Here is a 129805-nt window from a genome sequence, read left to right as displayed (position 1 = left end):
TACAAACATCAGCACATTGTGCCGATTTTTGGATAAATAGTAGTATATTAGAAGTAGTTAAGAGATAAAAGGCCCAAATCGGAAGGTCCAGTCCGGGGGCTAGGGCAGAAATTGAGCCGATCCTTATAAAATTTATTGTCGTGAATTATGTTTATATAAAACTTATTTCTGCGAAATTTCATCGTGATACTATGGACATGTGCACATTAAAGTCATTTTCTAAAGGGGTCTTTGTATAGCGGTTAGGGTTAAATGAGGCCCGATCATTACGAAAATTGACAGTGTTATTTATAATTATGTATATCAAACTTAGTTATGGTGATTTTTGTATAGTTAGTAGTATATTCGACGTAGTTAAAAGATAAAAGGCCCAAATCGGAAGGTCCGTTTGTATGGGGGCAAGGTCAGACATTGAGGCGATCCTTATAAAATTTATTGTCGTGAATTATGTTTATAAAAAATTATTGTGCCAAATTTTATTGTGATACTAGTGTTTATAAGTGCGTTGTGGGCATTCAATTCGTTTTCAGAACGGGGACTTTGTATGGGGGCTAGGGTCAAATGAGGACCGATCATTACGAAAATCGACAGTGTTATTTATAATTATATGAAACTTAATTATACTGAGTTTTGGAAAGATAGTAGTATATTTGACGTACATACTTATGAGATAAAAGGCCCAAATCTGTAGGTCCGGTTGTATGGGGGCTAGGACAAAAATTGGTCCGATCCTTATAAAATTGAATATCGGGATTTCTATTTATGTATATAAAATTTAGTTATTTGCGACAAAAATTTAATCATGATACTAATGTTTATAAGTGAATTGTGGACGTTCAAATAATTTTCTGAAGGGGACTTTGTTTGGGTGCTAGGGTCAATTGAGGCCCGATCTTAGTAATGATCGGTAATGAATAATGAACTGACAGTGTTATTTAGGATTATATCAAACTTAGTTGTGACTATTTTTTGGAAGATAGTAGTGCATTTGACGTAGTTATGCTAAAAGGCCCAAATCGGAAGGAACGTTTATATGCTAATGCTAGGGTAAAACTTGGCCCGATCCTTAGAAAATATATTGTCGGGATTTATGTTTATATATAATTCATTATAAAAAACTATACACATGCCAAATTTCTTTGTGATACTAGTGTTTTTAAGTGAATTGTGAACATTCAAGTCATTTTTTGATGGGGCTAGGTGAAATAATGGACCGATATCAACCATTTTTAATAGCGTTCCTCCTTGAACTAAAAGAAGCGCACGTTCCAAATTTCATTAAATTATCTCTTGCAAACCGTAGAGTGCGCACTAGGTTTACATGGACGGACGGACATACGAACATAGCTTAATCGACTCAGGAAGTGATTCTGAGCCGATTGGTATACTTATTTTAGGGAGTTACAATATCAGCAAAATCGCATAATACCCACTCCACTATAGTGGTGTAGGGTATTATAAATTAAAACATAATATTTTTGAAATACCCTAAATCAATTAGTAACATATTAAACAGAGTTCTTAAAATAGATTATTTTTAAGAACAAAGACCCATGGAGACATATAAATATATATATTAATCCAGTTTAGACAAAAAGAAAACACAAAGAGAAAAATGAAATAATTAAAATAAAACAAAAAACTGGTTTTATATTAAAATAAATAATTAAATATTACAACATAATCTAAATAAAACCAGTAAGAATGTTATATTCGGCTGTGCCGAATCTTATATACCCTTTGAATTTTTTTACATTTATTATATACACTTCTTTTTACAAACGGAATGACAAACTTATATATACCCTTTTCACGAAGGTGAAGGGTATAAAAAATGCTCTCTTTTTATTTTGTCACATAGGGGTTTTAGGTCAAATGTAAGTTTTAGACAATATAAAATAACTTTAGTAGGAGTTATAACATTAAACCATAAAGATCACTGTTAGAACAATAGAACATTGCCAGGGGGAAAAAATGAAGTGGCTTTTAGTTCAAGTATTATTATTAATAATTTCAAATGAAATTTTAATTAAAGCCGAATATTATTCATCGGTACATAAAATGTCCTCTTTAATGAATGCCGAATTACAAATATTAAATAATATGGAAACATTTATAAGAAAAAATGAAATTAAATTACAGTTTTTAAAAGAGTAAGTATTCCGATGAAGTCTGTATATGGAAATTGTCTCTAAAAATTGAGCGAATTTTAGGAAACTTAAGGATTATGAAAGAGAACATGAAGAGGCTGTAGCCACAGGTCCAGTATATTTTGAGAATCCGGTAAATAAATATTTGTTAACTAAAAGACTGACCAACGATTGGGAAAGAATCGAAAATGTAATGCAATACCAAGAGGGAGAGAGTAAGTTGTTAAATGAGAAATATTTGTAATTTCTGTTGAAAATCTTTTCATTACAGACTCTCTAAAGATAATTGAAAAGCATAGTGTTGATGAGAATGAATTAGAAGGAGCCATAGATGGTCTGCTACGCTTACAGGATACCTATCGACTAAATACTACTGATATAGCTCAGGGTATATTAAAAGGCATTTCCTATAAGTAAGTTTTAGTTTTATTACTTTAGAAAAGATTTAAAAAACCATGTGTTATCATTTTAGTGTCCATTTTGACTCGCGCCATTGTTATGATATTGGTCAAAGAGCTTTAGCTACAAATCTAACTAGATTAGCTCATTCTTGGCTAAAAGAAGCTTTAAACAAATTTTCAACTGGATCAGAGATCAAACTTGAGAAACTAGATATCGAATTGGCTTTGGTTAATGCTAAATATAAAATGGGTGATGTTAGAGGTGCTAATCAATCGTATGTGGATTTGATTAATTTATATCCGGACAGTGAAAGAATAGCTAAACTTTATGCAGAATTTTCAGAGGAATCTCTTAATAAAACTTCCATTGAAGTTGATTACTCAATAGATCATGAAGTATAATTAATATCAAATGTTATAGATACATATATTACCAACCTTTTTATTTTTCAGTCTCCCCTAAAAAACTTAGATAAAGCTAGTAAATCTATATTACATAAATATGCATGTGCTGATCTTATAAGGAAAACCCCCAGTGAAGAACGTCACTTACGCTGCCGTTATATAAGCGAAACTAATCCATTTCTTCGTTTGGCTCCCATCAAAGTAGAGGAAATGAATCATGATCCCTTGTTGCTAGTATTTCATAATGTTATATCCGATAATGAAATAGAAATTGTGAAAAATTTAACTAAACACATACGTAGGGCAAGAGTTTTTAGTGAAAATAAATCAACTGTATCCGATATACGCACCAGTCAAATAACTTTTATTAAGGCACATAAACATCCTGTATTAGGCATAATCGATAGACGTGTTGAAGATATGACTAATCTTAATATGAAATATAGTGAAGATCATCAGTTTGCCAACTATGGTATTGGTGGTCATTATGGGCCTCATAGGGATTACTTTTCGCTATTACATGTGAGTATAAATTCATTTCGAAAAAAGTTACCTTTCGTATAATATCTTATTCTTTATCGTTAGATGCGTCCTGAAAAAGTTACTAAATATCATTTGGGCAATCGTATAGCCACGGTATTATTTTATGTAAAGTATTGTTTCTTTGTATTTTAGTAAGAAAACCAAATTTAAATAGTTTTTTTTTTAACTTTTAGCTAACTGATGTCGAACAAGGTGGTGGTACCGCTTTTCCTTATATGAAACAACATTTATTACCTAAAAAAGGTTCTGCTGCTTTTTGGTATAATTTACATGCCTCTGGAGTTCGTAATGAACGTACTATGCATGGCGCCTGTCCCATTATAGTGGGTTCAAAGTGGGGTAGGTTTGTTTTAAATTGCTTGAAACTTAAACTAATTATGTTATTATTTTATTTCCAGTTTTAAATCGTTGGATCCGTGAACATGATCAAAGCGATCGCAGACCATGTCTATTGTTTAATGATTCATTGTAGTTCCTATTTTAGTAATTTGTTGTTTTAAAAAAGTTTTCATTAAACAAAAAATAAATGTTTTTATTTGTGATCAAAGGGAATCCTGTAATTCCCTAAAATTTTAACAAAACTCCCAAAATTGGAATTTTAATAAATTTTTAATATATGGTCCATGTTTCATTTGGGGCTAGAAAAATACTTTAAGATAAATAAGAAACACATGAAGGTTTCCAAAACCAAAATTAATTATTTACTTTCAATACCAAACAAACTGCATTAGCTGAAAATATTTGGCCAAAATTTCAGCTCTCTAGATCATTCCATTTGGACAATATCGTGTTTTCTACAGACATATGGACGGAAATTGCTAGATCGTTTTAGAATCTTATAAGGACCTAGAATATATATACTTGTATGGGTCTTATGGGAATTACAAACTCTCCCTTTGATGACGGGTATAAAAACAGGACATATTTATCACTCTGAAATATTCTGTGTAAAAATACATTTTAAGCAAATATCCCAGAAAAAATTAGTAACCAAGAAAGACACTAAAATGCTAAAATTAACTTAAATTTTTCTAAATTTTCAAACCAAAAATCTTTAATTGATGTTTCCATGTTAAAGGTGTCCTATTTTGAGTTCCCATAGCGCCCCTGATGCATTAGATGTCTGTCAGATCAGAGGCTGGGTGTAGTTAGAAATTGGACCAATTTATCATCAAGTCTTAAGTTCTTGCGATTTGCTAAAGCTTCAATATGAATAACCCACGCACATTAAATTCGAATAAGAATTTAGTACTTTTTGGATATTCGAACGTTTAAGGGGGAAAATTGTACCTATTTTTAGAACTTTTTTATTTCCCACTATGATATTGCAACATTTCCCACTATGATATTGCAACTTTCTGGAATGATAATTAAGCACACCGGCACAAAAGACCAATATTGAATATGGGGAATTTCGTGTCAAATGAACAAACTTTAAAAATCGATGTCTTCCGATTTGGATGAAATTTGAAACTCTAAGGTTAGTACTATGGGATAGCAGGCCAGACACAAATTTTCAGCTCTATCGGTCAAGAATTGCCGGAGTCAGAGGGGGAAAAAGTTGGACATTTTGGTCATACAGGGTTTTATTTAAATGAGTGTAACTTTTCACCTATTGGTCCTAGCAAAATTTTCAAAATGGACCCCTTTTTTGCTTAAAAGAAAGCTAGAAAATTTCCTGGGAGTTTTTATCTCCCATGTAGGTAGATAAAAACTCCTATAACTTCCACACCCATTGAGATCCCATTCTAAAATTTTTACATAGCAATAACAATAATTTTTTCTATTTGTCATAAACAAATTAAGAAAATTAAAATGTCCTTTTTTAAGATATTCAAAGATAAAGGACATTTCCCACTTTATGGTCCTTGTGCCAGGACTTCATGTAAATATCAAATATCAACATCGAGTAATCGAATTCCTGTCGAACGCAACATCATTTGTTAAAGTTGGAAAGGTGGTTCCAAAGTTATTCAGTCAACCACATTTGTAATTTCGAACAAAAATACCCGACATGACCGATTTTAAAGACCAATAAAATATGAACCTTATAAGTTAAGGATCCAATTTATACGCCATAAAAACTGCAATTAAGAGTAGAATATACGTTTTGAGTTGTAACTAAATCAAAAGGGTTGAAAATTTGAAGTGGTCGAAATATCTGTGGAATACCCTATATACATTTACAATAACTGGTTACAGCCAATCTTCTATATATGTATATAAAAGAGTGGCGTTACTGACTGGCCGATTCATCATCGCACAGCCCAAACGGCTGAACCTAGAATCATGAAAGTTTAACAGTAGATGTGTTTTTGGTTATGTAGATCCACTAAGGAGGGATTTTTGGAAATTTGTACATTTAGGGGTAAAAAAGGGGAAAAACGGGTAAAACAGGTTTTCTTAATTATCTTACCTAATATTAGTGATACAAGAAAAATTTTAAATGCACCTGTGTCTACTCTTAAAATAAGCTGATGGGTGTCTGGTACTTTTTTGAAAATCGTACTTTTAAGGGGTGAAAATGTGTAACAAAAGTGATTTTGGTACCTTTTTTGGCAATTTATAACTTTTTAACTAATTAACATAATAAAATGTTTATAAATATTTTGGATACATCTCTCAAAAATTATTAGACACATGTTTCGTACCTTTTTAAAATTCAGTCCTTTTTGGGTGTAAAAGGGAGAAAACTGTATTTATGGTACTTTTTTTAACACATTAATAAACCTTTTTCGGTTTATTGAAGTATACCTATTAAATTACGGACTAACTCTGTAATATTTATTGAAACAACATTTTTGCTATTTCACTGGGTAAAAAAGTACCAATAAGGGGAAAACGGGAAATTTAATTTTATTCAAACTCTTGAGCCAATTTTTATAAAATTTTAAAAAGTAGTTTATTTACTAACACAAAATAAGCTATTGTTATATTATTTTGGAATTCGAGTAATAAGGTCTATATAGGACCAAATTCGAGTAAATTCTTTGGTACTTTTTGAAAGCACTATTTTTCTGGAACAAATGAATGCAGATTTGAATCGTTTGAGTTTTATCTGTGATATATAGATTTAAATAACGAACATTTTGTAAACTTAATTCTCGAAAAAGTATATTTCTAAACGAAAAGGGGAAAAATTTTACTCTTTTTATTAGTATTTTCCATTAAGGTAGAATTTATTCCACTTTTGGTACTTTTTCTTTCTTCAAATGATACTCTGTATGTTTTATAATATGAATTCAAATCACATGATTATTAAACATACACGGTCCTCATTGAATAAGATTCTTTAGGAGAGAACTTTTTAGTACTTTTTATCTCATAAATGAATTTTTGAATTTTCTAAAATATTCAACCGGGAACATAAATTTTAACATACATGGTCTTGACTGAATAATATTCTGTAAGTGGGTACTCTTTGATACTTTTCCATTATTCAAATGGTCAACCGGAACACATTATTGAGAGAGATTTTTGTACTTTTTCGTTTTTCCGACGGTACTTTTTGATATTTTTACGACACTGAACATATATATTGAAAATAAAATTTAAAATGTTGGGACCTTAGTGAATGAGAATCTACTGATAGGGACTTTTGGTACTTTTTCATTCATCAAATTATATTTTTTGAATTGTATATAATATTGAACACAGAAACATAAAACTTTTGATTAAATGTGGTATTTTATAGTACTTTTTTCAAATAGTACTTTCGAAATTTTCAATAATGCTAACGAATGTAACTAAAAATACAAGCTTCTTACTGAAATCGAATTTATTCATGTGATATTGAACGTAAAAAACAGAAACATTAAAAAAATTTTTAATAAATTTTAATATTCCATAAAAGTAAACAAAATTTTTTATGTATTTAATTTAAGTTAGGGTAGCGAAGCACCCAGGGTATGTTAGTATAACATAAAGTTAAACATAAAATTAAACAAAAAGTGTCTAGAAAATGGTATTATGCCTTTATGCTGAACTAATTTTGAATCGATTTTCGCCTGATTTGTATTGTAAAGTTTAAATGCTTCTATAAGTAAAATTATTTACACTTTTCCGTTTATACCACTGTATTGCAAAAATACCCAAGTAACAAATATTGAAATATATTTTAAACTCTAAGAACATTGGCCCCTGAAAGCTTAAATTGTAGATTTAAACAAACGAAAAAGCAAAATAATTAAATTCTAAAAACTTGTTTTCATTTGTTGTAATCTATTAGCCTACAGCATACAAACAGCACAAGCGAATAGAGCTTTGAACTTGAAACACTAACAAAATTTTGGGCTTTCTTTTGGCAAACACTTTTAAGGTCAAAAGATAGTTTTAGCCAACCATTAAATTAGTATGAAATAGAACATTAAAGTTTAAAGACTGATTGAGTAAAACAGTAAAACACTAAAGAAAAAGTATTAAAAAAGTATAGAAAAATGAAGTGGTTTTTAATAAAAGTATTTCTAATAATATGTAATCAAGTTCTAATAAATGGAGAATATTACTCCTCTGCTTACAAAATGTCCACTCTAATGGATGCTGAATTAAAAATTTTAGATAATATGGAAATATTTATAAGAAAAAATGAAAATAAATTGAAATTTTTAAAAGAGTAAGTTTTGATTTCGGTGGAAAAGTTTTACTGCATATTAAAAAATTTATTCTTTTAAAAGGAAACTTTCAGAATATGAAAAAGAGCGTGAAGAGGCTTTAGCCACGGGTCCGGTATACTTTCAAAATCCCGTAAATAAATTTTTGTTAACTAAAAGACTGACCAATGATTGGGACAGAATTGAAAACATTATGAAATACAAAGAGGGAGAGAGTAAGTTAAAAGCTTAATTATAAAGCTGTTAAATATTGAAAAATTTCAAAATTTTTGCAGAGATTTTGAAAAGAATTGAAAAGCATAGTATAGAAAATTCCGAATATGATGGAGGCATTGATGGTTTATTAAGATTACAGGATGCTTATAGATTAAATACTTCCGATATAGCTCAAGGTATACTGCAAGGTGTGCAGTATGAGTAAGTTTATTATATGTTTTCAATATAAATTTTTAAATTAAAATCTTTATATCGTTTCTAGTGTCCATTTCGAATCACGCCATTGCTACGACATCGGTCAAAGAGCTTTAGCTACCGATTTCCTTAGATTAGCTTATTCTTGGTTAAATGAAGCTTTAAAAAGATTTTCAGCCGACTCTGAAGCTGAAAGTAAAAATGAGTTGTCTTTTACAAAATTGGAAAAATTAGATATTGAATTGGCTTTGGTTAATGCTAAATATAAATTGGGTGATGTTAGAGGTGCTAATCAATCGTATGTGGATTTGATTAATTTATATCCTGCTAGTGAAAGAGTAGCTAAACTTTATGCCGAATTTTCTGAGGAATCTGCCGATAAAGCTTCATTTGAAGTGGATTATACCATTGATCATGATGTGAGTAAAATTAAACTACTTTTTCAAATACGTTTTCCTAACCCTTCTGGTTTCTCTAGCCACCTGTTGAAGATCTCGAAACAGCCAGTCGATCGCTGTTATACAAATATACTTGCGCCAATCTCTTACAACAAACTCCCACTGAAGAACGTGAATTACGTTGTGGTTATATGACTGAAACTCATCCTTTCTTACTTTTGGCTCCCCTTAAAGTTGAGGAAATGAATCATGATCCCCTGTTAGTTATATTCCATGACGTCATATCCGATAAGGAAATTGCGGTAGTAAAAAATTTAACTACAGCTATTCAAAGAGCCACAGTAATGGGGGCAAATAGTTCTGAAGTGTCCACCGTTCGTACAAGTCAATTTACTTTTCTACCCGTTACAGCCCATCCAGTATTAGGCATTATCGATCGGCGAGTCGAAGATATGACCAATTTAAATATGAAATATAGTGAAGATCATCAGTTTGCCAATTATGGTATTGGTGGACATTATGCTGAACATCATGATTACTTCTTTCCAACTCATGTAAGTTATGGCTACTCAAAATGTAATTTCTATTTGAAATAATTTGCCTTATTTTCAGATGACAAAAGAAAGATTGAGTAATTTTGAAATGGGCAATCGCATAGCTACAGTATTATTTTATGTAAAGTATTTTATTTCATTACAGATTTGACTACAAATTATTAATCTTAAAATAAAATATTTCTTTAATAAATTTTCAGCTTAGTGATGTAGAACAGGGTGGTGGCACCGCCTTTCCTTTAATGAAACGTCATTTATTACCCCAAAAAGGTGCTGCTGCTTTTTGGTTTAATTTGCATGAATCTGGAGCCGGGGATGAACGTACTTTACATGGTGCCTGTCCCATTATAGTGGGTTCTAAATGGGGTGAGTTTGTTTGTTCGTTTATTTGTAAAACAATTGAATTTATGTGAAATTTATTCTTTTATTTTCAGTTCAAAATCGTTGGATACGTGTACATGATCAAAGTGATCGTCGACCTTGCTCATTATATGATGATTCTCTGTAATTTGATTGTATTTGTCTTTAAATCTGTATTTCTTAATATATGACATATTATATTTATTTATTACAATAAAATGTTTTTTATTTTAAACTAGCTATACCCAGTGTGCTCCGCTACCCTTAAAACGATATAATTGAAAAACCTTTAAAATTTTATATTCACTTTAGTTTGCTGTTGTAAGTTCAGCCATTTGTGCCAAATGTTTTTCAATTTATTTTTCACATGGATGTCAATGTTGTTCATGCAAAATTTTGGGGATTCTAATAGGTTTCCAGATATAAGAATTTTTGTATTTAATTCATATAGGGGTGCCACGCCCCTCATTGATAGTCCGTTCATTTTATTTCCAAAAATTCAAATTTATTTTAAAGTTGTTGGTGCAAAATTTTAGGCATATAAATATAATGGTTTCTTAGATATACTTTATCCGTCAATTTATTTTTCACATGGATGTCAATGTTGTTCATGCATAATTTTGGGGATTCTAATAGGTTTCCAGATATAAGAAATTTTTTATATATAGTATATGGGTGCCACGCACCTCATTGATTGTCCGTCCATTTTATTTCCAAAAGTTCGAATGGATTTCAGAGTTGTTGGTGCAAAATTTTAGCAATATAAATATAATAGTTTCTTAGATATACCATTTTTATACCCTCCACAACCATCAGTGGGGATAGAGGGTATATATAAGTTTGTCGTTCCGTGTGTCTGAGTCGATTTAGCCATGCCGTCTGTCCGTCTGTCTGTGTAAAACACGCTCACGTTAAAACTAAGCAGAGGAAATCAACCAAATTCACCCAAAATATTTATTATTATCCTAAGTAGTTTGGTATTGAAAATCAGCAAAATCGGTTGACAACGTAAAAAGTTATGAGTAAAAATTTCAGACTACCTCGAAAAAAATTACGTTTTTTTCATAATTCTCTTGAAGTTTTCTCAGAAACTAGCAAAGATATTTTGATGAATTTTGTCACACATTATTTTTTCAGGGCAGTGATCAATTATATTCAAAATCTTTGCAATCGATCCAATATTTCCCATAGCCCCCATACAAAGGTATATATTCCCGGAAATTAGTATATCGTTAATAACTCCCTCAAATATATCGGTATCAACACAAAATTTTGTACATGTAAATATAATATGAACAGAAATCATACTATCAACGTAGATCTCAGTCGGTCCACAATTGATCATAGCTCCCATATAAGGTCCACTTCCGAAAATCACCTAAACGCACATATTTCATTGATGAATAAAGCTATTGTGATAAAATTCGAGTTGGATATGTTTTGTGTACATACAAATCATTCTACCAAATTTTTTACGGATCGGTCCATTATTAGTCATAGCTCCCATATAAAGCCCACTTCCGAAAATCACTTAAAAGCACATATTTCAATGTCAAGTAAAGCTATCTTGACAAAATTCGACACAAATATGTTTTGCCTAAACATGAATAACACTACGAAATTTCTTCCGGATAGGCCTATAATTGGTCATAGATCCCATATAAGGTCCACTTCCGAAAATCACTTAAACGCATATATTTCATTGAATTCTAAAGCTATAGGGGTAAAATACGACTTGAATAAGTTTTGTGTACATATGAATCATTCTACCACTTTTTTCTCGGATCGGTCCATTATTGGTCAAAGCTTCTATATAAGGTCCACTTCTGAGAGTCACTTAAACACACATATTTCATTGTCAAATAAAGTTAATTTGAGAAAATTCGACACAAATATGTTTTGTCTTTGCATAAATCACTCTACGAAATTTTTTGCGGATAGGCATATAAAACATTGTACCAAATTTTTTCTGGATCGGTCCATATTTGGTAATAGGTCCACTTCAAAAAATCCCTTAAACGCACATATTTAATTATCAAATAAAGATATCTTGATAAAATATGATTTGTGCACATATGAATCACTCTGCGAAATTTTTCCGGATAGACCCTTAATTGCTCATAGCTCCTATATAAAGTCCACTTCCTAAAGTCACCTAAACGCACATATTTCATTGATTAATAAAGCTATTGGAGTAAAATTAGACTTGATCTTTTTCTGCATAAAAATCATTATACGAAATTGTTTCCTGATCAGTCCATAATTGGTCACAACTCCCTTATTCTGTGTATAGATACATCATTCTATTAAAATTTTTTCGAACTGGCGTATTAATATACATTTTTCTAAACCTAATCAAAATTAGTTCGACAAAAATTTTGGCAAGTTATCTAAAAATTAGATATATAGATGGATTTCAATAAAAAGTAGTTTGCTTGTGGAGGGTATTTAAGATTCGGCAAAGCCGAATATAGCTGCGACAAAACATGAGAACTCTGACAGATATTTCAATTTAACATTTTCTTTATATTAGAGGTGTCCCGCCCACTATTGCCTGTTGGCCCATTTTCTTCTCAAATCTTCATGTAGATGTCAAAGTTACCCATACAAAATTTGAAGACTCTAGCTGTTGCATTTTCTGAGATAATGCATTGCTCCAAGCCAACTTAAAACTTCGAAATAAAAGATATCTTATAGATACTTCCAGACATACAGAAAGACATTGTTAAAATATCAAGAAAATCGGTTCAGCCGCTTAGTCTTCCTTAGACATCTAATGGAGCGTCATCTCTGGATTTCAAGATTTTTCATTCAAAACAGTTGCATGCGACTATAACATGCTCCGAGGGGATGTCCGACTACACAAATGGTTTTGATTTTCTATTCATACTTATCGATAAACTTATATAAGTACCACATGACCCTCACTTCGCGTCATTTATGAAAAACATGTTTGATGAATAGTGACTGTTAATGAGATTGTCAGAACGTGTTTTTAATACTCGGCCATTGCATTCCCACTTATCCGCAATATTTAATTTTCAAATCCTTTCAGCCGTTTTTGTTTTATCCCTCGATAACACAGGCCGACAAATTTTTAACCCAGACAATGACAAATGATAAAAACTGTATATTTCGACCTTTATTTTACAAAAAGATATATTATATATTCCAATTTTTAACATTTTTTCCTATAAAAATACTTTTTGAATTGTTTAAAAATCTCCTGTAATCAAAGCTCTAAAAGAATTCATTCCCTAATTCTTTTTTTGAAATTGGGTTATATTTTAAAGAATTAACAATTCTTCAAACTCATTCCCTTTGATTTAATTCCTAGAACTAATTCTTATAGCTTTCAATGTAGTTGAATTAATTCTCTAATGAATTAATTCCTATAGAATGTTAAATTTCTTTCTGAATGAATTAATTTTGTTTGCATTCAATCTATTACAAATTAAATTAAAATAAATTTCAATAATTCCTATTGATTTTTAAATTCCCTCTGAATGATATAAATTTTGTTTGAATTCAATCTATTACAAATTGAATTTAAAAATTTTTCAACAATTCAATTTGAAATAGATTGAATGAAAGTATTGTTTTATAATTCAAAAGCATTCTGTATATTAAAAATGGAATAAATTAATTTTTTTTCTTTCATTCAATTTGTAATAGAAGGAATTAAACAAATATGAATGATCATTCAATTGAATTCATTCCTATAAAGAATGAATTCCTTTAGGAATTTATTCAATGGAATATAAAGCCAAGGAATTCAGCTTTAGAATTTAAATTCAAAGAGTGATTTTAAAGAATGGTACATTCAAAAATTTAAAGCCGAATTAAAAATATAAGGGAATTAATTCCAAATCGAATTCATTCTTTCCAAGCTTTGCCTGTAATTGCTGATATATCATCTGTTGAAGTTGACAGTCGGACAGCCATCCTTTAATCGAATCAGAAAGTGATTTGGTGTCGATTGTAACATTCTCAGGTACATGTGGATCCAATATTATAAACAATATTTACAACGCATAACACTCTCCACGCTATAATAGTGTAGGGTGTAAATACCATTAATAAACCATGAATATATCTAAAACCATGAGTTTTTAAGTTATATGTAAAGACATCTCGAATAAGAAAGATATCCCAGATGTAAAGTCTCTATTTTAAAGTTGACAGAATGGACTTTCAGATGACATATAACATTTTTTAAAAAAAAATTTTATATTTTCAAACTTCAGGACACGGTATCTCAAATTCCAGATGTGATAGAGAAAATCTGAGATCTACGTAATCAAACTAGATTTCTGTTATTACAAAAAAACTTATGCTACGTTTCCTGGCATTTCAGTATTAATTGTAGGAATATGATTAAAATGATTAAGCGATTTAACTCTTTTATGTAATAAAATCTTATAAAATTATATTTATAAATGTTTTTCTGATTTGTCCATTCATAACACTGTATTGTAAAAATTTCAAATAAATATATTCCAGAACACACACTCACAGTTAAGATCAGTGTTCTAAATGTTATTTCATTAGGAACATTGGCCTCTAAATATGCTTAAAAAATCAAAAATTAATTAAATTCAAAAGACTTGTTTTTTTTGTTTGGCTTTGATGGAATTATATTTTGCTTACAGCAAAATACCAGCTGATAAAGCTTTAAACTTGAGCTACCAACTATTTAAAATGAACTTTCTTTTGCAAAAAATTAACAAGTCAAAACACAGTTTTTGCCATAAACAAAAATTAGTCAATGATAGAACATTCAACTTTAAACACTGATTTAGGAAATACAAAAAAAAAAACGAACATAATAAAAATTATAAAAAAATGAAAAGCTTGGTTTTAATATTTTTCAATCTTATATTAATAAATGGAGAATATTATTCCTCGGTGCATAAAATGTCCACTCTAATGGATAGTGAATTAAAAATTTTGAATAACATGGAAATATTTATAAGAAAAAATGAAAATAAATTACAGTTTTTAAAGGAGTAAGTACATTAAAAACTTTAAAGAAAGTTAATAAATAACGAACTTTATATTGTAGAAAACTTGTGGAATATGAAAGAGAACATGAAGAGGCTTTAGCCTCAGGTCCAGTATATTTTGAGAATCCGGTTAATAAATATTTGTTAACCAAAAGATTAACAAACGATTGGGAGACAATCGAAAATGTAATGCAACATCAGGAGGGAGTGAGTAAGTTTTAAAAAGCTCTTAAAAGTTTGAAGTAAAAAGTTATAAATTTAAACAAATTTTTATTTTTACAGAAACTTTGAAAAGAATTGCAAAACATAGTATTGATATAACCGAATATGAGGGAGGTATTGATGGTTTATTAAGATTACAGGATGCTTATAGATTGAATACTTCCGATATAGCTCAGGGTATATTGCAAGGTGTACAATATGAGTAAGTTTTTTATTATAAGTTTTCAATAGAATTTGTTTAATCCAAATTTTACTTTTAGTCTTCATTTCGAATCACGTCATTGTTATGATATTGGTCAAAGAGCTTTAGCTACCGATTTCTTTAGATTAGCTTATTCTTGGTTAAAGGAAGCTTTAAAAAGATTTTCGACAGACTCTGATGCTGATAATAAAAGTGATTTATCTTTTACAAAATTGGAAAAATTAGATATAGAATTGGCTTTGGTTAATGCTAAATATAAATTGGGAGATGTGAGCGGTGCTAATCAATCGTATGTGGATTTGATTAATTTATATCCAGCTAGTGAAAGAGTAGCTAAACTTTATGCCAAATTTTCAGAGGAATCTGCCAATAAAGCTTCCATAGAAGTGGATTATTCCATTGATCATGAAGTATATAGAAATAAACAGGGTTATTATAAATAAAATTTAAAATTCTTCTTTCTTTAGCCTCCCATAGAAGATCTTGCCGCTGCCGGTCAAACTCGTTTGTATAAATATACTTGTGCTGATCTGATAAAACAAACTCCCACAGAAGAGCGGGATTTACGTTGTGGTTATATGACCGAAACTCATCCTTTCTTAATATTAGCTCCCCTCAAAGTGGAAGAAATGAATCATGATCCTTTGTTAGTAGTATTTCATGATGTCATTTCCGATAAAGAAATAGAAACAGTAAAAAATTTAACCTCTGCCATTCGAAGAGCAACCGTTATGGGTACAAATAGTTCCATAGTATCTAATGTGCGTACCAGCCAATTTACTTTTGTACCCGTTAGCAAACATCCAGTATTAAAAGTGATCGATCGACGGGTCGAAGACATGACAAATTTAGATATGAAATACAGTGAACATCATCAATTTGCTAACTATGGTATTGGTGGTCATTATGGTGAACATCATGATTATTTCGTTGAAGATCATGTAAGTAGAGTTAATATAAATGCAATAATTTATTTCGAAAATAAAATATTTACAACTCCAGATGAAACCTGATAGAGTGAGCAATTTTGAAATGGGCAATCGTATAGCCACGGTATTATTTTATGTAAAGTATTGTTTTTATTTTTTTTTAAATTTTGTTGCTATTTATATAATTTTATAACAATTTATAGCTTAGTGATGTAGAACAGGGTGGTGGTACCGCCTTTCCTTATTTAAAGCGTCATTTATTACCCAAGAAGGGGGCTGCTGCTTTTTGGTTTAATTTACATGCTTCTGGCGTGGGCGATCAACGTACTTTACATGCTGCCTGTCCTATTATAGTGGGTTCTAAATGGGGTAAGTTTGTGTTTAGAGATTTGTGTTTTTAATTTGATTTGATTTTCTTTTGTTTTATTATATTTTCTAGTTCAAAATCGTTGGATACGTATACATGATCAAAGTGATCGCCGTCCTTGTTTGTTATATGATGATTCTGTGTTCTAAGATTTTATGTTTTTTTTTATTGAAATTTTTAATTTGACTGTAATTATGAATCTTTAAAATTTAAAGTTTAAATATAAATAAAACAATTTAATTTATTTAAAAAAATATTTTTTATGGTTTCCCTATCAACGTATCTTTTCAAATCAATTTGTACAAATAAATGTATATACATATGGGGAATTTCATGTCAAGTGACCCAACTCAAAAACCAATAGGTGAAAAGTTGCACTCATTTGAATAAAACCCTGTATGACCAAAATATCCAAATTTGACCCCCTATGACTCCGGAATTTCTTGACCGATCCTAATCGGAAGTCATCGATTTTTAAAGTTGGGTCACTTGACACGAAATTCCCCATATGTATGAGTGTGAATTTTGGTATCATAACCTGGCTTTTTCTATGTTAACTATTTAATTCATAAGGGAGATTCCAATACCCCTTAATGAAAGTCCGCTCATTTTCCCCCAAATGTTGACATGAATGTTAAAGTTCTTCGTGCTAAATTTTCATGCTTCTAACATCAATAGTTTTCCAGATAAAGGAATTTTTGTATTTAATCTATATGGGAGGTGCCATGCCCTCTATTTCTACTACGCCCAGTTTTTTTCACATTAGGGTGATATTTGGAATAGGGCTTAAGTCTGTAATTGGCGTTTCTGAAGCGGACTTTATATGGGGGTGGGTTCAATTATGGACCGATCATCATAAAATTTGGTAGATAAATATTGGGTCTTTATGTCGAATTTTTAATACAGTTATGACTATTAAAGCTGTTTTTCGGGGGGCCACTTGTATGGGGGATATGCGAAAACGTCGAGAGATATTGCCGATTTTCAATATCAAACAAACCTTTCCTATAGGAAATTTTAGGGTAAAATTAGAACCCTCTAGCTCTTTCCGTTCGGACTCTATCGTGTTTTCAACAGACAGACGGACGGGCATGGCTAGATCGTCTTTAAATTTAATAAGGACCCAGAATATATACATTTCGATGTGTTACAAACTGAATGATAAAAACAATATCTTTTTTGATGGTGGGTATAAAAAGTACCAATATTACAATAAAAAAATACCAAAGAGTCCCTTTTTATACCCACCATCAAAAAAGATGGGGGGTATATTGTTTTTGTCATTCCGTTTGTAACACATTGAAATATTCAATAATACCCATAAAAGTATATATATTCTGGGTTCTTATTAGATTCTAAGGCGATCTAGCCATGTCCGTCCGTCTGTCTGTCTGTTGAAAACACGATAGAGATGCAGTTCGTTTGGTATTGAAAATGGGCAATATCGGTCCACGATTTCGCCTAGCCCCCATATGGTCCCTTCAGAAAATGACTTTAACGCTCATAACTGTGGCCTCCGGTAGGTTAGTGTTCTAGTCTGGTAGACCGGAGGTGGTGGGTTCGATTCCCACCTGAGGCACTGGTTAAGGAGCGCACAACAGGCCCGATAGAGGCCTAGGTGTATTTCTTCGGATTTGATGTATATACATCTTCCTTTCAAACTAACTAACTAACTAACGCTCATAACTGACTAAAAGAAGCACCTAAAGCGATGAAATTCAACATAAACATATTTTATAGGAACCTTAATATCATTGTAAAATTTTATAAGGATCGGTCCATAATTGACCCTATCCCCCATATAAGCTCCCCTTCAGAAAATTACTTTAACGCTTATAACTGACTAAAAGAAGCATTTATAGCGATGAAATTAGACATGAACCTATTTTATAAAAACGTTAATTGCTTTGTAAAATTTTATAAGGATCGGTCGGATCGGATTTGACCCTACCCCCCATATAAGATCCCCTTCAGAAAATGACTTCAACGCTCATAACTGTCCAAAAGAAGCATCTATATCGATGAAATTCGACATGAACATATTTTATAGGAACCTTAATAGCATTGTAAAATTTTATAAGGATCGGTCCATAACTGACCCTATCCCCCATAAAAGGTTCCCTTCAGAAAATTACTTTAACGCTCATAACTGTCCAAAAGAAGCATCTATAGCTATGAAATTCGACATAAATATATTTTCTAGGAACCTAAATCGCTTTGTAAAATTTTATAAGGATAGGTCCATAATTGACCCTACCCCCATATAAGGTCCCCTTCAGAAAATTACTTTAACGCTCATAACTGTCCAAAAGAAGCATCTATATCGATGAAATTCGACATGAACATATTTTATAGGAACCTTAATATCATTGTAAAATTTTATAAGGATCGGTCCATAACTGACCCTATCCCCCATAAAAGGTTCCCTTCAGAAAATTACTTTAACGCTCATAACTGTCCAAAAGAAGCATCTATAGCTATGAAATTCGACATAAATATATTTTCTAGGAACCTTAATATCATTGTAAAATTTTATAAGGATCGGACCATAACTGACCCTATCCCCCATATAAGGTTCCCTTCAGAAAATTACTTTAACGCTCATAACTGTCCAAAAGAAGCATCTATAGCGATGAAATTCGGCCTAAATATATTTTCTAGGAACCTTAATATCATTGTAAAATTTTATAAGGATCGGACCATAACTGACCCTATCCCCCATATAAGGTTCCCTTCAGAAAATTACTTTAACGCTCATAACTGTCCAAAAGAAGCATCTATAGCGATGAAATTCGACATAAATATATTTTCTAGGAACCTAAATCGCTTTGTAAAATTTTATAAGGATAGGTCCATAATTGACCCTACCCCCAAATAAGGTCCCCTTCAGAAAATTACTTTAACGCTCATAACTGTCCAAAAGAAGCATCTATAGCGATGAAATTCAACATGAACAAATTTCTCTACCAAATTTTAGGAGGATCAGTCCATAATTGATCCTATCGATATACATAATATGTATGATGGTAAAGTTATACATAGATGTAATGAATGAGAATATTGTTTTGATAATAACAAAAGCATCGATTCTTAAATATCAAAGTTTATTTATAAGGAAGCATTCCTTTTCGGCAATGTTTTGATGGTGGGCATACAAGATTCGGCACAGCCGAATATAACACTCTTACTTGTTAGATTTTAATTCATATTTAATAGTATGTTGCTAAATTCAATGTTATAGAAATTCAGCCACTGGAATTTGTATCACAAAGTCGCCTTCTGATTCTTCCCATTTAAGTATTCGGATTAGAAGTTATGTAATTATTTCCCTCACTTTATTTATTCTATATCACTGTGCGATGCTCTATATATAAATTCTTACAGAAAATTTTTCCAAATGCAGATCAAAATAAACAACAACAAAAAATAATAAAAATTATATAAAATTTAATTTAATTCAAAAAACTTGTTTCTATCAGTTGTAATATATTGCCCACCAAAACAAATTCAAAAAAAGCTTTCAATTCTAACTATTTGAAGCTTTCTTTACACAAAATATTCTCTTACAGATCAACAAAAAATTAGTTCACGCTAGATCATTAAACCTTAAAGTTAGTTTGCTTAAGAAAACAAATCAAAAAAAAAGTTAAACAATATGAAGTGGTTGTTAATAAAAGTGATTTTAATCACATGTAATCAAATTCTAATAAATGCTGAATATTACTCTTCTGTGCACAAAATGTCCACTCTAATGGATACTGAATTAAAATTTTTGGATAATATGGAAATCTTTATAAAGAAAAATGAAAATAAATTGGAATTTTTAAAAGAGTAAGTAAAAGTTTTTTAACAACAATTTAAAAACTGTTAAGGAAGATGTTACTTTATATTTCAGAAAACTTGCGGAATATGAAAGAGAACATGAGGAATTTGTAGCCAAAGGTCCAGAATATTTGGAAAATCCTTTAAGTAAATATTTATTAATTAAAAGAATAACCAGCCAATGGGAGGGCATCGATAATGTAATGCAATATAAAGAGGGCGAGAGTAAGTTTACTACTAGCTCAGTTTAAGCTAAAAAAGCTTTAATATATTAAAGTTTTTTTGCAGAAACTTTAAAGAAAATTAAAAAGCGTAATATTCAGATTTCCGAATATGAGGGTGGCATTGATGGTTTGTTGAGGTTACAAGATATTTATAGATTAAATACCTCCGATATAGCTCGGGGCATATTGCAAGGTGTACAATATGAGTAAGTTGGCTATTAACTACAATTTTGTTAAATAATATTAAATAATTTGCCTTATTAAGTTTTCAATTGGAAACACGTATTTGTTACGATATCGGTCAAAGAGCTTTAGCTACCGATTTCTTTAGATTAGCCTATTCTTGGTTAAAAGAAGCTTTAAAAAGGTTCCCGAAGGCGTCTGAAACTGAGTATAAAAATGAGTTTTCTTTTACCAAATTGGAAAGACTAGATATTGAATTGGCTTTAGCTAATGCTAAATATAAATTGGGTGATGTTAGAGGTGCTAATCAATCATATGTGGATTTGATTAATTTATATCCTGCTAATGAAAGAATAGCTAAACTTTATGCAGAATTTTCAAAAGAATCTGCCGATAAAGCTTCAATTGAAGTGGATTATACTATAGATCATGAGGTAAATAAAAAAAGCTTTAAATATCTTCAACGATTTATTAACCGCTTCCATTTTAATTTACATTTAGCCTCTGGTAAAAAATCTCGCTTCTGCTAGTCAATCGCTACTATACAAATACACCTGTGCCAATATTTTGAAAAAAACACCCACCGAAGAACGTGATTTACGTTGTAGCTATATTACTGAAACTCATCCGTTTCTAATTTTGGCTCCCATTAAAGTGGAAGAAATGAATCATTATCCGCTTTTATTAGTATTTCACGATATTATATCCGATAGGGAAATAGCGATAGTAAAAAATCTCACATCCGCCATTCAAAGAGCAACTGTAATGGGTACAAATAGTTCCGTAGTATCTAATGTACGCACTAGCCAATTTACTTTTGTTTCGGTTAAAAGACATCCAGTACTAAGGGTAATTGATCAACGTGTTGAAGATATGACCAATCTTAATATGAAATATAGTGAAGATCATCAATTTGCTAACTACGGTATTGGCGGACATTATGGTGAACATCATGATTTCTTTTATGAAGCCTTTGTAAGTTTGGGAAATAACAAATTTATAAAATATTCGTTTTAATACAAGTGTTCCTATCTTCTTTACAGTTGACTCCCGAAAGAGTGAGTCTGTTTGAAATGGGCAATCGCATAGCCACGGTATTAATTTATGTAAAGTATTGTTTCTTTAACTTTATTAAATTAAAAATTTTATATTTCAAATATTTCTTCAATACATTGTTTTAGCTTAGTGATGTAGAACAGGGTGGTGGTACCGCCTTTCCCTATATGAAAAGTCACTTATTGCCCAAGAAGGGAGCTGCTGCCTTTTGGTATAATTTACATGCTTCTGGTGTTGGTGATAAACGTACTTTACATGGTGCTTGTCCCATTATAGTGGGTTCTAAGTGGGGTAGGTTTTTTTTATTGTTAATGGTCTGACATTATAATTTGATTTGTATGTATTATGTATTTTCTAGTTCAAAATCGTTGGATACGTGAAAATGATCAAAGTGATCGACATCCTTGTTTGTTATATGATGATTCTTTGTAATACTATTTAATGTTTTATATTTTAGTTAAGATTTAAATTGTAAACTGGAGGCGTGATTATGGCCATTGATATTGATTGTAAAGTTTGATATTGATATCGTTACCATAATTTTCCTTCTAGATCCTTAAATACATATATAAATTAAAGTTTTTACTGTCTTTGTTTTGTGGGGTTATATGGATGTTTTTAACAAGTCAAAACGATTAAGTCCCTTTAATAAAAACTAGGGAAAATTTGATATAAAGGATATGTTGTTCTAATCTTAAAAACCATTTAAAAAAGAGGACTTAAAAGGACTGGCTTTTGATAAAAAAATCAAGAATCAAATTATGACTTAACAAATTTCATATATTAGTAGCAAATTACTAATAATTACACCAGAAAAATATCTTAACACTATTTAGTAATTAGTCATTACAAGGAGCTTTCGCCAATACGTCATATGGTGCTATAGAGCATGCATTACGAAGAAAAGGCGTTCCAGCTGTCTTAAGAAACTGGATACTCGAATTGCTGACATCCAGTGTCATTGAATTTGATCTATGTGGAAGATCGAGGACCATATGGGATACCAGAGGCTGTCCTCAGGGAGGAGCACTATCGCCACTACTATGGACACTGGTTATCGATAGTCGACTTGAAAAACTCAATGACTTATGGTTACGTACATATGGTTACGCAGACGATCTTGTCATATCCGTGACGTAACGATATCGGAGCGGATACAAGAAGTAATCAATCTAACATCCAAGTGGTGTCAAGAGAGAGGGCTTACTACTTATCAATCCCTCAAAAACCATCCCGGTACTATTTACAAGGCGCAGTCTCTAAAACTCTTTCAGCCAACACTAAACAGTTCAACGATTAAGTTTTCCGAAGAAGTTAAATACCTAGGGATCATTCTTGACAAGGCCCTTAATTAGAATTCGCATATATCCAGTACTATAAATAAAACCACCAGAGCATTATATGCCTGTCAAAGGCTGTTTGGTAGTACATGGTGTCTCAAGCTGAAAATGATTTTCTGGATATTTGATACTTTAGTTTGGTGGCGTTAGGAGAAGAACTAAGGGATTACGAATTTTTATAATGTTGGATAGCCAAGCATCGCTCAAAGCCTTATTGTCGGGTCGGGTGTTGTAATGGATTGCTTGACTTCACTCACTGAGTTAGGTAAATACAACAAACTGACCTTGTGTTGGGTACCTGGCCATGAGGGTCACTCTGGCAATAAAAGGGCAGACTGCCTAGCAAAAAGGAGCGCTCGTCACCAACTAAACGGCCCTGAGCCCTTCTTTGGCATTCCCCGATTATTTTATTTTTATTTATTTATTTATTCAATAGTTTTTTAAGCCCTTAAGGGCCAATAAACCGGTACAACATATATGGCATACAATTTAAGATCTTAAAGATAAATATTTTATATATGTATTTAATTTAAAACTTCAAAACAAATATGAAAGAAAAGAAGAAAATAAAAATTAAATTAAAACCCCCCTATTGCACAAATGTTAAAGGTCAAACACAAATACAGTATTCAAATATTTGGGCATCAAAAGATAGCAGTCAAAAATAATAGTTGTAATAAATTTATAAATTTGTCATTGCAACATTCTTAAACTTTTTTATGGAATATGAAAATTTTCTGTCAGCATACGGTATTGTAGAGTTCCATAGGCCAATAGATCTGACAACAAATGACCTCTTCATAATCAACGTATTATAACGCGGAGGAACTAATGCATGTGTTCGTGAAGACGTACCAATTTGAAACAAATTTCTCAAGTAAGGCGGACAGCCCGTTTTCATGATTTTATATAGTTGAAGTAACAATCTTATATTAACAAAACCTTGAAAATTACAGCCAAAGAGTGATATAACGTAAGATGTAATTCTCGTTCGATATCTAAGAACATATATATACCTAACTATTCTGTTAAAGCAATGTTCTAATTTATCCATGTTGTGTTGGGATGTACCACTATAAACTTCTATTGCGTAGAGAAAAGTAGGTAAACATACAGAAAAAACTAACTGCTTTTTCACATTTAAAGGTAAGTAGCAACCTAATGAATAAAATTTTCTCAATGTAAAAGATATGGACGCTATAATGTGATTAATATGGACCCCAAAATCTAATTTATTATCCAAGTATATACCAAGAGTTTTGAAAGAAGATACGAATTGTATAGGGTTATCTCCCAAATAAAGTTTAATATTTAATTGAATATTATTTGAAAATAATATAACGCGACTTTTTGTCGGATTGAGGCTTAAATAATTTAAATCTGACCATTCCATGATGCGCTTTAAATCCCTGTTAACATTTACCGTCAAATAATCAACACCACGTCCATTGTCACATGCAACCAACTGTATGTCATCAGCATAGGCATAACATGTACAGAAATGTATTTGCGAAAAGATATCATTAACGTACATCATGAAAAGCAATGGTCCTAATACAGAGCCTTGAGGTATACCTCTAAAAATTTCCAAAATTGTAGACACTCTTCCTTCAACCTCCGTAAATTGTCTACGATCAGTAAGAAAAGATCTAATTAATTTACAAGCAGTATTATCAAATTTAAATGAATTTAATAACTTTGTTATTAACATAGAATGACTTATGGAGTCAAACGCTCTGGAATAATCCAAAAATATTGCTAAAGATTCAAATTTCATATCCATATTATGTCGTAAAGCTTCTACAACTCCTAAAGTAAGTCCTGTGGTATTATAGTTTTCCCTATATCCCGATTGGAAAGTGCTTAACAATCCCTTTTCTCCTAGGTACTCCTGAATTTGATTCCTCAATAAAATCTCCAAGATTTTTGAACAGCAGGAAAGTATACTTATCGGCCGAAAGTCAGTTGCCAATCTTGGGGATTTAATCTTGGGAACCGGCACTATTCTTCCAATTTTCCAAATGCTTGGAAATTCAGATGTGGTTATTATTTTGTTAAAAATAAAAATTAAAGGCTTTGCTATAACAGGAAAAATCAATTTCAAATATTTAATAGGGATGCCATCATATCCTACAGCATTAGTTTTAATACTATTCATGGCATTATATACTTCCAATTCATCCACTGTTCTAAAGGAAAACCCCATATTAGATGAAAAAATAACATCCCAACATCCTTCATCAACAATGGGAGGTAGTATTGAATTACAATTAAATTCCTCAACATTCACTTGATTCATACTTGATTCAGATTTACTTGCAATAGCCCCTTCAGATCTTAATCTATTCCAGAACTGTGTTTGATTGCAATTAGAAAAGAAGTTGATACTTGCATTTCTCCGATATCTCCTTATTAAACTTTTAAGTCTGTTCCGATTAATTCGGTATATGTTTCGATTATATTCACAATTATCTTCCCTGAGGGCACGGAAAGCCAGATTACGCTTTGAGCGAGCAATTTTAATTTCATTGGTATCCATCCATTTATCATAACGCGGCCTTCTTGCTCTCCTCAAGGGAACATTCTGTTCAAAATTTTCAAGTATAACTGAATTAAGAAAAGCTATTTGATCATCTACCAAATACCTGTTATATAAGTAAGAAAAATTTACTGATCGCAATTGTTGCAAACACCGTTCTAAGTTTAAAGATCTATAGTCCCGAAAAAAATAATTCGGGAAATTTCTTTCAATTCTGACATTATAAGAGATAGAAATTAATGAATGTCCTGAGTTTAAAACTGGCATTTGATACTGCATTTTCGTATGTACCAAATCAGGCTCCGACACCATAAAATAGTCAATTAATGTAGAACAAGAAAGGTTATCAGTGAAATGTGTTGGTAAACAATTATGTATATTATGTATAATCCTGCTCTTATACAGAAATCTCTAACTATTTGACTTTTTGTTGTATCAAACAAATTTGTATTGAAATCGCCCATTAAAATTAGATTTGGAAAACGCGAAGCTACATCACCCAGATAATCTTCAGCATGCCTAAAGTTACCCTGTGGCAAATAAACTATACCAACCACTATTTTATCAGTACCTCCAAGACTCACCTCAACAAATAGACTCTCAATTTGTCCGAATTTGAATTTGTCCGAGATGTAAAGACACACGCCACCTCCCCTAGACCAAAGTCTATCGTTTCTGAAAATTTGATATCCACTTAATGATATTGTATCATCAGATATATAATCTTTGTACCATGTTTCACTTACACCGATAACATCATATAAACTATTCTCTAATAAATTCTTCATTTCTTCGTATTTTATAGAATTTGATCTTGGTACCAAGCTCTGAGCATTAAGATGACACACATTAAAAAAATCACTGGTTAAATTATTTTCTAAATGACTACTATCAATCAACGGACCCAAATTATCTGAAATCATAATTATATTTGACTACCCTTAACATTTGTGCATTTGATGTATTTATTCCCAATATCATTTTATAAAAAAATTTTAAATTCATTACCAAAAGTAACTAACTTACAGCTATATGCGAACTACTTTAATAATGTTCAAATTAACAAAGATCAAAATAAAAAGAACAAACAAAAATTTAAATTTTAATAATACAATGTAAAAGAAAAATATAAAAAGAGTGTTAAAAAAATGCAATATGTAATCCAAAAACAAATATTTGATAATTCGATGAATATGAGTTTGTGTGTTGATAACATATTAAGAGAAAAATAAATTATTAAACTATAAATTATAGAGACTCAAAAAAAACTCCAAAAGATAGATTAAAATGAGTTAATTTAAAGTCACTGTAATATTGAAATATCAAAAAAAAGCAAAATATTAAACAGATATAAAGGAAAAAATACTTATTTGCAGTCTGTTTTGTACATATGTATGTATTTGTCCAATTCACAATTGCTGCCACACTGTTACCATTGTTTTGTTTTTGTTACGAAAACAAAATATCAATAAAAACAATACGCCATACAACTATACAACGATATGACTCCAATTACGAATTGAACAATTACGTATATTGCATCTTTTCCTCGTTTTTATGTCTTTCGTTTTACACTCATTTCTTCTATATCTCATTTTACTTATGTTAGACGAATTTAATAAGGTGATAGCATTTCATTTATAATTTAAGTTTCATATTATCATTAATAACAACAATTTAGGAAAAAAGGAACAACAAAAAAAAAATAAAAATAAAAAAAATCATGCATTTAAATATTCGCCTTGTTTTATTCGTTAAATTCTTTGTTGAAAGAAGTAGAAGTAAATGAAATAAAAAATAGTTCAAAAGCAAAAATATATAAAAATTACTAATATGAAAAAGAAAAATATTTAAATTAAAACCAAGATTTATAAATAATAAGAATTAATTTAAATTTGTTTTGTAATATAATTTTTTAATAATCAAGGAAAATAATGATTTTTTTTAATACCTAAAACTTGAGCTATTTCTTTTGTTCACCAATGGTCCCTTCACCAGCTTTATTTTGTGGAGTATCATCGCCTTCAAAAAATTCTCTTTAGACATTCCCGTATACAATTTAATAACATATTCCGAATCACCTTCATCCTCCCTTCCATCATGAAAGTAAAATTTAGCTCTAGGAATATCCCAATTAAGCATTTCATATCGGTCAACTTTTTTTCTCTAACTAATTTGCGACAGTAATATCGGAACTTTGAAACTAGCGGCGTATGATGAGCATTAATATATACTCTAGATTGTACGTTTTCAGTCGACATTATCTGATTTAGTTTTAAATCATAATTCGCCCGATAGTTTTTCATCAAAGAGTCCCTGGTTAATACGCTATTAAATTTCACCAGAACTGAAGATTTTTTCCCAATCCAAGAACATAAATATAAATCAGATGTTGTGATTTCTAGCCCAAGGGCTTTAGCCAAGTCGATAACAGTTGAATATAGTTTTTCATTAGGAATAGTTTGTGGTAAACCAGTAATTATGATGTCCGCACGATTCATTTGTCTCCTGAGTCCATTATTTTCCTCTTCAAGCTTCTTTATTTTTGTGTTAATAATCTTTTCAAAATTTTCATTACGATTCACACTATGAGACAGATCTTTTTTAATCTCCATAAGTTGGTTGGTTATTTCACGCATATATTTCTCCAAATTATCGAGCTTGCTATTTAACTGGTCAGATTTAACATTATTGTCTTTAAGACAGGTGTTGCACTTGTAAGAAAGACTACCACTCATTTTTTTAATTACATCAAGGGCAGTTTTTGTAAGAGAGGGATTAAGTTGTGTTGCACATTCCTGATGAAAGTAGACATCACAAAAATCACACTTGACGCGGACCTCAGTTTTATTAAAGCATTTATTGCAATGATCACACTTTTGTGTCATATTTAATGTGCACAAATTTATGTGAGGTTATGTTTTATGTACTTGTATTTATAATTTAAATTAATTTTGACGCAAATGGTATTGCAGTAAAATTTAAGTTTTTTTTAAACAAATAAAGTTGTCAACAATATTTCTTCACAATTTGGTAAAATGTTCTTTATTATTTATTTAGATTTTAATAAAAATTCAGAAACAGTTCGCACAGCTTGTAAAAAATCTACTCCGTTGCCATTAGAGTTGCCAACGTTTTTTCATTATAGGCTAAATGTGACTCTTGGGTAAAATCTGAATTATTCGGCATTAGGAAGCGAAACCAGGGCTCAGACAGACAAAATGTTTCATTACACTGCCAAAGGGAAAATCACAAAAGCTACTAGAGCTCAATAAAAGCGATCTCAGAGTACTAACGGAAGTACTTACTGGACATTGTAGTCTCAGATACCATCAATTTATTCTAGGCAACTCATCAACGAATCTATGCAGATTATGTGGCCTACAAGATGAAACTTCAGAACATATCTTATGTAACTGCCCTACATTAGGGTCTCGCAGAGCTAAGATCTTGGGTGCTGCCCTGTTAACCCCAAAAGACATCTTCAACCTCTCACCAACTAAACCAGTTACCTTCGTGAACTTATATGGTGAATCAATGGGCTGCACCAAAGATCCACAAATAGGTCGCAGTGCTTTGTGCCCCTTCAATCTAATTTAATTAGTCATTATAAAGCTAAAAAATAAAACAAAAATAGAAAAGAGGACTTAATCGCTTTGGCTTGTGAACCATTCATACACATATGTATATGTATGCATATAACTTTCTTTATATAAAATGTTTTGTAATTTTAAAGTGCATCTCAATATCGCGAGAAAAAGGTATCATATTCCTGCCTTCAATAATTTTTCTTTGTAAAAGTTTTTATACATTCTCCTTTACTATTTATTTATGTATTCTATGTGAACCATCATATCAGAGTTTTAAAATGGTAATTTCTTTTTACATTTTTTGCATAGCAAAATTGGACGAAATTGATTCTGAGGAAAGTCTCCATCAAAAGCTTATAACATCAGGTCTTGGTAATATCTCCGCCTTAAGTTGGAAAAATCACAGTTTATCGCCATATTCTATGCATTATCTATATGGGCATTTTCGGGATTTTAGGGATGCCAAACGGGAATTCCCGGAAATTTCGAGATTTGAAAGTACCGAAAACCGGGATTTTCGGGATTTTAAAATCCCGAATTTTTAAGTGTTTCCGGCTATTTTATACATTTTTGGACTTAAGATGACACTACTAACTTACAAGCTGAAATATCAAAAATAAAAAGGGCAATAAACAGGCATTGATATAACAAAAGTAAGAAATTATAGGCGGGCGAGGCCGACCATATAACCAACTACACCAGTTATGAGAGTAAAATGTGATTTAGTTTTCATAATAAATCATTTAAGTTCATTTATACCTCGCCTCCGATATATTTTAGCAATTTATTGCTAAAAAACTATTTATCTGAAACATGCTTGGGGGAAGCCTTCATATGAGTCGATCCCCTTAAAATTTGGAGGACGAATTTACGTTTACATAAAATGTATTTATGCTGAATTTCATTGCGGCACTTCTCTTTTTAAGCGAATTGTGGACACTAAATTCTTTTTTAAAGCTTTGCTTTGTATGGGGGCTAGTATCAAAAGAAGCCCGATCACTTCAAAATTCATCAGGGTTTTTAAGTACAGTATAAAACAAAAGCACTACTCCGGAAAAACCCAACATACCATCCTCACTAAGGTGGGTATAAAGGGGTATAAAAAGGGCAATAAATTGGCATTGATACCATCGGATATCTAATGGTTGTATTAGAATCTATAATGGAAGTCAACCTGTCAATAAGATAGCGAGATGATAATTCCCTTATTTGGGTTAGAGAACACATGATATAACTAAAAATAATATTGCTAGTATCTTTTCAAAAGCTGGAAATAATTGATAGAAACCAGTTCTGTGACCAGTGACCACTAAAAAACATATATCCGATATTCAGCTTAAGGCGGATGGTCTCATGTGTACATAGGTGCAGTACAGGTGCTCTATGTAGCCTCGTATGGATCCTTATTACACATACTATCTAAATATTAGGTTTCATCAAATTGTAAATGTGTATATCATGGGTATAATTTTATACTTATAAGATATAAGAAGCTTTTGTTCAGAAGTAGGTTTTTATTCTACTATTCAGTACCTGGGATGGAAAGATTTGTATTCTTTGAAATAAGTGGATACTAAGTGTATCCATATTGCAATATGAAATAGAAAATGTTATTAAGATTTTTTGAATTTTTTTATATTTTTCGGGATTTAGAAATCCCGAAAATCCTGGGATCCCGATATCGGGATTCCGGAATCCCGGTATTTCTAAAAATCAGTCTGGATTGGCATCACTACAAGTGACCCAACTTATAAAATCGATTTGGATAAAATTTGCACCAAGATTTGTACTATTGGACCAAAATGTCCAACTTTGACCCCCTCTAACTCAGAAAGACCTATAGAGCTGAAAATTTTTGTCTGGCCTACTATCCCATTGTACTAACCTTGATGCAAACTTCACCCAAATCGATTTTTTAAAATGGGTCACTTGACACGAAATTGTCCATAACTGATTCATCATCTGATTCATCACTGAAACAAACTGCTAGAGTCCTCAAATTTCATATGGACAATTTAACATGCAAACATTTGAGGACAAGATTTACGGACTGGCTGTAAGGGGCGTGACAACTCCCATATTCAGAAAATATTAATTCAGTATATCTGAGAATATATAACAGTTACATATAATTCTAACGGAGCTTTAGTATCGTTATGATTGTTTAAGACAAAATGGGTGGAATAAAAATAGGGGGCGTGGCAATCTTATGAACTAAATAAAAAAATCGTATATCTGGGAGACCATCAGAGCTAGAATTCTCATATTTTGCACGGTCAACATTAAAATTCATATAAACAATTTAGGGGATAATGACCGGACTAGCAAGAGGGGGCGTGGCACCTCCTATATTAATTAAACACACAAATTCTTATATCTGGGAACCTATTGGAGCTGGAATCTCCAAATTTCGCAAGAAGAACATTCATGACATTCATGTTAAAATTTGGGTGCTAAATTGGCGGGCTAGCAATAGGGGGCGTGGTACCTTCCATATGAATTAAATACAAAAAATTTGCGTGTCTGTGAAACTATTAGAGTTAAAATCCTCGAAGAACTTTTTTGCACGAAGAACTTTGACATTCATGTGAACACTTGAGTATTAAAATTGCGGACTAGAATTAGTGGGCGGGGTACCACAGTTATGAATTAAATACAAAATTTGTATAAATGGAAAACTATTAGAGATGTAGGTCTCCATCTTTTTTCACAAAGAACTTTGACATTTATGTGAACATATGGGGATATATAGCAGACTTTCAATAGGGGCTTGGTACCTCTCATGTGAATTAAATAAAAAAAATCATATATTTGGGAAACTTTAAGATTATTCAAAATTTTCTTAGGTTACATTAACATCCAAATTGAGGGTCTAGTTTAAAGAATGGACCTCATCATTTCCGTGGGTCGAAAAACATGTATCATACCAGCCAGTTAAACAGTTGGATGGACATGTCCTAATCTACTCAGAATCTTAATAAAATTATGATTTAACTCCTTGATTGTTCTGTGCTTGTAGTTTTAAAAGTTTTTTTTGTTGTTTGCTTTCAAAGTGACAAGGGACTTTCAGGGATTAAAAAAATACTTACTTTTTTGTGTTGCAAATATCTCGCTCCTTTTTTCTATCCACCTTTTTTTCAACCTGTGTTTTTTATAAATAAAATATTATTCCAGTTTTTGTTTTTTATTCTTTTTTTTATTGATTAAAGTCCTTCTTTTTTTTCTTTAGAAATTTTATCATGACTTCAATATTTTTTATGCTTTTGCAAGACAAACAAACAAAAAATAAATAAATTTCTGATATTATTTTGATTTTGTTATAATTTTAACATTATTTGCATAAACTTAAAATTTTAGGATTTTACTAAAACGACTTTAAAATCTGTACTTTTTTGTTTGTAATTATGAAAGATTTCATTGATTTTATTAATTATTTTGTTTGTTTTAATGTTAGCATTTGTTTGCATTTGAAATAATATTAAAAAAGAAATCATTATGATTTCTTTTAGTGTGTGTGTAAATTTTTAAAATATTTAATTAATTTATTTAAATGTTTGACATCAATAAAAACATTTAGATTTTCATTTGCAAAATTTTTCTTTATTGTGTAGTGCTTTTTAAATTCAGTTTTTGTATGCATTTTTCTATACTTTTTTTTTGCATAAAAATTCTTTAGTTTTTGGGTTTTTTTTTTTTATTAAATTGAATTTTAGTTTTTTCTTTAAATATATTTTGCTCCTCTTTCTTGTCATTTGTTGTAGTTTAAATAGGACACCTAGTATTATATAATATTTAGTTTTAAGATTTTAAATTCCATCAATATATGCCTTCTAGACTTCTTAACAACATTTATTAAAATAATTTAATACTGTCGTATATTTTTATATATTTTTTATAAATATATTTTTATTATAAATTTTCAAGTGCGTTTCTTTGCTTTTCATTTAAAAAGGTGGTTTAAGTTTTTAGTACTTTTTTTCCTTTGAATTAGACTCGTATGGTACTTTTCAGTTTATTTAATCAAGGGGGATTGTCTTAAGGGATTTTTTTTTAAATATTTCAAACGACTTTTTGTCTGTTAGTGTTTTAATTAAATTTATTTATTAAACATTTATTTTAATCTTAATCCTAAAAAAACAGCAAAGAGTTTGTTTTCTTTTTGTTTAAATTAAAATGTTTTTCAAAAATATTTATTTTTTCTTAATGTTTATGTGAAATTACAGTTTCTTAATTTGTTATTTTTTTATATATATTTTTTCTTTTAACTATTATTGATTTAATATGACATATGTATGTATTTATTTATTTATTTAATATAATATATATTTTAAAAATTTAATATTAAGTAAAACATCTATAAACATTTATTTATTATTTTGTGAAAATTTTAACATTTAGTTACAGTTTTCTTTGAATCTTGATATAATTTCTTTTCTGACTAATTAAAATTCTTTTTAATGATTTTTCGGGAAAAAGTTTTACTAAAATTTGAAATGCCTCAATTCTTTAAAATTATAGGAAAGTTAACTAAAAAAACAAGTTTTCTTAAAATTGGTTCATTATTTGGTATAAATCATCCTGGAAAGTTTGCCTCTTTAAATTTCATAATTACGAAATTTGTTGGCCACATCGGAATTATCAGTGCCCCATTCCTGTTTACGACCGCCATAGTAGAGAGCAGCACCTCCCTCAGAAGCTCGACGATGGGCGGGATTTGGTGAGGCAGCCGAAAGACCACCACTGCCACCAGCTCCAGCAGCTGCAGCTGTTTCGGGCAACATACGATCCTTAGTCTTAGGTGTGGCCCAATGCATGGACTTTGGAATTTAAAGAAATATCAAGAGAAAATTAAATTTATTTGATACAAAAATTATAAATTAAAATTGTTTAAATTTTGCATGCTTTTTTTTGGTTGTTGTTAGCTACAAACATTTATTTTGGTTACTTATGGATCAAGAGGTAATGGCTGGGATTTTTCACATCAAAGTCATTGTTGAGTATTAATAGTTAAGGTAAACTTGTATTGGTAAACTTGTTTTGAATGTAGAAAGATAATAAATATAGAAATAATAACATGCTAAAGTAAGGGGATTGGCCATCGAGTACTGTGTAGGCTTTAGTCCTCAAAATAGATCATATATCTGCCTTCGTTCATCATTGTTAGAATCAAAATTGAAAAATGTTTAATGTGTTAATTTCCCATTGGATGATACTTACTGCTTCCGAAGTGTATTTCTTTGAATTTGAATATTCCGATTTTGAATATACCTTAACTCCTTAATATCGAGGTCTTGTGCATTTTAGCTTGGGAATTTATTCAGTTTCATTGATTTGTTCCATTTTCAAAACCGAATATTTCTGCCTGACTGAAAGACAATGTTATAATTTCACAAATATCCATACTATATATTTTATGGGGAATATGACCAATATTTCCTGATATTACCGAAATTCGGTAAGATCTTTGTAATAAACAACGCAAACAGAAAGAGCTACACCAATGTCCTCCACATAATGTATAGTCCCTCCCATTCAAATATTCACCTATGGATCATAAACACACACAGACGTGATCATGACGTATACTCAGTACTTTTCAACATAAAACGGTGCGTAGGGCTACATGGAAATTGATTAAAATTGGCTTCGAACCTACATACTTACTAATAGTTAAGGATTGAAATCCCTTGAGAATGTTTACACCATATCAAAAGACATCATCAAATGTCGGCTGTTTCTTTAGAATAAGACGACACATTCTATCGGTTACTCTTACATTGGTTCTAACTCAGTACTTTTGAACATAAAACGGTGCGTAGGGCTACATGAAAATTCGCTGAAATTGACGTCGAGCATATAGAGTGTTATGAGATATCTAACAGGAAAATCCACATACTTACTAATATTCAAGGATTCATATTTCTTGAGAATGTTAACAATATGTCAAAAGTCATCTTACAATGTCGGGTGTTTCTTTAGAATATGACGGCATATTCGATCGGTTACTCTTACTTGGGTTCTAAAACACGGTGCATAGAGGTCAATAACTGTGCTGATGCACCAGCGAAAGACGGATTTTCCAGCAAGCACTTGTTTTATTACTTTGTATAACTGTCCTGTTATCCACTCTCTGTTTCAATCTCGAGGTTATATTTTAATACCCTGATGGAGACTATTAAAACTGTTTAACTTCACTGGCTTCCTATATGAAGTTATAGATCGACCAACGTGTGATACTCTGACTTTTTGCTTATGACCTTAGCCATTTAATTAGATTAGATTGATAGGAGGATGTATACTATATCATATTCAAATAAATACACCTAGGACACTATAGGGCCTATTGTGCAGTCCTTTTTATGGAAAATGTTTGTTGGTAAAAACAAAAACCTTATACAGTATTCACTGAATGCATTATCGTCCGATGTTCAGAAACTTAGTTTTCTGGACTTAATTCATGAGAATTTTTAAATCAGTGTTTGTAATAATATCACTCCCAAGATATTTGAATCTAATTTCGGCGAAAGCCAGACAATGACAAAGAAAGTGCTCCAGAGTTTCATTATCCTCTCTATATGGTCTACATTCTGAATCCTCACGTCCAGTTTTGTATAGCTATCAACGTAATCCCATGTGTTCACTCGTTAGGGTCACCCCGTAGGATCTTTGTGTTTGTATCCATCGTTTCAATGTTCCAAGAGCTCTGTCCTCGTTGCATCGAATGGTTCGACGTTCATCAGGTTAACTACCTCAAGCTCATTTCACTTTAAAGCTCTTTGCTCTTTCGTTTCGCTGACTACTCTCAAGTGGCCTGGTATCCAAATGATGTAAACCTTACCTCTGAGAGAGTATTTGGTTAGAGCTTTCTTACAAAACAATACGGTCTTAGATTTAACTTTATCACCTGATATCATTCTGATTATAATCTGGCTGTCGGTAAATAGGTTAAGTAATGTGGGCGCAATATTTGTTTTAATTCAATTTACTCATTCTTTTATTGCTCGAACTTCTACCTGGAAGCTAGAGTTGTGAATAGGTAAACGGTAGTATATTTCTGATTTCTGGGTCTTTAATATAAATATAATCCTAGGCCAGTTTTCTCCCCCAGTTAAGAGCCATCCGTGTAGCAACGGATTTCTGCTGGTATTTGCTCTGAAGTTTCGCTTGACCATGACATTTTATCTGGGGTCAGTATTTCAAAGTTCCCGACATATTCTGTGTCTGCTATGCGATCGGACACTTCCGATGATTGTGTGTTTTGGTCAGTTCGCCTAAAGTTGTTAGCTATCTGAAGTTAGGAAAATTAATTACCCGTTTAGAAACCAAAAAGATCTGACCTAGATTGAATATCGTAAGAATATTGGACGAAAATTTCTATAAACCAGTCTGGATTGCACCTCAGAAACCTCATTGGTAAAGGTTACAACCTTGCAAAAATTTTTAATTTTGATGGCAGAGTCCACCAATATATTTAAGATTTAAATACCTTGTAATTTCAAACCCAAATTTAAAACTCAATTACAAATTTCATATTAACTTCATTATGATTTCTTATGTCTATATACACAAATATTCATATCATTATTATCTTCATTAAAATTTACTGATTTAATTATAAATTCAATTGTACATATATCTTAAATACATCAATATTTTTACCAAGAAAATGTTAAACATAACCAAAGTGTCCATCAAGAAAATGTCTTGATGCATTAAAATTTTAATCCAAACCGCACAAACAGAATCATCATCATCAACAACAACAACAGCAGCAGTATTATCATTATCTGACGTGTAACCAGAAAATAATATCAAATGCTGAAACGCAATATACGCCCCCACGCTCCCACTTGAGGTTTCTTTCTGCAAGGTTAATTCTGTTTGCGTTCGAAGACAATCTCTGAAGTTAACCTACCTACGTAAAAACATATATATACATACATATATAAAATGTGGTTATGTTTGTAAATGTTTAAGTATTTTAAATGTTAAAAATATCCATACATAGTATATGAATATCCTTGTATTATATACTATAGGTAGAATTCCTTAATTTGTACCAAAATTCGACATGTATGTAGGTGTCGTTAACATTAAACAACAAACCACAGATTTGTGTAATTTTTTATTACTTTCTTTTCGCTGAAAAATGTTAATTTGAGTTATTTGATTGAAATGAAGAGGTTTTTGACAGGTTTGATATTTGCTTCAATAATAATAATACTCAATGGGTTATATTAAATTTTATTACTTTCCCTTTTGGAGCTGAATTTAAAGTATATATTTGACTCTATTATCCTGTAAAAATTGAAGAGTATATAATATAAAATTGCTTACGACAAAATCGATATCGCCCTTAATATTTATGCTAGAACTTCTACAAGGAACAATGTACCCATTGTTTAATCAGTTGTTGTAAAAGCAAATTCGAAGTGACTTGTGGATTCGAAGTGAAATTCGGACACACGGTGTCTAGGAGAAACCATTTTGTAATGATCGAAACAAATAGTATTTGTACTGACAAAATTATGTTAGATTGATATGACGATGTATAATACATCAAATTCTAACAAAAATCATGGAAAATGTTTGTGATCAATGAAGGCATTATCGTCCAACACAAAGGGAAAAGGAAATATACACGCCTGGTACCAAATTGACACCAAAGAGTTTATAATTGTTCAATAACAACCGTTGTCAAAGTATATACATACAAACAAACGTGGTAAGCTCACTATTGGCAACGGATTGTTTGTCAATAGTGAGCTTACCACGTTTGTTAACATTTAGAAAACGGATGTGTATAGAATTTAGATTTCGACAACGAATTGTTGCAATGTTGTCAACATTACATAGGGTTGTCGTACGTATGTATATACTTTGACAACAGATGGTATTGAAAAATTATAAAAAGTTTGGTGTCAATTTGGTACCTCTGTGAATGTTCAGAAACTCAGTTTTTCTAGACATAATTCCTAAGAATTTTCCAATCGATGTACGTTAAGGATGTTATAACCGGAATAATATCACTTCCAAGATATTTTGATCTAATTTTGACGAAAGCCCGACAATGACAAAGAGAGTGCTCCAGAGTTTCACTTCCTCTCCTCATGCTCTACATTCGTCTGCGGCCGTAAGTTCAATTTTGTATAGTTGCGTCCGTAATCGCATGTGTCCATTCAAAATATATACCATCATGCTAATCTCAGACTTGCTCATTTTGGAGAGGCTTCCTGTCCTGTTCTCGTTAAGGTCTCCCCATAGGATCTTTGGAGTTTTATCCACCGTTTTATTATTACAAGAGACTTTATTTTTATAGCATTCTCTCGCCCTTATTTTTAATTCAGCCTTCGTTGTGTCAAAACCTTTACTTTGAAGCAAGTATATTCGCTCTTTTGTTGCCGACTACTCTCTCCTTGGTACGCATATGATGTAAAGCTTTTCTCTGGGAAAGTATTCGGTTAAAGCTTTCTTACAATTCAATACGGTCTTAGATTTTAATTTATCACTTTATATTGCCCTAATTGCCTTCTGGGTGTCGGAAAATATATTAGCCCCTGTAGGCGCCATATTTATTCTAATACAATTTACTCATTCCGTTATTGCTCGGACTTCTGCCTGGAAGCTAGTGTTCTTATTAGGTAGACTGAAATATTTCTACTTCTGGGTCTTCAATATAGAACACCTGGACCGTTTTGTCTCCCAGCATTGAGCTATCCAGTCTACAGTGGAACAAGTATTAAAGTATTAGAGATATGCTGAAAATCTATAGCTGAGAGATTTTAAAAATAACAGATGTGATCTTCAAGAAAGTTGTTTCAAATAAGTATTCCTTGGCGCTGCTGAAGAAATCAAAAAGTAATTGTTTCTATCGAAAATCGAAGGAAATCCGTTATATCTTTCTCTCTTTTGGAGATATTCCGAAGATTACTCTTTGGAACGACTGGGGAAAACTTAATTAAACCTACACCACTGATCTGTACATTCTAAAGATCCGTATTCTGCTACACTCTTAACATTTCACTTGAATTTGGATAGTCGTCATTATTGGAGCACATGATCCGTTTAGTAGTCCTATAGTCAATGTTAAATTGTTTTGAACAAAAAGTGGTCCACGCGTGGTTTACCTTTTAAATGGAGCATGTTTTTTCATATACATATTTAAATTAGTTTTGGATCAGTCCTAGTCCATTGCGGAGTAGTCAAATGTACGGATTTCTTGTCGTTCTTAATTTATGCAGAGAACTCTAGGAGGACTCTAACTAATATTTAATATTCTAAATCTGTTTTCGTTACCATCTCCTCAATGCGATTCTGTGAGGTGAAGTGTACTTAAAGATCCATGGATCCATCAGGATGGAATGTGAGGAATGTTAAAAGCTCTTATATCCAGCCTAGGAGTTCTTTCGGAATCTTCAGTCTATTTAATTTCGATGATAAAGTAAAAAAGTCAACTTCCAATAAAGGGGACCAACCAGCAGTGCTAGCTAATCATCGGAAACATTGTAGATAAATCGGATGTAGCATCAATGAATTTAGATATATTCTCTTGAAATGGTTTCAAAATGAGATTTTTTATATATTTTTGTAAAAATCTGCGCAGTTTCTAAATTACAACTGTTGTATAACATTTTAATGGAAACATGATTAAAATTTACTTTATTAAAAATTTTGGTTTAATTTTTAACATTAACTAATTTCATTAAATACAACTGATAAAGGTAACCAGAATTCCAAGTACTAAACTTAATTTAAAAGAGTGTGTGTTTTTTTTCCAATATTAATGAAAACAAATTGAAAAGAAAGAACGAAAAAAGGAACGATTTCGTTAATATTTTCTAATAATTTTAATGTACTTCAATTTCCTTTGAATTAAAATGTTTTCTCCTCTTTTAAAACTACCTTGCAAGCAGCGAAGAATATTTAGTTTAATTTTTTTTTTCCTTACCATTCATGCAAGACGTAGAACCAACCATAAAAAAGTACTATAGAAACAATTTCAATTTTAAAGTACTTACGAGGCGAATGGAAAAAAATGTCAGAGGTATGCTAAATATGTTACAAAACGAGAGTACACAAGTATCAAGTACATGGAATGTGTTTTTAATGGTTTTGATATATAAAATATCATAAAACAAAATTGTTAAACTTATAAATACGTAGAAGAGTTCGTGGCGGGATTTAACGAACAAGGAATGAAAAATATACTAAGTCGGTCAAACCTGACTACATAATACCCCATACCATTGCAAACTTAAGGGATTAGCGAAAATGTTGCTTAAATGGAATGGATTACAATAGATAATGATGGGTTTCTGGGAGTTAATTGTCTGGAGTTATATGAACACGAAAACTGATTTCAGGACCTTCTAAACGTTTCATTCTTGGCACGATCATGGCCCAATCTTAACGGTTTGACAATATTATTTAAATTTATGTCAACTTTGTCGATTTTTATAGAGATACGAGAACATTTAACATAATTATAAGCTCCAAAGCCCTATTTGAGGGGCATTGTTGAATAATGGATCGAGGGCTTTGTCCTTGGGTCAAGTAGGGAGTATGTGCCAAATTTAATAAAATTGAGCATAAGATTTATTTGGGCATACAGATGTTCGAAAAGACAGACGGACATAAATCCACTCAGAAAGTATTTCTGAGCCGATTATACTAGGTGTGTATAGGACATACATGGGCATACAGATGTTTGGAAAGACAGACGGGTGGACAGACGGACATAAATTCATTCAGAAAGTGTTTCTGAGCCGATTATACTGGTGTAGAGTATAATGATTTCTACTGATACTTTAAGGTTTTACATAAAAATAGTATATACTCCGACTAAAAAGGTGTAGGGTATAAAAAACAGAAAAGAAACACATTTGTCAAGGTTGCCAGAGGAGATAAGTAAGAGAACATGAAGGAGACACACACACATACACTTAAAAACATTTAATAGAGTATTAACAAGGAGACACGTAGAAAAATATGGATAAAACAAAAGTATGAAAAAACAGCGATAAATATTACACCATTTCCAAAGTTTCTATATAAAAAGCTAAAGCTCAATTAAAACATTTCCAAAATACAGTTTTTCTTTAATAATTTTCATATTTTAAAAATTATATGTAAATGTTTTTTTTCTTGTTGGAAATGGTGTAAAACATGCCAAATATATTGTATGCGTTTGTGTTTTTTTTATATCAAAAAGTTCAAAAGTATTTTGTTTTTGTACAGAGAAAAACACGACACATATTTCCACTTCTAAAGAGGAAAATAAAAGAAAGAAAAAAGATGGATTACAAATATAAAAAAGGGATAATTTTGTAAACATTATTTTGGTTTTGGAGTATAAATAGTCTTGTTTAAGTTTGTTTCTTTCACATTCTTTTTTTTTCATCTATTTATCAAATGCCCATACCTCTTTATCCACTTTCTCCGCTATAGTGTATCTTCTCACCTGACCAACATGCTCTTTCATACCCAACCAATTCTTGTAACTCATGGCAATACCACTATTACGCCATTTATCATAATTGGCCCTCTTCTCCGGATCGCATAAAGTCTCCTTAGCTTCCTAGAAATGGCCAGAAAGATATAAAGTAAAAATAAAAATAATTATTAAAAAAAATTAATAATTTAAATGTAATTAAATCTGGTTTGTTTTATTCATTTTTAATTAAATTTATTTACAATTTTACATTTTAATGGTTTTGTATTAAAAAATAAAACTGAAATTTTAATTTCAAAGTTTTAATATATTTTATGTAGATTTTTATTCACATTTTTTTTTTTTGTCATTTACATCAAAATGTATGCTTTGAAAATAAATTGAATATTCAATAAAATTTTAAAGCATATTTTTGGGGTATATAAAAATAAATTTAAATTTGTTTTTCTTTTTTAAAAGCCCCATGGGGAAATTAAACGCTTGGTTAGACAATTTATTTAACGAAATAAAAATATTATTATTAAAATGCTACACGTGCTGAAAAAAAACTATAAAAAAGCCTTTCTTTAGTCATACATTTTTGCGTAAACGTCACTTTATTGTCCCTAGGTAAACTAAAGAGTAGTCATTTTAATATATTTTCTTCATCCTAACATGCTTAATTTAACTAACTTATAAAAATCATCTCTTAACGATTTAAAAAAAAAATCCTAACAAAAAATACAAAATTTTTCCTTGTTTTCCTATAATCCCCCACCATTAATAAATGTTAATCCTAAAATAAAAATCAACATGCCGGACAGGTCATTACTGTCATTCCTTTTCAAATATTTAAGAATCTATTCGGTTGACTAAACTTAAGAATATAATCAAAGTATAGATTATAATGTTGTTTGACCAGCACTTGATCTTTTAGTATTAAACAAATGGAACATTTAAGCAAATACATATACATATGTATGTATGTACTTTGTTTATTATTATTTTTTTGGTTCTCTTGTATAGTCCAATTGGATAAATAAACAAAGCAAACATTTGAAGAATTATATTAATTTTAGTGTTTTAGTAAATATTGTAAAAATTAAGAAAATTCTTTATATAGAGAGTTTTCTATACATAGACAAGACAATACACTGGTATAGATCGTTATATGGTCAAGACAGTAGACTGGTGAATACTCAAGAGCTTGGGCTGGTCCACTGTTAAGACTCAAGAGTCAAGAGTTAAGACTATATAAAGATCTATAGTCAAAACTATATATAGATCTATGTATAACAGATCTATAGTCTATAGCCAAGACTATTAAAAGATCGATAGTTAAGACTATAGACAGATCTATAGTCCAGACTACAGATAGATCTATAGTCCATACTACAGACAACAGACAGATCTATAATCAAGAATATAGACAGATCTATAAACAGACCTATAATCAATACTATGGACAGATCTATAGTCAAAACTATAGACAGATCTATATTCAAGACTATAGACAGACCTATAGTCAAGACTATAGACAGATCTATAGTCAAGATTAAAAACAGATATATAGTCAAGAATATTGACACATTTATAGTCAAGGCAATAGACCGACATATAGAAAACACTATAGGCAGAGTTATAGTCAAGACTATAGACTGATATATAGTCAATACTACAGACAGATCTATAGTCAAAACTATAGACAGATCTATATTCAAGACTATAGACAGACCTATAGTCAAGACTATAGACAGATATATAGTCAAGACTATAGACACATTTATAGTCAAGGCAATAGACCCACATATAGTAAACACTATAGGCAGAGTTATAGTCAAGACTATAGACTGATATATAGTCAATACTACAGACAGATCTATAGTCAAAACTATAGACAGATCTATATTCAAGACTATAGACAGACCTATAGTCAAGACTATAGACAGATATATAGTCAAGACTATAGACAGATATATAGTCAAGAATATTGACACATTTATAGTCAAGGCAATAGACCGACATATAGTAAACACTATAGGCAGAGTTATAGTCAAGACTATAGACTGATATATAGTCAATACTACAGACAGATCTATAGTCAAAACTATAGATAGATCTATAGTCAAGACTATAGGCAGATCTATAGTCAAAACTATAGTCAGATCTATAGTCAAGATTATAGACATATCTATAGTCAAGACTATAGACAGATCTATAGTCAAGACAGGTATATAGTTAAGACTATAGACAAATATATAGTCAAGAATATTGACAAATCTATAGTCAAGACAATAGACAGACATATAGTTAACACTATAGACAGATTTATAGTCTAGACTATAGACTGATAAATAGTCAATACTACAGACAGATCTATAGTCCAAACTATAGATAGATCGAAAGTCAAGACCATAGACAGATCTATAGTCAAGACTATAGACAGATCTATAGTCAAGACTATAGACTGATCTATAGTCAAGACTATAGACAGATCTATAGTCAAGACTATAGACAGATCTATAGTCAAGACTATAGACAGATCTATAGTCAAGATATATATAGTCAAGACTATAGACAGATATATGATCAAGAATATTGACACATCTATAGTCAAGACAATAGACAGACATATAGTAAACACTATAGGCAGATTAATAGTCAAGACTATGGACTGATATATAGTCAATACTACAGACAGATCTATAGTAAAAACTATAGATAGATCTATAGTCAAGACTATAGACAGATCTATAGTCAAGACTACAGATTCATATATAGTCCAAACATTAGACTGGTATATAGTCATGACTACAGACAGATCTTTTGTCAAGACTATAGACAGAACTATAGTCAAGACTGTTGATAGATCTAGTCAATACTATAGACACATCTATAGTCAATACTATAGAGACATCTATTGTAAAGACTATAGATACATCTATAGTCAAGACTATAGATACATCTATAGTCAAGACTATAGACAGATCTATAGTCAAGATTATAGACAGATCTATAGCCAAGACTATAGACAGATCTATAGTCAAGACTATTGACAGATCTGTAGTCAAGACTATAGACAGATCTATAGTCAAGATTATAGACAGATCTATAGCCAAGACTATAGACAGATCTATAGTCAAGACTATTGACAGATCTATAGTCAAGACTATAGACAGATCTATAGTCAAGATTATAGACAGATCTATAGCCAAGACTATAGACACGTCTATAGTCAAGACTATAGACACATCTATAGTCAAGACTATAGACACATCTGTAATCAAGACTATAGACAGATATATAGTAAATTCTATAGACAGATCTATAGTCAAGACTATAGACTTATATATAGTCAATACTATAGACAGATCTATAGTCAAGACTATAGATAAATCTATTACAGATCTGTAGTCAAGACTATATACAGATCTGTATTCAAGACTATAGACAGATCTATAGTCAAGACAATAGACACATCTATAGTGAAGGCTATATACAGATCTATAGTCATGACTATAGATCTGTAGTCAAGACCTGTCTATTGTCTTGATATATAGTCAACACTATAGACAGATATATAGTCAACACTATAGAGAGATATATAGTCAAGACTATAGACGGATATACATATAGTAAAGACTATAGATAGATCTATAACAGATCTATCTATAAATATGTCCACAAATTTTTTATTCATATATTAATATTAATATAATTCTCACCAAGTCATTTGCCAATTTGATATTAAATTAAACTTATTTTATTGCAAAAAATTATAAATATTTCAACTTGAACAAATATTTTCATATCGAATCAGTCCATAGAAAGTCTTGTTTAATAAAGTCACGTTTTATTAATAATAATTCCTTGTAAACATGTTTTATTTGTTACACAATCTTTAGCAAACTTTAACTATTTACTAAATTGAACACATACAAAAAATAAATTATTAATATTGTTACATATTTTTTTTCATTACAGGTTAGTTCTATCTTGCTGGATAAGTAAGTAAAGAATATTTTCTATAAATTAATCACGTTTTATATACTAAACTAATTCTGAATGTTTCATAATTTTGTTATTTACCACAAGCTATATTTATTTTTTAACACTCCCCCTTTATGTCAAATAAAAATTTCCGATTAGGTACTCTGCTGAAGTATTAAATAAAACATAAGACAAATCAATTTTGTTTTTTTTTTTTTTTCTTTCAATATTAATTTTCAATGAATATTTGGGTCATTACAGATGAATAAAGGAAAAATTGTAGGCGAAAATGTATTTCAAACAAAAGAAATCATACATACATATCTTACCCAAAATCACAGGCTTTGTAAGAATCTGTAAAATAATGGAAATACATTTTCATTCCAATGTTGTTGTTGTTTCCTTTTCGTTATAGAGTTTTACACACAAAAAAAAATAGACTTAAAAAACTGGCTCACAAAGACGTCACATATTGTCTGTCTGATAAATACAAACTTATGGATGTTTTATACTTTATTTAAGGTGTGCACAGAAATTGTAAGGAATTAAGTCTTGAGAGTTTATTATAATTAGATTTAAGGAGAAGGTTCAGTTTGGAATATAGTAATGCCTCATCTACTCTGAAGTTTGAAATTGAGAATGTGGGAGAAATATTTTGAATTTTAAAAGGTTTGCGAAAATATTATATTTGTCATCCCATTTTATTCTTCCCAAAATGAATGCATTCTTTTATAGTCTATCATTAACACAAGTAACACAAGCCTACAATTTCTCATACATATACACAAACATAAATAGTACGTATGTATGATGGTTTCAACACATGTGTAGGTTTATTGATCCTGGAGTGGTTTAAATGTGGTAGTACAGGATTCGACCTACATAAAATGATATGTTTGTACAAACATATGTAAATATAGGAACACACACACATGAATTTGTATCTACAGTTTATATATAATAAGCAGAACAAAAAACAACAGTTTGTAGCATATTTATACCCTACACCACTTTAGTGGGTAGGGTATATTGGGTTTGTGCTGATGTTTGTAACGCACAATAATATTGGTCCTATACCCACCTTAAAGTATACCAATCGGCTCAGAATCAATTTCTGAGTCGATTTAGCTATGTCCGTCCGTCTGTCCGTCCGTCTGTCCGTCCATGTAAACCTTGTAATCAAACTACAGGTCGCAATTTTGAAGATAATTCAATGAAATTTGGTACATGATATTCTATTGCTCCAGGGACGAAGCCTATTGAAAATGGTTAAGATCGGTCCATTATTTCACCTAGCCCCCATACAACTGAACCCCCCAATAGGGCTTTTAATCCTTGTAATCAAACTACAGGTCGCAATTTTAAAGATAATTCAATGAAATTTGGTACATGATCTTCTATTGTCCCAGGGACGAAGCCTATTGAAAATGGTTTACATCGGTCCATTATTTCACCTAGCCCCCATACAACTGAACCCCTCGAATAGGGCTTTTAAAACTTGTAATCAAACTACAGGTCGCAATTTTGGAGATAATTCAATGAAATTTAGCACATGATCTTTTATGGTACCGTAGATTAAGCCTGTTGAAAATGGTTTACATCGGTCCATTATTTCACCTAGCCCCCATACAACTGAACCCGCCGAATAGGGCTTTTAAGTTCATAATTATGTTTAATATATTCATATCTCGACAAAAAGCTGCAATAACCAAGTTGTATACAAGACTTGATGACCCCCACGAATTCCATAATAATAGGTTCTCATATGACCCTAGCCCCTATGAAAAGCCCTTATCAAAATTTCACTTAAATGTCCACAATTTTATTCAACAATAAACGGCTTAAGTATGTATATCTAAGGCAAGGTACAATTCAACTTAAATGCTTTATTATGGCAACTAAATCACATTATATTTTTGTCAAAGGTGTAGGGTATTATATGGTCGGCCTCGCCCGACTATAATTTCTTACTTGTTTTAAATATACATACGTTCGCTACAAATGACGCTGAAATTGTTTAAGAAAATATTTTCCATAAAAATTTAATTATAAACATTTTTATTTATTTCCCTCCCTCTTCCTTCGCCTTCAATTTGCGCTGATTGTTTTTATTTCTGAAAAACAAAATCACTGGATTTTCTTAACACAACGGGATATTAAAACACGTATGTATGAATGTATGTAAGTATGTATGAATAATGTCCGTATGTGTACTTACTATAAGTTGTAAGTTAAGTATTATTGTCATCTCATTACTATTATTGGGTATGGGATATAAAAGTTATTTTATTATACATATTTTCTTTATTCCTTTTTGACTTTTTAATGAATTTATAATGACTCGTTACTTATTTCGTTTTTATTTTCTTTTGGCATGTTAATCATACGTTATGTTGAACGTGAGTTTACATTCTACAAAGGGATAGTTTCTTTTTTACATATTTGATATAAAAATAAAAAAGCCATTAAGTTGACCCGTTTGTACCTTAATCCAGTCGGTGTTTCCTTTTATATTTTTGATTTATTTTTAATATCCGAGTTATATAGAGGGGTTGCTTTGTTTGAATAATTTTATGTATCTGCATAAAATTGGTGGTATTTAGTAAGAATTGTGTGTCATTTGCAATTAATGAAATTTAACACCTAGAACCACCAAGAACAATTAGACAATTGGTTTAGTTGAAGGGGGTGTTAAGAGTACAGACAGACTATTTTAGTAAGGGAGTATTAAGAATTTATAGTAAACTAGCTATAGCCAGTGTATATTTCAATATACACTTTAATTTCATCTACATTTTTAGTAAATCTGTATCTTCATATTAAAGTCGCCCGATAAGATTTGATGACTCCGCACCTGTTATATTTTCTCCGATATACTTAGTATATCCGTTTATAGGCTTAAGAAATTTGCGATATAGTTCACAGTGTAGATTATATTTCAGACTGCACGCTTTTCTATAGTCCAGACTATAGACTGTTCTATAGTTCAGACTATAAACTGTTCTATAGTTCAGACTATAGACTGTTCTATATTTCAGTCTCTAGACTGTTCAATAGTCCAGTCTCTAGACTGTTCTATAGTTCAGTCTCTAGACTGTTCTATAGTCCAGTCTCTTGACTATTCTATAGTACAGCCTATAGTCTGGACTATAGAACAGCCTATAGTCTGAACTATGGAACAGCCTATTGTCTGGACTATAGAACAGTCTATAGTCTGGACTATAGAACAGTCTATAGTTTGGACTATAGAACAGTCTATAGTTTGGACTATAGAACAGTCTATAGTTTGGAGTAGAGAACAGTCTATAGTCTGGGCCATAGAACAGTCTAGAGACTGGTCTAGAGAACAGTCTATAGTCTGGACTATAGAACAGTCTATAGTCTGGACTATAGAACAGTCTGAAGTCTGGACTATAGAATAGTCTATAGTCTGGACTATAGAATAGTCTATAGTCTGGACCATAGAATAGTCTATAGTCTTGACAATAGGCTGTTCCATAGTTCAGACTATAGGCTGTTCTATAGTCCAGACTATAGGCTGTTCTATAGTCCAGACTATAGGCTGTTCTATAGTCCATACTATAGACTTTTCTATGGTCCAGGCTATAGACTGTTCTATAGTCCAGACTATAGACTGTTCTATAGTCCATACTATAGACTGTTCTATAGTCTAGACTATAGACTGTTCTGTAGTCCAGACCATAGACTGTTCTATAGTCCAGACTATTCTATAGTGCAGACTATAGACTGTTCTATAGTCCAGACTATAGGCTGTTCTATAGTCCAGCCTATAGACTGTTCTGTAGTTGAGACTATAGAATTTTCTAAAGTCGAGATTATAGACATTTCTAAATTTCTGACTATAGACCCAGCAAAAAAAGACGTGCAAAAAAAGTAGTAAATGCATGGTTTGAAGTGATAATGAACTGGTTCATATTTAGGGGAAACATGCATGATTTTAACATTAGCGAGTCATTGGCATGCATGGGTTCGTATTTGCAAAAATAGTTCGTCATTTAAATGAGTTCTTATAACCAATAAATATTCGATGATTCTCAAGCGAATTTTCATTGGTGCACTATATTTATTTAAAAATGCATTAATGGTATTTCGATTTAATTATCAATATTTAAATAATTTTTTTGCGTGATATTGATAAAAATAGAATAAGATAAAACATAACTAACTGATTTTGATTGGATTTAAATTCATGCAGAGGAAAAATACCCCTTGTGTTTTAAAATCCGTTAAGCAGTCTTGGTTTTTTCCTTCTCTTATTAATGGACTTAATATTACTAATTTTAATGGACTTAATATTACTAATTTTAACAAAAATCTAATAAAAAATTAATGTAATTTTTAATCTTTATTGTATGAAATGCATGTTTTCGTTAAATCTCCTAAGAGAATACCAAATTACAGTAAAATATTACAATTCCTATAGTGGAGTTACATGAGTGAATTTGGGTTCATTTTTCATGCCTTCACTGATGACAAATTTATTAGAATTTAGGCATGTATTTAAAACGCATTAAATAGAATACTTACTAAAGAAATCATGAAAATATCCCTTCTTCTTTAACAACTTCAAAATTTTTTTGCTGGGGACTGTTTCATAGCCCAGACTATAGACTGTTCTATAGCTCAGACTATAGACTGTTTATAGCCCAGAATATAGACCGTTCTATTTATAGTCCAGATTACAACTGTTTTATAGTCCAAACTATAACTGTTCTATATTCCAGACTAATACAGATCTGTCTATTAATGTTCTGTAGTTCCAAATCAAAATTGTACTTCATTTTGAAAATTTCATAATTTGCTTAACATATTCCAAAAACTGCTGTGTATGAAAATTACAAATTTTCGGAACAAGTTGCATATAAATGCAATTTGTAATTTATATGTACATACAAATATATGTATGAATGTCAATTTAGAGAGTAGCAAATAGTTTTTGTGTTGTTATTTTTAATCCGACAACAAAATGTCAATGTTATTAACATCTGTTCAAATGAAAGTCCATTTAATTTTAAAATGTGTTTTTATTTTTGTTTATACTCTAATCAAAATAGTTTTGAAACACAAGAAAACTAAACATGACATTAAATAAACTTTTTATTATGCATTTTGAATTGAAAATAAAACTATGCAGTTGTGATAGTAAATATGAATTGGTTGAAATAAACAAGAATTTTTGTGTTAAAGAAATACACTTAAAAAACTTTAACTCACAACATTTCATTTGAAATTCCAACCATAACAAAACTATTCTAAAGAAAAAATGTAAATCTGTCCATTATTATTTTTGTACATGTAATTGTCAGCATTTTATGATTCATAGAAAAATGTTTACTTGTTGAATTATGGTTGTAAAACATTTTTACTGTGCATTTCATGAATTCTTAAACAACTGATGATGTTTTAATATTTATGATGCTCTAACTGTAAATAAACAATTTAACAGATACACACACATGTACAAACCTATAACAAAAAGGATAAACATACATATTTAATAGATGCTACGGTAGAATGGAAAGACAATTTTTACAGTTCAACAGGTAAATGGAATAAGAGAAATCTACAAATAAATTGATTATTAATATAAACGTTAGTGATGAAAGTTTAATACCAAGTAACTAACATGACTTTTTTTTGTCTGGAGATAAAAATATCAATCGATTTTCTATAATGCTGAGGGTTGTTTACATCACAAGCTTAGGTTAAAAATATGTCAGTTATATGGTGTCAAACATTTACCATTGTTAAATAAAATCGATATTTTTTCTGAAAAAACAACTGTTTTTCCCCTTCACTGCCTTAAAAGCCCCATTACCCTTCTACTCTTTTACCAATTACTTATTTTCAGTTTGAATTCATTTCATTTTTATTATAAATTGTTATTACAAAGCTTGTAATGCTCTTTGGTCTCTATGAATTTTAAAGCGATTGTAACAACACAATTGCTACGTTTATATAACAATTTCTACAACAATGACATTTTACATTTACTTAAACATAAACTATAGCAATAGTAATAGTAGTTAGTTGTAGTAGTCGTCTACATTATAATATTAGCAACTCAAAACGGAAACACTTATGGTTTTTTCAAAATGAACGTACGAACGACTGCTTACGGTAGAGTATATTAAATGGGGAAACTAGGTTGCCACAATATGTTTCCGTTCTAATGCAAACGTTAAACATAATTTTTTAAATGAAAAAAAGTTGTATTGTGGAAACATAATACTAAAAGAAATATTTATAATTTAAATGAAAGGCGAAAAAAATGCTTAACATTTTCTTAAAGAACAAAGTGTTAGTAAGTCCGTATATGTTTAGAAATTATAAAAATTGTGGGTGTTTTTATATGTCACACATAACGTTTATTTTCTTCCATAACATTTATTTTTATAAAATTATAAATAATCATGTAAATTGTAGTCTAAAGAACTACTGCTTTTCAGGTTTTGAGACTCAATTATTTATAGTATACTACGCCATACAAAATGCTGCATAAACATATTTATTAGAAAAATTGTATTGAAAGTGGGTAATATCGGTCCACGTTTTCGGATAGCCCCCATACAAGTGGACCCCCGAAAAACAGCTTTAATCGGCATATCTGTTTCAAAAGTACGAATATAGCGATGAAATTCGACATAAATAAGTGTCATTTATACTTATATAAAACTTATTTGTGCCAATTTTTAGAGAGATAATAGTATATTTGACGTAATTATGGCATAAAAATCCCAAATCGGGAGTTACGGTTGTATGGGTGCTAGGTGAAATAATGGACCGATTAAAACCATTTTCAATAGGCTTCGTCCCTGTGCTAAAAAACATGCTTGGTCCAAATTTCATCAAATTATCTTGAAAATTGCGGCCTGTACCTTGCGCACAAGGTTTACATGGACAGCCAGCCAGCCAGCCAGCAGGACAGACGGACGGACATGTCTTAATCGACTCAAAAAATGATTCTGAATGACTTATATACGTATAATACCCTTCCCACTATAGTGGTGTAGGGTATAAATACTAACGACGAAATATGAGAAGGTTATATATAAGTTTCTCATTCCGTTTGTAATTTCTATAATATAATTTTCCTACTCCATAAAATATATATATATATATATATATATTCTGGATCCTTATAGATAAAGAAGATTAAGCTATGTCTGTTCGTCTGACTGCCTGTCTGTCTGTCCGTCTATATGTTTGTTGAAATCAGGTTTTAGAAGACCTCCAGATATCTTTGGGATCCAAATATTCAACAATTCTGTCAGACATGCTTTCGAAAAGTTTCCTACTTGAAATCAGCAAAATCGATAAATAAATAAGAGACGAAAATTTCCAAAACAACACATGAAAATATTACAGTTTTTTCTCATTCTTGATTAACTTTTTCAAAAACTATGGCAGCTTATACAACAAATATTATCACATAACTTTTTTCCCATTCAAAGATTAACTTAATTGAAAATGATTAGAATCGGTTAAAATTTTTGTGTAGCCCCCATACAAATGTATGTGCGTACTCCCGGAAAATGGATTTATTTTTAATAACTCACTCTAGAATATCGGTATAACAAAATTTTGCCCTTATGTATAAATCTAATATCGATAAAAATTGTACTACCAACTGGAACCTATAAAACTTGATTATGTCAAATTTCATCATCATTTCTGTTATGAGGGAACCTTACATGGGTGTTAGGGTCATTAGATTAGATTTAGATTCATGAATACAAAATTTGTTTGTGTCAAATTTCATGGCAATACAGGTATTTTTTGATCAAGTTATAAGAAGTAAAGTAATTTTCTGAAGGGCACCTTCTATGGGGAGTAGGGTCAATTATGGACCTATCCTTATACAATTAAGTAAGAGGATTTTTATTTCTATAAAACTAGTTCTTGTTTTAATCATTAACTTTCTTCAGAAGTTAATGATTGAAAGAATCTATTTGTCACCACATCGTACAAGCATAAGCTTAGCGCCTTGGATTTTTAGATTTGGCGGGTTATCCGGGAAGCAGTTATACTTTCAATTCTTGATCTTCAAACTTTTTTGGCTGTGCTGGGCTATTTTTATATTCTTTATCAAAATCCACACTTCTGAACTGCACAGATCATTTATAGAAAGTCGAAACCGATAGATCACATTGACCGTAAGGTGTTTACCCAATATTGTTCAAGTATCGAGTACTTTAAATGAACACCTATCAAATGGCCTATTTCAAGGTGATGCTATTTCAACCATAAGGCGAGCTAGAGATTAAACATCAACACCCCCTTGTGACTTGCAAAAGAACACGGAGGTGGCAAAGGCTTTGCTGGACCAAGCAAGCTTTGCTCGAGTACCAAAGCTATGATCATTGCTGCCTCGTTGAAGATCCGTTTACATCCGCGAAGATAAACTTTCTCGGTGATCTATCAAATAAGCCAAAGACAATTTCGTATTCACTGAGAACACACTATGTCAAATCAAGTATGAAGATAGCCAGCCCTGAACATACCATGACATTGAATGGAGTTTTAATAATGACATTTAATTATGATACCGTACATCCATCATCATTCCATCCAATAAATCAATTCCAAGACCTTGCCACACCCTTCGGATAATGAGAAGTGTCATTATCTGATGGTTGTGGCAAAGTCTATATACTCTTGATTTATTCTGCATCTTATTAGTTAACTCATAGACAATTTATCTCTATAACAAATTGTCCGAGAATAAATTCAAATTATGAACAATGCTCCATATTGGTACCTCACACTGAATTTAATCATCTGGTGTAAATTTTATGTGGTCCGAATAGCCGGCAAATAAATATGTTTTGAATAACAACATAATAAAACAAGTAAGAAATTATAGTCGGGCGAGGCCGACCATATAATACCCTACACCTGTTACAAAAAAATGTGATTTAGTTTTCATAATAAAGCAGTGAAGTTAAATTGTACCTTTCCTCAGATATACTTAAGCCATTTATTGTTGAATAAAATTGTGGACATTTAAGTCAAATTTTGAAGAGGGCTTTGAATAGGGTCTATGGTCAAATGAGATCCTATAATTATAAAATTCATGAGGGTCATCAAGGCTAGTATAGAACTTGGTTTTGCAGCTTTTTGTCGAGATACGAGTATATTAAATATAATTATGAACTTAAAAGCCCTATTCGCCCGGTTCAGTTGTATGGAGGCTAGGTGAAATAATGGACCGATATTAACCATTTTCGTCTCGGGTACCATAGAAGATCATGAGCCAAATTTCATTGAATTATCTTCAAAATTACGACCTGTAGTTTGATTACAAGGTTTACTAGCCCTATTCGGGGGTTCAGTTGTATGGGGGCTAGGTGAGATAATGGACCGATGTTAACCATTTGCAATAGGCTTCGTCTCCGGTTCCATAGAAGATCGTGTGCCAAATTTCATTGAATTATATTCAAAATTGCGACCTGTAGTTTGATTACAAGGTCTAAAAGTTCATTCAGTTTATTCAGTGGTTCAGTTGTATGGACCGGTCTTAACCATTTTTAATAGGCTTCGTTCCTGGGACAATAGAAGGTCATGTACCAAATTTCATTGAATTATCTTCAAAATTGCGACCTGTAGTTTGATTACGGACATAGCTAAATCGACTTAGAAAATTATTCTAAGCCGATTGGTATACTTTAAGGTGGGTATAGGACCAATATTATTGTGCGTTACAAACATCAGCACAAACCCAATATACCCTCCCCACTAAAGTTGTGTAGGGTATAAATAGTAAAAATCGTTATTTATCTTTAAAATAAACTATTTAAGCTAACAACTTTATTACTATAAAAAATATTATTACATTTCAACTTTGTTGACTGCTAAACTATTCCAAAAGTAACTAAGTGCTCTACTAAACACAATTTAAATAACTAAGTTTATATATATTAAATGTTTATAAGAAAAAAAAATGAAAAATCAAAATTACTACACTTACCTTTAATTTTTGAAATTTAGCTTCGGCATCCTTGTCACCACTATTTTTATCCGGATGATATTGCAAGGCTAAAACCTTGTACTCAGCTTGAATTTGCTCAATCTACAATGACAAGAAAAATGCAAAAAATTATTTAAAAAAGTGTATAATACTTTAACTCAAACAGCACGTAATTTTATTGTAACAAAATAAAACAAGTAAGAAAGTATAGTCGGGCGAGGCCGACCATATGATACCCTACACCAGTTATGAATATTAAATGTGATTTATTTTTCATAGTAAAGCATTTATTTTCAATATTCCCTTGTTCCGATACATTTAAGCAATTTATGGATAAAAAACTAATTTTCTGAAAGAGGCTTTATATGGGGGCTAGGGGCAAATATGGACCAAGCCCGATAAAATTTTGTGAATATATTTATATTTACATAATATTTTATTGTGCTGAATTTCATCGCGATATTTGTGTTTATAACTTAATTTGGGACATTCAAGTAATTTTCTGAAGGGGACTTTGTATGGGAGCTAGGGTCAAATGGGGCCCGATCTTTATGAAATTTGGCAGGGTCATCAAGACTTCTATAAAACTTAGTTGTGCCGTATTTTATCGATATATCTGTATATTTAACATAATTATGAGCTCAGAAGCCCTTTTCGGGGGGTTCTGTTCTATGGGGGCTAGGTGAAATAATGGACCGATTTTAACCATTTTCAATAGGCTTCGTCCTTGGGTCAAATAAAACGTACATGCCAAATTTCATCCAATTATCTTGAAAATTGCGACCTGTACCTTGCGCACAAGCTTTACATGGACAGCCAGCCAGCCAGCCAGACGGACGGACGGACATAGCTTAATCGACTCAGAAAACGATTCTAAGCCGATTGGTATACTTTAAGGTGGGTCTAGGACGAATATTTTTGTATGTTACAAACATCAGCACAAATCCAATATACCCTCCCCACTAAAGTGGTGTAGGGTATAAAAAATCTAACAAGAAAAACGGAAAAGCAAACAAAGTTTCACTTTTATTTTTTTTTATTCATTCATACGTTCGTTCTCGTTCAGTCATTCATTTATTCATTCATTCTTGTCTTCTAACAAAATTAAACATTCAAGTCCTTCGAGATACTGCTAAAAGTCATATTTGATATTTTAACTCCTCCGTTCGTCCTTCTTCCTTCAGAGACTAACAAGATTCAGTAGACGTGCAGTTATATACATACATATGTATGAATGTATACATGTAAATATACATATATCACATGAAAGGGAATGAGTTTTTGTCGGGGAATTCTTTATATGATTTCACAAAATACATAAATATACTTAAAGCTATAAATAATGTACATATAAACAGCTGAACATTTGAATAGTTGAATATTTTAACATAATTTTTGTATTTCTTTTTGTGAATTCTATGTCTTCAAGGGAAAAGTATTAAGAAATGTTGATATTACTAGTTACAAAGGAAACTTTCTTTTTTTATATTTATTTTCCATTTGTATATTTATTACTCAAGGCCAACGAGCTTGTTTTTTAAATTTTCATAAAAAATTTAAATATTAACACTTGAAGAATTTTCTATTTAATATTTGGTGGAGGATTTCAGAATTTATTACATCTGCTATTTACAAGTAAGAGTGTTTTATTCGGCTATGATGAACTCCCTATACCCACCGTCAAAAGGTATGATGTATTTAAAAAACAATTTCAGAATAAGGTTCAATATTAAAGAATGTTAATTTCTTTAGTTTAGGACTCTCTGTAATGTCCTTTTGTGCCTTCGACAGACACTAATGTTGAGAGTTTAACGTGAACACCTGCCACGACGGCCTAATTTCACGGTAGTCTTTTTCATCCACTGGGTAGACTAGAGACGGTCTACCACGCGCCCCTGAATCCTTCTATGAAGAACTCAGGTGGCAATTTTTTTGTACATGGCTGAGCCGGTCCATGTACAAGCACTTTGCTGAAGAACTCGAGCTATCCAATCTCTTGTCATAGTAGCCCCGTTGCGGAATGACAGGCAGCATGGGATCAATCCCAATGCAAACCCCGACAAGGAAAAAACAATCACTGGTCTAAAGTCAATAGAAGGGGCGATAAACACCAACATTAGGTGAAATTAATCTTACGGTATACCGGAAGGTGACCACCCTTATGATGTCATGCAAGATTGCATTATTTCAAATGAATCCTGTTAAGATGGCAACAGCACCGAGAACTTCCCTGAAGTAAAAGGTCTACTAAATCAGTACTAGTCTCCTGTAGGGCAGAGGAGTCTTTCCCGAGCGTTCACCAATTACATCAGATCCATTCTCAGACCATAAAGAACGATCTACGGAATGACAAGCAACTACCAAATGGCAACCTGAAAATTCCCCTACATATACTGGCGCCCTACTACGCGAAGAGTAAGAGATACTCAACGGGTTCAGGAATCTGGCATAAGTTGCTCTGTCACATCACCCAGTGACATCTGTTGAGATGGCAACAGCGACGGAGAGAGAATTCAGACATATTTGACATTTGGATATATCAGTCCTTAAACCAACATTCTCTCCCCGCGAATTTGGGTGGATTCCGAAGGAACGTCAACCAATTGACTGGTCAGGACTAAGTCCTGTGGGCAACCGGCCACCCGTAGTGACAGATTATATGGTACTACGGGTTAGACCCTATGTCAAAGCATTCCAAGGAAAGGCCGAGGATACATTTGATCATTACCAGTTTATGTTCCCGGCAGACTAGAGGTATTGGTAGCACCTCTATACCCCGGGATTGTAATACATCAAAATGGAGTTTTTCATCAAGGAAACATGCCCCGGGGGGAGGGGCCTTCAACAGATAGACGGGCAAAGACCGATCATGTTAAATTCAAAATATTTAGGATCAATACAATTTTTTTAAAAATTATAAATTAAATATAAATATGGCGGATTACATTCGACCCTTAAGAAAATTACTTTAACATCCATAACTGACTGAACAATTCAACATAAACAAGTTTAATAAGAACCAAAACCTCTTTAGTAAAATCTTTTATGAAAAATCAGTTTATTTTTTTAAAAAGTTTACCATTAATCTTATGTTCATCTTGATATCCTTGTGTAGATATAAATTAAGAATGCGGGATTCACAACTAAGCTGCCTGAGGATTTGCTTCACTTCTTTAATTTGAACAAGTAAGAAATTGTAGTCGGACATGGCCGACTATATAATACCCTTCACCGGTGATGAGAATAAAATGTGATTTATTTTTCAAAAATGAAGTATATAAGTTAAATTGTGCCTTGTCTCCGACATATTTAAGCAGCTTATAGATGAAAATCTTATTTTCTGAAGCAATTCTCAGAAAATTTTGTGGATGGTATATATTTTGAATTTCACTTCGTCATTAACCTTTTTGAGTGAATTGTGGACATTTAACACATTTTCAGAAAGGGTTATGGTCAAGAGAGGAATGATCTTTACAAAATTCGGCTCTTGGCCTAGATTTGAGTATATTAAACATAATTATGGGGTTCAGTTGTATGGGAGCTAGGTAATATAATGGACCGCTTTGAACTATTTTCAATAGGCTTTGTCCTTGGGACAATAGATGGATTATGTTCTACATTTCTTCAAAATTGCGACCAGTAGTTTGATTATAAAATTTACGGCGGACGGACAAACATCAGTCCAAACCCAAAATATCCTCCCCACTAAAGTGGTGTAGGGTATAAAAATTTGCTCGACGAAGCTTATGATGAATGTATTACGTTGGTTTTAACTTGGGAGATATAATTAATGCGGTTCCGAAGTGGTGATTTTAACACGGAAACCCAAAAATTTGAAGACCAAGCAACTCAAACTCAACAAGTGCTACTAACGCAACAATTTTAAGACTTCTGCACGTAGCAGGATTCATCCATTCGCATTGAACCCGAGAGACAATTTACCCGAAGCGTAAGAGATGCGTGGAGCCCGACTAACCAGCCGAATTGGGTTCTATTTATTATGAGCTGCTGAAATCTGGCCAAACCATTCGTATGCTATAGATTCGTTCGAAGCGAGTATTGAAAGAAATGATATGTTGCCTATTAGAAAGAAATGGTTGGCAAGTTTTGCCTTCCCCACCTTATAATTCAGACCATGCTCCGTCCGACTAACTATTTCTTTCGAGCAATGCCGAACGCTCTCTCTCTAGCATACGTTCCACTTTAGAACAGTGTATTCGAAATTTGTTTGATCCGTTTTTGGTATCATAACATGAGCAATTGTTTTGGAGCCAGAAAGATCTCTGGCTTAGGCATCACTTCAGGGTATAATATCCGAAATTGGCTTGAATAGTTTCTGTCCACACAATGATCAACATTTTTAATAAATATATAATGTTCAAATGATTCAGAATTAAAACTAAAAAAATCTGCATTTTAGCTATCGATGTCTATCTGTATGTTGAAATCAAATTTTTAAAGTTCTCAAGTACAAATCTTCAATAATTCTATCAGTCATGTCTTCAAGAAGATGTAATATGATACTGAAAATCATCAAAATCGGTTCATAAATAACAGAGCTATGAGCAAAATAAAACATGATTTTTCCGGAATTTGAATATATGTATGACTTGTTTGATATATTTATGGATACATGTTGCCAATGTATATCAAAAGAAAGTTATGCGAAATACCTTTCATTTGATATACATACATCTGTCCAGGAAAAGAATTATATGTTTGAAATATATCCGAAAAATGGGTTTTAGAGATTTTACTCATATGTGAAGCATTGATGAACAGAATCTAGATTTTTTGGTAAAAATAAATACCCTTCTCAATAGTAACTATATTTAAAATATTGTGAATAGTATATAAGATTCAACATAGTGGCACAATGCCGGGACACCCTTTAGCACTTATAGTAAAGGAAAACTTATAAAAAAGTGGTTTTCATAAAATTTAAATAATCATTTCACACATTTCTCTAGCAGATATGACACTTTCATTTTTGATGATGTATGATGGTATTATTTGTTAAAAAAGTATTTATTTTTCTCGTACATTTTCCTTCTTTCCTTTACTTTGAAATAATATAAAAAAAAACAATTACCATCAGGTGTTCACTCATTGTCTTTGGGGATCTAGAATTTTAATAAATTGATGTATAAAGGAACGTGAGTATTTTGATGGACAGTTTATCTATAAGGTTGTGTCACATCTATATAGCATGTATGCAAACAATTGTCTGTGGAGGTTGTGGTTATTATTTATTAATAAATTATTGATTTTACTGATGTATAATATTAACATTGTGATATTTTTCTATAAGGTACTACTTAGTTGTGTTAACTTTATTAGAGCAGAGAAAAAATGTAATCAATTTATATATTAATTATAATAGGGACATTTCAAAATTTTTCTCCGATTTTGATGAAACTTGTTAAACACATTTTTTTATACGTACGAAGTTTAAAGTTCCCCTAAATTTCCAAATTCTTTACGGTTTAGATTTTACTGTGGTTCAAAATTCCTATTTTTTAAGAATTTTTCAACAGGCTTTCAGTTTTAATAATTTTAGTATCAAACTCTATAGTCTAGTTCAGCATATCAAAAAAGGTATCTTCGATTACAGAGTGATAATGAGGGGATCTCAAGAAAATCGACTTTTTAGTAAAATACTCCACATCATTTCCATACAAATGGAACTGAACGTAAATATCACACTACGGCTCTATTCACGGTTTTTTCATTATTTTTCTCATTTCTTTCAATCTTTGTCTTCTATCTGTCTTTCCCCATTTTTTACAAAGGAATCAATATGGACCCAAGTAAAGCTGTATCAGTTTTTTGATGTGCAGCTACTGTTAAAACCTAACCTATATTTTTATAGCTTAAAAATCCTTAGTGGGGAGGGTATATTGAATTTGTGCTGATATTTGTAATGCATAGAATTAATGGTCCTATACCCAAAGCATACCAATCGGCTGGGAATCATTTTCTAAATAGATTATGCCACGTCCGTCCGTCCGTCTGTCTGTCTATGTAAACCTTGTAATCAAACTAAAGGTCATAATTTTTAAGGTAGTTTGATGAAATTTGGTACACGTACTACTTTTGATGACTAACCCTATTGATTTTGTTTGATATCAGTCCATTATTTCACTTAGCCCACATACAACTGGACCTCCAAAATTGGGCATTACAGCCAATGATTATGCCAAATACACTAATATCTCTATATAACTAGGCACAACTACGTTTTATACAAGCATAAATAATACTGCAAGATTTCATAATGATAGGCCTTTATTTGAGCCTAGCTCCCTATAAAGCCACCCTCTGAAAATGCCTTAAACGTTGTTAATTCCCTTTTAAACACAAGTATTTCGTTGAAATTCGGCATAAGTAAATTTTATGTCTATGATAATCCCTTTAGCAAATTTTGTTAGGATGGGTTCATATTTGACCCTAGCCCGCATATATAGACTTTTTCATAACATCTAAATTTAATCAAAAATATATAGAAATTAAGACAAAATTCAACACTATCTTCTATCTATATATATAAAAATGAATGTGTGTTTGTTTGTATGTTTGTATGTTTGAACGTTATAGACTACTAAACGGCTGAACCAATTTTATTAAAATTTTCACAGCATATTCCTGTATGTCTGGAATAGGTAATAGGCTACTTTTTATTTTGAAATTCCAAGTGGGCGAGGAGCCACGCCCATAATATAACAGTTAGAGTCCTCAAATTTTGTCGGAGCAACTTTAGTGTCAATATAATTATTTAGGACAAAAAGTAGGTAGGGGGCGTGGCACCTTACATATAAATGAAATACAAAAATACGTTTATCTTGGAAACTATTCCAGTTAGAATCTTCGAATTTTGCACGAATAACTTTAACATTTTGGGTAACAAATTGGCGGACTACCCTTGAGGGGAGCGGCACCTCCCATATTAATTAAAGACACAAATTCGTTTATCTGGAACACTAATGGAACTAAATTCTTCAAATTTTGCACGAAGAACTTAAATATTCATCTGAACATTTTGGAAGAAGAAAAGCGGACTTTCATCTGGGGGGTCTGGAAGCCCCCATGTGAATCAAATAGAAAAATTAGTATATCTAAGAAACTATTGGAGCTAGAATCTTCAAATTTTACATGAAGAACTTTGAAATTCAAGTGAACATTTAGAGCATAACGGGCGGACTTTCAATGGGAAAATGGGCACCTCCCATATGCATTAAATATAAAATTTCGTTTATCTGGGAAACTAATAGAACTTGATTTATAAAATTTTGCACAAATTAGTTTAGTATTCATCTGAACCTTTTTGGACTTTCACATGAATCAAATGGAAAAATTCGTATATCTGAGAAACTATTAAAGCTAGAATCTTCAAATTTTACATGAAGAACTTTAAAATTCATGTGAACATTTAGAGCATAACGGGTGGACTTTCAATGGGTGGCTTGAAACAACATATATGAATTAAATACAAAATTTTGTGCATCTTGGAAACCTTTATATTATTCAATTTTTTTTTATAAATAATTAGAAATTGGCGATATATAGAAACTGGCGAACTTGCAATAATTTGTTTGACATCCCTATAAATCTGGAAAACTATTGTAGTAAGGATCTTCAAAATCGTTAAGTGAGATTTTTATTTAAACATATTCCTTTTAGGGTAGCAAAGCACACTGGGTGTAGCTAGTTATAAATAATACACATTTATAACTGGTATAGGGTATTATTATGTTTAAAAAGTTGCGCTGCAAGATATTTTAGCAAAACCTCATTTTAACGGTTTATTAACCTAAACAGGTTTTGAAAAAAAATTCCCTTCACTGACTTCAATTGATTGTTTGTTTTGCTGCTGTGTTACTTTTTACAGTTTAAAAAAGTTTAAAATGTGTTAAAACCCAAAAGTTTAAGCCCAAAAAGTCAAAAGGCTGTGCTAATCGTTACACTGCAAATCAATCTTAATTATTTATAAATTCAATACATATACAAATATTTATATGTACATATCTTTACTCAGTAACCCATTGTGCGTCACGTCATGTATGTATTAACTTTTAACTTTTACTTTATTCCCTTATCAACTTACATACTCCGTTAGTTACTTACTATAGTAGTTAAGCTTACTAACATTAATAAGTTTTTAAATAAATTCCCAGAATTCAATTACAACTTACAAATAAGTTTCTCAGTTTTGTTAATTAAATAAATCTTTATTTTTATTTGCTCTCATTAGAACGAACGAACGCCCGTTCAAATTAGTTGGAAATATGTACGAGTAACAATGGTAATGGCTATTTGTTAATAAGTTTTCAGTTGCCCATTGTCATTTAGTTGGATTTAGCAGTACGTAGGACTTCCATTACAAATGATTAACTTCTTTAATAATATTAGTAAAAAAATGTGGGGTGTAAAAAGGAATACATTTGCTAATGGCTTAAAAGGAAATTATCCCAAAAAAAAAGGATTAGAAATGTTATAAAGTATGTATTTCGAAATAAGCATATTTTATTAAAGGAAATTAATCAGATGTACAATCAGTATAAGAAATACAGAGGGAATACTATATTGTAGGGATTTAACAAGAAAATTGTGACCAGTCAACATTTGAATATACATATGTATCATTGTAACGAAAAAGAAATATTCGAGTAAGTTTGAGTTTCTTACTGAAAATGAGAATCATCGGTCCCAGATTTCAACTAGTCTCTATACAAATGTAGCTCCGGATTACCCCAGTCTGCGCAGTATGACGGTATTGAAGAAAGAGCGAGTAGTGTTTGTTATTATTCGATTTAATTTTTCATAAATACGAACCGTACGGCTAAAGAGTTTTTTTCGATCTGTGAATATTGAGAATTTCAGAGGAACGTATTACTTTTCATTGTAATATCGATAAAAAAGTGAAACAGAGAGTACACAGAGGTAAAAAGAAATATACACGCCAACACTATCTAATGTTGACAACATTTACAACAATTCGTTGTCGAAATCTAAATTTTATACACATCCGTTGTTTAAATGTTAACAAACGTGGTAAGCTCACTATTGACAAACAATCCGTTGCCAATAGTGGGCTTACCACGTTTGTTAACATGTAGACAACGGATGTGTATAAAATTTAGATTTCTACAACGAATTGTTGTTACATAGTGTTGTCGTACTTATGTATATACATTGGCAACGGATGTTATTGAAAAATTATAAACACTTTGGTGTCAATTTGGTACCAGGCGTGTATATTTCTTTTTCCCTCTATGTAGAGAATAGATTTAGTTACCCTCCAGTCACTGATAAGTGCCTTCGTACTCTTCTGTATGCGGTTAAGTAACCTTAAAATAGACTTTGAAGCACCGGTCCATACATAAAAGTTGATTCCAGTTTTGGTCTGATATAGTGTGCAAATAATATCAATATCAGATGGAGTGAGGTATTAAAAAACCGAGATAATTGAACATCGCGCTGTATGCTTATGTCCAGTACATCAAGATCTTTTGATTTATTTTTAACTCTATTCTTACGACCCCATTCCGATATTGTTATTAGGTCTCGGTTAAACGAATCATTAATGTTTAACCTCATTATACCAATCTCAAGAGAGTTTGTCGTTTAATTAAATGAGTAAGAATGACAAATGTTGCTGTCATCTGCCAAAGAGTAAATGGGATTGGAAGTTTGGCAAAGAAGGTCATTTCGGAAAATATTTAATATAATAGGAGAAAGAAATGAGTCTTAGATCAAGAATTAATCTTGAAATCGTTTGATGAGATCCCGTCTATAACAAATCGTATAAAGCATCTTTAAGAAAGCTTGTATAAAACCAAAATTTTTAAGTATCAATCGATCGACATACAGATTGATGCATAATTGACCCAAGAATTTAGATATGTTCGTCTTCTGAATATCACTCTGATTCTGATATTATTATTGATGTAATAAATTGCAAAAGTTAAAGAATGATCGGGATACCTTCTGCAATTCAATTTAAAATTACATGTTTATTAATGGGTGGGAGATTGGCTTATGTACTTATTACATACTATTTTCCGATATTCTCCTTAACCAAATTTTATTCAATTTTCAAATTATTTACAGCATTTTTATTGACATCATACAAGTTGTCTGTGTAACTAAATTTAAATTGGCTTGACTTTTAAATCATAATCAATTTAGCAAACAGAGAAGCGGAAAGGGAATTTTTTTCATTGAGCTTAAATAAAATCAATCAACTGCCGTTTGAAAAAAAATAAAGAAAATATATAGTTACTACAAATATAAATTTATCTATGTAAATATACAATTTTAGTGGTATGTGTAAATTTCAAATACTACAATAGAAAATTTATACTATACATACACATAGTTATTGTGACCTTCAATATATAATTCAATTTTAATATAATCCACAGTTCAATGGATTTCTCCATATATAGTATTTGCAGTATGCATAAGCGAAAATATTATAGTTATTTTGTTCAAATTTCTTGCAATAGTTTTCCCACTAACCAAAAATCTATTGCAAAAACCTTAAAATTATTTTAGCTTAAAGGTGTTATTTGCTGTTATTACATCCACTACTACTATATATTTGTAGTTAAAGCAGCTATAGTAGTTCTATTAAATATTTACTACTACCCCTATACTACCCAAATAAGTAGTTGTTGGGTATATACATACATACGTACACTATATAATGGCCATTATGTCCATATTTGATGTTCGATATAAAATTACAAAACAAAATAAAAACCTCACGTACCTCCAGTAACCACAATAAAGTGCATCTATACATCTATTGTTAAAATTTTATATTGTATGTAGTTGTATATAAACCAATATCGCTTTATTGTACCCTACACAACTTTAGTGGTCCTATACATAACTATAGGTTTCAAAACAATGTTAATTATCCCACCAATCTTTGAGACGATCAGTTTTATATATCCCTCTAATAGGACTTCCGAAGTTCTCCAGAGCTGAATATTACGCTACGTCTGGATGGTACAGGATTTTAACTCTTAAATCAGTTATGAAATTTCAACAGAATATAATATTCGGGAGTAGGGTAAAACGTGGACTTATTTTCAAACATTATTGAGTGCAACTTTTTATCTTCGATTGTTTAAATTGTATTCACTGGGTCAAATTTTATGGAGGGTAGTGAAATCATGAACCATTGTATGTAGCTCATTTTCAATACCAAATAAACTTTAATCAGTAGATAAATTTAGTCCGATCTTCCTTATTCTATAGACCAGACTATATTGTATTCTATAGACCAGACTATAGTCTATTCTGTAGACCAGACTATAGTCTACTCTATAAACCAGACTATATAGACCAGACTATAGTCTATTTTATAGACCAGACTATAGTCTATTCTATAGACCAGACTATAGTCTATTTTATAGACCAGACTATAGTCTATTCTATAGACCAGACTATAGTCTATTCTATAGACCAGACTATAGTCTATTCTATAGACCAGACTATAGTCTATTCTATAGACCAGACTATAGTTTATTCTATAGACCAGACTATAGTCTATTCTATAGACCAGACTATAGTCTATTCTATAGACCAGACTATAGTCTATTCTATAGACCAGACTATAGTCTATTCTATAGACCAGACTATAGTCTATTCTATAGACCAGACTATAGTCTATTCTATAGACCAGACTATAGTCTATTCTATAGACCAGACTATAGACCAGACTATAGTCTATTCTATAGACCAGACTATAGTCTATTCTATAGACCAGACTATAGTCTATTCTATAGACCAGACTATAGTCTATTCTACAGACCAGACTATAGTCTATTCTATAGACCAGACTATAATCTATTCTATAGACCAGACTATAGTCTATTCTATAGACCAGACTATAGTCTATTCTATAGACCAGACTATAGTCTATTCTATAGACCAGACTATAGTCTATTCTATAGACCAGACTATAGTCTATTCTATAGACCAGACTATAGTCTATTCTATAGACCAGACTATAGTCTATTCTACAGACCAGACTATAGTTTATTCTATAGACCAGACTATAGTTTGTTCTATATGCCAGCAGCGATGCAGGTAACTTCTGTATCCACCATGTCCCGTAAAGAATTAAGTTGAGTGTAATTCACTTCACCATGTGGCCGATGCATCGGCCTATTATATCCATACCAGGGGCGGGGTTATCGAAACCCGTTACAAAATGATTAAGAACATCAATCGGAACTCAAATGAATAAATAGGATCGTTTCAAAAATTTAACGTAGCCGAGGTATCCTAATTTGAGGACCCCCCACCGGGCCCCTGGTTGGCCTATAAGATCCAAATTCAAAACCTAAACTCGACAACACCTCCTCTTTGCGCATACCAAATAGAATAAACTATAGTCTTGTCTATAGACCAGACTATAGTCTATTCTATAGACCAGACTATAGTCTATTCTATATACCAGACTATAGTTTGTTCTATATGCCAGCAGCGATGCAGGTAACTTCTGTATCCACCATGTCCCGTAAAGAATTAAGTTGAGTGTAATTCACTTCACCATGTGGCCGATGCATCGGCCTATTATATCCATACCAGGGGCGGGGTTATCGAAACCCGTTACAAAATGATTAAGAACATATTGGGTCATATAAAACAGGTCACTATAATTTGATATCGATTATGCGATTTGAGAATTTTTGCTCAAAATTGAATTTTCCATAAAAAATAGGGTTTTTTTGGATGGACCTGGTCCCCTCGGTATCAAAAATTTTTAGGTTTTGTTTCATTTATCGTATTTTATGTAAAGTCAGCTTTCCAAAAAGTATAAATTCTATATACATCTTCTTAGAAACTTTTTAGATAACTTAAAAAGAAAAAGATACTTTTTTTCCCAAAAAAATGACAAAAAATTGCCTTTTTTTAATTTTTTAAATTAAAATGCCTATAACTTTGGACTCAGTCATGATTTTTGCATAATTCTTTCACTGCTTGATATATAAACTTGTTGTTAAGCGAATAAAAAAAAATGGCGAAAATCGGGAATATTTGGACCCGCTATTATCAAAAAACTAAAGTAAGGACGGTAAAAATTTTAAAATTTTAATTTTCAAATGCGAATATCTCCTAAACAATAAGAGAAAATTTACTGCTACGACGAAATTTTTTTAGTGCTCGATGAGGAGATTATATATACGAAATTTTTTTTAAATCGGAACTCAAATGAATAAATAGGATCGTTTCAAAAATTTAACATAGCCGAGGTGTCCTAATTTGAGGACCCCCCACCGGGCCCCTGGTTGGCCTATAAGATCCAAATTCAAAACCTAAACTCGACAGCACCTCCTCTTTGTGCATACCAAATTTCATCAAAATCGGATTAACCGTTCAGAAGTTACCGAATTATTTCCCTCTTTTTTTTTTCCTATACCACTGTGCGATGTATCCACGTATTAGGATATAGGGGATTAGTCTAAAGGTGCAACGGCATTTAGGAGAGTTTTCCCATCTTCTTTGCCAACTTGCTATGTTTTGTTTATATACTTACAATGAACATATTATAGTTGTGGTAACCATGTTGAACAGGGTTTTTTCTCTGCGTGCTGACAAGCGGAAGTACATTATTAAATAATCTTGAATTTAATCTAATATAGATCCAGAACATATATACGGGTTCAGGTTCGTTTCATTTTAGCTATTCATTAATGGCCACCTCGAAAAAATCCCCATTATAAGGCAACATAAGATCGGTCCTTACCTATCCATAATTTTTTAAATATTCTTTATTGTTACAGTTTTTTTTTTCATACATTTAATTTGTTTTTCTATACCAAAAATTGATTCTTGCTATTGCTGCTGTTACTTCGGGCCAAATAACTGAAATATTCAATTTATTATGGCTGGTCATGATAGTTATTGGGATATGTGTATTGTTACTGCAAATAATATTATATTATATTCCTTAACAATACAAGCATAATTTATTGATGTGGAAATTTTTATGAGTTTTAAACAAAATAGAAAAGAATCACTTTTACTACTAAATAATAGATTTTTATCAACACTTGATGGAAAAATTATTGAGAATATTTTATTCAGCATTTTTACTTAATTGTGAGGAAATTAATTTAGAAGAAAAATTTATAGTTTCACTGAAATTTATGCGAAATCATGAGTAATCGTATCGTTCAAACAGACATTTTTAAATCAAAATTATAGTTTTAAACATAAACTTTATACATACCCAGCAAAAATTCGGTAATGACTTGTACTTATATAACCACTTACTTTTCAATAACTACTACATACCGTCTGTATTACGTTTAATTACTGATATAATGACTTACATATAATCAGATACGTAAATACTTTATGCGCCCTAGGAATAGTTTTTTTACACACACAGATAGTTTTCTGTGTGAAAACCATTATTGAACGCACATTAAGATAACTATGCAGTGGTGTTGTGAGTAAGACAGCGAACTGACGAACAAGAAGCCCAGGTAAACAAAACAACTTTTTACCTCCTTATTTGTAAGTACTTATTTAAGTAGTGATTTTTAAGTGTGTTAAAAGAATTAGATAAACTGCTAATGAATAAGTAGTAAAAAGCTGCTTTTTTAGCCCTTTAATTCATTTCTTTTCAATGTAGGTTTTTGCTGGAAAGTAATGTCCTTAAAGCTTTTCACAAAAATCTTTCTGGGTAAAAATTTCTTTCTCTAAAAAATCATTGTACTTACATACAACAAATTCGCCGAAATCAAATAATAGCACTTTAACATGTTTAATTTAAATAATTCCCATTTGAGTTGCTTTTTATCTGTCAACCTTAAGTGCCCCACCAAATGTCAATTTCTAACAACTCCGCCAGTCATTAGCCTTGCAACATGTTTAGAACACTCCCACACACGTAATTTTACCTTCATGTATGATGATTTACTTTTCCATTGAAAAAAAAGATTTATTTTTCCCGTGAAAATGCTCAGTGACTTTCTGGGCAGACAAGTGAAATAAGTACAAGCCAGAGATGGTAAAAGCATTACCATGTAAGAGGTTGAAATGCAAAAATTTGCTTACACAATAGCATTTTAAGTCATTATTTTAACATGGTGATGTCATTAGAGGCAAGCACTTACTACAAACGTTTACAAGTAATTAGAAAAATTAGTCGTTGTAAATCGTGTAAAAAAAGTTTACAGCTTCTAGGGCTTCACAGGCAAGAGGACTAATGAATTAGAAAGTATTTAAATAACTCATTATTGGTAAGACCTTATTAGACTACTTCTATATAATCCAGACGATATGTAGTATTCTTTGAAAAGTATGTTGTTAGGTAAGTAAATACAATTAAAAGTCAATACCTAATGTTTGCTGGGTTGTTTTTCAAATATTGTTCGAACAAAAATCATTCAATAAGAACTAGTTCCTTACACATTCCATAGAATGAATCATTTACGAATGTGAAATTTAAAAAAAAATAATTTGTCTTAACCCCGCCCTATAACGTGTACGATTATAGTCATGCGTTCTGGAACTGTGTTACTAATACAATTTTTCTTGGGACTACAGAAGTTTTCCTCATTAAATTGTACCTAAAACGATTATGACTGCACTTTAGTATACTTTTCTAAAGGATCTAACCGCGCTGAATGTGAATCTGAATAAAGAATAAGAAAGATATTTCAGACGTTAAGCCATTATTTTAAAACTAACAGAATGGACTTTCAGATGGTATACAACATTTTATAAATAAAGTTGTCTTGGCGCTGGTATAACGTCTCGAAAAGGTTTTTTGAAATTTCCACACACGATCTTTTAAATCCCAGATGTGATGGAGTAAATCAGATTCGGATTTACCACGGATTCGACTTTTTTCAAAATTTGTCGGCTTGTGTTATTTTACCAACAATAAGTACAAATATACTAACTTTACCATCTCTTTCTTTATATGAGTAATATTTCGAATTACAAAGAATTATATTCAGCCATAAAGTCTGACAGAAATATGTTGCAAGTAAATGGTTGTTGTTGTAGTTATTATGTGTGTGTTTATAAGTAATGAGATTGTCATGTTCTAACATTAATGTCCACAGGATAAATACAATTTCTAGTGCTCGTTTGTTTGTCTGTCCTACTGACTTACTGCCTATTTTATGACATGAATATGTGACATGGTAATATTTAGTGCTGATGTCAGTAAAACACAAAATAATTCTCTTTCGTTCACTTTAAAAGGTGTTTATTAAGTCATATCCGTCCAGGTAAATATTGTCATCAAAGCGCAATTCTTAAAATAATTTACAATTTTAAGAATTGCAATTACAATTTTTATATAAATAATCCAGCAAAAAGTTATATAACCATGTAAGGAGTTGATGACTAATAAATTAGAAAGAATTTATATAACACATTATTAATAAGACGTTATTAGACTCCTTATATGTAATCAGAACGATATGTAGTTGTCATTGAAAAGTATGTTAATAGGTAAGTCATTACCGACTTTTTGCTGGGAAGTTCATTGCATGCCCATATTCTCTTAAGCGAGTTTTATGAGTTGATCCTTATTTGAATAAAGGTCGCTAGGTATTATATTAAAAATCAATATATAACCAGCTAAAACTCAGTAAATTCAAATGACTACTATATGACGTCTTCATTACTTATAAGTTTGTACACTTATAATGACTTACATATAATCTGATACGTAAGTATCAGCTCACTACTATAGTAGGGAGGGTATTGGTCCTACACCCACCTTCAAGTATACCAATCGGCTTGGAATCACTTTCTTAGTCGACTTGATGATCAAAATTCACTTATAAACACTAATATCACGATGATATTCTGCATAAATAACTAATGTAGACGTAAATTCCTCTACCAAAATTTAAAAGGATAGGACCATATTAACCCCCTGCCCCCATTTAACCCCTATTTTAGAAAATCCCTTTTTTGTCAACAAATTGTTAAAATATTTCTGAATTAAGATTAAAATTAAATTTTATTAAAAAAAAAAATCAACATTTTTAACATAATAACTGGTGTAGCGTATCATATGGTCGGCCATGTCTGACTTTAAATTCTTACTTGTTTTTAATATATTTATAATTGCTATAGGATGTCATATAGATGATCATGCCAGACTATACTTTTTTATACCCACCATCAAAAAAGATGAGGGGTATATTGATTTTGCCATTCCATAAAAGTATATATATATTCTGGGTCCTTATTAAATTCTAAGACGATCTAGTCATGTCTGTCCGTCTGTCTGTCTGTTGAAAGCACGATAGAGTCCGAACGGAGCGAGATAGAGGATTGAAATTTTCCACAAATATCTATAGGTAAGGTTTGTTTGGTATTGAAAATGGGCAATATCGGTACACGTTTTCGGATAGCCCCCATACAAGTGGACCCCCAAAAAACAGCTTTAATGGGCATATCTGCTTCAAAAGTACGAATATAGCGATGAAATTCGACATAAATAAGTTTCAATTGATCCAAAAACTTCTCTACCAAATTTAATGTCGATCGGTCCATAATTGACCCTACCCCCCATATAAGGTCCCCTTCAGAAAATTACTTTAAAGCTTATTACTGGCATAAAAATACGAGTATAGTGATATAATTTAACACACATATGATCCAAAATCTCCCTAACAAATTTTATGAGGATCGGTCCATAATTGACCCTACCCCCCATATAAGGCCACTTTCAGAAAATGACTTTAACACTCATTACTGGCTTAAAAATACTAGTATAACAATGGAATTTGACATAAGTAAGTCTCTTATGATCAAAAACTTCTCTACCTAATTTTATGTTGATCGGTCCATAATTGACCCTACCCCCCATATAAGGTCTCCTTCAGAATATGACTTTAACGCTCACTACTGGCTTAAAAATACGATTATAGTGATGAAATTCTACACACATAAGTTTCAATGATGCAAAAAATCTCTCTATCAAACTTTATGTGGATCGGTCCATAATTGACCCCATATAAGGTGCCCTTCAAAAAATTAATTAAACGATAATTACTGGCTTAAAAATACAGAATACAGAAAAGCGATGAAATTCGACACACATACATATTTTTTATACGAGCTAAAACCTCTTTACCAAATGTATTGAGGATCGGACCAAAAGAAAATTACTTTAACGATCTTTGCTGCCTTAAAAATATGTGAACAGTTATGAAATTTTATATAAAAACATTTATAGGAACATAAATCTTCCTACCCAATTTCATGCGGAAAGTGTCGGGAAGTGATATTCGATGTAAAGATGTTTTGTATGAACCAAAATTGGTCTAAAATTTTTTTATGAAAAACCCTATCTCTCATATAAGGTCCTCATCAGTTAATTTGATGAGTAATATCCTTTTAAGGCATAAATTTTGATGGTGGGTATATGAGATTCGGCACACTCTCACTTGTTATATATGTATTATTCATGTTAATCTTATACCAAAAGAATCAAAAACTGTAAGTAAGTAAGAAATTGTCGTCTGGCATGGCCGACCTTACACCATTAATGAATATAAAATGTGATTTATTTTTCACAATAAAGCTTTTCTGTTGAATTCTATCTTGATTGTGTTATATTAAAAACATTTATTGATAAAAAACTAATTTTCTGAAACTGCCGTTATATGGGGGTTAGAAGCAAATATGGACCGATCCGTAAAAAAAATTTTTGAATGAATTTATGTTTACATAAAACTTATGCTGAATTTCATGACGATATAAGTGTTTTTTAAGAAAATTGTGGGCATTTATGTAAATAATTTTGTAAAGGATGTATGTATAGGGGCTAGGATCAAATAAAGCCCGATCATTACAAAATTCGGTATGTTTATAAAAACTTATATTACTTAAACTAAGTTTTTTTAGATTTTTATCGAGATATTAGTATATATAACATAATTATGAAACATAATCACAAACGCCTTATTCGGGCGGTTCGGTTATGTGGGGACTTTATGAAATAATGAACCGATTTCCACAATTTCCAATAGGCTCAGTCCTTAATTAAAATAAACAACAACGCAGAAAATAATTCCAAGCCGATAGATATACTTTTAGGTGGGTATGGAAGCAATAAATAAGTGCGTTAAATATCAGCACAAACCAAATATACGCTTTCCACTGTAGTGGTGTAGGGTATAAAATGAAATAGATACATATGTACATATACATATGTATATTGTAGCTTAAATTTTACTTAAAATTTATAAATAATATAAGTTAATAAGGCAAATATATTACCTTAAAAATTCTGGGTGTAACTTATCTTGTCTTTACACTCCCATTTCTAACAACCCCCAGTTTTATGAAAAAGTCATGCTATACTTATTACTTAGTTACTTACTCCTGCAGCATGAATGAGGGAGTGACAGGCAGTGGTAATAGCAGTAATATTTGTTTGTAATACAGAGTAATTGAAAAATTTTATACAATTTATGCAAATTGAGTTAAAAATGAAATTATTTCAAATTTATTAAATGGATTTACGAAAAATAAAAGGAAAGTAAGTCCCACATTGTATGAAAAGACAGGTGACGCTTAAAAGGAATTTATTTTTCTCTTACTACTTTTTGCAGGGAAAAATACAATTTTCATAAATATAAGCGTAATATAATTATTAAGGCTCGAATTTTAAAAATTATCTATTAGAATTTAATTCAAAGGAAATTAATGTTATTAGTCTAAAATTTAAAAAAACTAATGTTTCAGAAAAAATTAAATAAAAAGTGGCAAAATCTTTTTCAATATTTTGGATCTGTATCAACATTATCATCCTTCTGAGTCCACTATTAATAATTTATGTCGCTGGGCTCACTACATAGTGTGTCAAGAACGACGCATGCTCGATTCAAGTACCAACGCGCTTAAAAATTAATTTTTATACTCAGTTTAAGAATTTCTGCGCTCGATTTTATAATCAATACTTGTACTTGTAGAAAAACTTATAAAATATTTAAACAACCTTTACAACTTTCATAAAAATTGCTTACACATTATATGAAAATATCTTGACATTACAGCATTTATACTTTAATATTTATGAAAACTTCAAAATAAGATACATATATTACAAAAGTTTTATACACTTTTTTAAAAACTTTATTTTCTATTAGAGAGATAATATTAAAGTCTTTTTCAACTTTTCATTCGTTTAATAGCAACATTAAAAAGGAAAATCAAATGAATCCTTTTTCCTAGCATTTGGGTGCGTATATCAATTAAATAATTTATAATATTAAAAAAATATGTATATAAAACACAAAACAAAAGTAAAATACATCATTTATTCATTTGTAGAGTTGTAGAACAAAAAAAAATAAAATAACTTTTTACTTAATGGAATTTATTAATACCAGTGATTTTAAAATGTTGATAAAATGAGGTATCATAAGAAGGAAAGAGGAAAAATATATGGGTTTATATACATATATTCCAAAAGAAAAATAAATATTTTATTTCTTTGCCACAAATATATACAACTAAAGGATGGTAGTGGTACATATAAAATAAATAAATATCAAATCATCACACAAATAAACCATAAAATCTAAAAGGAATGTCTGGCAAATATTTACAATGATCCACATAGCCAACAATAAAATTCTTTTAACTATCAGGACATGAGAAATTATGTACATATACATATGTATGTATGTACATTAGTGTGACCCCAAAATTTAAGATGTTGATGTTCCCGCCGCAAATTTAAATAAAGTTCATTCTAAGAAACTTTTTCTCAAATGTTTATATCCACCATCAAAAAAGATGGGGGGTATATTGATTTTGTCATTCCGTTTGTAACACATCAAGATATTCGTCATAGACCCACAAAAATTTATATATTCTGGATCCTTATAAAATTCTAAGACGATCTAGCCATGTCCGTCCGTCTGTCTGTTGAAAACACGATAGAGTCCGAACGGAATGAGCTAGAGGGTTGAAATTTTCTCTATAGGTAAGGTATGTTTGGTACTGAAAATGTTCCATATCGGTCTACGTTTTCGGATAGCCTCTATACAAGTGGACCCCCGAAAAACTGCCTTAACGGGCATATATGTTTAAAAAATGTAACTATAGCGATAAAATTCAACATAAATAAGTTTTATATGAGGATCGGTCCATAATTGACCCTTCAGAAAATGACTTTAACGCTCATTACTCGCTTAAAAATACGACTATAGCGATGAAATTTGCATTAAGTAAGTGTCTTACTATCAAAAATCTCTCTACATTTTATGTGGATCCGTCCATAATTGACCCTACCCCCCATATAAGATCCCCATCAGAAAATTAATTTAGCGCTCATTACGAGTATAGCGATGAAATTTGAAATAATTAAGTTACTTTCAAGCCAAAACCTCTCTACCAAATTTTATGTGGATCGGTCCATAACTGACCCTATCCCCCATATAAGGTCCCACATGACAAAAATTTTGAAAAAATAATAATAGCTTAGAATGAACCAAGCTTTCATGTTCGTTGGGAACATCAGTACCCTATTTTATATTAAGTTCATAAATTAGGTCGTATCAGTAGCCATAACGAAAACCTGTTTCTCGGCCATTGTTGTACAAAAACCTTCTATGAGGAATGGATTAGAAATTTTCAAAAATTGTATAGAAAGTTATAAGTTGAAAATTTGCTCTCGCAAAAATATAGACTGATATGTGGACTAATCTATTGACTATTCTGTAGATTAATCTATGTATGCACTACTCTTTTGACTGGTCTATGGAATAGTCTTTTGACTTCTCTATTGATTATTCAATCGACTAGTTTATTAAATATTCTAATAAAAGTGAATATGCTTATGAATAGTCAATGGACTAGTCTATTAAGAAGTCTATGGACTAATCAATTGACAAGTTTATTGACAAGTTTACGGACTAGTCTTTGGGCATGTTTATTGACTACTCAATGGACTAGTTTATTAAATAGTCTTTTGAATTGTTAATATACTAATGAATAGTCAATGGATTAGTCTACTGAGATGTCTATGGACTTGTCTATTGACAAGTCCACGGACTAGTTTTTGGGCAAGTCTATTGGCTCGCCTATGTTTTAGTATATTGACTAGTCTATGAACCAGTGTATGGACTAGATTGTGGACTATTCTAGATACTAGTCTAGAGACTGGTCTATGAACTAGACTTAGGGCTATTTTAGGTATAAGTCTGTCAACATGTCTATGAACTAGCATGTGTACTGACTAATATATTTGCTAGTCTATGGAGTTGACCATCAACTAATGATTACATAAAGTAATTCGTGGTCATGTACAATTACAATTACTTGTAATCTGTAATTGTGCAATAACCAATTACAATTACAATTATGTATTTATACTTGTAATTGAAGTTTTCCCATTGCAATTGCTTGAAAATACTTGTAACTGTAATTGATCAATAATCAATTACAATCTCTTGTTATTTATAAGGGGAGAAATTTACAATTACAAATTATTTTAATTGGCAAAACTTCTATTTACAAATAATTTTAATTGCCAAAACTTCAATTACAAATAATAGTTAATTGACCAGCCTATCGGCTAGTATATTGACTATTTATGGGATAGTCTATATACCAAGCTTGGTAACCGTTATTGCTAAGCTATCGTTACCGCTACAATACCTTTTCAGCACAACTACCGCTACCGCTAAAATACCGATACCGAAATAGGCCAAAATACCGATAACGCTAAAATGTCAATACCGAAATAAGTTAAAATGAGGCTTACAGCCGAACGGCTCTTTACTTTAGGCGAACTGGCCAAAAGCGGTTATAGGATACGTCATCAATGTATACTGGACATATTAGAAGGTTATACACAATCATTGCCTGATCGCATACCAGACACAGAATATGTCGGAAACTTTGAAACGCTGATAGAATGCCTTGGTCAAGCGAAACATTAGAGCAAATACCAGTAGGAATCCGTTGTTACACGGATGGCTCTAAATTGGGGAACAAGATGTTATTGGAGTTCTATATTGAAGACCCAGAAACAGAAATATACCACCGTTTACCTAATCATAACACAAGCCTCCAGGCAGAAGTCCGAGCAATAACGGAATGCGTAAATTGGATTAGAATAAATATGGCGCCCACAGCCCTTAATATATTTACCGACATATCAGGTGATAGAATTAAATCTAAGACCGTATTGGATCGTAAGAAAGCTTTAACTGAATACTCTCCCAGATAAGGTTTGCATCATATGGCCACTCGGGAGTAGTCGGCAACGAAAGGGCGAATGTAATAGCTTTAAAGGGAAGGCAGCTCGAGGCAGTTAACCTGATAAACGCAAAACCATTCGACGCAACAAAAGCTAAATTAAAAATATGGGTGATATAATCCCATAAGGCATCTTGAAATAATGAAACGGTGGGTAGATCCACAATGATCCTATGGGGTGACCCTGATGAACGCAAGACGAGAAATCTCCTCAAAATGAGCAAGTCTGAAGTTAGTATGATGGTACGTACGTATTCTGAGTGGACACACATGATTACGAGCATATCTATGCAAAATTTGTACGTGCGGATTCATATCCGAAAACTTGCGATATATGAACATATCATATGCATATATGAGCAGATATGGTATCATATACATATGAAAATGTTTTCCATATAAGAATATGTATGAAGATATGTATGTATATGAAAATTGTGATCAATTCCGCTAATTTTTAGATATGAACATATATGAAAATATATGCTTCATATATGAATCCATACTTTTTACCTTAAATTAATTTTAATACAATTTAGAAAATTGTGCTACGAAGTTTGCCATATAAAGGAATTCTAGTATGGATGTTGCCAAAGGCCAATTTATGTAGAATATAAAATGTTTATATATGCATGTATATGTATATTTTGTCATATTTTGAATATTCCAAAGATGTATGTATACAAGCTTGTGTTAGTGTATGTATATAATTAACATAATATTTAAACATATATATTTTAAAAATGCAAATATAAGCTTTCATTGTTATTGTTGTATTGTTATTTATACGAATATTGATGGATTTGCCCCCACGTACACAGATATTATATGTATGTGCGTGATTTTCTTTATATAAATATTGAAGTCTCTAAATTTCATTGTAGACATTTGGTTGGAATATAAAAACAACATTATATGTAGTACATAAATACTTAAGTAAATAAATATTTTTATATACATAGTATGTTATGAAAGAAATTTTGTATAATAAAAATATGTACATAAATCCTTGTAGTAAAATTTATGAATTCTTTAGTCGGAATATAACAAATTTAGATGTTTTTTTTTCACTTTTTCTTATTACATTTATCATTTCCTTCCGTTACGGAAAAAATGTGTTGATATAAATTAGTTTGCAATTATGGCACATAATTCATAAATACTTATGTATATTAGTATTACTACTCAGTAGTAGGGTTCTATAGTTAAAACGAAAAGTCGACTTTTAGACTTTTCGACTTTAGTTTTTTATGAATAGTTGACTTTTCGACTTTTCCGACTTTTTTAGACTTTTTCCAACTTTTTTCGACTTCTTGACTATTTTTGACTATCTTTTTACTTTTTTCGAGTTTTTTTCCACTTTTTTAAAATTTTCGACTATTTTTGACTTTTTTCTACTATTTTCGAGTTTTCAACTTTTTCCGACTTTTCAACTTTTTTTGACATTTCGACTTTTTACGACTTTTTTCAGCATTCTTCGACTTTTCGACTTATCGACTTTTCGACATTCCGACTTTTCGACTTTTATTTACAAACTCGACTATTCGACTTTTTTCATAGACGATAGTTTTAGACAAGTTTTTGTAATCGAAAATTTTCAAATGTATGTCCATTCAAAACTTCTATACGTAGATCCTGTGGCCAATACATAACCCACGACAAGTCTTGTAAAATCTTTCTACGGAACACATTTATATGAAGCTTTCAGGGGTTTATTCTAGAAGATTGTATCCTTCAAGAAACGACTTCTACAACCACTATCATTACGAATAGGTAAAAAAAGGACGTCACTTACTTTCTCTACCTAAAACGCTAGGTTTAACAAGGTTCCGGAGTAGCTAAGTCAAATATAACCTATCCTCATGAAACACATTTACACACATAAATAATCGGTATGTGTACACGTACGTGGAAGTAGAAACTGCACAGAAGAAATCTGCGTTTTCAGTTTTTTCACATCGGCTCAGATTTCGTTTTAAATTGACTCCTAGTTCCAAAGTATATGGCCGAACATACTTAAAGTGATTAAAAAGTCAAAATAAAACCTTATAATTTATTTATTTTCAATATTTATTTTTGCATATCCTTGGAAACTTAAAAGTCTATTTAGGAATTTGACAGATTTGACTTTCTGATGATACTTATAACAAACTTTGTAAATATTTATTTCCAAGAACGGATTTTTTTTTAAATTTAGAACACGATATCTCAAAAATCTGATGTGATGGCGAAATTTTAAAGTCAGATTCAGATTAAGCACAGCTTAATCCTTTATAAACGCCTTTGTTCTCTGCGCTTCGATTTTTTTCAAATTTTGTTGGCATTACTCTACAATAGATTACTTTTGGAGAGTTAAATAAGTACTTCCAAAGATTTAATGACGAAAAAAAATGCCTTAGTTTCAAGTCGTCTTATGCATACCATTACAATGTCGAATATTATATTTTCTATAGAAAATTATTGGCGGTTTTCTATAGAAAACTGTATTCTGTAGAAAAGTATCTGTACCCAGTAAAAACTTTCATTACCATGTAAGGGGTTCAAATGCTAAAATTAACTACACAATAGCATTTTATGTCATTACTTTAACATTGGAGGATGTAGTAAGAACTTACTTACTATATCATCGCTGGCAAAATGACTAATAACATAGAAAGTATTTATGTAACACATTAATAGTAAGACCTTATTACACTACTTCTATGTAATCTAGACGATAAATAGTAGTCATTGAAAATTATGTTGTTAGGTAAGTAATTATTATTGAAAGACATTACCTAGTTTTTGCTGTGTAGTTCCTTATTGATGAGTCTTCTACGGAAAAGGGTTTTATAGAAAAACAAGTAAGAAAGTATAGTCGTTCATGGCTGACTATATTATACCCTACATTATGAGGGTAAAATATGAGCCGATCCTTAACAAATTGGGAGGAGGGATGTATTTTTATATAAAGTTTAGTTATGCTGAATTTCATCGCTATACTAAAGGTAAATTTTTGGACGTTTAAGATATTTTAGAGGTAGGTTTGTATGGGGGCTAGGGTCAAACGACGGTCGATCATTATAATAATCGGCATAATCATTTATGCCTATATAAAACTTAGTTGTGCCAATTTTTGGAGAGATAGTAGTATATTTGATGTAGTTATGAGTTAAAACCCCAAATCGGAAGGTCAGGTTGTATGGGGGCTAGGGAACCGATTTCAACCATTTTCAATAGGCATTGTCCTTGTGCCGAAAAATACGTTTTGTGACGGACATGTCTTAATCGACTCAGAAAGTAATTCTGAGTCGATCGGTGTACTTTAAGGTGTGAATCTGTGGACAATTATATATAGAAAAGTGTTTCAGTTTTCTCAGTATTCTAATAAGGGATACTTTGGCTCTTTATCAAAAGTGAAGTTTTCTATAAAAAGTGTCTTAAGTAGACAGTTATCAGTATTATGACAGTTATCAGTATCCTACAGTTTTCAATTGGTAAGTTTTCTTTAGAAAAGTGTTTTCTATAGAAATGAGTCTTCTATCTATTGGAAAGTGTCTTTTGTAAGCAGTTTTTTCTGCATTACAATGATGGATGCATTGACTCTCTATCAAACTACTGGGTATCCTTACTTTCAGTCAATAGATTGGTTATAGTCACTTAAATACAAACGACTTTCTTTGTTATTGTTATTACACGTTCTGTATATTGTTTATGCAAAAAAAAAAAAAAAACGATATCAACAACAATAAACATTTAATAAACAAACCAACAATATTGTTACAGAAAAAAAGAGCTTGTTGACATGCTTTCATCAAATAACTAACTACGATTCTATAAAACCTACATCTCCTGTTTAATTCAAACACAACTTGTGATGCCCCTGCTGTTATTGATATGAGTATGTGTTTAAGGGTTTGTTACCAGGATGGAAACGTTGGTGTGTATGTGTAACTGGGGTGGGGGTAAAGAGTGTTTATGTAAGTCAAAGGCTGTATTTTACTTTTATTTTAATGTCATAAAAAGGAATTGAAAAAAGGTTTTTTTTTCATTTCTATTGTCCTTAAGTTTATGCTCATGTATGTTTGTTGAAGTTAAATGACATTGAATAAGGATTCTTGTGCTTTTTTCAGTTTACATTTTTTTTATTTTAAGTTGTAATTTTATTTTACCTTTAGCCTTCATACAAATATAACGGCACTTGTAACATGTATTGCTAATTAAATTAATTAATAACAACAAACACAACAAAAATAAATAAGTATTAAATAAACATAAACAAGTCTTCCTGTTATTGCTATTTTTGTCTTATATTTTTATTTTATATTAAAAAAAAGTATTTCCTTTCAATTTTCGTTGGGGTTTTTTTTTATACTTGCCTCTTTTAGCAGTATCCTGCATCAAAAGACTAAAATTAATTGCTGAAATTAATGCCACATCTTTGTTATTTTCTTCAAAGGTTAAATTTTGGTTTAATGTAATTATTTTTCAATCTTTTATATGCCAATACTTGGAAATATTTAACTGAGGATTTTTTTTTTTTGCTCTCAAAATATAATAAACCATTAATTTTGTTAAATTAGTCTTTTTCGAAATAAGTAATTTGTGGCAAGGATAGGATTACATTTCCTTGAGATTATATTAAAAGTATTTAAAATAAATCAAATGAGTTGGCTGCAGTCAATTCTTTATAAAAAATATCTTCTGTAGAAAGTTTTATATAAAAACGTGTTTTCTATGGACAGTTTCCTTTAGGAAAGTTTCTTCTGTAATCAGTTTTAAACAGAAACAGCTTTCTATAGAAAATATGTATATGGGCAATTTTGTGTCAAGTGACCCAACTCAATAAATCGATTTGGATGAAATTTGCACCAAGGTTAGTACTATTGGATAGTAGGCCAGACACATTTTCAGCTCTATCGGTAAAGAACTTCCGGACTTAGAGGGGGTTCAAAGTTGGAAATTTTGGTAATACATGATTTTGTTCAAATGAGTTTAACTTTTCACCTATTGGTCCCAGCTATTTCTTCAAAAATTTCATCCAAATCGGAAGTCATCTATTTTAAAAGTTGAATCACTTGACATGAAATTGCTCATATATAAAATAGTGTCATTTGTAAATCATTGTCTATATAAAAAAGACCTCTTTCTATTCAAAAATGCCTTCAGTGAACAGTTTTCAACTTAAATATATCTTCACTGGACAGTTTTCTATAGTAAAGTGTGTTCAGTATACAGTTTTTTATAGAAAAGTGTCTTCAGTAGACAGTGTCTTTAGTAAACAGTTTTCTATATAAATGTTTCTTCAGTAGACAGTTTTCTATAGAAAAGTGTCTTCCGTAAAGAGGTTTTCTATAGAAAAATGTCATCAGTGGACAGCTTTCTAAAGAAAAGTGTGTTCAGTGGACAGTTTTCTACAGAAAAGTGTCTTCAGTAAAAAGTTTTCTATATAAAAGTTTATTTAGTAGACAGTTTTCTACAGAAAAGTGTCATCAGTGGACAGCTTTCTATAGAAAATTGTCTTCAGTGGTCAGTTTTCTATTGAAAATTGCCATCAGTGAAGTTATATTCAGTGGAAAGATTTCTATAGAAAAGTTTCTTCAGTGTCTTCTTATAAAGTTTCTACAGAAAAGTGTCTTCAGTAGACAGTTTTTTATAGAAAAGTGTCTTCAGTAGACAGTTTTCTACAGAAAAGTGTCTTCAGTAAATAGTTTTCTATAGAAAAATTTCTTAAGTAAACAGTTTTCCACAGAAAAGCGTCTTCAGTAAACAGTTTTTTATATAAAAGTTTCTTCAGTAGACAGTTTTCTACAGAAAAGTGTCTTCAGTAAAAAGTTTTCTATATAAAAGTTTCTTCTGTAGACAGTTATTTATAGAAAAGCGTCTTCAGTGGACAGCTTTCTATAGAAAAGTGTGTTCAGTGGAGAGTTTTCTATAGAAAAGTTTGTTAAGTAGACAAGTGTCTTCAGTAAACAGTTTTCTACAGACAAGTGTCTTCAGTAAACAGTTTTCTATATAAAAGTTTCTTCATTAGACAGTTTTCTACAGAAAAGTGTCTTCAGTAAAAAGTTTTCTATATAAAAGTTTCTTCTGTAGACAGTTTTTTATAGAAAAGCGTCTTCAGTGGACAGCTTTCTATAGAAAAGTGTGTTCAGTAGACAGTTTTTATAGAAAAGTGTCTTCAGTAGACAGTTTTCTACAGAAAAGTGTCTTCAGTAAACAGTTTTCTATATAAGAGTTTCTTCAGTAGACAGTTTTCTACAGAAAAGTGTCTTCAGTAAACAGTTTTCTATATAAGAGTTTCTTCAGTAGACAGTTTTCTATGTAAAAGTTTCTTCTGTAGACAGTTTTTTATAGAAAAGTGTCATCAGTGGACAGCTTTCTATAAAAAAAGTGTGTTCAGTAGACAGTTTTTTTATAGAAAAATGTCTTCAGTAAAAGGTTTTTTACAGACAGGGGTCTTCAGTAAACAGCTTTCTATAGAAAAGTATCTTCAGTGGACAGTTTTCTATAGAAAAGTGTCTTCAGTAGACAGTGTTTTATAGAAAAGTGTCTTCAGTAGACAGTTTTCTACAGAAAAGTGTCTTCAGTAAAAAGTTTTTTTTTAGAAAAATGTCATCAGTGGACAGCTTTCTATAGAAAAGTGTCTTCAGTAGACAGTTTTCTACCGAAAAGTGTCTTCAGTAAACAGTTTTCTATATAAAAGTTTCTTCAGTATACAGTTTTCTACAGAAAAGTGTCTTTAGTAAATAGTTTTCTATATAAAAGTTTCTTCTGTAGACAGTTTTTTATAGAAAAGTGTCTTCAGTGAACATTTTTCTATATAAAAGTATTTTCAGTGAACAGTTTTCTATATAAAATTATCTTCAGTAGACAGTTTTTAGAGGACAGATTTCTATAGAAAAGTGTCTTTACTGAACAGTTATCTATGTTAAAGTAGATAGTTTTTTATATAAAAGTACCTTCAGTAGACAGTTTTCTACAGAAAAATGTCTTCAGTAGACAGTTTTCTACAGAAAAATGTCTTCAGTAGACAGTTTTCTATAGAAAAGTGTCTATAGTAAAGAATTTTCTCTATATAAGTTTCTACAGTAGAGAGTTTTTTATAAAAAAGTGTCTTCAGTAGACAGTTTTATATAGAAAAGTGTCTTCAGTAGTAAGTTTTCTTTAGAAAAGTTTCTTCAGTACACAGTTTTCTATAAAAAAGTGTCTTCAGTGGACAGAGTTCTATAGAAAAGTTTTTTGCAGCAGATAGTTTTCTATAGAAAAGTGTGTTCAGTGAATAGTTGTTTATGTTAAAGTATCTTCAGTGGGCATTTTTTTTATAGAAAAGTGCATTCAGAATACAGTTTTCTACAGAAAAGTTTTTGGAAAATGTCGAATAATTGATTACCCTAGTAGACAGTTTTCTAAACAAAAGTTTCTTCCGTATACGGTTCTAAAAAAATTGTCTTCAGTATATATTTTTTTACAGAAAAGAGTCTTCTGTGGACAATTCTTTATAGAAAATATTCTCTATAAAGTTCGCTAAAGAAAGTATATTTTATAGACAGTAATCGGAAGAAAAATATAGAAAGTTAACTTCTGTGAACAGTTTCCCATAGAATTGAAGGTTTTATAAACAAAAGTGTTTTATTCAGACAGTTTTTTTCAAGAAACATATTTTCTATTAAAAAATATACAACCAATATTTTTGCAAAGTTTTTATTTGTTACAAATACTTTAACTATTTCTTTATAAATTTACAAATCTCATTTATAAAATGAGTACATTTTCTTTATTTCATATTACATATTGTAATCAATGCATAAAATTGCATAATACATTTTAATTGACTCAATTAAACTAAAAATATATGTATGTGTGCAAGTACTTAGTATCTCTTACTTCATTTATCTAAGTTTTTATTTATTTTCACATTTATCATAATTATATTTCTAAGTATTTTAACTCAACAAACTTATATTCCCTTTCAATAGCAATTTTATCTGACTGCATGTCAATGACTACGAGCACTCAAAGTTTTTTATTTTGTTATATTCATTGTATTAATTTGCATTGAATTATGAACATTTGCGGAATTAGAAGTAGAATTTACAAGATGATGAACACTTTAGGGTAAAAACAGAAAAAAACTTAAAAAATAGAAAAGCTATTTAATAATTTATTCAATTCGATATGGATTTATTTTCATTTCATACTTTAAGTTTTAAATTAAATGCACAAGTTTGTTGTGAGAACAAAAAAAAAAAACGCAACAATATGCAAAATAGAAAATTTAATCATTTTTAGAAGATCTTATTTTTGTTTGTTATATTTTTTCTAAAGTTTGGGGTATAAATTAAAATTTACATAACAATTGTAAACAGGTTTAAAGTTTACAGACGAAATGTTTTTTTTTAGAAAAAACATGTAAATATTTACCTTAAAAAATTTGACTTGGTTTGGATTTCTTGTGAAATGTTGACAAAAAATATTGAGTGAATGTTTTGGGAAATATTTATTACAAAAGTTTTTCTAAACTAAAAGTTAAGAAATTATATAAAAATTTTAAATGGAATTGAAGAGCAAAGAAAAATTCTTAATAAATTCAGTTTAAATAGTTAAAAAAGATTTTCACAAATTTTGGAATATCATTTCATAATGTAAATTTTCTATTTTCATTTTCGAATTCCTTTGAATTTTTATTATCCGTTTGTTAAAATCATTAGATTATATAAACCTTCAATGTAATTGTTAAATTAGTTTGCATTTCGTTGCTAAAATGTCAAAGTGAAAAAAACGTTTTTGCAAATTATTTATTCAACTCGTGCATAGTGTCCATAGAATTTCATTTTAATTTCCCTTCTTAAATGTGTTCATCAAACACATCTAACTTTGTAACAAATTTTAATTAAATAATGCAAACTTTTGATGAGCAAGAACATCTTGGGTTTAATGCAAGTGTATTTTGCTGGAAAATTATAATAAAATGAGGAGAAAAACTTTTTCAACCAAATTGTCCATAAATTTCTTTTAATGTTCTTACATGTCATTTTACACGTAACAGTGCAGTGGGTCGAAATGAAAGATTAATGGATGATTTCTACATCCACCATTGAGTTCAAAAAGGTATTCGATATTTTGCATACGAAATTTTGCATAAAAAACTATGACATCCAGGTAAATATTTGGGCAATATATTGGCGGATAAACAATAAGGGGCTTGGCACTTCCCATATTAGTGAAATACAATAATTCGTATATCTGGGAAACCGTTAGCAACATTTTGAAAAATTAATTTATATTATAAATTTAAGACATTATAGTCGGGCAAGGCCTACCATATAATTACCTACAACTGATATAAAAATAAAATGTGATTTAGTTTTCATAATAAAGCAATTAAGTTGAATTGTACCTTGTCTCAGATATACTTAAGCCATTTATTGTTGAATAAAATTGTGGACATTTAAGTCAAATTTCAGCTTTGTATAGGGGCTATGGTAAAATGAGACCCTATAATTATAAAATTCATGAGAGTCATCAAGACTAGTATAGAACATGGTTTTGCAGCTTTTTGTCGAGATACGACTATATTAAACATAATTATGAACTTAAAAGCCCTATTCGTCGGGTTCAGCTGTATGAGGGCTAGGTAAAATAATGGACCGATGTTAACCATTTTCGTCTCCGGTGCCATAAAAGATCATGTGCCAAATTTCATTGAATTATCATCAAAAATGCGATCTGTAGTTTAATTACAAGGTTTACAAGCCCTATTCAGGGGGCTTAACCATTTTCAATAGGCTTCGTCCCTGGAACAATAGAAGATCATGTACCAAATTTCATTGAATTATCTTCAAAATTGCCTGTAGTTTGATTACAAAGTTTACATGGACGGACGGACAGACGGACGAACATAGCTAAATCGACTCAGAAAATGATTCTAAGCCGATTGGTATGCTTTAAGGTGGGTATAGGACCAATATTATATAGAATGATAACTTTATATTTTTTCTATAGAAAATCTCATCTATTTATGAACATTCGTGTAGACCCCATTGGTTCTTTAGTTTTTATTCTCCCTGGTCCTTCAAACTTTTTAACGGATCAAGTTATTAATATTTTAATAATCAACTTCAGCATTCCAAGTCCCTTCGTTAAGGTTCAAGTTTTGAACATACATATATTCGGAAATAGTTTCCGTTTAAACGATTTCGCACCAACAAAACTTTTCAGCAATATATTACATATCACCCTAGAGGTCTTTTACCCTGTGCACCATGATAGTGTGATGTAGTTTTGTTTCCCTCCGGAGCATGTCCAGTTTGTATAATTTCCTGAATAGTAATAGATCCTTCAACTGTCGTCGACTTATTATGACTTAAGGCTTACGACTAGCTTGAGTGCTTCGGCAATCAGGTTCTTCTAGATTCTAATACATTATAGGTATGATAGTCCCACAGTCTGCTGTAAGCATTGGGCTGGTTCGATTTTAATAAATCGAAATATTCGCCTAAGAAGTATATATATTATAGGACCTTATTAGATTCTGAGACGGTGTAGCCATGTCTGTATGTCCGTTGAAATCACGATGGGAGGAGCTAGACAGCTGAAATTGAACCTATTGATAAAGGTTTGTTTGGCATTGAAAATAGCAAAAATCTGTCCACGTTTTCGCATAGCCTCCATACAAGTGGCCACCCGGAAAACAGTTTTAACAGTCATAACTGGTTTAAAAATACCAGTATAACCATGAAATGCTACATAAATAAGTGTTATGTGAACGTAAATCTCTTAACCAAAATTTATGATGATCGGTCCATAATTGACCATATCCGCCATATAAGGTCAACTTCAGAAAATGTCTTTAACGTTTTTTATGAGTTAAAATCTCTCTACTAACTTTTGTGATGATCGGTTCATTATTGACCCTACTAACCCCCTCCCCATGGCTCAGAATTGAGACTACAGCGATGAAATTCGGCAGAAACAAGTTTTGTATGAGCCCAAATCTCTCTACTAACTTCTGTGAGGATCAGCCCATAATTGACCCTACTCCCCATATAAGGTCCCCTTCAAAAATTTACTTTAATACTTATTACTGGTTTAGAATTGAGACTACAGCGATGAAATTCGGCAGAAACAAGTTTTATATGAACCAAAATCCCACTACCAACTTTTGTGAGGATTGGTCTATATTTGACCCTACCTTTACCGCTCATTATTAGCTTAAAATTACGAGTACAACGATGAAATTCAACATAAACAAGTTTTGTAAGATCCAAAATCTTTCTACCAAAATTTTCTGAGGATTGGTCAATAATTGACCCCACCCTATTTAAAAAATTAACTATCATTTTTTTCGATAATAACAAAAGCATCGATTCGTAAATTCAAAGTTAATTTATAAGGAAGCAATTCTTTTCGCCAATGATTTGATGGTGGGTATATAAGATTCGGCATAGGCGAATATAACAATTTTACTTGTTTAGAAATTAATCTTATTATTTCAGAAATTTTTGAAAATATGTATAAAAATCTTGTAAATCGCATAGAAAACAAAATAATGGCATGTTTTTAAAAAATTTACATATCAAAGGTGCCCTACAATAAGCGCCGCCCCGGGAGCAATTGTGGGTTCCATTTTCAAAACTTAAACTAGAATGCTCCTTGACTACGCCCATGTCACATTTTCTCAATGAGAACTCCCTAGCAAAAACATACCGTCTATATTACTTAGAAGGAGTCTAGTAATGACTTACAAATAATATATTATGTAAGTACTTAATTTTTCGCCTTGACATAATGTTGTCGAACTTTGTTTTTATCACAAATAGACGCAGTGGACGCGTCCTCGTAGTCAATTTTTTCAGAAACGAAACTACTCTTAACTCCCTATTTACAGGCGATCGTAGTAAACACTTACCTAACTCCTTATTTGTAAGCGAGCGTGGTAAGTACTTTTTTCCAATGTCATCCCCGTATTAAAAAAATTACTTTTTTTGCTTGAGTCAGTTATGGACCGGTCGTCAAAATATCTTGTACATTTTCAAGGTATACGTAATTATTTCTGTTAAACATCTGTTAATTGCTTTAAAACTCAACCATGACCCCACTTGACTAGCAACTGTTATTTAAATCTTAAATCTTTCTTTAACAATATGTTGTAGTTATTGTTCTAGCATAACAACTGAAGCAATAAATACAACAATGTATAGAATGTAGTACTAAAACAACAAGTAAAACGCCAGCTTGTGGCATTAAAATGCACAAGATTCTTCTTCTTCTTCGCCATTGTTTTTGAAGTGCAACAAAGTACAAGGAGGCAAAAAGTGAAGAAAAGTGAAGTACTATTTGAACAAGACATTAATATTGCAATTGGTAGTTTAAACTTACACTATGTTTTTCTATAAAATACAATAGAATATAAATTGTAACTGACTGTTTAACAGTGTAACAGAATAACTTAGCAAACCACCACCAGTAAGCGATATTTTCATTTCGTAAAATTCCTGACAAAAAAAAAATAATAAAATTCTTTCATTTTACTTTTAATATGCAAAACTTTGGTTGTAAAAATACAAAAGAGAAGAAAAGAGAAACAAATCCTAAGAACAAAAGAAAACTGTACAAAAAAAATTGTACTATTTACAGTTAAAAGGATACAGTTTTAGGTCAGTCACTATGACAGCAACAGCTGTCAGCAAACAGATACGACAACTAACACAATCACGAAACAAAATTCACACCCACATACATCCATACATACATATGTATGGATTTAAAGTGAAATGGGAAAAATAAAACTTTTCCAAACAAATTAAATAGAAGATTATCTTTTAATGTTGAAGTTGAAGAAAAGAAATCAGGTTTTGCTTTCAATACTTTTGAAACCATTGAACACAAATAGAAAAATAGATTTTGCACAAATCGATAAATTTTACTTGTAAAATAGTTGTGTTGTAGGAAGTCCAATAACACCAACAACAAATAACACAATAATAATTGCAGATAATGCTGTAATTTCAATCAAAATTTCAATTTCGGGCATGTCCGACCATATGATACCCTACACCACTGAGTATGTTAAAAATGTGGATTATTTTTAATAATAAAGCTTTTAAGTTGTTTACCTTAATTCCGAAACATTTTAATAATTTGTTGCAAAAAGTGATTATCTAAAGGGGGCTTATATGGGGGTAAGGGTAAATATGGGCATATCCCTATAAATTTTGGTACATGGCTTTATGTTTACATTATGTATGCAGGATTTCATTGTGATACTAGTGTTTATAAGTGAATTATTGACCTTCAAGTCATTTAAAAATTAAATCGGACCACGATATAAATATAAGTTAGTTTCTTGTTTCTAGAAAGTATGTCAGATATCGAATCATAAAAATATATATAATACTCAATTTTGGCTTAAAAATGACTTTATAGATCAATCCATAAATGACCCTACCCCCAATTCAACACAAACAAGTAAGAGTATTATATTCGGCTATGACGAATCTTATATACACACAGAAAAAAATATGCACAATTTTTTTCTTAACAATCGTTTGCTTAAATTTAATTTCGATTTTTATAAATATTTTTATTTGGGTTTATAACGAATTTGTTTGATGTTCACACAGAAGGAAAATATTTTCTAACAAACACTTTATTGAAATAAATTTAATTTTCAGTAAATATTTTTACTGATTCAATAAATGTTTTTATTTGAATTTTATTTTTATGTCAGCATATGGAATACAACAATAAAACCAGTTTTGGATTGTACTAAAATGAATTGATATAATTCTTATTTGGTTTATAACATTTATTGTATAAGTGTTTCAGTTTTCACAGTACAAAATAATAGTTTCTAGAATTAGAAACGTTTTCTTAAAAATGTTGTAAGTATATATGTAATTTTTTTACTACTTTTGTTTTAAATATTTTTTGTAAAATTTTTGTTAAAATTTAGCATATATTTTTTAACAAAATGTTTGTAGATTCAATAAAAAATTTTGCTTATTATTATTGCCAAAATACAATAAATAATTTATCTGTTTCAGATAACATATTTGCTTGAATTTCAGTACAAATACTAATAACTTGTGTTATTGTTTCAGTAAAATAATTGTTTGGAAATGTTGCGATTATTTATTAATGTTTTTCGTAAATAGTATATTATTTTAATAAGAAAAATCCTGAAATTTTTTCAATAAAGAATTTACGAATTTGAGTACTTGATTTTACGAATTTCGTGATAGGTCCTATTTTAGTAAAAAAAATACTTGGCTTTATGAATTTTTTGTTTGATTTTGAAATCCATTTTTTTCTGTGCACATTATCAAACCGTATGCCGTAAAAGGAAAGTTCCTCTATAAATATCAGGATGATATTTAGAATGGACCAAAAATACTCTACAAAAATTTTAAGATTATTTTTCCCGTAATCAGCTCAAAATTACGGAATTTTCGAGACCCATTTCGAAATAATCGAAGATATTTTATTTTCAAAAATTATACTGAAGTCAGAATTTTCAATCGCAGGTAGGGAACTGCGAACAATTTTAATTAATTGGGAGGTATTCCTACATGAAATTATTGAAAAGGCTGTTCTTCGGGACACTCTAATGAATATATGTATATGGGCGGGTGGGTCAATTATAGACCGATTGTCGTGAAATTTGGTGCGTAATTATAATTATTTGTTTCTTATTTCATCGTATTTTTAATTCAGTCATTAGCGTTTATATCGATTTTCATCGCTCTACTCGCACTTTTATATCCGTAATGAGCGTTAAAGTAAGTTTCTGAAAGGGACCCTATATGGGGGGTAGGGTCAATTATGGACCGATGTTCATAAAATTTGGTAGATAGATTTTCGCTCATATGAAACTTCTTTATGTCGAATTTCATCGATATACTCTTATGTTTTAGCAAGTAATGAGCGTTAAAGTAATTTTCTGAAGGGGACTTTATATGGGGTGTACGGTCAATTATGGACCGATATTCATAAAATTTGCTATACCCTTATTTTTAAAACAGTTATGACTATTAAAGCTGTTTTTGGGGGGCCACTTATATGGGGCTATGCGAATACGTGGAACAACATTTTGAATACCAAACAAACCTTACCTATAGGGAATATTTGTGTGCTCTTACAGTATCGTGTTTTCAAAAGACAGACGGACGGACATGGCTAGATCGTCTTAGAATTTAACAAGGACCCAGGGTATCACCAATATTTCGATGTGTTACAAACGGATCTTAAAAACAATATTTTATCTTTTTTGATGGTGTTTATACCCAGGGTTTATGATGATATTATAATTGACCTTATCCCTTATATAAAGTTCCCTTCAGAAAACGACTTTAACGGCGTTCATTACTGGCTAAAAAATAACTGTACTGTGATGGAATTTCACATGACCAAGTTCTATGAGAACAAAAATCTATATATCAATTTTTATGATGATCTATAATTAACCCTATCGTCCATATAAGGACCCCTCAGAAAATTATATAATGCTTATTAATAGCCTAAACTATCAGTACAACTGAGAACAAGTCCGTTTAGAGCATAAATCTCTATATGAAATTGTAGATATAGAGATTTATTTAAAACCAAAATTAACTCATTCCCCATAATAGGGGACCATATAGAAAAAGACTAAGCCAAGTCATCATTAGTATCAATATAATATAACAAACTTCACCGTAAATCTTAGAAAGAAATATTTGATTTATAAAGATCTAAATCCATATCTAGTCCACCTTTTGTAAAATAATTTAACTATACAAGACATGATTTGATGGTGGGTATAAATATAATGCGTACTTAATTAAGTTTCAAATATATTGGGGAAATGTTTGTATTCGTTAGTATCAAAAATAGGTCTAATGGGGACCATAAACTAGATTTTTAATGTGATTATCTTCATATATAGAACAGCACTTTATCGTTTTTTTTATAATTTTCAATACTTTCAAACTTTCCTCTAGATCTATATCGATATGGGAGTATGAAGTCCGAAGTTACAAATGTGAGATCGATTTTTTGTAATAAACTTAAAAACTGAAAGTCATGTTTTCATGCATATTAGATAAATAAAAATTTAGATGAGAAACATATTAAAGGGTACTATCTGAATCTGGTTTAATTTTTCAAATCCCTTGATTTATTTAAAAGTTACCCAGTATAAACGTACATTCATTAGCATTTTAACTCATTTTTTTAACACGGTGATGACATTGGAGGCATGTACTTACCACGCTCGCTTACAAATCACTACTACGACAAAACTCAAAATAAAGTACTTACTTATCTGATTATATATAAGTCATTATAAGATTACTTAAAAGTAATGCAGACGGTAAGTAGTAGTCATTGAATAGTAAGTGGTTATGTAAACCATTAGCGAGTTTAAAATGTCATTAAACATTCAAAGCCATTTTTCTCGAAACGACTTTTTCTGAATTATGCCAGTCTTGTAGTAAATGAGCGATATATTAATTTCTAGTCCTACATTATCAATTTTATTCCCTACTTTCTAATTAAACCGACAAAAACCCTAAATAAATTATAATTTAGATTATTTACCTATAAATACAATTTATTTTCATTATTTTTTTGTCCGCCACTCTACCATTTTATACCCCTTTCCAGTGAACGCATACTGTTCGCATGTATTTAGCAATAATTGGTGGGTTTGTGGTTTTAATAAAACTGTTTATTTATCTTATTCTTTTTTTTTCAATTGTTGCTATTTTGTTATTTATTTTACAAATAAAAAAAAGTATATTATTACAATTGATTTAAGCCATAGAAAATTAACTTTTGTTTGTATTTGAATGCCTCGAAGATTTGTGCAAACAGGTAAAAATAAATATACAAACTTTTGGATATACATTCAATTCACCTTGAATTTTTTTTGTTATTGTTACATATACATATACACATATTTAAAAGAATGCAAGCAGTAACGTATTAAATTTGAAAATTGTTTAAATTTTATATTAACACTTAAATTAATTCAATTGATTTCTTTTTATTATTATTATTAAACTCATGCTAATGGCTTGTTATTTTTTGGAAGTTTTCTTAAAAATTTTGTTGTTTATTTTAACAACAAATTTAATTAGAGCTGTTAATGCTGGAAAGCAGGAATTAAATTTTTTTATGGAATATTTTTATGAGTTAAATTGTTTACAATATTTATTTAACTTTTATCAAAATCAGTCATAAGTAACACTCATTTAACACTTAGTTAACCATTTAACACAGGACTACAGTGTAAATTAATAATTTTTTTTTAATTTCTATTTATAAATCCATTATTTGTTTACATAAAATCATTTGAACATGATTTGTATTGACGTAAATTTTATCTAACTACTTAGCAGACAAATATATACACTAACTGAAATTTGATCAGGGTGTTAAATTGTTAGAATTCTATTTTATAAACTACTACGGGAAAATATGTGCATACTGTAATCGGCCCACAATGGTATTTCATATATAGTGAGCTTACCACGTTTGTTAACATTTACACAACGGATGTGTATAAAATTTAGATTTCGACAACGAATTGTTGCAATGTTGACAACCTTGCGTTGTCAACCTTACATAGTGTTGTCGTACGTATAAACAGTTTAGTGTCAATTTGGTACCAGGCGTGTATATTTCTTTTTCCCTCTGTGTACTTATTAGTGTACATAAGAGTCATGCAGGCGGTATATAGTAGTCATTGAAAAGTAAGTTGTTGTGTAAGTACAAAATATGTCATTAAATATTCCCGTAAAAATATTAATGACAATAAAAAAGTCATACCAATTTTCCACATTTTGATATTTTCGACCCCATGACTCCATATTTTTGTGTCTCAAATATAAAATTTTTTGAAATTCACAGGAAATACGAATATTATCTTTCTCTGCCTCTAGACCTAAACTTTAAGTTATAAAAGTGCATTCTGGAAAATTTTCGGACGATAGGACTACGTTAACTGGTGACACCACAACTCTGAAGTAGAAAAAGGTTTTTGCAAAAAATTTACCACTTAATTTATATATTTGAATCTTAACAGCAAATAATTGGAATATATATTTATATTATGATATAAAACACAAAAATCGGTGGAAAATTGTAAAAGTTTTACAAATTCCTCAGACTATTTACTCTCACAAAACACTTAATGGAGAATTATTTCAAAAATTTCAACACACTTTTATATTCACCATCCAAAAAGATTGTTTTTGTCATTCCGTTTGTAACACATCGAAATATTGGTCTTAGACCCACAAAAGTATATATATTCTAGGTCCTTATTAAATTCTAAGACGATCTAGCCATGTCCGTCCGTCTGTCTGTTGAAAACACGATGGAAACCGAAAGGAAACAGCTAGAGGGTTAAAATTTTACACAAATATTCTATATAGCTTAAGTTTGTTTGGTATGGGGGCTCCACTCCCCCTATATGAAAGTCCGCTCGTTTTCCCCCAAAATGTTCAGTTGAATATTAAAGTAATTTATGCAAAATTTGAAGAATCTAGTTCTATTAGTTTCCCAGATAAATGAATTTTTGTATTTAATTAATATGGGAAGTGCCAAGTCCACCATTTAAAGTCCGCCAATTATTCCCTAAATGTTCACATTAATGTCAAAGCACTTCATGTAATATTTAAAGATTCTACATCTAATAGTTTCTCAGATATAAGGATTTTCTATTAAATTCATCTGGGGCTTTCAAGCCCCCAAGATAAAAGCCCGCCCTTTTTTCTCCAAAATGTTTAGATGAATATTAAAGTAATTTGTGCAAAATTTGAAGAATCTAGTTCTATTAGTTACCCAGATAAACGAAATTTTGTATTTAATTAATATGGGAGGTACCAAGTCCCCCACTGAAAGTCCGCCCGTTATACTCTAATTGTTCAGATGAATGTCAAAGTTCTTCAAGTAAAATTTGAAAATTCTAGCTCTAATAGTTTCTCAGATATACGAATTTTTCTATTTAATTAATATGGGGGCTCCAAGCCCCCTAGATGGAAGTCCGATCTTTTTCACCCAAAATGTTCAGACGAATATTTAAGTTCTTAGTGGAAAAGTTGAGGAATTTAGTTCTATTAGTTTCCCAGATAAAGGAATTTTTGCATTTAATTAATATGGGAGGTACCGCACCCCTCATGGGTAGTCCGCCAATTTATTTTCCAAAATGTTAACATGGATGTTAAAGTTATTTGTGCAAAATTTTAAGATTCTAACTGTAATTGTTTCTAAGATAAACGAATTTTTGTTTTCAATTTATATGGGAGGTGCCACGCCCCCTAATGCTAGTCCGCCTACTTTTTGTCCTAAATAATCATATTGACACTAAAGTGGCTCCGACAAAATTTGAGGACTCTAACTGTTATATTATCTCAAATATACGGATTTAATATTTTCTAATATGGGTGTGGCACCTCGCCCACTTGAAATTTCAAAATAAAAAGTAGCCTATTACCTATTCCAGACATACAGGAAAACATACGCTGTGAAAATTTCAAGAAAATCGGTTCAGCAGTTTTGTAGTCTATAACGTTCAAACATACAAACATACAACCAAACACACATTCATTTTTATATATATAGATAAACAAAGCATAATACCCTCCGCACTATAGTAGTGTAGGGTATAAACACCTTGAATTTTACAAAAACCATTAATATTCAACAAATATTCAACGGTGATGTAATCTCGAAGAAGAAAGAAGATTGTATATCAGAAAAGTTGCAGAATGGACTTTCCTATGGGCCAAAAATGGCGTTTTTAAAACTACGTGTTTCGATTCCCGCTAGAGACTCTGTTTTGTTTCCCTACAATGTACTTATAAAATGTTATATGTATTTTGTTATATGTATTTCCCTTGTTAAACATTTTTATAAATTTTCTTATTTTATAGAACTTTCCTCGAACCAATTGTGGTAAACTTAAATTTATTTTCTAACCAACTAGTGTTTGTAAATATTTTAAATTTCATTCTAAACTTGTCCTTAATTTAACTAACTAAATAATTATACAGACTTCAGTTAACAACCCAAAAAAAATGAAACCTTGAAACAAAAACATATTTCTACATAAAACAAAAAAATGTTTAATAAACCATAAAACTTTTCGTTAAGTATGACAAGAATTGGTAAAAGTAAAAAAAATGTTTGTCTAATCGTTTGTTTTTGCTTTTACCATCAATATTTATTAAGTTTCAACGAAATGCTGACAAAAAAATAATTTAAAACTTTTGTTTGAAAATGAGTGATGCCTTCATTATAACATCCCACAGTGTTGTGTTTATAGGGATTTCAATCTATATTTTTTTATGCTTTTATAAAAGTTTTTCATTTACAGATATAGATAAGGATTTTTCCATTTTATTCCCTAATATGTATATGTATTTTTATTGTTGTTATCATTTTCAAACACTCACATTGGCAGTTGTATTGTTTTTGCTACAAGAGAAATTTATTAAGGGTATTCAGGTAGACATGTAAAAGGCTCGTCAAATGTTTTATACAATTGCATATGAAATTGTATATTTCAGTTGTACAACATTGATAAGTTTATCGCCTCGCAAATTTGAGCAAATTGAGTCGCATAACTCGTAAATATCCTTATTATACTGAACAAACAATCATTTATCTAATGTTTTATTCCACTTTTGTTATTTATTTTCTTTTTATTAACAAAAATTGGAAATTATTAATGAAAATTATTATGATTGTTATTATTATTATTGTATTATTACATATTTGTAAATATTTTTAGGGCTTAAACTGTTAAGTACTAATGGAGCGAGTGAGTGGATGAGTTCAGTTTGTATGTAAACTGTTACAAGAGCTTGGTAAACAAAAAATTAAATTAAGATTAATAATTGTTTGCTTTATTTAGTTGTGTTGCTTTGAAATTGCAAAAAAAAAAAAATAAAACAATTAAGTCCCTTTAAGTACTATTTGCCCAAAAATAAATAGATTGCGGCGTATAGTCATAATTTATTTTGGCTTAAAGTTTTATTTCTATTCCTCCCTCCCTATTAACTCAGAAAATTGCTTAAATCATAAGGCTAGACTAGGAGGTTTGATTTATCTTGGTTGTGCGTTCGTGAAATTTAAGACCCAAAGCCGTAAAACAAATGTTTCCTTTTTCTTCCCTTATACACTTTTCCTCTGTCTTATAATTGTATTGCAGGATTAAATGGCAACCTTCAACCACTTCTCTAGAAGTACATACTTGTAGTATATTAAATCAAATTGATTTAAGTGTCAGATTTTATGTGCCTGTCGTCAGAGTTTGATGTCCTTTCTATTTTAGATTTGTTTTTAAATACAAAATAAAAATCACTGTATTTGGTATATAAAATCCATCAATGTTGTTAGAATTTTCTACATTTAGTATTTTATGACGTAGAAGATATTGTTTTTTGACAGTTATTATTTACGAGGTGCTGTTGGAAAGTTCAAAGTACAATTATAAAAGTAAACAAGTAAGAAATTATAGTCGGGCGAGGCCGATCAATAAATACCCTACACCTTTGACAAAAATATAATGTGATTTATTTGCCATAATAAAGCATTTAAATTGAATTGTACCTTGCCTCAGATATACATACTTAAGCCGTTTATTGTTGAATAAAATTGTGGACATTTAAGTGAAATTTTGATGGGGGCTTTTCATAGGGGCTAGGGTCATATGAGAACCTATTATTATGGAATTCGTGAGGGTCATCAAATCTTGTATAGAACTTGGTTTTTGCAGCTTTTTGTCGAGATATGAGTATATTAAACATAATTATGAACTTAAAAGCCCTATTCGGCGGGTTCAGTTGTATGGGGGCTAGGTGAAATAATAGACCGATGTTAACCATTTTCAATAGCCTTTGTCTCCGGTACCATAGAAGATCATGTGCCAAATTTCATTGAATTATCATCAAAATTGCGACCTGTAGTTTGATTACAAGGTTTACAAGCCCTATTCCAGGGTTCAGTTGTATGGGGGCTAGGTAAAATAATGGACCGATCTTAACCATTTTCAATAGGCTTTGTCCGTGGGGCAATAGAAGATAATGCACCAAATTTCATTGAATTATCTTCAAAATTGCGACCTGTAGTTACATGGACGGACGGACATAGCTAAATCGACTCAGAAAATGATTCTAAGCCGATTGGTATACTTTAAGGTGGGTATAGGACCAATATTATTGTGCGTTACAAACATCAGCACAAACCCAATATACCCTCCCCACTAAAGTGGTGTAGGGTATAATCACTGTATTTGGTATATAAAATCCATCAATGTTGTTAGAATTTTCTACATTTATTATTTTATGACATAGAAGATGTTGTTTTTTGACAGATATTATTTACGAGGTGCAGTTGGAAAGTTCATTACAATTATAAAAGTAAACTGTTTCTAGATAACGTGCGAGCAAACATAAAAAGTACAGATAAAATAAGCAAGAAAAGCTTTTCCGAAAAATATAATTATTCCAAAGTGTCACAATCCTTTGAAGAGAGAACTGATCTCATTTTACGATTCTAAGATGATCTGAGCTGCTGAAATCGAATTTGATATCTATTTTTCTCTATCAACCACAGTTTTCTCGCCAAATGGCATTGAATATTTAGTTCATATATTAGGGACTTTTTATATGATAATAAAAGTATATTTAAGTTTAAGGGTTAATTTCGATATCATCATAAATACGGGCCTTTTATACCCTAGAGTCTAGGCCCTAGACCAATTTAGTCTGTCTGTCTGTCTATCTGTCTGTCCATGTAAGCCTTGTAATCAAACTACAGGTCGCAATTTTGAAGATAATTAGATGAAATTTGGTACACACATTACTTTTGAATCAAGGACGAGCCCTATTGATTTTTGTTGATATCAGTCCATTATTTCAAATAGCCTCCAAATAATTGTGAAAAATATACGATATTAGTATACAAAATAGGCACAACTACGTTTTATCATTTCAATGAAATTCGTTATAATTAACTTTAATCTAAACACAAATCCCTCCATCAAATTTTGTTAGGATCGGTTCATAATTGACCCTAGCCCCCATATATAGCCTCCATCATAAAATAAGTTTTTCATCAAAAATATATCGAAATTAGGGAAAAATCAAATCAACATAAGTAAATGATTTATTATTAAAAATAATACACATTTTCGATATACTCGTAAATGGTGTAGGGTATCATATGGTCGGCCACGTTCGACTATACTTTTTTACTTGTTTATATTATTTTCCTAACTTTCATTAAAATTATTTGAAAACAAAATAATATTTTACGATGATTTCAAGAAAATTTCCCAATATTGCTAAGCTTGAGTTTGACCTTCAAACCAAAAATATAGTTTTCTTCGAAATTCTCAAAATTTACATCGTAGGTATCGCTAATATGTGCGAGATATCGTGCTAATTTCTTTACTATTTTATTCCTTTCTTTGTTGTCCATAAGTCATATAGAGATTATCTTAAAATTTTAAAATTTGCTTAACAAAATTGTTGAAAGTCTAAAACTAAAGCTTTGAAACTGCTATCTGAGGGGTTTTAATTTATGACTATACCCCGAATACGGGTTACACTATCTAATGAGGATAAAAACCCACATTTAAGTTAATACGAGTATGTTTAATGTAATGACATGGTTTTATTAGAATATTTCTCAGTGAAGTGTTTTGTGACACTAAATGATCGGAGGAATTTGTAATATCTTTTAAAATTTTTAACCAATTTTTGTGTTTTATATGTTATTAGAACGAAAAGTGCATTCATTATACAATTATTTGGTGTAAAAATTCAAAAAGACAAATTTGGTGCCAACATTTTTGTAAACATCGTTTTCCTCTTCAGAGCGTGGAGCAACCAGTCAATGTGGTCCTATCGCATTAATTTTTTCCAGAATGCATTTCTATAACTCCCCCCAGTAGTTCGGTCTGACAGTCCTGAACTACCTATATAACCTACCACTTAGGGTTACCCCTAGCCACCGATTATCTTCACCCTCGTTAACAAAGAGTACATCCGCGACGAAAGACGAGTTAGAGCCAACCAGGTGGTTAGACGTTTTTGGGAATCACTGTCTTTTTTGGATGTAATGTTCGGTCGGACATTCCCGAACTACCCATTTAACCTAGCACTTAGAGTTATACCTAGCCACCGACTGCCTAGGTGACTGGCTATTTTAACATGTGCCTATCCTACGATAAAATCAATCGTCACCCCATAGATTATTAATAGACAGACAAAAGCTTAAGTTTGTTCATTAAGTGTCCACTCTCTCGCTTACAAAGGGGACACTAAAGTGACGATTATCTTCCCCTCTTTTACAAAGAGTACATCCGTGACGAAAGATGAATTAGAGCCAACCAGGTGGTTAGACGTTAGTGAAAATCCCTTTATTTTTCGGATGCATTGACTCTTTGTCGAACTAAAAGTCTGGAGGCAGAGACTGCCAATATTCTACTCTATACCCACTTGAAAATCGAGATGAACACGTTTGTTATGTTGTGAATTAACTAATGTTAATAATAAATTACATTACTTTAGAAGTAATTACAGTTATACCAATTACAATTACTTCTAATTGCAAATGAAGTTTTAACAATTTCAATTACTTGTTATTGCAACTAAAATATTACCAATTACAGTTGTTTGTAATTGCAACTGAAGTATAACTTATAATTATGATGGATATTATGTATTGAAATTACAATTACTTTAACTGTAATTGTTAAAATAATAAATATGAAAGTAATCAGCATATTTGTTGCATTCCTTAATATAACTTTTTCTGAATTATGTAATTGAGTTATTTTACATTAAAATTACATAAAATTCTAATGGGCATTACTTCGATTACAAGTAATTGTAATGGATACTGAATTACCTAATGTAATCCTATACTTTAGAACTGATCTAATGGCATCAGTTTAATAAGTATAAACTTATTAAAGTATTGATATAAATATTAATATAATTGAATTACTAAGTTATTTTATCTAACAGAACCAATGACGCACGAAAACTTTTTCTCAGTAAAGATATCCAGTTAAATAAAAATATATTCGTCAATTTATGTGCATAAATAAAATACTAATAATAATTAAAACATTATCAGACGTTAACCTGGGCTAATATTATAACTTATTTATTAACAAAATAAATTGAAATATTTATTATTTATAAAAATATCTATATAAATTAATAAGTAAAAACTTACCGATGAATTCTCATCACAATTGAGCATGCCATAGAAATCCTCATTGGGATCACGTTTAAAATTTATAATCGAATCGACAGCACTCATTTTTAAGTAGAATTTAGTCTCGTTTTATTTATTTGTAAATTCAAATTCCTTTAATACACAACAATTACAATTTCCAATTGAACACTAAAATAAACAATTATTTAATTTATTTTTTTTTTATATTTTATTTGCGTTGATAATTGAAAATTTAGCAGTAAAAGAAAATAAAAACAAACAAGATTATATATATTATTATATTATTTATTTTTTTATTTATGTTTGTAGCTATATATAATCCAATTCTATTTAATCTTAATTGATTCAAAAGCACGAGTACTCCAACGACAGCTGGGAACTCGCCTGGAGGTGTAAATAAAAACATAATCCATTCTGTTTTTTATTTTTTTTTATTTTTGTGTCTATACACTTCCGACGTTGATGACAATTGATTGTGATAACAAAAATAGCAAAAAAACGACAAAATGTTTTTGAGCCTTTTTAGTTTGCACACTGGGTTGGGTGTTTGGAATATGTGGTTGCAAAAGCGAACATGTTACCTAATTTTCAAATATTTTAAGTTCTTAAACATTCATTAACTTCTTTGAACAAATCATTAATATCTAATCCCAGGTATTTGACAAAGAGTCAAAGCACACGTTAAAGACATTATTTTCCACTTAAACGAGAAGCAGTCGTCACTTTCTTGTACCCTAGGTAAACGAGAACGTAGACTGTCGTCACTTTGCTGTATCCTAGGTAAAAGAGAAAGGGGTATTTTGAAACTTGTTTGTTCTGTCAATTGTCCATTTGTCTTCAAAGAGTCAATTGGCATTCTCTTAGTACATGCCCATGTCAAAATAACTTGTCGGATGGCTAGTGGTGACCCAAATGATAGGTTAAATAACTAGTTCAGGACTGTTCCCCCAAACTGCTGGAATGTTATTTAAAAAATTTAATTTAAATGATTTATGCACCGATTAATACAAAGTGGAGGATTTTCGAAAAAAAGTGACAGGGGCCTGACACAGAATTTCATTCCGATTGAAAGTGGAAGTATTACATAAGTAGTAAATTAATTGAATAAAACTTCAAAAAAACCATAACCTTAAACAAATTTCAATTCCTTTTTAAAAATTTTAAATAGTTTAATTCCAAAAAAGTTGTCGTTCCACAATTCCACTTTAGATCGGAATGTAATTCTGTGACAGGTCCCTTAAATCAATTGTTTCTAAACAGTTATTCTGAATTTATAATGTTATGAGAAGAAATGCTATCGACCTCAAAAGCCCATTCATTATGAACAGTGTCGGAGGTCCGCATATTAGGCAACCTTGGATATGAGAACAATTAGAAGTAATCCGATTTCATTTGACACTTGGATATGAAAGACGAAACGACAGTCCATCGAATTGTTCTGCCATTCGGAGAAATCAAACTATTCAATGAATGTGTAATTAATGGGTCGTCCTTGGACAAAAATATTTAACTAAAGAGTATTCAGATTTCCCAGCTGTGATATCGAACGCGATCGACGAATGAGCTATAGAGAAATTGGAACTCTAGTGATTCACTTTTACCATTACCTAATGAACTCTGGCTCTTTCACGGAAAATAAACTTCAATCTCTCTGCCCTTGATATACATTTGTTAAGGCTATAGGCATACTTATGGATGTTCCAGGTAAGGACTTATTGGTTCGTAAATAACAGTTCCCTGCAAAAATTTCGACTACTTCTCACATGAGTGTAAAGAGTACTTTTCAAAGGACTAGGACTGATCCAAAACTAATCCGAATATATGGAAGTTACATACTCCATTTAACATTATGATGTCCTAGGTGTGGACCACATAATCCATACATGCATTATATCAGAATAATCCCAAAACTACTCCCTTCTTCAATTAATGAGAGTAAGTGATTTGCATTATGGTCCTGGACCATGTTGTTATAAAAAAAATAAACATGATCCATGCCTACTTTACATAAGACTACTAAATGGATCATGTATTCCAATAAAGTTTACAGCAGAGTAGTTTTGGGATTACCCATGTGGATCATGAACTTCAAACATTTTTGTAGGGTTATTGCAGAAGTTGTTTAGACGATATCTAGGTAAGCGCCTTTCTCATGATATGGATTGTCTCGAAAATGTCGCCACTAATAATTCTACTAAATGTTTAGTTCTATCAGGGAATGAAGGAATTAAAGAGGAATAATATTATGTTTGTCAAAATAGGCCAAATGGCCTCGTTTAAATTTCGTTAAAACTTTTTATAGGCATTCCTACTAGACACTGTGTGTTTGTACGATTGTTATATCTAGGGACTACCCTAGTAACACCTATTGCATAAGTTGTTCAGACGAGGAGGAAGAGGAATCGGTGCAATAACTTTTGTGAAGCATAGGCGTCGTTCGTGATCTGGGTTTCACCGGGTATAAAGTTTCACCGGGTATAAAGTAAGGAGGAATTATTTTAACGGTATCACAATCTAACTTAACATCCTATCTAGATATGTAAAATTTTATTAAAATCGAGTTAACCGTTTATTGGTTATTATAAGACCTTGCGCGAAGTCCGATCCGATTTCCACCAAAACTGCTAGTATTACAATTACTGTATTATCAAAATATGTATGTTTTTGTGAGTGTTCAAGTAGTATTGCAAGAAAAGAAGCTGTATTGGGGGTTAAAGAAACGAATATTGGTTCATATGGGCATTTTAAAAGTCATACAAACGGACGGGTCATAGCACATGAATTTAAAATACAAACAATTTCGGAATCTTTGATCAATATTCTTGTCTTTGACGTTTTTTAAGTTGTTAAGATAAAAATACTTGATTTAAAGGAATCAAAAAACTAATCAATTGAAATTTATTGAAATAATTAATAAAAAAAAAAAATTTCAGAAAAGTTTCACAATTATAATATGTAATTATAATTACATTGATGGCAATTCTAGAATCAATTATTTTAAACAGACATGGGGGTAATGATTACACAAAGTAATTCATTGCATGGTCAATTACAATTACTTGTAATGTGTAATTGGGCAATAACCAATTACAAATACATGTAATTGGAAATTCTTCAATTACAATTACAAGTAATTGTAATTGAAAAACTTGTATAACAATTACAAATAATTGTACTTGAAAAACTTCAGTTACAAGTAAATAATTGTAGTTAATAAAGCTTCAATGTAATTGTAATTGAAAATGTAGTCATTACCCTCCAAGCCTGATTTTAAATGAATAGATAACCAAATTTCAAAACAGTATTTCATTATTCAAACCTTTTGCTTTTTGCAAACCATATTTTAATTATAATATGTAATTATAATTACATTGATGGCAATTCTAGAATCAATTATTTTAAACAGACATGGGGGTAATGATTACACAAAGTAATTCATTGCATGGTCAATTACAATTACTTGTAATGTGTAATTGGGCAATAACCAATTACAAATACATGTAATTGGAAATTCTTCAATTACAATTACAAGTAATTGTAATTGGCAAAACTTCAATTACCATTACAAGTAATTGTAATTGAAAAACTTGTATTACAATTACAAATAATTGTACTTGAAAAACTTCAGTTACAAGTACATAATTACATAAAAAAAAAAGTACATAAAAGCTTCAATGTAATTGTAATTGAAAATGTAGTCATTACCCTCCAAGCCTGATTTTAAATGAATAGATAACCAAATTTCAAAACAGTATTTCATTATTCAAACCTTTTGCTTTTCGCAAAACATATTTTAACCAAATATTACAAACATACAGCCCAGTGTGCATTTTTTGATGATTAAAAATCAAGCTCATGATTGGAAAGAAATTTGTTTTCTTTTAAGATTATATTTGTCATTTTTTTAAAATATTAATTTTCTTTATATTTGTTGTTGTAGCGGTATCACACGCGTTTTAAATTAAATTAAAAACGACTAAAACACAAACAACGCTTCGTTATAAAAATATATTTTTTTAAGAATTTGTTTAACTTTTTTTATTTTGTTATTTGAAAAAGTAATTATGTAGTTTTGTTTCTTATTGTTTATAAACGATTTTAACGTTTTAAAACGTAATTAACAATTAATAAAAACAGTTGCAAAAAAAAAAAATACAATTTGTAAATTATTTTACAATAAAATCCAGTTTTTAAAACGAAACAATGCAATTAAATAAATATAAACAAAATGCAAATGTTTAAACAATAAAAAAATACTTTCACTTTTTATAAGTAATGAACAATTTATATTTAATAAAATAATTAATTAATGACAATTTAAACAAAAATATTTACTTCACTTTAAAATTGAACTTGGAAAAAAAGTTGCTATTTATTTAAAATAAATTTTATTTTTATTTTCGAAATAAAAATAAATCAAAAACTAAAATTTTGAAACTAAAAAACACAAATTGCCAACAGCCCGTTTGAATTTCTTATTTATATGTTAATGATTATAAGATTAAAAATTTTTTTATAAATAATTTTTTTTTTTTATTATTTTTTTATAAATATATTTTTTTTCAGTTGTTGTTGTTGCTGGCAATAAGTCAAAATTATAACTGCCACTTGTGTGTTTTCGTTCGTTGCGAGTAACGTACCGTGCTTGTATTTGAAACTCTTGGCTCTGATGAATAATCGGTCGGTTTGTTAGTTGGTTGGTTGAATGAATGAATGGATGGAAGTTGCTGCTGCACACAGAGAAACAGACAGCGAAAAAACAATCTTAATATTGACTGGATTACTAACAACAACAACTGCTTACAATCTAAACAAAAATTCAACAATACCATCAACCAACTAGTTACCTTTAGACATGCATCGTTGAAAACAACCCAACTAAACTGGAATTTGACTCACTCACAGTTCAAAAGTTGGGGGAATTTTTCTATTTAGTCTGAAATTTTACTGGTTTTTCTCTCTCTCTCTCTCTCTACATGGGCTCCATCTCATATTTTACCTCTCTTGATGTTGTGGTTGTTGTTAAACTGGAAAGTCCCATTAACCTAAAAACTCACAACTATCTCTTCATCTCATTTTATATTATTTACTGTTCCAAACAACAAGTTGTTGTTTTTTTTATTTTTATTATTCAAAACTGTTGCTTTTTCCATGACATTGTATTTGTAGTATCTCTGAAATACATATTTGTATCTCTGACTCTAAGCTTCATTGATAAAGAGCACCACAATTCATTCTGTTAAAATCTTTGTTAAAGCTATTATTTCTTGTTGTTGTTGTTGTAAGCTTTAAGTTTTTAAATTCATTTCATTTCCAGTGCACAGTGGCGTGTGTGTTGTTTTTAGTCACTTTAATACCCTGAACAACCCACAAAAACCTACGCATACAGCATGCGCATCAACTGGGTTAGCAGCTTTTACATTTTGTTTGGCCTTAACTCTATAAAAGCTTTAAAAACAGATGTGTTCATAAAGATAGTCAAACAATTGTTATATCATCAGTGGTGATAGAGGATATACATTCCGTGTATAACACCAAGAAATATTCATCTTAGACCCAACAAAGTATATGCATATATTCTGGATCCTTGTGAAATTCGATTTAGCTATGTATGTCCGTCTGTCTGTGTAAAACTAGCTCACGTTAAAACAAAGAAAATCAACCAAATTTTCCGAAACTATTTATTATTTTCATATGGAGTTTGGTATTGAAAATCAGCAAAATCGGTATACAACGTAAAATTTCAGACTAGCTCCAAAAACATTACCTTTTTTCCTAATTCTTAAGAAGATTTCTCAGAAACTACCAAAGATAATTCGATGAATTATGTCAAACGTTATTTTTTTCGCCAGAGATCCATTATATTCAAAATCATTACAATCGATCCAAAATATACTATAGCCCCCATACAAAAGTAAATATTCCCGCAAATTAATTCATTTTTAATAACTCCCTCAAATATATCGGAATCAACATAAAATATTGTATACATAAATATAATATTAACATATTACCAACGTAGATCTGTATTGGTCCACAATTGGCCATAGCTGTCCACTTCCAAAAATCACTTAAACGCCCATATTACTTTCAGAAATAAAACTATTGTGAAACTATTTTTTATTATCATATGGAGTTTGGTATTGAAAATCAGCAAAATCGGTACACAACGTAAAATTTCAGACTAACTCCAAAAACATTACCTTTTTCCTAATTCTGAAGAAGATTTCTCAGAAACTACAAAATATATTTCAATGACTTTTGTCAAACGTTATTATTTTTTCGCCAGATATCCATTATATTCAAAATCATTACAATCGATCCAAAATTTACTATAGCCCCCATACAAAAGTATATATTCCCGGAAATTAATTAATTTTTAATAACTCCCTCAAATATATCGGAATCAACATACAATTTTGTATACATAAATATAAAATTAACATATTACCAACATACATCTGTATTGGTCCACAATTGGTCATAGCTGCCATATAAGGTCCACTTCCAAAAATCACTTAAACGGCCTTATTATATTTATAAATAAAGCTATCGTGATAAAACTCGACATGAAAATGTTTTGTGTATATATAAATCGTTCTTCGAAATTTTTTCTGGATCGGCCCGAAATTAATCATATCTCCCATATAAGGTACACTTTCGAAAATGATAAATAAAGTTATCGTGATAAGATTCGACATGAATAGCTTTTGTGTATTTCTAAAGTATTCCTCTATTTTTCCGGATCAGTCCACAATTTGTCATAAGGTCCACTTCTGAAAATCACTTAAACGCACATATTTCATTGTCAAATAAAGCTATCTTGATAAAATTCGACATGAATATGTTTTGTACATATATGAATCACTCTACATAATTTTTTCAGTATAGGCCAGTAATTGGTCATAGATCCCATATAAGGCCCACTTCCAAAAATCACTTATACGCACATTTCATTGTCAAATAAAGCTAGCTTGATAAAATTCGATATGAATTTTTTTTCTGCATTTATGAACTCTACATATTTTTTTTATTATAGGCCAGTAACTGGTCATAGCTCCTATATAAGGACCACTTCCGAAAATCACTTAAACGCTCATATTTCATTAATTAATAAAGCTATCGGGGTAAAATTAGACTTGAATATGTTCTGTTTATATATAAGTATAACTCATTCTGCGAAATTCCGGATCCCTCCATAATAGCTCCGATTTAAGGACCATTTCCGAAAATGACTTAAACGCACATATTTCATTTATAAATAAAGTTATCGTGATAAAATTCGGCATGAGTATGTTTTGTGTTTTTTTTTTTTAATAATTCCTCGAAATTTCATCTGGATCAGTCCACAATTGGTCATAGCTCTCACATAAGGTCCACTTCCTAAAGTCACTCAAAAGCACACATTTCATTGATTAATAAAGCTATAGTGGTCCACAATTGTTCATAACTCTCATAACTTAAACGATCAACTTCATTGACGATCAAAGTTATCGGGATAAAATTCGATATGAATTTGTTTTTTGAATATACATTCATATACATTCATATATATTAATCATTATACATTCATATATATTAATCATTATACGGAATTTTTCCGTATTGGTCCATAATAGGTCATAGGATCGTTCCACAGTGCAAATGTCAAAAATTTGTCTTGAGTTACAAAACATTTATTTTGATACAAGGATAAGATCTAAGCTTTATTTTGAGTTACAAAGATTATAAGACTATTTACTATACAATAGGGCTAACAATAGTGAACACTACATCCCGATCGGAAGACACCGGCTTCAAAATTTTTTGTCACAAGACATGAAATCCGCTATTTTTTTACTCACTACTGTTGAAATCCATTTTCCAATAGACTTCCCAAAAAGCTGTAAATCTAATGTAAAGACCACATAATTTATCACAACAATGAAGCTTTTATAAGAAAAACAACTTTAAGCTTTTTAAAATAAAGCTAAAATGTTAAACTTAAAAATATTTAGTACTAAAAATTAATTTTCTGTAAAGACTAGCAACATTAGAAATGTTCTAAAAAAAGCTCCAAGTTCTTTTAACATGAATAGTGTTGTAAGTTGTTGAAAATTTTATTTACATCCCTTAAGCTTTAACATACTGTTGTCATTACTGTGTGTATTTTGTGACGAATGAATATTGTGTAAATTTCAGTTGAACTGTTTTGTGTGTTAAACTAAGTGAACTTAAAATATTTAATTATTTATGTAATTACTTTCTGTCATTTGTTGAACAGTTATTAAATTTGTTAAGATATTAATCACTTTAAATGTGGAAAGCCTATTTACCAAATTCATTAGAGTAATACTGGTCATAAGTAGTATTGACCAAAGAAACATTTTGAAGAGAAGGTTAATAATAATTTGTTTTAAAGTGGGAGGTATAGGGTGTATAGATTTACACCACTTAAGAAAGAAATAAATATATGTATGTATGTAGGATATTTTAAAATATATTTTTCATAACTGTTTTGAATAAATATCGATTGTTAAAAATGTTTATTTACAAGAACTTAACCGTATTACAATTTGTTTGTTATTGGCAAATTGATTAACTCCGATTTATTAGAATTTGAAAGTTTTATATTAGTGTTTGATTGGGGCCTAACAATTGTAAATCTAGATTAAAGTTTGAATTTAATTATAGACATGGTTAATTTTAAAACAGTTATTTTATTATAGATTTTCTTTTCTTCAGATTTTTTTATAAAGTTAAATTATTAATAAATTACGTTTCTAAAAATCAATAAAATCTCTCCCGCAAATAAATCCCATTAGAATAATATTTCAAACAAAACAATTATAATAAAATATAAGTTCATAAACACTTGAGAAAACCAAATGGTAAAAATGAAGAAAACTAATAGATGTAGAGAAAAATTAAATTTTGCAGTTTTATTATACTCTACACGGGTATTATGCGTTTGTACTGATGTTTGTAACACCCAAAAATATTGGTCCTACACCCATCTTGAAGTATATCAATCGGCTCAGAATCACTTTCTGAGTCGATTTAGCTATGTCAGTCCGTGTCTGTCCGTCTCTGTGTCCATGTAATTTAATGAAATTTGGCACATACTCTTCTTATGACCCAAGGACTCTTCTAATGACCCAAGGACTATTGAAAATGGTTAAAAAATAATCAAAATTTTTAACGTAATCACTTTTTTTATATTGTTTTTGTCATTCGGTTTGTAACACATCGAAATATTCATCTAAGACCCATATTCTGGATCCCTATTAAAATCTAAGACGATCTAGCTATGTCCGTCTGTCTGTCCGTCTGTTGAAAACACGATAGAGTCTAAACGGAAGAAGCTAGCTAGCTGAAATTTTGCCAAATATTTTATATTAATGCAGTTTGTTTGGTATTGAAAATGAGCAATATCGGTCAACGATTTCGTCTAGCTCCCATATAAGGTCCTCTTCAGAAAATGACGTTAACGCTCATAACTGACTAAAAGAAACATCTATAGCGATGAAATTCGACATGAACATATTTTATAGGAACCTTAATATCATTTAAAATTTTATAAGGATCGGTCCATAATTTACCCTATCCCCCATATAAGGTCCCCATCAGAAAATTACAATTGACTAAAAGAAGCATCTATAGCGATGAAATTCGACATAAACATATTTTATAGGAATCTTAATATCATTGTAAAATTTTATAAGGATCGGTCCATAACTGGCCCTATCCCCCATATAAGGTCCCCCTCAGAAAATGACATAAACGCTCATAACTGATTAAAAGAAACAGCTATATCGATAAAATTCGACATAGACATATTTTATAGGAACTTTAATATTTTTGTAAAATTTTATAAGGTTCGGTCCATAATTGACCCTACCCCCGTATAAGGTCCCCTTCAGTAAATGACTTTAACGCTCATAACTGTCTAAAAGAAGCATCTATAGCGATGAAATTCGACATGGAGATATTCTATAGAAACCTAAATCGCTTTGTAAGATTTTATAAGCATCGGTACATAATTGAACCTACCCCCCATATAAGGTCCCCTTCCGAAAAAGATTTTAACCCTCAGAACTGTCCAAAATAAGCATCTATTGCGATGAAATTCGACACGAACATATTTTACAGAAACTTTAATATCATTATAAAATTTTATAAGGATCGGTCCATAATTGACCCTACCCCCCATATAAGGTCCCCTTCAGAAAATGGCTTTAAGGCTCATAACTGTATAAAAGAAGCATCTATAGCGATGAAATTCGACATGAACTTATTCTATAGGAACCTAAATTGCTTTGTAAAATTTTATAACGATCAATCCATAATTGATCCTACCCCCCATATAAGGTCCCCTTCAGAAAATGGCTTTAACGTCCCCCTAAATAAGGGCCCTCTCAGAAAATAACCTTAAAAATGCAAGTATAGCGACAAACTTCGACAAAAATTTCTCTATACATAGATGTAATAAATGAGAAAATTGTTTTGATAATAACAAAAGCATCGATTCTTAAATATCAAAGTTTATTTATAAGGAAGCATTCCTTTTTGGCAATGATTTGATGGTGGGTATACAAGATTCGGCACAGTCGAATATAACACTCTTACTTGTTTAAAATGGAGTTTTTCAAAAGTATAAGCTGTAGTGTTTAGATCAATAACATCTAATGGATTTTATCGTTCTCAAGTATAAAAAAAAAATCCTTTTACAGTTGACCTTACCGCCAGCCGCATCAGCAACAATTTGCTGTATTTGCTTGTTGTGGGGATCTGCAAGTAATGACTTTTACTTACTCAACAACTTACATTTCAATGACTACTACATACCGTCTGCATTATTTAGAAGGATATTATGTGTAAGTACTTACAAATAATATTATGTGTAAGTACTTACATTTTATCCTCGATTTTTTCGAATTTCGTTTTCACACAAAAGAAAAAAAAATAATTTTACTTAACTCCCTAACACCAGGCGATCATAGTAAGAACTTACCTAAATGCCTCCAATGTCATCACCGTGTTTAAATAATGAGTTAAAATGCTATTATGTAAGCAAATTTTAGCATTTTATCTCCTTACTTTTTAGTGTTAGTTTTTGCTCGGTATTTACATTAAAAATCCATTATATAATTTCGTGACACTGAGTTACATTTTTGAGAGATGTCGAATTGCTTTACGTGAACACCTGCCTTGAAGGCCTTTACAGTGGTCTTTTTCATCCACAGGATGAGCTTTTTTGACGACTCACCGCCGACCCTTTACACGCTGTTTCTGCCAGTACATGTAGTACTTTAGTACTTTGCTAGTCGAGCTATCTGATCTGTGACAATTGCAGCCCCGTTGCCTAACATTCGAGATAGAAAAACATCATTTCCGTTTGTAACCACGCAGATGAGATGTCCTCTATTGAGCCGACAACAGCACCTAGAGACGTAATCGGTAGACCGAAACACGAATCCATTAGTCGAGGACATCTTACTCACAGAGAATATACTATAGTAGATCTGGTATGAACAGACTAAACCCTGAACATACCCGGACAAGGAACCTTATACCCATCACCATTCAACCCATCACACTTCTCATTCATCTGACTCACTTATTGTGAAAAAAAGTCCGCTATACTCACTTCAGTTATACGGGTGGGGTAAAGCCCTGATACCCCTACATCAATTCTGTGGGGTATCTGTTGTCTCAGCAACAGCACCGAATTTAGCCCGAATTATAGACTTCATCGTGCTTCAGACTTTTAACCAATATTCTCTTCCGCGATTTTGGCTTTAAACAACAGTCACCACGTGCTCCCCGAAGCGACTTCTCAAATAACAACAAGACAAAGTCCGAAACTCTGCCCTGTGGGCTACCGGTTCCCGTGGTACCAGATTATGTGGTTCTCTGGTTCGACACCATATCAAATCATTCCAAGGAAAGATCGAGGTTACCAGCTTATAATCCCGGCAGACTAGAGCACTCTTTTCCCCGGGATTGTAATAACACCAAGATGGGAAGATTCATCAAGGTGATATGCGTCCGGGAGGGACATTTTTGAGAGATGTAGCTCTGGAGGTTTCTTGTGGGTAACCATTAAATACATGAGATAGTATCATAAACCTACCGTTTTGGAAAGTACGATTAATGCTTTTGTGAACCAATCTACGGCAGCGACATAAATGGAATCGTGTCCCATAAAGTAAAGTAGGTAATGGGTAGACCAATAATAACAACAGGGTTTTAAATAGTTAGCTCGTGTTGTTAATTAATAAGAATTTGAATTCCAATCCGTTGGTCTCATTCGGAAAGGATTTAATGACCTAAAATTTTTAGGATTACAAACGATAAAGAAAATAATAATATAAACCATTTAGAAAGCACATCCCATTCAAGTAAATTTTTCAATAGCGGGTTGTAACACATAAATAATACGTGTAAATCATAATAACCTTAACCTCGAGATGCGTATTCAATATAATGTATACATATTCCTTGGATAGAGTCAAGGTCATATATTATCCGATTTTATAGTTTAATATAGATTACTAAAGTTGCTAAAGTGGGTTTCAACAGAATTTCAAAAGCTTTTTGTAAGGTTACTAGAAGAAAGCGACCGTTAGTTAAAGTATAAGCTTTACATTAACAGACATCTCGTTTGCATATTTAAAACGGCCTAGAGTATTAATCTATTTTTGAATGCGTATCTATTTGCGTAGTCTGATTGGCAGATGCCATCGATTATGTGTTGGTGTTTGTTTGTTTGTATGTCTGTGGGTCTGAAGATCTCTTGCGTTGAGAGTTTACAAGTGCTTGTAATAAATGTTTACTTACACTGGGTCGTTCGATATTGTATGGGTTTACTTACTTACATATGTAGATGCAAATGTATGTATGTACATCTCTGAGTGTGTGTATATATGTATGTATGTAGTTCATTTGTATTTATTTTTTCCATATACAACAACCATGCAATTCAGACTATTGCATTGAATGAACACAATATTGTTAAATTTTTTCTTATTTTTTTAAATGCTATAAATAGATACGACACCCTAAAGGTCAAATGAGTGCATCTTTAAAAATAATTTATATAAATAAATACAGTTGCATGCATCGATCAAAAAAAAAAAAAAATATGTAAATGTTTAAAAACAAAGAATGAACTGTATACAAATATTATTGCTTTATTAAGAGGTGTGTAATTAAAGGTCTTTGAACAGGAAAAATATTATAGTTTGATACCAAAAATGACTATTAAATTGGACTTGACATGCAACATCAAGAAGATTTTAATGCCTCACACGAGTTTTAAAAAATTTAAAATTTCTTTTATTTTTCAAAAGAGTACACTTTATCTTATCATTCGAAGCACTTTTCGTTCTTTTTGTCCGATTAATTAATCTATGGACTACTATATTCAGAATTCAGTCACAACGCAACGTTGTCAACATTGCAACAATTCGTTGTCGAAATCTAAATTTTATACACATCCGTTGTCTAAATGTTAACAAACGTGTATTGGCAACGGATTGTTTGTCAATAGTAAGCTTACCACGTTTGCTAACATTTAGACAACGGATGTGTATAAAATTTAGATTTCGACAACGAATTGTTGCAATGTTGTCAACATTACATAGTGTTGTCGTACGTATACTTTGGCAACGGATGGTATTGAAAAATTATAAACAGTTTGGTGTCAATTTGGTACTAGACGTGTATATTTCCTTTTTCCTTCTGTGTAGACTATTGGCTACGTTGTTGACTAGCCGACGGACTAGTCTTGGTTCAGTTTATGGTTTAGTCTATCGGCTAGAATATTAACTACTCCATTAACTAATATTTCGACTGTTCTTCGAAATAATATTATAATTGATATATTGACGTGTCATTTGATCAATTTATTCGATAGTCTTGGACTAGTCTATTGGTTAGACTATTGATAAATCTATTGACTAGTTATATAATCGTCTATTGTCTTTTCTATTGACGGGTCTGTAGACTAGTCAATTTATGTACAAATCTATGGACTTGGACTAGCCTATTTAACTAGTCTATGGACTAGTCTATTGAATTCTCTTTGGACTTGAATGGACTAGTCTGTTGAATACTCTCTTGACTAATCTATGCATTCGACTATTTGCTGGACTTGTCTATGTACCAGTCTCTTGACTTATATGTGAACTAGTCTATTAACTAATCTAAGGGCCAGTCTATGGACTAGTCTATAGACTTATCTATGGTATATGATTTTTTGACAAATCTATTGACTTATCTATAGACTAGCCTACTGACTACTCTATGAACAAGTATGTTGACCAATCTATAGACTAATCTGTTGACTTTCCTACTAACAAGTCTATTGATATGTGTTGACTGGTTTATTGACTATTTCATGGACTAATCTATTAACCAATATATAGATAGTGTTTTTGATGTCAAAATATACTGCAAAAAGTATAATAGCTTCCATGGCCATCACTGCTTCAAACTACATTTTGGATTTCTTTATAAATTTACAACAAAAACAAATTGAAATTGACATGACCACCAATAAATCTTTATATATCTTCATTAGCTTACAAATTATTCTATAAAATTCTATAATCTCTACTTACTAAATTTATGGTTAATAATCTCATTGAAATGGGTAATATGTGGCCCTATTTATATAAAAACCTTAGCAAAAATTCACATATACCCTAAAACAAATAACGTTCATAAGCACATGTTTAATTCCCCAAAGTCTAATAAGGTTAAACAAATAAAAATGAAATGTAAAAATAAAACCATTAAATTTTTCCCAAAAAAAGCGAACAAATTTATATGAAATCCATGCAACCAAAAAATGTTTGACAACTCAACAAAGAATGTACAACCAACGAACAACTGTGGGTGGTTTTATATTCGACAAATTGCTGATTTATTACAAGACTGGTATAATTGAAAAAGCATCGTTTCTAGATAAACGACATCGAATGTTTTATGACTTTTTACTATGTATTTCTTAAATACTTTTTTAAACAGATCATGGTTTTTAGAAATTTAAACCTGCTTTTAATGGTGATGGTTAATATTATTGTCATCTGAATGTAATCTAAAAACTTAGTACCTACTCAGTTCAAAAACGCCAATTTTGTGTTATACCAGTCTTGTAGTAAACAAGCGATATGGGACCTCCTAAAATAAACACAAATTTTAAATTGTAATATTTTGTAATTTGTAAAATCTATTTATTATATTGTCTCTCAAATGATGATTTATATAATGCACTTTTTTTGGCTAATAAAATTAGGACTTTAGAGAAAAATGCGTACTTTATTAAACAAAACAAACGAATAAAATTTTGTAAATTAAATTATTTTAAATAAATAAATAAATAAATAAATATATCAAAAACGAAAAATTCAATTGAAATTACAATGACCTCCAATTGACGTCAATAAATTTTAAAAACACAATTGTTAATGTCTCTTTAATAAACCCATATTTTACAAAATTTAATGAACATACAAAAAGTACATATAATTTATCGACCCTATAAAATATTGTATATGTATATTCCTAGTCCTTATAGACAGCGGATTCGATTAAGGTATGTCCGTCTGTATGTTTGTTGAAACCAAAAATTCGAGACAACATCGGAATATTTCATAAAAAATTAAATTCTTTGTGCATGCATGAGAGTTTGAATTTATCCTTCGGGGCTAGTGTTGCAGCACCTAAGATTCTTTCTCGACGAGTCCTTAGTGTTGGACAAACATACAGAAAATATACAGATTCATATGGTAAATGTTGTTATACCCTACACCACTTTAGTGGGGAGGGTATATTGGGTTTGTGCTGATGTTTGTAACATACAAAAATATTCGTCCTATACCCACCTTAAAGTATACCAACCGGCTTAGAATCTGAATCGATTAAGCTATGTCCGTCCGTCCCTCTGTCCGTCTGGCTGGCTGTCCATGTAAACCTTGTGCGCAAGGTACAGGTCGCAATTTTCAAGATAATTGGATGAAATTTTGCACACACTCTTTTTTGGCCCAAGGACAAAGCCTATTGAAAATGGTTAAAAACGGTACATTATTTCACCTAGCTCCCATACAACAGAACCCCTCGAAAAGGGCTTATGAGCTTATAATTATGTTAAATATACCTGTATATCGATAAAAAGCGGCGCAACTAAGTTTTATACAAGTCTTGATTTCTTGAAATTTCTTGAAAAAATCGGGCCTTATTTTATACCGACCCTCAAAAAAGATGGACTGTATATTGATTGATTGATTGATTGATCATAGACCCACAAAATTGTATATATTCTGGGTCCTTATTAAATTCTAGGACGATCTAGCCATGTCTGTCCGTCCATCTGTTTACGACATACGGTTTGATGGTGGGTAAATTAAGCATGTAGAGCCCGGAATAGAAGATAACCCATAAAAGGGGACTTTTGGTACATTTTCGTTCTTCTTCTTTTTGAAATTTTAATAATATTGAACATAGCAACATGAAATTAAGAATGTAGAGCATGGATTAAATGAGAACCTATAAAAGGGACTTTTTGATACTTTTTCGTTTTTCAAAAGGTACTCTTTGAATTTTCTATAATAATGAAGCAAGAAACATAAAATGAAGTATGTGGATATCCTTTTTATAAATTGACAACGTTGCGTTATCAATATTACATAGTGTTGTCGTACGTATGTATATACTTTGACAACGGATGTTATTGAAAAATTATAAACTCTTTGGTGTCAATTTGGTACCAGGCGTATATATTTCTTTTTCCCTCTGTGTAGGTACAAATAATTTTCATAACACGAGAGTGTGTTAAAAATTCGATGCAATCGAATGCAAATTTTTATTGTGCAAACCCCTCATTTGTATAATTATTTCTTGTAACAAAATTAATCAAAATTTGTAAAACGTAATTCCTATAATGGAAAATTTAATAAAGAAAACAAAAAATAATAACAGACGCGCCGCCAAAAACAAAATTTTTGTTGTACTTTTAAGGAAAAATTCATAAATATGTCAGAAATCTTGTACCTAAATAATGTATTTTTCAGCTTTTTGATTTTTACAAATGTTTAATGTAAGGAAAAAAATAAATAAACAAGTTCATGACTCGTTTTTAAATAAAACAAATAAATCATGTTGGTTCTGTGTTCTATCTCGGGCAACAAAATAAAAAGGATTATTAAAATGTCAGGAGAGTTAATATATAATATTTTTTTCTCATATTGTAGTTGTTTGTTTTGTGTTATTTTGGTAAATGGTTTCCCGTTGGGGAAATGTTAGCAGAAAATAAAAGAAAAATCAACTAAATCATGAGAAAGCCTGAGGTCATGGTTGTTATTGAGTGAGAGATCAACGAACAAAATACATAGATATACATAAATACATATTTTTATTTTGTAAAAATTTTCACACACACAATTTAATTTGTTGAAAACTATAAATTTTAAATTAACATTTTTGTAAATATTCTCATTTGTTGATTTTATTTATTAATTTAAATAAGAATTCATTCACCTTTACAATGTTGTGACGATACAACCTTTTAATTTATATGTATGTATATTGTCTGGTTGTGGGTTTTGTATTTTCCGATTTTTGTTATTTTTTGGTTTAAGAAAATTTCCGTATTGTTGTAAGAGGAAAAATAACAATGAATCCACTAGCAGTTTGTAGGATGCCACAAAAAAGTCTCTATAAATTAAAAGTACATTAAGTGCAGTTATGTATGCGTCACATACTCTGTTCCTTTATGTACTATTATACGAGGGTTGGTTAATAAGTGTTTATGGACTCATAATTCCCACCTGGTATAACGGGTGCTATAGAGGATCCGCTACGATGAGAAGTTTTTATAACTTGTATAGCGAATGATGTATGTAATAACGACAGACCAGATGACATTTCCCGGCAGTCTTGCTGAAAGGGAAGTTACTCAACACTAAAGTATTATTGAAGTATAAGTCTAAAGTTCTTTCTTCTTATCGACGGGTAGTCGATAAGATTTTTAAAAGCTGAATACCGGACAACAATCTACGGGACATGGGTCCAAATTATAAATGTAGGAAGGCGGAGGATCTACATACGTGTATTGGCTGGGCTCAACCAAGAGAGCTGATTTTATCCCAACAGAGACGGAAATCTATAGTTAGACGAAAATTCCCCTTCCCCTTCCCCTGCGATATACTGGTAAACCAAACTGATTTAGAAATCAACATAAAAATCTCGGAAATCGAGATGTAATACTATCTTCTTTATCACAGATATATATCAGCCTTAATTGCCTTCTGGCAGTTAGGTTAAATCTAAAAGCGTGTTTAACTGTAGAGGGTCATTACCAAATATTCTTTCAGTGGAAAGGTCTATATCATAATCGGCAATGAATTATATATGCTATAAAGACAAGAGAGCTTGAGGAAGAAGTCGAAGTGCTTTACGTGAATACCTGCAGTGTTGGCCTTATACGGTACTTTTACAACCCCAGGGTGAGCTTATTAGACGACCGCGCCTTTGTGCTTCCGGTCCATGTACAAGCACTTTTCTCAAGTACTCGAGCTATATAACTCTGACTATTGCAGCCCCGTTGCCCAACTTCTAAGATGCAAAAGCATCTCTTCCGTTTACAAACACGAAGATGAATGGCTTTTGTTGAATCGGCAACAGCATCTAGTAATCGGTAGATCAAAATACGTATCCATCTAATAAGCTGACTTGTTCTTAGTCGCAGAGAACATACCTGAACATACCCGGACAAGGAATGAAATTCAATGGTATCACTTGTATAGGAAACCATATATCCATCACCATTCAACCCAGCACAAATCTCAAACACCCGACACATTCAATCTAGGTATACGGGTGGGTGAAGCCCGCATAACCCTACATCCATCCCGTATCATACACATCAACTCATTTCCAACGCTTAGTTCCACAGTTATTTCTTCGCGGATATCTGCTCTCTCGGCAACAGCACCGAACGAATAGTTTGGGTTAAAACCACAGCCACTATGTGCACTCAGAAAGGACCTTTCCAATAATAGGGATAAGATAAAGTCCGATACTCTGTCCTGTGGGCTACCCCTAGTACCAGGTTATAAGACTACTTTTTTTTACACCAAGTCAAATCATTCCACGGAAAGACCGAGGATACAATTTACTCCGACACTTTATAGTCCCGACAAACTAAAGGTATTGCAATAACACCAAGATGTGGAAGAACATTGATTAACATGCCTCGGCGATTTGGACGCCACGTTCGGAGCAGGAGCATTTTCGTAACAGCGACTATGACAAGAAACGTCTGGGAATCGAAAAATACATTTTATGGTTTCTTGGATCAATTGTGGATTATAATCTACAGAATTAGGCAAATCATTTTTAACGAATTTATCCTAATAGATACCACTGTTTTCAAGAGATTAATTGACAATAAGCTGATATTGGGGATATGACCAATTATGAGCCGATCCTCATGAAATTTAGTCAAAAGATTGTTTTGTTCTTGAGCCATTCTAATGTACATTGTGCATGTATGCTTATTATTCTATGACTGTCTGCAACGAAAAAAGTGCGTCAGCTTGTTACTGTCAGCCTTTGCAAGTTTGTTGGTCAAATTGAACAACCTCCCACCACCAAACACCTGACCATGTCAGACATGTACTTATTTATTGCATGATGTTGTTTGAATGTGTGATTTTTTCTTACATACATACGTACACACATACATACATATACATGTATGTATGTATATCGTTCCCAGGATTTATTTATTGTTGATAAGTTTTCGCATTTTTGTCAAAAGTGAACAACGTGTAGGTCAGCAAAACAACAAGTCAACGACGCAATACATACATATGTTGTAGTTTTATTTTTGCTGTTATTGTTTCGTAAAATGTTGCTGCAGTTGAACCACGTACGCATTTACAGACTCGGGCAATACAATTAATACTTTGTTATGTGGTTTTCCATGAAAATTAATTTATGTGGTGAAATTTTTCTTCTGATATTATGCGCATTTTTGAATTCATCAGATTTTGGGTATATGTGGTAGACTAAAGAATATTTTTGAATTTAAAAATAACGTTTCTTGAGGCATTTATAAGTTCATGTACCTTAGGATAAAAATAGACCATGTCTGTTATAACAGATTTTAGAGGAGAGATGAAATTTTATCAGAAATGTAGTTTTTCACAACTATTAACTATAGTTATGAGAAAATATCTTTGTTGTTCGACAAGTTATATAAAAATATCATATAGTACCTATCTATAGCTATATCTAACACGGAACACCACATATTTAGAGCTTTAAATCAGTGTTGCCCATACACACACTGTTACACATTCATTTGTATTGGTAAAGCAGCAGAGAACAAATTGTAACCCAAAATAAAACTGTACTAATAAAATGACTGCTTACTAAAAAGTATATTCTAACTGTCAAATTGATATTATGGATTTTGACAGACAACGTACATTAAAGTTCATATATAAAAAACTATCAGCTGTGCTCTCTCATTCACCTACATAAATTCGGCTTTCTCAAAATTTTGTTGTTGTATTTCTGTGTGGATTTAAAAAAAGTTGCGTACAGATCTTACTTCGACAAATGCTGATCAGCAACTGAGTTGATTTTGTTTTGTAAGTTGAGAGATAATCAACTAGCACATGCTCAAATAAGAAAATACACAAGTAAGCTTATAGTGTACGTGAGTCAACGCAACGTCAGCAGAATATTCTTGCCCTATCTCGCGTGATAGGGAATAGTGATTTTGGGCACCATTGCTTTAAATATACACAAACTTTAAATTTATATTTAACAAAACATACCGACACACATCCGAGTATAAACTTACAATTTGTGTAAAACAATTGTCTGTTTAAAAATAGTAAAATAAAAATATAAGTATAAGGCGAATTAAAGACAATATTAAAATGACAGAAGCTACGGCAACAACTACTATAACAACTTTAATGTCATTATACCCCTACAAACATTTTCTATTGCGGAAGTTACCTGTATGAAACTTCCAAACGTGTTAAAAGCTCGCCAGCGATGTTGCGGAAGTATACGAATTCTTGTCACCAGTCGGGAAGAACTGATGCCGAGCTGGGGAACGTCTAAGAGTAACGTGGAAGATACTTCTGGAAGACCCGCAGAAGAAACTTCTAGATGACTCTTGGAAGTAAGGTATTGCCAAAGACTCTTCTAGATGTGACTAGGAAGTCACTTCTTGAAGTGACTACCTAGTATCATCTAGAAGTGTTCCTATCTTATCTTCTAGTAGATGAGTTTTCTCTTCTTCTAGAAGATGAGTATTCTCGTCTTCTAGAGGATGAGTATTCTCGTCTTCTAGAAGATGAGTTTTCTCTTCTTCTATTTGTATACTCACCAAAATAAAATCTATAAAAATAAATCTAAATAAAATGAAATTTTATAGTTTTTATTGAAATAATTGAAATTAAAATAGTAGAAAAAATAATTGATTTAACAACTAATCTAAAAAAAGTAATATATGTACATTAGACGGGCTCACAAAAAATGGTGCTTGAGTTACCCCCCTCAAAATATTCGCTGTTATGTAATATGATGATTCTTCATGTTAAATTCAATATTTTACCCAGCTTCAAAAAATCTTTGTTATGTTTTATAATGGTTCCCAAAATATTTCTATCGATGGCCGTTCGTGAGCTGAACCGGTTACAAAAAAGTCCCTTTTTAGTTATTTTGTTTTAAATTATACAGCAGTTCTTAATCAATATATACAGTATGTGGTATCATTTGAAAGGTTTTTTGAAGTCTAGTGGTGCGCAAAATTGTACATACATTTTATTTTTTCTTAGTGAAAAACCAAACATTTTAAATATTTTGGAATATGACAATTATAAACAGACGGTTATTTATGATTAATACATCATAGGACGCGGCTTTAAAATACCTTTAAAACGATACCCCGTATTGGATATTTTGTTGCAAAACAAACAAAAATTAAAAAAAAAATAATTCCAAAATACCTTTTATTGATTTGGTCCAGCTCACGAACGGTCATCGCTAGACTTAAAATATTTTGGGAATTTTGAGAGGGGTAACAAAAACACGTTTTTGCTTTCCATACAGAGTGAGCCGGTCTAATGTACATATGTATCAAAAATTTAGAATTATTACCTTATAATAAGATAATTTTCAGGAATTGTAAAACGTTGGACTCTAAAATATTTTTGTAGTTCTTCATAAATTTTATGATCAATCCATCAAATTGTAAGAGTTATATTTTGGAACACATTAATCCTTCAATGAAATAAACAAAAATAATGTTATAATTAATATTGAATATATGTACATAAGTACTTTTGTATTTGTTGAAATTACCTGTTACACTTTAGGAAGCAATAAAAATAGGATTCTCTTATGATCAATACATTTCCCACCAAAGTTTAAACGGTCAGATCCATTTTTTACATTTTCTGCAAATAATCGACATTTTTAATGGAACCGCGTGATGAAATAAGACATATATAACTTACCAGATCCCTTTTTTATATTTTAATTCAGTTAGAAGTATTTTAATGGGGGGTACAATATTAGCTACTGCTTTCTAAAAAAAATAAAATATTTAAAAATTAATTAATTAATTTATTTATTGTTTTGAATCAATAAAAACATTACCTTTCGTGAACATTTTTTAAATAACTTGGAACTAAACCGTCTATAAAGATCTGAAATTACTAAGTCATGGATCATTTTTAAAATTATTTACAATCACTAACGATAGAAACACCTTAACGACCCTAAACAGGATATTGCTTTTGACACTAATACTGCAATACTATTTTTTGTTTGCTTTCTTCTAATTAAGGAGTTATACACGTTCAAAAACTGTCTACTTAGGTTCAATATATTGGGAATGGCATGTTCAATATTAATAATATTAGTATCATATAAAGGTCATAGAAAGACCTGGTGTTAATAACTAAAAAGTACCTATAATTAAAATAATTAAATCCAAAGCTATATGAAAATTAATAGAATTGTATTTATTTAAAAAAGGTGGTTTTAAAAATATCTGATTTTAATATTAAATATCTTATATAGGCAATTTCGTGTCGAGTGACCCAAGTCAAAAAATAATTTATGTATGTATAAAACAGTAGTATTAATTTGAATATAATGATTCCAGCTAGCCTTTAAATACTTAAGTAAAATTTGAATGTATTTTTTTTTTTTTTTTTTGTTACGATAATGAAATACAAATAAAATTTTAGCTCAAAGTGATCATACGTAATCTAGAAAGAGGACCTAAACGCGCAAATAGTTTAAAAAATATTGAAAGTTAAGATTTAACTCAAATAAATCTAAATAGGTTAAACATATTAGAACTTCGTTTAAAAATTATGGAAATGGAAGCCGTTTAGAGTTGTTAACTTATTCCTAAAATAGTATTTTAATGTAAAATATGACAACTTACTTTTTAATTTTATTTATATAATCCTTGAAGATAATTACTTTTTGGTATATATTTAATAAACTTCACCAATTAACAAAACCTTCTTAAATGTTTATTAACAGTTGACTTTTAACATAACACTATCATATTGTTTTTTATTACTTAAGATTCACAATATATTAATTACACTATTTTTCTATGAATATTATGAATATTATTCAATAACTCATTTAAGTTTTACAATGAATAATTAAAACTGAACATGACTGGACAAAACACAAAACATCACTGAACTTAGCAAAATTTCTGCATTATTTATTTTTATTTTTTTCGCGTTCTGGCTAAAAATGGAGTATTTATATTTTTTTGTTTTTGTACTCTTCTTACTATCATCCGGAAGTAACCTAAAAGTATACTTCCAGACGGCGAAAATTAGAAATCAATGTATTTTGTTTTTGTAAAATGTGCGCTCTCGTCTGACAATCGTCTAGAAGTGACTACAATCCACGCTTCCAGATGAATAAAATACAACATTAATGTGAACACTCTTCAAACTGTCTTCCAGAAGTGACATAAACATACAAATCAAGAAGATACAAATTAGGAAACAATGTATTTTGTTATTGTAAAATGTGTCTTCTCACCCAACTCTCATACAGAAGTCACTAAAACATATACTTCCAGATAAAAAAAATTCAACAGTCATGGTTTTTTGTTTAAGCAAAATGGATGCACTCTTCTAACTATCATCCGGAAGTAACTTAAAAGTATATTTCTAGAAGATGAAAATTCGAAATCAATGTATTTTGTTTTTGTAAAATGTGCGTTCTCGTCTGACAATCGTCCAGAAGTGTTTCTGACGTGGCGTCTGGGATGATTCGCAATGGTTTTGTCTTCTAAATGTTTGAAGGGACCCTTCGTCATCCGTTAACCAACACATGTGTATTTGTGAACAATGACAACTACCCTTCAAACATTTAGAAGGCAAAACTATTGCGCATCACCCCCGACGCCACGTCAGAAACACTTCTGGACGATTGTCAGACGAGAACGCACATTTTACAAAAACAAAATACATTTATTTCGAATTTTCGTCTTCTAGAAATATACTTTTAAGTTACTTCCGGATTATAGTTAGAAGAGTGCATCCATTTTGCTTAAACAAAAAACCATGACTGTTGAATTTTTTTCATCTGGAAGTATACGTTTTAGTGACTTCTGAATGAGAGTTGTATGAGAACACACATTTTACAATAACAAAATACATTGTTTCCTAATTTGTATCTTCTTGATTTGTATGTTTATGTCACTTCTGGAAGACAGTTTGAAGAGTGTTCACATTAATGTTGCATTTTATTCATCTGGAAATGTGGATTGTAGTCACTTCTGTACGATTGTCAGACGAGAGCACACATTTTACAAAAACAAAATACATTGATTTCTAGTTCTCGCCGTCTGGAAGTATACTTTTAGGTTACTTCCGGATGATAGTAAGAAGAGTACAAAAACAAAAAAATATAAATACTCCATTTTTTAGCGTGAACGCGAAAAAATAAAAATAAATAATGCAGAAATTTTGCTAAGTTCAGTTATGTTTTGTGTTTTGTCCAGTCATGTTCAGTTTTAATTATTCATTGTAAAACTTAAATGAGTTATTGAATAATATTGATAATATTTATAGAAAAATAGTGTAATTAATATATTGTGAATCTTAAGTAATAAAAAAAACCTATTTGACAGTGTTATGTTAAAAGTCAACTGTTAATAAACATTTAAGAAGGTTTTGTTAATTGGTGAAGTTTATTAAATATATTCCAAAAAGTAATTATCTTCAAGGATTATATAAATAAAATTAAAAAGTAAGTTGTCATATTTTACATTAAAATACTATTTTAGGAATAAGTTAACAACTCTAAACGGCTTCCATTTTCATTATTTTTAAACGAAGTCTAATATGTTTAATTAAAAATGATTTTATATTAAATTTCGTCTCTCTATTAATTGGTTTAGGAGTTATAAGCATTTAAAGACTTTTTCAAGTTGTACGTTTCGGCTTACATTTGATGAATATTGCATGAATATTTTAACCTATTTAGATTTATTTGAGTTAAAACTTAACTTTCAATATTTTTTAA

At 30.9% G+C, this 129805-nt stretch overlaps 5 protein-coding genes across 8 annotated transcripts; 4 read left to right on the top strand and 1 right to left on the bottom strand.

The window, feature by feature from the left end:
• The first annotated feature begins 1915 nt into the window (after nucleotides 1-1915).
• LOC119603948 (prolyl 4-hydroxylase subunit alpha-2-like) lies at nucleotides 1916-4023 on the top strand. Its single transcript, XM_037956250.1, has 8 exons — nucleotides 1916-2153; nucleotides 2214-2365; nucleotides 2422-2563; nucleotides 2623-2947; nucleotides 3005-3478; nucleotides 3542-3604; nucleotides 3673-3838; nucleotides 3898-4023. Exons 1-8 carry the CDS (start codon nucleotides 1975-1977, stop codon nucleotides 3969-3971), a joined length of 1575 nt encoding a protein of 524 aa, XP_037812178.1. The 5' UTR covers nucleotides 1916-1974; the 3' UTR covers nucleotides 3972-4023.
• Nucleotides 4024-7864: 3841 nt separating this feature from the next.
• Nucleotides 7865-9994, top strand: LOC119603935 (prolyl 4-hydroxylase subunit alpha-2-like). The gene is made up of 8 exons (XM_037956234.1): nucleotides 7865-8111; nucleotides 8173-8324; nucleotides 8385-8526; nucleotides 8588-8939; nucleotides 8999-9472; nucleotides 9531-9593; nucleotides 9673-9838; nucleotides 9907-9994. Exons 1-8 carry the CDS (start codon nucleotides 7936-7938, stop codon nucleotides 9978-9980), a joined length of 1599 nt encoding a protein of 532 aa, XP_037812162.1. The 5' UTR covers nucleotides 7865-7935; the 3' UTR covers nucleotides 9981-9994.
• A 4611-nt stretch (nucleotides 9995-14605) lies between these two features.
• LOC119603940 (prolyl 4-hydroxylase subunit alpha-1-like) lies at nucleotides 14606-16689 on the top strand. The gene is made up of 7 exons (XM_037956242.1): nucleotides 14606-14841; nucleotides 14898-15049; nucleotides 15121-15262; nucleotides 15321-15672; nucleotides 15730-16203; nucleotides 16265-16327; nucleotides 16395-16689. Exons 1-7 carry the CDS (start codon nucleotides 14678-14680, stop codon nucleotides 16590-16592), a joined length of 1545 nt encoding a protein of 514 aa, XP_037812170.1. The 5' UTR covers nucleotides 14606-14677; the 3' UTR covers nucleotides 16593-16689.
• Nucleotides 16690-20173: 3484 nt separating this feature from the next.
• On the top strand, nucleotides 20174-22339 carry LOC119603941 (prolyl 4-hydroxylase subunit alpha-1-like). Its single transcript, XM_037956243.1, has 8 exons — nucleotides 20174-20389; nucleotides 20454-20605; nucleotides 20669-20810; nucleotides 20870-21221; nucleotides 21289-21762; nucleotides 21831-21893; nucleotides 21969-22134; nucleotides 22202-22339. The coding sequence occupies exons 1-8, from the start codon at nucleotides 20214-20216 to the stop codon at nucleotides 22273-22275; spliced, it is 1599 nt and encodes a 532-aa protein (XP_037812171.1). The 5' UTR covers nucleotides 20174-20213; the 3' UTR covers nucleotides 22276-22339.
• Nucleotides 22340-32618: 10279 nt separating this feature from the next.
• On the bottom strand, nucleotides 32619-109093 carry LOC119603939 (J domain-containing protein). 4 transcript variants are annotated; one of them, XM_037956241.1, is made up of 5 exons: nucleotides 108862-109093; nucleotides 104219-104389; nucleotides 55724-55825; nucleotides 41773-41889; nucleotides 32619-34129 (listed from the first exon to the last, which is right to left on the bottom strand). In XM_037956241.1, exons 2-5 carry the CDS (start codon nucleotides 104303-104305, stop codon nucleotides 33908-33910), a joined length of 528 nt encoding a protein of 175 aa, XP_037812169.1. In that variant the 5' UTR covers nucleotides 104306-104389; nucleotides 108862-109093; the 3' UTR covers nucleotides 32619-33907. The 4 variants fall into 4 exon arrangements, with proteins under 4 accessions (XP_037812169.1, XP_037812166.1, XP_037812167.1 ...); XM_037956238.1 differs by having other exon boundaries at nucleotides 33654-34129; nucleotides 41734-41889; XM_037956239.1 differs by lacking the exon at nucleotides 108862-109093 and adding an exon at nucleotides 108557-108834 and having other exon boundaries at nucleotides 33654-34129; nucleotides 41734-41889.
• Between the last annotated feature and the right edge of the window lie 20712 nt (nucleotides 109094-129805).

This window comes from Lucilia sericata, unplaced genomic scaffold (assembly GCF_015586225.1).
Source record: "Lucilia sericata isolate MDLA Ls3-8-SP2 unplaced genomic scaffold, ASM1558622v1 Contig000348F_arrow, whole genome shotgun sequence".
Lineage (NCBI taxonomy): Eukaryota > Metazoa > Arthropoda > Insecta > Diptera > Calliphoridae > Lucilia > Lucilia sericata.
The sequence above is the reverse complement of the archived record's forward strand: the minus strand, read 5'-3'. Positions and strand labels throughout refer to the sequence as shown.

Bases quoted from the DNA above. Each gene is read 5' to 3' on its own strand.
- LOC119603948 (XM_037956250.1), top strand. From the start codon at position 1,975: ATGAAGTGGCTTTTAGTTCAAGTATTATTATTAATAATTTCAAATGAA. The intron at 3,479-3,541 runs GTGAGTATAAAT...CTTTATCGTTAG, and splicing joins ATTACTTTTCGCTATTACAT to ATGCGTCCTGAAAAAGTTAC. The intron at 3,839-3,897 runs GTAGGTTTGTTT...TTTTATTTCCAG, and splicing joins TATAGTGGGTTCAAAGTGGG to TTTTAAATCGTTGGATCCGT.
- LOC119603935 (XM_037956234.1), top strand. From the start codon at position 7,936: ATGAAGTGGTTTTTAATAAAAGTATTTCTAATAATATGTAATCAAGTT. The intron at 8,325-8,384 runs GTAAGTTAAAAG...AAATTTTTGCAG, and splicing joins GAAATACAAAGAGGGAGAGA to AGATTTTGAAAAGAATTGAA. The intron at 9,473-9,530 runs GTAAGTTATGGC...CCTTATTTTCAG, and splicing joins ATTACTTCTTTCCAACTCAT to ATGACAAAAGAAAGATTGAG.
- LOC119603940 (XM_037956242.1), top strand. From the start codon at position 14,678: ATGAAAAGCTTGGTTTTAATATTTTTCAATCTTATATTAATAAATGGA. The intron at 15,263-15,320 runs GTAAGTTTTTTA...TTTTACTTTTAG, and splicing joins TTGCAAGGTGTACAATATGA to TCTTCATTTCGAATCACGTC. The intron at 15,673-15,729 runs GTATATAGAAAT...TTCTTTCTTTAG, and splicing joins ATTATTCCATTGATCATGAA to CCTCCCATAGAAGATCTTGC.
- LOC119603941 (XM_037956243.1), top strand. From the start codon at position 20,214: ATGAAGTGGTTGTTAATAAAAGTGATTTTAATCACATGTAATCAAATT. The intron at 21,222-21,288 runs GTAAATAAAAAA...ATTTACATTTAG, and splicing joins ATTATACTATAGATCATGAG to CCTCTGGTAAAAAATCTCGC. The intron at 21,894-21,968 runs GTAAAGTATTGT...ACATTGTTTTAG, and splicing joins TAGCCACGGTATTAATTTAT to CTTAGTGATGTAGAACAGGG.
- LOC119603939 (XM_037956238.1), bottom strand. From the start codon at position 104,305: ATGAGTGCTGTCGATTCGATTATAAATTTTAAACGTGATCCCAATGAG. The intron at 55,826-104,218 runs GTAAGTTTTTAC...TTGTCATTGTAG, and splicing joins ATTGTGATGAGAATTCATCG to ATTGAGCAAATTCAAGCTGA. The intron at 34,130-41,733 runs GTATGGGCATTT...TAAATTCCAAAG, and splicing joins CGGAGAAAGTGGATAAAGAG to TCCATGCATTGGGCCACACC.